This window comes from Citrus sinensis, chromosome 3 (genome assembly GCF_022201045.2).
Source record: "Citrus sinensis cultivar Valencia sweet orange chromosome 3, DVS_A1.0, whole genome shotgun sequence".
NCBI classification, from domain to species: Eukaryota; Viridiplantae; Streptophyta; class Magnoliopsida; order Sapindales; family Rutaceae; genus Citrus; species Citrus sinensis.
This window is the reverse complement of record NC_068558.1, coordinates 35,410,634-35,521,392: the sequence shown is the minus strand read 5'-3', so window position 1 is coordinate 35,521,392 and position 110,759 is coordinate 35,410,634. Positions and strand designations below refer to the sequence as shown.

Here is a 110,759-nt window from a genome sequence, read left to right as displayed (position 1 = left end):
TGAGAATTTTTATCAATCGGTGATTTTTCCAGTTCACTATGAGCGCCTTTTATTTTTTACTTTAAAAAAAAAATTGACACAACCAGAAATTCCTTTCCTCTGACTAGAGCCATGCATCCAGTCCATATAAAACATTCCAATCAAATTACAACCAATCTGTTACCATTCAAACAGTTGGATAAACTGTTGAAAAAAAAAAAAAAAACTTGATGAGCCGAGATGAAATAGTGCACTGAAACACCATCTAACGATATCGCAAGAATTAAAAAACATATATTTGGGTTAGTCCCTGTTTCGTATTGTGAGCAGGCAATTATAACTTAAAATTAATCAACTGTACATAGTGTTTAGAAAATACTTTATGATGTAGTTTAAAAATTAAATTGATTTTATTTTATATTTATACGATAAAAAAATGATAATATTTTTATTATTTTTTCAAAATTAATATAACAATTACATTTACCAAAAACTACCAATTTTTATTTCACAATTACAATAATTTATTCACATGAATTATGTCTTAAAAGGTACATTACCTTAATACCAAATATGACCTTGATATCAAGCACCTACTCAATTGTCAACCTTTTAGCGTGCATTAGTTGTACAAGTTATTGACTTAGTAAATTGTCCTTTCCAATTTTCTCTAGTACCATATAATATACCTGATGAATCAAAAGCTAGCTTTAATTTTGATAGCTTTCTTGTCTTTGTCGTCTGATTAATGATTAATTAACTTTAGTACGTAGTTCCTGCCATGAAGCATATTCTCTAACAGATGTTGACAAAGGGGAAGTGCGAAGAAAGTACATTTTTGTTTTTCCCAGAAAAGTAGTTGTTAAAAAAACAAAAAAGTTTTCCTTCAAACTTCAAAGCAAGAGCCATTTCGCTTTTGATAGTGACTCCTTTTCTATTTTCAAACCAGTCCAAAAGATGCTGCATTTTCATTCGCAAGAATAGACTGCAGGTGCAGGGCCACCCAATCATCTTAAAGAACATTGAGGCAAATAACAACTGAGGTTTAATCAAACATGAACAGAGAAATGAGGAACAACTTATTGAAAACTGAGCTGGAGCCCGGCACAATAATCAACTAATAACAGTTTTTCGAAAGTGTAACGGGAAAATGCATCAACGAAAATTTCTTTTATTTCTGGCTTGGCCGCCGTACAAAGTCCTATATAACAGCCGCAAGATAACGTCAAGTGTCTGATCGCGAGTTCTCAAACCGAACAACGACACAAGTAATGTTGTCAGAGCTCCCGCGTGCATAAGCGTCTGTGATGAGCTTCCTTGATGCTGCTTCTGCATCGGTTATGTGTTCCACCATTGCAACAGCTTCCTCATTGGATATGACATTCCAAAGTCCATCACTAGCAACGATTATAAAGTCGATACCATCAATTTCTTCTTCCTGAATTTCTGGCTCGGCAACGACGTATTGCTTAAGTAATTTGTCCCCAAATGCACGAGAAACAGGAAGAACACCCCCAACCCGCCATGTTCCTGCCCAAATAACAAAACCTCCAGCGTCTTCAATCCTTTGTCGTTCATCAGATCGATCAGGTTTATGATCAACAGACAGTGGAATAGCTGAGCCAGCTCTGGAGGCCACCACTCTGGAATCACCAACATTTGCAACAACCAGCCGATCCCCTAACAGCACAGCAGTCGAAGCAGTTGACCCAGCATCTCCTTGCTGGCCTTTCTCTTCACTAAGGTAATTCTCATCAGTTTTTCTAAAAACTTCAACAATAGCTGTCTTTGTGTCTTCTATAAAATCTGGATGGCTGCTTAAATTTTTAAAGAGATGGTTTCTTAGATACTCTGAAGTTCTGGAGCCTCCATGACCATCATAAACACCGAAAAAAGCAACCTTCTGACGATCAACCACAGATAAGCTTGCCTCACAAAATTCTTCCATTGAAGAGTTTTTACCATTAAAGGAGGAATATCCATAGCTAAACTTTGCTGTTCGGCTTCCAGTCAGAAAGCTCTTGCCGCCGCCGCTGAAGAGGATATCCGGATCCTGAGCCGCTATCGTAACAGCTAAAGGGTTGGCATCAGGTCTTGCCGCTCTTCGTCTAACTGCTGTTTTTGTAACTTTTGAGTCATTTGCTGCCGACAAGGTTGCAGCGCCTGGATCTCTAACTCCTCTTCCAAGTCTCACTGCCGACAAGATTACTCTGAGGGCATCGACAGACATTCCACCTGATCTTTTTCTCAAATCTAGTGGGTCTATCTGAGATGCAATATCTTGCAAACTAGCATTGACCTCCTTTACTTTAGATGCCACATCATCATCATCTTGCAGCAACATCCTCTGGAAAGCTTCCGTTTGAAACTCATCCAACAGGTAATCAACATCGCAAGCCAAGTTGCGAAGTTTGCCTAGCCACTTCTTCACTAACTCGTCCTTCGTTTGTTTCTTCACCGCATCATCTAGCACCTCATTAATCTTCACCAACGTCTTCTTCCACCCAATCAGCTCGGCCTGGATTTTCTCTTGGCTTGCAAACTGCCCAAGCCAATCTTGATTCAACTTTTTGAGTATCTTCTCAATAGATTCAGAGTGAAAGTTAGTGATAGTTTCTCTTCGGCTGCCGAAACGAAAGGAATTATCGAGAGTGAACTTGGGCATCTTTTTTCTATGTCGATCGGTCCCGGTGGCCTCTTCCTTCTGATTCAAATGGAAAATGAAGGGCATCAACAAGTAACTGTGTAAAGTAAGCAAGGGTATTAAGGGGAAAAAAAAAGATTGATCGATCTAGGTGAGGTTGTTTGACGCAACTGTGGGCTCATCATGTGCGACCAACGCGGTTTCAATCATTTATTTATTTATTAATAAATCATTTGGAGGGACTCTAATTTGAGTTGACTTGCTTTAAGCAATTTCTGCCAAGCTGCGGTACTCAAGTTTCGGTTGTAGGCGAACTTCAGCGGTAAGAGGGAAATTTATTAACTAAATTAAATTATGTCATGATTAGCCATATTCCTCGTGAAATGTATGGCTCTACAAAAACGCAAATCTTGAGCTAGAAAATTGAAAAAAAAAATATATTATTGCAATAATGTAGAAAAAATTAAAAACTAGCAGAAATGGTACATTTATGATGTATGTGATCCTGATAATAAAATCATATAATTTTCTAGAGTTTTATGGTTCATTGTATGGGTTTCTCAGAGTCAAACATCCTACGGCATTTTCATGCCATCAAGGAGGGGGAACCTGAGGTGGGTTCAACTCCCTATTACGGACGTCACTAATAACTAATTAAACTGCCCTTTCATTCTCTTCTAAAGATAAAAGTTGCCAAATTCATTTTGCACTTCACGGATGACATTTTAGATTTCACGACAACCGTTGGATTTTCACCAGTTGTATCTAATGGCTTGGATTAAAAGTAAGGATAATAGTAAATTAGTTGGTAACGGGGACCATGGGCGCCTTACCGCAGTCCACAATGGAAAGCTCAAAGCAGAAAGGCTAATTTAGCTGTATTGTTGGTGGACCCACATGTGCTAGGCTTTTTTTTCTACTGGTTCAATATTTTTTTTTTTAAAGGTAAATTTCAATTTACCGCACGTAAAATGACAATCTTCTATTCATAAAATTATTAAAACATCAATTAAACTCCACTTATTATTAAGAAGACACTAAAACTTTCATTAATGTGTCCCCCATTTACCCTTATTTTTTAAACGATAAATCGGAGTTAATTGATAATCTCCGAATCTTAAAGAATAAATAGTAAAGATTATAATTCTAGGTGGGAAATAAATTGAAATTTATCATTTTTCTTGAAAAAATAATTAGCGGTATTTATTAGCTAATAAGATAACTACTTTGATTTTGGTTGAAATCCAAGGATCATTCTAGTGTAAATTAGAAATTGTGAGTCATCTAACAATTCAATTCAAGCTCATGTGTTTTCTCATAAACATTCTTTGAGTCTATGTTTTACAATCGGAAAATGATCGTGTATCTTGCTGTATCAAACAACAGCGTAGAGGAATGAGATTGCCTCTTAACCTTTGCTTTATAAAGATGATCTCAAGTTCATATTTTAGTTTTCCATATTATATTATATTTTAGTATTAGTTTAATTGCTATTTATTCACGTACTTCAATTTACCACATAAATTATTGAAAACATCAGCCCACCCCCAATTATCATTTAGTAGTGAAAAGTTTGATGAAGAATTTTATCAATTGATTCCAAGTCATTTTCCTAATTTTTTGAACGGTAAATGAGAACATGTTGACGTTTTTAATAAATTGAGAGATAAATTAAAGTATGTCCACCTATGAGTGGTAAACTGAAACGTACTATTTTAATTAATCTAAACGAAATTGAATTTGAAGCAGTTTCGATGGATCTGCAAGCTAGACAGCGTACTTGTTTTTCTTTAGGCACTTCCATATTTTCAAATTAAAAAAAATTGAAAATGGTGCTGTGGATGATCTTTTGTTTATTAATATTTAACCGTCAACGGCATTTTGAATGTCATGAGAATATAGAATAATTCTGATTTTAAGGTTCTGTTTTCTTGAATTGTTGTCTGAAAATTCAACTCCAGCGTCTATGAGGATTTTCACCAACCGTTGATTTTTCCAGTTCATAAGAGCGCCTTCCCCACCCCCCACCCCCCCGGCGGCCGCGCGACACAACCACTCCAACCAGAAACATGCATTAAGTCCGTATCGGACACCATCCAAACAGTTGGATAAACTATTAAAAACACCTGATGAGCAAAGATGAAATAATGGCCGAAATACCATTAAGAATTAAAAAAAAACATATATTCAGTTTAGGTCCTGATTTGTATTGTTGTTAAACAATTACAGTTTAAAAGATTGCACAAAGTGTTTAAAAACACTTAATATTGCGATTTAAAAATTAAATTGATTTTATTCTACATTTAATGGTGAAAAATTATAATATTTTTACTATTTTTGTCAAAATTAATATCAAAGTTACATCTACAGACAATATTAATTTTATTTTTAAGTTATAATCAGCTATCCATATCAATTATACCTTAAAATTTACCATATGCTGCTAATTTTATTTTAATTTACAATCATTTACCCACGCTAGTTTTAACTTAAAAATCACATCACCTTAATCTTTAGTCCTTACCTCATTAGTCAACCTCTTAGCATGCGTTATTTTAATTTACAATCATTTACCCACGCTAGTTTTAACTTAAAAATCACATCACCTTAATCTTTAGTCCTTACCTCATTAGTCAACCTCTTAGCATGCGTTAGTGTATGAATTACAGACATAGTAAATTATCCTTTCCGATTTTCTCTAGTACCATATTCCACAATATACCTGATGAACCAAATGTTAACTTGTATTATGATAACTTTCTTGCCGTTCTCGTCTGATTAATGATTAATTAATTTGAATACATAGTTCCTGACTTCCTTCCATGAAGCATATCCTTAACAGATATTGAGAAAGGGAAAGTTCGAGGAAAGTGCATTTTGTCATTCCAAGAAAAGTAGTTGATATAATTAAAAAGAAAAAGAAAAAAAATGAGAAACGTTTCTCCGAGCTTCAAAGCAAGTGGGATTTCGATTTTGATAGTGACTCCTTTTTATTTTCAAACCAGTCCAAAAAATGCTTCATTTTAAAAGTAGTGTGTAGTCTGTACAGTGTGGAAAACTCAATATAGATTAAGGTACAAACTCAAAAGGGATCATAATTATTATGCAACTAATTAATTAGAGAGCATCCATTGTTCATAGCAAATAACGTTGTAATTCTTAACACATTAAAAAACATCCACATATAAGGTGACTAGTGCTTGATCTGAGACAACATGCACCTAACGTCCTTGCTACTAGGTCTCTCCTTTGGATCATCCAAAGTGCAAAAATAAGCAATCTTCAAAACAAGAAGCATTTGCTCCTCATACCCATTGCCGAATAGCTTTGAATCGATAGCCCTGTGAGGATTCTCAGAAGTCATGACATTTCTCATCCATCTAACCATATTCATCTCCTCTGTATATTGGAAGAAGTCATCGAATGGAAATTTTCCCATCACTAAAACAGCCAGCAACACCCCAAAGCTGTATATATCACACTTTTCAGAAATTGTTAGAGTCTCCTGATACTCGGGCGCTATGTATCCCACCGTTCCTGCCACATTCGTAATTCTGATTCGTGTATGCCCATCAGGCATTAGCTTTGCAAGACCAAAATCAGAAATCCTGGCTTCCATACCATCGTCTATGAGCACGTTCGCTGGCTTGATATCTCTATGGATTATACAAGGCCTATGGTACATATGCAGATACTCAAGCCCAGAAGCTATTCCTCGCGCAATCCTGTATCTAGCTAGCCAATCTAATTCTTTTCTTCCTTGTGAGACATCATATAGAATGCCGTGTAAACTTCCATTCTTCATGAATTCGTAGACAAGTAAATGACAGTCAGGCCTTGTGACATGAGCCTGCAAAGGTAGAAGATTCCTGTGCCAAATTCGACCCGCAGTTATAATCTCAGTTTTAATTTGCCTCATTTTCCTGTTGATCAGCACTCTCCGTACATTAAGCAACTCTGTGGCAGCCATTGGCGGCTGATCAATCTTCTTAATAGCAATCATCTTTCCGTAGCTTCCTGGTACCTCAGCTTTGTAAACTACACCACATGCACCTACTCCTATTATCTCCAAAGAAGCAAGACTATCTTCTTTCGTCAAGAAAGCTATGTCACCTTTCTTAATGTTTGGACGAGTACAGATTGCAGGGCCACGATATCTACCTCCACCTCTACCCCTTAATGCCGACTTTTTAGCTTTTACCCTACCATAAACTTTGGCCTCACTCACCAAAGAGATCGTGGACAATCTTTTCCTGACATTCCTAGACTTCCCACCTGAAATTCCTTTCAATTCTAGTGAGTCTATCTGCGAGGCAATGCCTTGCAATCTAGTATGGATCTCCATTACTTTAGTCTTTGCCAAGGAATCGAACTCATCATCGGTACTATAATCATAATCTAGCGGCAGCAACTTGCTCCGGAAAGCCTCGGTTTGAAACTCATCAAACAAGTATTCAACATCACAAGCCAAGTTCTGAAGCTCGCCAAGCCACAGCTTCACATGCTGATTCGTCATCTGCTTCTCCACCGCATCATCTACCACCTCACTAATCTTCACCAGCATCTTTATCCACCCCATCAGGTCGGCCTGGATATGCGCTTCACCTGCAAACTTTTGAAGCCAATCTGATTCCAAATTTTGTATAATCGTCTCAATAGATTCAGAGTGAAAGTAGCAAGACGTAGTTTCCTCTTGACTCAAGAAACGAAAGGAATTATCGAGAGTTAACTTCGGCATCTTTTTCTCTGCCGGCTCAAATGGAAAATGGAGGCATTAATAAGCTCAATTACTTACTAAAATAGAGTGCATTCACAAGTAATTAAGCTGCCAGTTCATCTTAAATTCCAGGAGCTTTCCGGACACTAGGCTGCACAGCAACCATTAGATTTTATTGAAATATATATCTATATGTTGACAAATAATGAAACCGTGTGGGTCCCACAAAACACACACGCACACATATTTACGCTTTCGTTGCAATACCGTGAGGTTATGTTTGGTTTGAAGAAAAATGAGGAGAGGAAAAGAGTGGAATGAAGAGGAAGGGAAAAAAAAAGAATTGAGAAGAATAGTAAAATTAAATTTTATTGTTTGGTTTGATATAAAATTTGATAAGGAAATGAATTATAATTTTTTTCTTTAGATAAATTTATCATTTACCTTAAATATTAAACTATTTAAATTAGTAATTAATATATATATAATAATAATAATAATAATAATAATAATAATAATAATAAAATGGCGGTCCGGCGGCCGGCGGTAGAAGTCCGGTGATTTTCCGGCGACGTCCGAAGGTGGCCTGGCCAAGTTCCCGCGATGGTCCATTTATAATATTAAATCAATAAAATAAAATTATAAATAATAATTATTAATGGCATTAAATAAGTTAAAAAAATGAAGGGTAATTTTGGAAACTTTAATTTTTAATATAAGAGAAATTTAAATTCTTCACTACTTAGTGTGAAATTCAAATTTTATATTATGATGAAAATTAAATTTTAATAAAAATTAAATTTTTATACATTTTGTCAAACCAAATAAAAAAAAAATTTAAATTACTTTTCTTTTTTACATTCTCTCCTTCCAACCGAACACCCTCTGAGAACTTTACCCATTAATTTACTCTTATCCTAACTTTTAACGCCGACTCGATAAGAAACTTTCTTTAAGTTATAAAATATTATTTAAATCCCATTGGATAAAAAATAATCTGCAATTAAATCATTGATTTCGTATTATTATCTTCTGTTACATTTCAACCTTCCTATTTTTTCATTTATTTGTTTCAAATATAAATGAAAAATATTATCTATTAAACACCATCTCTTGTTCGTTATAATTAATTAATTGTTTGAATTCATAGAGATAGAGACCATTAGAGTAAAGACTATTCGCAACTAGCAGATTAGAATGACTATAAACTAATCCAGTGAACTAATAATTACAATATTAATTACTTGATCCAATCATTATGGGGGACGAGATTAAAAACTAGTTAAAAAAGTTTCTACTAGAACCATGATTTGGTTTGTGCATGTTAAGTAGATATATTCTCTAATTATCCATCACAGTAGATATTCTCCTTACATAATAAACTTTTCATTGTTTAACTAACTGCAAACTATTATAATAAATCTTGCAAATTAATCTAACTCTCGTATCGATGTGTTGTTATTTCTGAAGGTACACTATTAAATTTTTGTTTAATTATTATTATTATGAAAGAAAAGTGAAAAATTCCATTTATTATAGAGTAAATTTTGAATTATTCTTGTGAAATAATAATTTTTAAAATATTCACTCAATTATTGTATACTTTTAACTTACCATTATTTTTGCTCAAAACATAAGAGGAAAGTGAGAGTGGACTGATAAAAGTGCTTGTATCTTCTTTATAAAAATGGAAGTTAAATAGAGATTTAAAATAATTTAGAGAGTATTTTAAAAATTTCCATTTCGTGAGGGGATAACTGAAATTTACCCCTTATTGTATTTATTAACTTATAATGCGGGTTCGCCGCCGGCATCTTTTAACATATCATTATTGATTGACTGAGATGGTTTTTTTTTTGAAGACTTGGTGTTAGCTGCTTCGGAGGAAATTGCATAACCGAATGAGTTCGATTATGTCAAAATAAATTTCTCTCTGTCTTTCTTCTATCTTATTGGGTCTGTTACGACGTATGCACAGTACAGACAGGCTATAGACTGAGCAAAGTAAGTTTTTTTTTTTCTTTAATTCTCTGACAATTCAGAATCTATCTATACAGTATGCATATGGATTATTGTTCTGTTGTTGAGATCTTCAGATTTCAGTATTTTTGCTTATTGTCTGAGTCTACTGCAGCAAGCGGGACAGAAGATGGAGAACGGCGAGCACCATCAATCCGTTAATATCGACCGATTAGCAGATACCTTGAGAGGCAAGTTCAGGAGTTTGCATCGGTTACCCCAGAAGTGTTGCATCTACAGGGTTCCTCAGCAAATCCGGGGTTTAAATCCGAAAGCTCACACTCCGCAATTAGTCTCTATTGGTCCCTTTCATCACGGTGACAGCGAGGAGCTAAGAGCCACGGAAGAGATTAAAATCAGATACCTTGAATATTTTCTTCAACGAACCGAGGTAAGCATCGAGACATTTCTTGCAGATGTAAAGAACAAGGAAGAGCAATTGCGTGATTGTTATGCAGAAACCATTAGACTTGAAAATGAAGATTTTATAACAATGGTTTTAGAGGATGCTGTGTTTCTCATTGAGTTCCTACTCAGATATAGCTTCCCCAACTTGGTTTCCACTGGTGACCCCATATTCACCAAATCAAGGCTGATCTCTAACATGTGGCTTGACATTTGGCTCTTAGAGAATCAGCTTCCGTTGTTCATTCTTGATGACTTGTTTAATCTTGCCAAGACAGCAGTGAATCATGATTCCTACAATGGAGTTTCATTGCTCTCTCTTACCCGTCGCTTCTACAAAGATAATTATGAGTTTCCCTTGATGGAGGCGAATTTGTTCGAGACCCACTTTAAGCAAGCTCAACATTTCCTTGATTTGTTAAGACTCTGTTTTCAGCCACCCCAGCCACGGTCCTGCCGGGCACAAAATAAACTCAGAACTGAAACTCAGAATATACCTACAGCAATGCAGCTTCACCAAGCTGGAGTCAAGTTTCAGTTGGGTTCAAGCGCAAATCTCTTTGACATAACATTCAATGTCGAGGGCATTCTGGAAATTCCACTATTGAGAATTAGTGAGTCCACAGAGATTTTATTCAGAAACCTTCAAGCCTTTGAGAGATTGCATTGTGGTACCAGGTATATAAACGACTATGTTATCATCATGAATTATCTGGTCAACACAGCACACGATGTTGACTTACTTGTTCAAAACCGGGTTATCGAAAACTGGCTATGGAACAGTGAAGCTGTGTCGAATCTTTTTCACAACCTTGTCCAGGAAACTTCGTTGTCTGCCAAAAATTTCCAGTATACTGATCTTGTTGAAGATCTGAGGGCCTATTGCAGATACCGTTGGCATAGGTGGAAGGCAATGTTGAGACAAGATTACTTCAATAGTCCATGGGCATCCATCTCTGTTATTGCAGCCGTTATTCTCCTTTTACTCACCTTAATACAGGCAATTTGTTCCATCATCGCATTGTAGGCTCCCTGATTTTAATTTGTAAGTTGTCAGACTTTATGTTGCGTGTTCGTGTGTAGCCAAATATGAAAAGTCACAAAAATCTTGTACCACATGCATTATTATTCAATAATAATCAATCAAAACTTCATAAGAAGATGAACACAAAGCTTATATTATATGATCTCGTATTCTTGTCCACCAAGCATATCTACAAAGTTCTCAAAACTTGTCACTAAAGTCAGATAATATCAGAGTAGCAGAGTTCATCTTGAAGCAAATAGATTCTCCAGAAGATGTCCACAAACACTTTAAATGTGTGCCAGATAGTAATTCATTACACTTGGATTTGTTACTCAAACTAAGAACAAAAAGGTAATGAGTTATGCCTGATTTCATAGCATAGTTGTTGCACATAATTCAGTTTTCCTATAAAACAAGCCAGTTATAAATCACTCTAAATCTTTGCTGAAGTAGGCTTAACCTTCTCTTCGAGAAACTGCAGCATATGTCCCCGTTTCCAATTGTCAATGCTGCAAAGGAGTCATAACAAATAAATCATATTTTCTTTTAGGACTTCATTACTCTATCTGTCTACCGGAAAGGAAATGAGCAATTAAAAGTACATAAGGTACGCATATGCAAGCTATCAAGTGGTCAGGAAAACCTAATCACGAACCACAAATTCAATTGACAGCAGAAAAGAGGGCTTATCAAATTTACAATGCCACCGTTGAGTTATAAGACCCTCAGGCCACAACCTCGTGTTACAAGGTCTATGAAATTCAGGTATCTCTGTGGAATCAATGTGAGATCTAAAGCACGTAGCAGGGGGACATCATACTCATTTAATGCTGCTTGGGCTAGGTGAAATTTCTTTACAGTACCTCAGAGGGAAAATATAGTCTTTTAAATGCTTCTGCACTGAGGAAAATGTAATAGAGGTGAAATATGGAGGTACAAGGCAGCAACCAATGATAACATGTAAGCCTAAAAATTTCAGCAGTCTCACTTAATTATCATGAGTGACATCTAGCATAACTCTAGGCTCAGTTTCCTAATTATCCACCTGGAAATTTGTTAAAGGTGTGTAATATCAGTAGTTAATATTAACAAAAGCAGCTCACCTTATGGTTTCCTTGTGTTGCCCCTCCTGAGCAAGCATGACCAACTGAGGCGGAGAATTGAAAAATATTGAACTCTTAACTGTAGGAAACTTATCCTTCTCTTCTTCAATGAAACCAACAATTTCATGATAGAAAACCAATTTCCTCATGCACGCCTCCAGTATTGCACCTGAATAAGTAATCACCTAATTGGCAATTTCACCATATTATTATACATCATTCTATTTTCTCAGAAGAAACATAAACTTGACACTGAGACCAAACAGAGAAAGACAAAATCTTGAAATGAATATTCTTTTTTTAATCATGAGATACATGACAAGTTGTTTGACTTTCCAAGACCACTAGTTACTTTACCCAAGAAAGAAAAAGAGACACACACACACACACACAAACAGCCAAAAAAAGATTTATGACCACACAAAGATGACAGGTGGACCACATGAGAACTGGTGCAATAGGAGGAATCAAGGATCCTCTCCACAAAACATTTAGAAGAGGAGCTTGAAGGCCAAGGCTACCTAGACAATCTAGTAAAAGACCAAATTCTCATATACTTTCAATCATAAAAACAAGAATCCGAATTGTATCATGGTGAATTCTCAAGACTTTTTATTTCACATATTATAGATAATGGACAATTATTCTTGTTAAATATTTAACAAACATGTAAAAGATCTCCTGTCGCATACATATTTCCCATGGTGACAAATATAAAAAGTTGTAGATAGAGGCGGCGAACACGTGCCTTCATATCAAGAAGTCAGCAAGGAGAAGGTCTAACAAGCAGAGTTTATCATATGAGGTAATTGATGTACAAAAATGTCATTGTCAAAGGAAGTTAACCATTTCTTCGCATTTAGAAACCTATATATTTACTTCCAGCAGTCAGAGCTATAAAGTTCGATGCCTGTCCTCATCAAAGAAATACTTTGTCTGTTTATTAAAGATAAAGGAGAGCAGAGAAGCAAACAAGAGGGATGTCTACAGAATTCCCCTTTAGCAAATACAGAAATCTCTATTTGAATTTACCTTGCATCTATCTTAAAGGGTAATTTTCAAGAAAATGGAAGGATCACTGAAACACCAGAAAGAAATAAAAGACCTAAAAACAAGTCAACAACAGAGTTATAAAGATTTCAATGAATTTCTGATAAGAAAATATGCTTATCATCGCTTCTGAATGATGTGCACCTTGCCCATGGAATCATCAGAATCCTCTGTGCAACATTTCAAGCAGTCAGATACCAATTCTGCCACCAAAAGTTGGACTTTAGCATATTTGTAACAATATGAACGAACCATTCTTATAAATAATATTCTTAGTGGGAACAGTTAAGGGAGTGGGACAACTAGCCCTAAGAAATAGTTTCTAGTTTGTGAAATTACAACACTGTTAACCACATTATAGATTATTCGAAGAAAAAACACAGAAGGATCATTGTTATACAACTTAATTTGCAAGCATACATTGTTCATGATAGTTAGTGGTGTTATTCTTGTACATTTAAAACTACCCACATAAGGTCATCAGTGCTGGATCTGCGACAACATGCGCCTAACATCCTTGCTGTTAGGTCTTTCATTTGGATCTTCCAAAGTGCAAAAGCAAGCAATCTTTAAAACAAGAAGCATTTGCTCCTCACAGCCATTGCCCACGAGCTTTGAATCGATAGCCCGCTTAGGATTCTCAGAGGCCATGACATTTCTCATCCATTTAACAAAACTCATCTCGTTTGTATGTTGGAAGAATTTATCGGACGGAAGTTTTCCCATCACCAGACCAGCTAGCAACGCCCCAAAGTATATATCACACTTTTCAGTAAGTGTTAGCATCTGCAAATACTCTGGGGCTATGTATTCCACCGTTCCCACCACATTCGAAGTTGTGATATGTGTATGAGCATCAGGAATTGCTCTTGCAAAACCAAAACCAGAAATCCTGGCTTCGATATCATCATCTAGAAGCACGTTCACTGGGTTTAGATCTCTATGGATTATACGAGGGCAATGGTGCATATGCAGATACTCAAGCCCACAAGCCAGTCCAAGTGCAATTCTGTGTCTAGCTAGCCAATCTAATTCTCGTCTCCCTTGTGAGACATTGTTGAGAATGTCTTGTAAACTTCAATTCTTCATGAATTCGTACACAAAGTAAATGGCAGTCGGGCCTGGTCACATGAGCCAGCAAAGGATGAAGATTTCTGTGCCTAATTTGACCCACAGTATTAATCTCAGACTGAATTTGCCTCATTTTCTTGTTCAACAGCATCTCAGACTGAATTTGCCTCATTTTCTTGTTCAACAGCATACTATCTTCTTCAATCAATGCTGCAGCATCCATTGGAGGCCCCACAATTTTCTTAATAGAAATCATCCTTCCATTTTGTCCTGGTAGTTCAGCTTTGTAAACTTCTCCACACCCACCAGATCCTATTTTCTCCAAAGAAGCAAGACCACCTTTTTTTTCCAAGAAAGCCAAATCCTTGGCTTTCTTAATTAATGGACTAAAGATTGCAGGGCCAGGATCTCTGCCCACACGTCTTACCGCTGCCAAGAATAGCTTTGGATAAAAAAAAAGAAAGAAAGAACAAACACACATGGAAATATGGAATTAGCATTAGCAATTAGTCAGAGCACTGACAGAGTGATGACATAAACAGTGAAATAAACTGATCCCGGTTTACCTTATTTTTCAATTAAGGGAAAAAACCGACACCAGTTTACCACTCTTTCTGTCAGCTCAATCACAGGCTTCCATTTGAATATCATTGCTGATACATTGGCTCCACTCACCAAAGGGACTGCGGGTAATCTTAGCCGGACATTTCTGAACTTGCCATCTGAGCTTTCTTTCAAACCTAGTGGGTCTATCTGCGATGCAATATCTTGCAATCTAGCATTGACCTCCTTTATTTTGGACATTGCTATGGAATCAGACTCATCCACAGCATCATCATCTAGCATCAACTTCCTCTGGAAACTTTCCATCTGAAACTCATCCAACAAATATTCAACACCACAAGCCAAGTTCTGAAGTTTGCATAGCCACATCTTAACCGACTGATTCGTTGTCTGCTTCTCCACTGCATGACCTAGAACCTCATTACTCTTCACCAACATCTTCTTCCATCCAATCAGATCGGCCTGGATATGCTCTTCGCGTGCAAACTGCCGAAACCAATCTGAAGTAAACTTTTGTAGTAGCGTCTCAATAGATTTAGAGTGAAAGTAAGATATGGTCTCTTCCTGGCTGCAAAAACGGTAGGAATTATCGAGAGTCAACTTTGGCATCTTTTTTTCTGTCAATCGGTCGTTTTCTTCCCTGATTAGTTAGGCGCCCACACAGACGATCAAATCCTACCTATTTGATCAAAGTAGATTCAGAATCATGCTTATCTAGCACATTGCAGCCACAATTGGTTCCCACAAGCAATCAGACCAATCACGAATACTACAACATGCATAAAAAATAATAACACATGTTTATAAGCTTATTTAAAAGTGAAAAACCACACCAAAATACATCAAATATAATACTTCACAAAACAGTTAACAGAAATTATGAAAGCTTAATGTATAATAAAAAAAAAAAACCATTTTCAATTTCCATGCCTAATTGCTGTATTTATCAAAACAATAGTGATATCAGTAATAATAAGTGCAACGAGAAATTATCGAGTCTTACTACCAATAGAATCTTCTCCAAGGCGAAATGAGTGTCTCTTTTCCGCCGACAGAGTTCGTAGGAGCGGTGTGGTTAGGCAGACCGGCGTCGGAGTGGCCGTGTTCCCCGGTGTATGAAATGAGCGATGGGAATAGCTCCCGATTTGATCTAATTTCGAGTAAGGTGAACCGAAGGCCAGAGGGAATACAAATAATTTGAAACTACGCCATTTTTTTATTATAATTTCACGTGCTTCCTTCTGTGCTTGGCATGCGCATTATGTCATTTACTGTAATTTTAAAGTGACTTGCTTGCTTATGTAGGTCTCTCAATATAATGTATACGTGGGTTTGTTTGGGTTCGGTTACGTTGAAATTGTTATACGGCGTATTATTTTTTTTGTAATTATACGATTAAAATTATAATATATTTTTTATTATTTATTATTTTATATATGTAATTACAATTTATTTTTTTACGTTAGAGTAATTATAAGGTAGCGATGACTTATATATCTTGTTTATTAGCCGTGTATGCACATGACAAAGGGCAAAGTCAGTTTCTATTTTTATATCTTTAATCATTTTGGAAACATTATTATTTTTATTATGTTGTGTTAGCTAGAGATAGTTTAAGCGTCTTGTTTATTGTCTGAACCAACCGCAGCAAGTGGGACAGAAGATGGACAATGCCGAGCATCATCAATCTGTTGACATCGAGAGATTAGCAGATTCTTTGAGAGGCAAGTTCAGGAGTTTGCATCGGTTGCCCGAGAAGTTGTGGTACCTGGTATATAAACGACTGCGTTATCATCACGAATTACCTCGTCAACACAGCACGTGATGTTGACTTAGTCAAAACCAGGTTATCGAAAACTGGCGATGGAACAGTGAAGCTGTGTCGACTCTTTTTCACAACCTTGTCCAGGAAGCTTCATTGTCGGCTAAAAGTTTCCAGTATACTGGTCTTGTTGAAGATCTGAAGGCCTATTGCAGATACCATTGGCATAGGTGGAAGGCAATGTTGAGACAAGATTTACTTCAATATTCGTGGGCATCTATCTCAGTTATTGCAGCCGTTATTCTCCTTCTACTCACTTTGATCCAAACAGTTTGTTCTATCATCGGAATGTAGATTGCACGATTTTAATCTGTATATTGTCAGATTTTATATCGAGTGTCTGAGTGTAGCTCAATCTGAAAAGTGTCAAAGATCTTGTACCCTGTGTGAACTATTATTCAATAATTATCAATCAAAACTTGATAACAAGATGAACAAAATGCTTAGATGATATAATCTTGTATTCTTTTCCACCATGCATATCCAAAAAATTATGAAAACTTGTCATTGAAGTAAAATAGTATCAGAGTAGCAGAATTTATCTCGAAGCAAACAACTTCTCCAGAATATGTCCAAGATACACTTCAAATGTGCACTGGATAGTAAGTAATTCATCACATTTGGATTTAATATTCAATCTAAGATTAAAAAAGAAGGGTAATAATTTATGCCCACTCTCATAGTATACTACATTGCATGTAAATTCAATTTTCCAATAAAAAGTTATACATCACTCTAAATCTTTGCTGAAGCTGAAGTAGGCTTAACCTTCTCTTGTAAGAACTGCAGCATATGTTCCCGTTTCCAATTGTCAATTCTGCAAAGGAATCATAGAAAATAAATCATAATTTATTATAGGACTTCATTACTCTATGGGAAAGGGAATGAGAAAAAGAAAATAAATACGGTATGCATATGCGAGCTATTAAGTGCTCAGGAAAACCTAATCTCGAAGCATTAATTCAATTGACAACAGAAAAGAGGGCCTACGAATTTTACAGTGCCACCATTGAGTTATTAGATCCTCAGGTCACAACCTCACATATTACAAGGTTTATGAAATTCAGGCATCCATGTGGGATCAATGTGAGATCTAAAGCACATAACAGGAGGACATCATACTCATTTAGTGCTGTTTGGTCTAGGCGAAATTTATTTACAGAACCTCGGAAGAAAAATATAGTCTTTTAAATGCTTCTGCACCAAGGAAAAGGTAATAGTGGGGAAATATGAGGTAAAAGGCAGCAACCACAAATAAAACGGAAGCCTAAAATTTCCAGCAGTCTCCATTAATTATCATGAGTGACATCTAGCATAACTCTAGGCTCAATTTCCTAATTATCCTGCTGGCAATTTTTTAAAAAAAGAGTAATATCAGTAGTTAATATTAAAAAAAGCAGCTCACCTTATGGTTTCCTTGTGTTGCCCCTCCTCATCCAGCATTATCAACTTAGGCGGAGAATTGAAAACATATTGAACTCTAACTGTAGGAAACTTATCCTTCTCTTCTTCAATGAAACCAACAATTTCAGGATAGAAAACTAATTTCCTCATGCACGCCTCCAGTATTGCACCTGAATATGTAATCTGCAATTTCATCAGATCATTATACGTCATTCTATTGTCGCTGAAGAGACAAAACGGTACACCAGAAACAAACAAAGAACGCAATGCTTGAAGTAAATATTTAAAAAATAGACTTCCTTTTGTGCAAATCAGCAGATACAGGACAAGTTGTTTGACTTTCCAAGACGACGATTTATTCCCGAAGAAAGAAAAACAGACACGTGCGCACACACACAAGACTAAAAATGATTTATAACCATGCAAAGAGGAGAGGTGCACCTCATGAGAACTGGTGTGGTTGGGGAGTCAAGGATCTTATCCTCAAAACATTTAGAAGAGGGATTGAAGGCCATGGCTACCTCAGGCGATCTAGTAAAAGACCAAAATCCTCATTTGAATACTTTCTATCATAAAAGCATGAAGCCACATTGTACCATGGGAATTCTCAGACTTTTTCCCCCCCACGTATTATAGATATAGATTACTGTTCTTGTTAAATATTTAACAAACATGCAAAAAAGATCTCCTTTCTCATACATATTTCTCATGGTGGCAAAGATAAAAACTTTTAGATAGAAGCAATGAATATGTGCCTTCTTATCAGCAAGTCAGCAAGGAAAAGGTATAAGCAGCACAAAATTTCTCAAATAAGGAAATTGATGTACAAAAATGTCATTATCAAAGGAAGTTAACCATTTCTTCTTCCTTAGAAACCTACATATTTGCTTCCGGCATTCAGAGCTGCAGAGTTCCATGCCTGTACTCATCAAAAGAAATACAAGTAGAAAACTAAAGACTTATTTACTAAAGATAAAGGAGAGCAAACAAGCAAACAAGCAAACAAGGAGGATGTCTAGAGAATTCCCCTTTGTCAAATGCAGAAATCTGTTTGAATTTACCATATGTCTATCTTAAAAGGGTGCTTTCAAGAAAATGGAAGGATCATTGAAATAACAGAAAGAAATTAAAAGACCTAAAACATGTCAACAGCAGATTCATAAATATTTCATCGAATTTCTAATCAGGAAATCATGCTTATCATTCCTTCCGAAAGATCTGTACCTTGCTCATGGAATCATCAGAATCCTCTGTGCAACATTTCAAGCAGTCAGCTACCAACTCTGCAACCAAACGTTGAACTTTAGCGTATTTAGAACAATGTGAACGAGCCAGTCTCATAAATTTTGGGCAGAAATTGAGTTCAATAAATATATCAAACACACAGGAAGACAAACTGTGCTCCAAATTCCAATTATTTGACCAAACTCAAATTACAGTCACTGCATTTTTACCATAGGGTTGCCAATGCTATCCTCCGCAATTGTACATTTTCACTGCAATTTTACCATAGGTTTGCCAAGGCTGCCCTCTGCGATTCTACATTTTTACCTACTGTGGCCAATTTTTTTTATAATTAAAACAACATTATTACTGCATTCAGCCTTCAATCACTTTAATAATAAGAAAAAAAAAAAACTTTTAGAGAGGAAAAGAAAAAAATAAAGAGCACAAAGCAAACAACAATATAAACAACTCCACTCAGTAAATTTTAGGGAAGGCAAAATTTTTAAGCCTAATGTTTATCTAGCTTCCAGCTGGATAATATCATAAGGTCAGCAACTAAAGATTCAGTGTTTACAGACTAGCAAAGATATCAACAATCAAGCAACGGAAACTGAAGGAAAAGCCAAGCGCTAAAATTATATCCAGTAGAACACACTATCATCCACATGGAACGGAAAGGTGAAAAAATATCTTTACATCCTTTTACTTAATTGTCATTTCAGATGATTAAACCGTACAATGGTGATTTTTATGAACCAGGTTATCATACTCAAGTTCAGTATATATCAGAAAACTCTCTTTGTTTAATTATGCCCTGCACTTTCAAACTCAGAAAACAAAAATTCTTGGACCTGCAACTTTAGTCTCTTGCAGAGAAAAAATTGCCAAATAAAGTTTCTATCTCATCAAGCATGTACAGCTTGAAGAACTTTGTATAATTATTTACAGTTAATTGATGACATTGGCAACTCCAATTTCGCGCTTCTTCCACATTTTCAGCCTAAACCCAAGATAACCAACTTGTGAGTCCAGCATTAGAACCCAATTATGTAAGAATAACACAGAAAAAATTACAAAAAAAAAAATCGGTTACTTTGCCCAGAAACACATAATCCTCCAATCCACTTTGAAAACCCCACCTGGGTTCTACCACTAAACCAATAACAAAAACCCTAAACTCAAATTCCAAACCAAATACATCACAACAATCCAAATAACTGAAACCCCAGAAAATTACTAGAAACCAGCAAAAAAAAAATGTAAAATTTACAGTAAAAGCAATTACAAAAGAAAAAATAAAATAAAATAACAAAGGGAAAAAATGGAAATTTGAGAAGAGAAATGGAAAAGGGTGACCTTGGTCTTTGACATACTCAGCGAAAGTGTTGCAATCAGAGCAAAGAGCAAGCCCTGTGAATCCCAGATCCTCACATTCTCTTGTGCTCAGTTGCTCTTTTGATGTCACTGCAACTGCTGATATTATCACTATAAACAACACCGCTTCATAAATATTCGACAAACCCATCTCTCTTTTTCTCTTTCTCCAAACTCTAAAATCGAATTTCTCTCGTTCTTGCTGTGTCGGTTAAGATCAGAGCAGACATGGAGTCAAGTTCTTAAATCAAGGATACGACATCGTTTATCGCTGGTAATAAACGATGTCGTATTAGTTTATGTACATTAAAAACTGGAAATCTGAAAATCTGATTACAGTTTATTAATCCTAATATTTGTTCCATTTAAAAAAAAAATGGTTTTAAAATATTTCTAAAGGGTGAAAGCTTGATTAGTCTATATATTTTAAGGTTATGGTCTATTTAATTCTTATATTTTTAAAAATACTTCAAAGCATTCATGCAGTTAAACTATTGACACTTCTGCCAGTACTTTTTGTTATTTTTTGCTTGCTTTTGTAATATTACTATCTTACAATAATATTCCTTACACATTAATAAAAATAAACAATTAAATTATCAATTTACCACAAAAAGAATAATTTTTGTCGAGGCTCATGTACGTACAAAAAAATTAATATTGTAAAAAAAATTAAATTACCAATTTTTTAGACATTAATAAAAAAACTGATATATTAAACTTCTCAACATAGTGTTCCACAAAAATTAATATATATTCTTTTTATTTTTATTTTATTTTTTGGGATTAAATTAGTAATTTATTTTTTTCTCTTTATTAATGTCCCAAAAAGAAGAAAACAGAAACAATGTAAGAGGATAATATTGTAAAATAAAAAAGAATAAAAAGTAACTCCACATATATCAATAATTTAACAGTAAAGATGTTTTGAGTATTTTAAAAAATACATTGATTATATAGACATTAATCTCAAAATATAGGGATTAAATGAGTTTTATTCATTTTTTAAAAAGTCTAAAATAAAACAGTTACTTTTGTATGATCCTCTAAATTAAAAAGCTTCAATGTAAAAAGTTGAAAAGAAACTAAACAATAAATGTGAATCAGTTCGGTGATTAAAGGGAAATCTAAAGCTTAATTGGTCGTTAAATTTCATAGAAATTAAGAAAGTTGATTTTATAATAAGGGAAGAGTTAAAAGATAAAAAATAAAAACACTCTAAATTTAATATATTTTAGCTTATAATATATTAAAATCTGTATTTTTAATGTTTTAAATTTTCTTTACTTTAAGATGGTAAGAAATTCCTTTTATCATACACACATAGATATACAGATTGAGTGATTTTTAAGTGAGAGTTCCCAAAAGCTGGACTATGTAACAGGTTTCTCGCATTTTATTAAAGTGCCCGACCCTCGTTGGATAATTTGTACATACGGAGGCAAGCTTGCCAAAGAAATTAACATAATAAAGCAAACAATCCTTTGCCTTTAACGTTCAATAAGCTTTCCTTGTATAGGTAAATCGAAGCAGTCGTTATATCATCATCAAGTTGAAGGTCCTTGAATTTTGGTTCCGCAGTAGGATCATACAAAAATATGCGTCCCTCGTCAGTTATTGCAAATAGGAAGGCACCGTTCTTCCAAAATCCAAGAACTTTATACACTTCAAATTCTTCGTCGTTTGCAATAAAAGGCGCAGTAACGATGAATTGTCTGGTCCAATTATAATTGTGACTCTCCTTATTCATTATCCAGATGTCAAAACAGTTCCTTCTCTTCATCAAATAGCAAATATGAAAGAGAATCATTATGTACCCCCCAAAGCTTTATACGGCCAGTGAATTGGGCTTTCATGACGGCAATCAGGCGGCTGTATCTCTTGGAAAACTTCATTACTCAGGTCAAATGAGAGGATCACCTTATAGTCGGGATGTTTAATTTCAAATCGAGGCTTTACCGGCCAGTAACAATCTCCATTTTGGTATCTGCCTTTTGACGTGTCACCAACTTCGAATTTATACTTGCTCAATTCCAAGCTTTGAAAATTTCTCCAGGAATTAGTATCAATGCTGTAAATTGCAACTTGATTTGAATCTGACGACTTTAGGACGTCATTATGATCGTATTGGGCAATAGCCATCGCGCATACTAACTTGCTGCAGTTACTTTTCTGATCCATTCCCAGTCCAACACCATAAATTGTCCAGAATGAGTCTGGTTTGATCTTCGGGAGAATTTTGTAATCCCTGGTGGCAAACTTCCATAAACCTATTTCTTGCTTAATGTCTGAAATGCAACAAAACAAACCCCATTCGAAAGGGCCCATTGGACATGCTTCTCGGGGCATTACTGGAAGAATATCTTCTCGCAAAGATACATCTGCCAATGTTTCATCGTGGAATAAACAAATACAAAGACGCTCCTCATGTGGATCATCCTCGTCATCAGCCAAATAGCGTACGACGAGACGGGTACTGTGTTCATTTTCTTGGTGTTTGGAAATGAAACCAGGGCTTCCGAATAATTCATGCCAAAATTTACAAACGCACTTGAACCGTAGTAATGATTTCACGGGCAATTTTGATAGAATTTCTATAACAGTGTCTTCAGACATAGATCCTTCGCTTTTCGCCATCGTCTCATCTGCCTTCAAAAGTTTTGGACTTTTCATTTTCTTTTTTATTTTTCTTTTTCTTCGTTTGGTCAATCTACCACTATATTTTTCTGTCAAAATAATATCTACTCAACTCATGTCCCAGGCTGAATAAAGAAAATTTCTCAATAATGATATATGATGATTGGATAAAACTCAGCTCAATCATGATAGATGCAATCTACCACATCATCAAGCTCGTCATACGCACTTTGAAAATATCTCTAGGAATTACTACTAAAGCTCAAAATAGAAACTTGTTTTGAATCATAAAAAGTTTCTGGAGTTTTACCATCAGAGGAAGTTGCAGTTTGTAAACCAACTTCTTGTAATTACTTTTCGATCGGATTCAATCACAATCCAACGTTAATTCTAGAGCATTAACAATTTTTTGAAGAGTGCAATAGTAAATTGAAACAGACGAGAAAATCACCTCAACAACCAATTAACAGTATATCATAAGCTTGTTTAGTCTTTATATTTTAAGCGTTTATTGAATTCCCATATTTTTTAAAAAAAAATATACTTCAAGGCACCTCTATTGTTAAATACATTACATCTTACCCCTTACTTTTTTTTTTTTTTTACAATAACATCTTTGTAACAATATTCCTGGGAATGTTATTGAAAAGAAAAAAAGTTGATAATTTATCAAATTATCCTTATAAATAACATAAAAATTTACTGAAATTATTATATAATTATTTTATTTTTAATCTCAATTTGTTAAATTAATTTTTTATAGAATAACTATTAGTAAAATTGTTGCAAGATATCAAACATTACTTTAAGATGGCTGACATTAGTTATTAGCATGGTTGTTGCACGGGTAAAAAGGAAAAAGGACACCTAACATCCCCCAAGTTTTGGAAATGATCAAAAAGACCTTCAAGTTTTCAATAAGAGACATAAGATCTCTTTTTACTTATAATACCCTTTAACTTTATAAATAAAAAAAGACCCTAAAATTTTATAATAAATCGAAATATAACATTAAAATAAATGTAATAATATATGCATTTCAAAATATTTTTACACTTTTCACTCTATCAAAAATATTTTATTATATTAAAGTAATTTTTATAATAAATAGATATAAAATATTAAAATAAATAAATTAAAATTAAGTTATTTTGAATATTATGTGAGAAATAATCTAGTATTATTAATAGAGAGATATTTTGTTAATTGTAAAATTTATTTAGTCCCAAGTTTATATTTTTTTTTATAATAAATACAAAAATATTATTAAAATAAATATGTTAATTTATAATTTTAATATTATTTTAATTGTTCATATTATTAGTTTACTAGATAGATTATATTATTTATATTATATCTGTATTAATTAAAAAAATTTAAAGTGAACTTTATGATTACTATATTCAAAAGTTATTATTTTCAAAAAGAGGTCTTGATGTCTCTTTTTAAAAACTTAGGGTCTTTGTGATTATTTTTCAAACTTTAGGGCTGTAAGTGTCCTTTTTCCTAAGTACAAAAGATATTAGTTATTTCATACCACTATTTGTTAGTAAGTCTGCTAATAAATAATTATTGATTAATTTATTAAAATTAACTTTTTAAAAGATAAATTAATTAATGTCAAGAATATTTTTGTAAGAATATTATTATAAAAGCTAAGAAAAACCAAGAGTAAGAATGTCACATAATTAACAATGAAGATTTTTAAAGTATTTTTTAAAATATAGGAACTAAATGAATAATAAATCAAAATACAAAAACTGGACAAGCATTTACCCAATCATATGAGTCGTTTCAACTTATTGCCATCAAGGCTCAAGCTCACTTCTAAAGCTTTGAGTATATAAATTCAAGGACTAAGGCACAGCTTCAAAACGATAGAGATGACCGAAGATCTAACATCATACCTGCAGGTAAAACCAAAAAGTAAAGTTGGGTCTGCTTAATACTTTGATCCAACATCTTTCTAGCCAAAGTGTATTTACTATAATAACAAAGTGTTAACAGTTCAATTATGTTAGAATAATGAATTAGATGTTTGATAAAATGCCTCATTAAGCACCCTCAGCTTGGTCTTTGAACATCAGTATCAGCCCTCCCTCTACAGCAAGCATTGCATGGCTACTGACTCAGCAGACTCTGATGGGTGATGACTCAAAAGGATTGCACAAAAAAAATGTTTATTGTGCTTTGTGAAGGACAATGAATCATGTTCATTAGATTGATATGCGCAGCCATTAGATTTGTATTACAGCTGTAAATCATACACTGAGCATTTCTTGGAAAAGAAGAACGTATATTGTGTATATATTTGGACGATAAATACAATACAAAAAATTGTTCTGGAAAAATTGATCCTTAAACTTTGCTGCTTCGTGTTTTACATATTTAGTTCTTCATTTTTTCAACTTGGTGTCGGAGCAAGCTTGGAGATTTTCAATCAATGGAACCTGCCGAAACAATACCAAGGAATCAAAAGAATGACACTCAAACTGCAGATACATCATCACTCACACAAAAATCAAATAGAAATCACACAAAGTAATTAACACTTCAATGACATATTTTAATAAAGTAAATAAAGAGAAAGAGAACAAAAGAAGATCTCCTGGGAAAACAAAGAAGTTTATTTGTATTTCGTTAATTATCAAACTTGTTACCAGCTAATCCAATCATGATTGGTATAGATGTGGAGTTAAAAGAATAATCTAGAAATATGGGAGAGAGCATGTAGCCGATAACAGAAGATAAAAAGGAAAATGAAGTTCCGGCTATGATTGCCATTACAATGAAGAAGAAATTAATCAACTAACTTACAATGAAGAAAAATAGAAAATTTTGTGAGTTTTGAGGTTACAGAGTTCAGTCCTCTGTTTAGCAATCAAAACCCATTTACCATTTATGCGGACATAACGTATATGGGTTATCAAATGCCAATATTGGCCTACATCCTTCCTGCACCTTTCTTCTATCAATGTACATTTCGAGATATACAGCTGCAAAAGTGAGGTGGGCAGGCCATTCTCTGGAAAGTATTTGAGCTTGCGGCAATCTTGGAGATCAAGGCGTTTCAAAGAAGTGAGGTTTTCAACAACTGAAGACAGGCGTTCCAGCTTTGTGAAATTGGCAATACGCAAATGACTTAGAGACAGGAAGTGTCATTCCTATCTCCTCTTGCGGAAACGACACCACATCTGGACATCCTCTAGAGATGTTGAGCCGTTTGAGAGAGGTGAATCTGTGCAATCCCCACTCGAAATGTGCCCTACAAATCTTCATATCACGAATCACAAGTGAATCAATGTTGGCGGGAAAGCCATCCCCGGGGAAAGATACCACACTTGGAAGATATCCTAAATTTAAACGTTGAAGAGAGGTTAGATTGTACATGCCGTTGGGTAAGGCCTCTAGTTTCTGACTACCATTTATGTCAACCTTATTCAGTTTCGTAGAAGGCAATCCTCCTCTGGGAAAGGAAATCAGATTATTGCAAAATCCTAAACCGAACCTTGGAAGATTCTGGAGCTTATGCAAATCATCAGGTATCATTTTAAGATTTTCACAACTCCAAATCGAAATTTCTTCAAGAGATGTGTTCTCCAGTCTTTCTGCTATTGACTCTAGCTTTGAAAATCCATGAAGAGAAAGATATTTGAGAGCTTTAGGTAGATTGTCACTCAATGACAAAAAAAGCAAGGTTCGGGCAACGTTTAACTGCAAGGCGCTCAAGCGTGGCTGAGAACTTGTTTTTCCACAATAAAGATGCCAGAGATGCACAATCTTCAATTTCTAAGGACTCAAGGTGAGAGGTGTGCCTGTTGCATCCACTGTTGATGTCCTCTTCCTCAGTCAAAATCCTTAAATTATTGCAATTACTGACCTTCAGCCGCTTAAGGCTGGTAGGCAGCTCAATTCTAGCAATATATGTCAAAGAATTACATTGGAAAATTTGCAGACTCCCAAGAGATGGCTTAGTGTCCCGCATCCATGCTTCAGGTAAGGATTCCAGCGCATTGCAAAACATGATTGTAACTGTTTTCGACTGGGAAGGCAGAGTAGCCTATGGGAAGGAAACAAGTGAATTTCACTTTGAGATCTGTATCTCTCTGAGGGAACCGATGTTGAGCAATGCTTGTGGTAGCTTCACTATGCCTTGTACTCGACCAAAAAAAAAATACCGAAGTCTGCACGTCAATCCTTGTTGTTGTGTACGGTCATGTTCTTCCTCAGCAACCCAGGAAAAAAGTGGAGGACAGCTCTTAATACGAAACCGATTAAGGGAGCAAAGGTTTTGCAGTAATCTAATTCCAGTCTGCCACAAATATCTTAGCTCTTGAGCATTATCAATTTCCAATTTCTCCAATTTGAGCAGCTCTTGCTTGAATAGCCCTTCTATTACTTGATTTGATTAATCCCAAAGAACCACTGAACTGGATGAGCTGAGGTTGATTGCCCTTCCCCACCACCTCTTTACATCCATTTACTTTTAATTTGCGTAGAGTTGGAAGACTCAGAATTGATACCAGCAGTTGTTTACATTTTCGAATGACAAGGGTCTCCAATGAAGGGAGATATTCTGACAATGTTCTTTGAAGCTTAGAACAACTTACAAGAGAAAGCTCTCGCAGATCAGCCAAACCTTCATTACTTTTACCAGATCCACGAGGAATCCACTCTTCCCATTCTTGCATATCTTGAAAACAGAGAGTCTCCAGTGATGGAAAGGGTACTGAACAACCATTTCCATAAATTTCCGAACCCACACTCTTCACTCTGGCAATTCTTCTAATGAAAAGATATTTTAGAAAGGGTAATTGCCCGATTGATGGCAAAGAAGCACACATGCTACAATCTTTAATTCTTAGGTTCACTAAATTTGACATTGAGGAATTTCCCAACCAAATTGGAAATTTTGTGCCACCATAGCCATTGATTTTGAGCTTTTTCAGACTTTGATGAGGTTTTAGCAGGTCCAGCACACGTGTTTCAGTTTCTGGCTCCCTTATATTGCTAGTACTGTTATTCCATTCAAGCAATAAATCTTTAAGATTCCCCTTGCCGTTTAGTTGAGCTTCCTTGGCATCACTAACCTCTTTTACGTTCTCCAGCCTTGAATTACAAAGTGTCCCTTGAAGATGTATCAAGGACTTCAACTGTCGTAACCCAGAGCCAATTTCATTGCCTACAACAAATTTACACATTGTTCGAAGAGAAGTCAATTTTCCGATCCCCAGAGGCATTTCCTCCAATGAATCGGTTGAAGGATTGTTGAGATAGTGCAGTTTAATCAGGTTTCCCATATCTGTACACAACTTCTTGAGTTGACGGCAATTTTGCAGCAAAAGTGCATGCTAAAGTGTGTTGACAGATTCTGGCAAGCTTCTAATTTTAGTTTCGGATAGGTCAAGGTATCGTAAATGCATCAAATTGCCAATTGAATTTGACAGTTCAATGATGCTATATACCCACGCAAAGACAGAACCCTTGGACGATGCAGCTCTAACAACTTATGAAGAAAGCCATAAGCAAAGTAATTGCCCCAGGTACCCGGTAGTGATACTGGTAAAAATGTTCACAAATTTTCTAGATCATGAAAGGCCTCAAACCTTTTATTACCATCATATCATCCACGAATGTACGATAAATGGCTAAGATTCTTGGAATTATTCTGTTACATGTTACCATCCGGGGTATCCTTCATTCTGAAGTAAATCTCCCCTGCAGCCCGTTGAGCAAGTCATTGTTGAGATCGTGCATGTTAGAGAAGCTCACTGTGCAGAAAAGAGGAAGCTGCACAAGCTAAGGAAAACCAGCAAGCTGGTGACGTCAGATGAATGTAAGCAGAATGACAGCTCAGCTGCCACCTCAGCTTAAGTAGTTAATAGTCTGGTGTGATTACTCTGTATATCGAGCTGTGGTTATGCATGTGTTGATGCTACTGAATTAGTTAGTTATTAGCTTTAGTAATCCTTGAGCTTTGAGTATAAATAAGTTGTAATCATAACATTTCTTATTAAGAAAAATAAATACAAGAAATCTGAAAGTTCTCTGGATATTTTCTGAGATATTTTCTCAGCAACCAAACAATATTTTCTCTCAATTTCTTTCATGGTATCAGAGCCAATATGGCTAGTTCCAGCAACACAACAACACTTTCAAATTCAACAAATGCAAATCAACCTTCACAGATCTCATTCTCATTTAGTAATCCAATAAAGCTAGATCGATCTAATTTTCTAATCTGGAGAAAACAAGTTCTTACATCAATCAGAGGAAATCGGCTTGAAGATTTCATATCTGAAAATCAGATCATACCAGAGCAACATATCATTCAAACAACAGCTGATGGATCAGTGCAGAAAGTAGATAATCCAGCATACACAAATTGGAGAGCTCAGGATCAAATACTACTTGGCTGGCTGTTATCATCAGTTAATGAAGGTATTCTCAGTTCTATTCTTAATTGTGACAATTCACGAGATGCTTGGAGATCCATTGAGAAACAATTTGGAGCTCAGTCTGAAGCTAAAATAATGCAACTTCGTTATGAATTGAATGTACTTAGAAAGGAATCCATGTCTGTTGAAGAATATTGCTTAAAAGTCAAAATATTAGCTGATAAACTTGCCTGTGCTGGTAGTCCTATGTCAGAAAGGGATCTGTTAATGCAAGTTCTAAATGGATTAGGGACTGGTTATCTAGATCTTGCATCTATTATCACAGCTAATAAGATGTCTTATGATGATGCTTATGCCTTACTGTTAACACATGAGGCACGATTAGAACAAAGTCAGACCAATCAGAATACTAAAGTCATATTCAATGCTAACTATGAAATGATGAATTCCAATTATTCTCAAGTCAGAGGGAATAATAGAAGAGGAGGTTTTGGTTATGGAGGATATCGTGGACAAATTTATAATGGAAACAGAAATGCTGGAAGAGGAATGATGTTTAATACATATCCTAGAGGTTTTAATAACAGTGGTCATAATTTTGGAAGAGGCAACTCTATGCCAATGCAGTTTCACAAAGTCTTATCACATCCTAAGCCTCATGGTCAAGGTTTTGTGTCAGCTGGAACTGAATCAGATGATAACATTCCTGTTTGTCAGATATGTCATAAGTCAGGGCACACAGCTGATGCTTGTTGGCACAGATATATTGAGAATTATGTGCCACAGTCAAGGCATTTTGGCAGAGGAAGAGGACCTAAGTCAGCTTATATGACTACATTTGACTCACATGCTGAGTTTGCACCATATTTTGATGATTCTTATGCTATGAACTGCTCAAATTATCAGTCTTACAATCTGGATCCAGTGACATATTCTTCTATGCCTCATTGTTCATCTGAAATGTCTTCTGCACCTGGAGCTACTGGAGCTGCCTATCTTGCAAATTTTGAAGGGCCTGCTGATGAAGGGTGGTATCTTGATAGTGGAGCAACTCATCACTTAACCAACAACATGGCTAATATGCAGGTCAGAGAGGAATTCAATGGTTCTGATCAGCTTATCATTGGAAATGGACAAGGTTTGCCCATAACTCATGTTGGTGATGCTAAATTTGTTTTTAAACCTTCATTTACTCAACACAAACACCCACACATAGTACTGAAAGATATTCTTCTTGTCCCTTCAATTACCAAAAATTTATTGAGTATTTCTAAACTCACATCTGATAACCATTTGTCTGTTGAATTTCTTGGAAATATTTGTTATGTGAAGGATGCTCTGAAGGGGGAAGTTCTGCTGCAGGGTATTGCTGAAAGAGGATTATATAGGCTGTTATTCAAACCATACTCATTTTCTAAATCATCTTTTCTATCTCAGATCAGTTTAAATAAGCCAATGTCAATGCTGTCATGTTTTCATTTTAATTCTGCAACTGATGTTAATAATGCAGATTGTAGCCATTCAAAATCTTGTTATTCATCTACTGCATTATCTTGTACAACATCAGTGAATAAGATTGCTTTGTTTCATAATAGATTTGGTCATCCCAATCAATATATCTTAAAGCATGTTCTCAAAAACATCAAGTCTGCAAATTTTTCTGATAATCAAATAACACAAGCACTGCAATACATCTGTGAAGCTTGTCAAATGGGCAAAGGTCATAAGCTTCATTTCCCTTCATCCACAACCAAAACAACTAAGTTTTTAGAACTGATACATACAGATCTCTGGGGTCCTTCACCTGTTTACACTAGAGATGGATATCACTATTATATCAGTTTTGTGGATGATTTTAGCAGGTTTACCTGGATCTACCCTCTAAAGTTTAAGTCTGAAGCTCTAAGTGTCTTTAAGCTTTTCAAAACACAGGTTGAAAATCAGTTTCAAACCACCATTAAGCAGTTACAATCTGATTGGGGGGGTGAGTACAGACCTTTCACTGAGTTCTTAAATCAGTGTGGTATCATTTTTAGACACTCCTGCCCATACACTCATCATCAAAATGGATTGGTTGAAAGAAAGCATAGGCATATTGTTGAAATGGGACTTACACTGCTAGCTCAATCTAAATTACCCTTCAAATTCTGGTGGGAAGCATTTCATACAGCTGTGTACATCATAAATATGTTGCCTTCTGTTGTTCTCAAACTTTTGTCTCCCTATGAGAAACTTTTTAAACACCAACCCAACTATGATATGCTTAAGTGTTTTGGTTGTGCATGCTATCCTTACTTGAGGGATTATAACCAACACAAATTTGACTATCATTCCAGCAAATGTATCTTTCTAGGATATAGTTCATCACACAAAGGTTACAAGTGCTTACATCCTTCAGGTCATCTTTACATAGCAAGACATGTCATATTTGATGAACTCACTTTTCCTTACTCTACTGATTCTAGCTTTCATTGTTTCACTGAGTCATCATCATCACCTCTTTCTTCTACTTCCTTTTCTCCTCAGCAAATATATCATCTTTCCACTTTGCCTGTTGTTCAATCATTTACTGAAAATAGCACTGGTTATTCCTTGTCTGCAAACCCTGACAGCAGCAACTCAACTCACTCAGAAAATCCTGCACAAACAACAAATGATCAAAATTCACAGCAAGTAAGTTCTCAAACTCATCTACCTGTTAATACACAACATTTCTTATCTGCCTCTGCTTCTGATAATACAACATCATTAACTCCTACTGTTGACTTACCTCAAATACAATCCAACATTCATCCTATGACCACCAGAAGTAAATCTGGCATTTTTAAACCAAAAGTGTATGCAGCCATTCTCACTCACAAAGAACCAGATTCAGTGCAAGAAGCTTTGAGTGATTCCAGATGGGTGAAGGCTATGCAAGATGAGTATAATGCCTTAGTTCACAATAATACTTGGTCCCTGGTTCCTAAAGAGACTGATCAACAGATTGTGGATAATAAGTGGGTGTATAGGATTAAATACAACACTGATGGGAGTGTAGCCAAATACAAAGTTAGGCTTGTTGCCAAAGGTTTTCAACAAATTGCAGGGGTAAACTACTTTGAAACTTTTAGTCCAGTTATTAAACCAGCAACTGTCAGAGTGGTATTAAGCTTAGCAGTGATGAACAAATGGAAAATTAGACAAGTTGATGTCAATAATGCATTTCTCAATGGGGATTTGACAGAAGAAGTTTATATGTCTCAGCCAATAGGTTTTATTGACAACACAAAGCCTGATTATGTGTGTAAATTGCACAAGTCTCTTTATGGACTTAAACAAGCTCCTCGAGCTTGGTATGATAAACTTAAGAGCTGCTTGCTGCAGTGGGGATTCACTGATACTACTTCTGATACATCTCTGTTTTTGAAAAGGAGTCATACTTCCATGATTCTTGTGTTGATATATGTGGATGATATCTTGGTTACAGGTCCTAGCAGTGCTGAATTAGAACATTTTATTGCAACACTAAGCTCAACTTTTGCCTTAAAAGATCTTGGCATTTTATCTTATTTTCTTGGGGTAGAAGTCTTATATGATGAAGATTGCATATTTCTGTCTCAGAGGAAATACATCAGAGATTTGTTAGCTAAGGTTGACATGATTAATTGCAAGGGCATTGATACTCCTTTAAGTACTGGTCTGAAGTTACAGAAGTCTGTTCAAGGACAGCTTGGTCATTATCTTGAAGATCCTACATATTATAGAAGCATTGTTGGAAGCATGCAGTATCTAGTTTTGACAAGACCTGAGATTGCTTTTGCAGTTAACAAACTCAGTCAGTATGTATCTGCTCCTACACTACAGCATCTCATGGCATGTAAAAGGGTTTTAAGATATCTAAAGGCCACTCAGGACTATGGTTTAAAGTTCATCAAAGAAGGCAATATGGAGCTTACTGGATTTACAGATGCTGATTGGGCATGTGATTTAGATGACAGGAAATCAGTGAGTGCATATTGTATCTACCTAGGTAATAATCTTATCTCATGGTCTTCTAAAAAGCAAGGAGTAATAGCTAGGTCAAGTGCCGAGAGTGAGTACAGGGCATTGGCATCAGCTAGTGCAGAATTAACTTGGTTGCAGTCCTTGTTTGCTGAAGTTGGAGTATGCTGCACAGCTAAACCTATTATTTGGTGTGATAACATTAGTGCAGCTGAATTGGCCAAGAACCCAGTTTACCATTCCAGAACAAAACACATTGAGATTGACATACACTTTATTCGCAACAAGGTTCTTAATAAGGAGCTCAGCATTCAATATATAGCAAGTGCAGATCAAGTTGCAGACATAATGACTAAACCTCTTTCCTTCGTACAGTTTAATTACTTGAGGGCCAAACTCAATGTTCACTCTTGTCCTTTGAGTTTGAGGGGGGCTGTTAGAGAAGCTCACTGTGCAGAAAAGAGGAAGCTGCACAAGCTAAGGAAAACCAGCAAGCTGGTGACGTCAGATGAATGTAAGCAGAATGACAGCTCAGCTGCCACCTCAGCTTAAGTAGTTAATAGTCTGGTGTGATTACTCTGTATATCGAGCTGTGGTTATGCATGTGTTGATGCTACTGAATTAGTTAGTTATTAGCTTTAGTAATCCTTGAGCTTTGAGTATAAATAAGTTGTAATCATAACATTTCTTATTAAGAAAAATAAATACAAGAAATCTGAAAGTTCTCTGGATATTTTCTAAGATATTTTCTCAGCAACCAAACAATATTTTCTCTCAATTTCTTTCAGTGCATCACAAACAGCAACTTATTGCTACTTGATAGTTGAAAGAATGACCTTGAATATAACTCCTGGAAATACTTGCGGCATAGATTTTCCATTTGCTTCTTGTCGCTTTCATGATTTAAGAAACCTTCAACCATCCACAACAAGATGATCTCCTCTTGTTGAAATTCATAATCTTTTGGAAGCAATGAGCAGTACGCAATGCATTGTTTTAGTAAACTTTTAGCTGTGGAGAAAGGTAATGGTGACTCACTCTAAGTGCGGTTATAATATCGCACTCCTCCTCTGATAGCTTCCATATCTTGCAGTTGTGGACATCTTCCCAGTCATTTGGGTCATATTTAACTCGTAAGAGTCCACCAAGAGATTTTGCAACCAAAGGCAAGCCGTTGCATTTCTTTACTATTTTCTCACCGATTTCCTTTAAGGATGGATGCGTGCTAAAATCTTTTTCCCCCAAGGAGTGTTGGGTGAAAACAGACAAGCAGTCGTTGTTTGACAACTCTTTCAATGGATAAGCTGGAAGAGTCCCTGTCTTTTCTACAACGCACAGATTACGAGTAGTGATAACAATCTTACTTCCCGGTGCACCAGCTTAAAAGGACGGCTCAGGTTGGTCCAATCATTAGATTTCTCATTCCAGACATCATCTAAAATAAGAAAAAAAATTATTTCCAGAAAATTGTTTTTTCGGTTTTACTTGGAGCAAATTCAAGTCACGATCATCGACAAGCTGGTCAGAAGCAATGGACTTTAGGATTGATTTTGTCACCCAGATGATGTCAAAATCTTCAGAGACACAAGTCCAAGATTTGAGATCAAAATGATTATGCACTCGAACATCGTTATAGACAAGCTGAGCAAGAGTTGTCTTGCCTATTCCGCCCATTCCTATGATAGGAATGACAGAGAGTCCATCATCAGTTCTTAAATCATCACTCAACAACAATTCAACAGTCTCCTCTTTTTCTTTATCTCTGCCATACACTTTGGCTTCATTTACCAAAGAGGTTGTGGGAAGTCTTTGTCTGACTTTTCTAGACTTCCCCGCTGAATTTTCTTTCAAATCAAGCAGGTCTTTCTGCTTTTCAATTTCTTGCAGCCTGATAGTCACATCTTCAATTTTAGCCGCCATCATGTGATCGAACTTCATAGTTCGTGGACTAAAATTGGTGCAGCAACTAGGAATGAGCTTCCGAAACTTTGTTGTAGTTGTTTGAGCTGCTGCTGGTCCTTGAAACATCAAATTCCTCTAGAAAGCTTCAGTTTCAAGCTCATCCAACAAATCATCAACATCATAAGCCAAGTTCTGAAGATCGCCAAGCCACATCTTCACTGATTGGTCCGTGTTCTGCTTCTCATCCGCGTCGTCAAGCACCTCGTTAATCTTCACCAATGTCTTTTTCCACTTCATCAGATCGGCCTGGCTCTGCTTTTGGCGTGCAAACAACAGAATCGCCTTCGAAGCCAACTTCTTGAGAAGCAACTCGCTGGACACAAATAGAATTGCCTCTCTTATATTAGATATTTTATTTATTCTTAAGAATCCTAAGGAATTTTGAGAAATGGTGTAGAGAAAATCTGCAGAAAAATTTAATTGAACTGATGTAAGTTACAAGTTTGATTCATGGAGGCATAATCAATTTCGCATAGTTTTTTATTTCTTTTTTTTTTTTGGTGTATTAAACCATCTGTTATCCAAATACCACATTGGGCCCTGACTAATTCAGATTCGAGCCAGGTTGGACCACTAGGGCGGCAAAGCTCTCCCAACAAGTATTTAACGCAGCTGCATTCCCAAAACCGAGAACCGAGAACCTTGGTTAAGTTAAAACAACCCCATACTAGTTGATCTATGCGCTTGTTGGTGTAGTTTTTTATTTCTAATTCAAATGGAACTTGTCATGACTCATGTTTTTATTTTTTATTACCTTTTTTTAATTTCCCGCTATGATATTTTTTTTTCCCGGATTATAGCGGGAAGTGCAAATTGAGTTAAAAGATTTAAGAAAAAGTAAACAACAAACAATGACACTTTGGAGTTAAGTAAAAGAATACTACTTCGGTGTTAAGTAAAAGAGTTCGACTATTGGACCCCTCTAATCTTCTCACGTAACCTCTTTTTCAGTTATATTTATTTTATTTCTAAAAATATAAATTTTTTAATACATTGTGAATTTTTCATTTAGTTTTTTTTTTTAATTTTTAAAACTCAAAGTACTATTGAGCTATTTTTTTATTTCTTTTATAATCTTATTATTATCCTACACATAAATTAAAAAATTTTATAGGTGATGAATTTTTAAATGTTAATCATTGACTTAAATTACATATATTTTAAATTATAATTTGAAAGCAATTTTAGGTACAAAAATATATGATCAATAAGAAATAGGAAAAGAATAATAGATTATTCTAAATTTGTACAATTTATTTTAGTTGAATAGGAAATAATAGGTAGAAAAAAAAAAAAGATCAATTATGAATAGAAGTAATTTGTTGAAAAAAAAATTCGAGTGTGTTCAATTTTTATTTGTTCTTACCTTAATTTTATTTAAAGTAGGGTTTTATAAGGATAATAAAAGGATGCTAATAGTTTCACTCTAAATGAAGCTGTTATGTAGTTGGCAACTAATTAATGCTGAATGAGAATAAATTAAATTGGATTTCTAGGTTAAATGTATGAATAGTCCGGAAAACGAGAGCATGCATGCTTCACACACCTTATTACCGTCCCCGACAACACAACTAAAATAATTTCCTCCTTCAAAACTGGTGACTTAAGAACAATAATTTTACTTGTTTTTTAAGCTTTAGGGCAAAGATAAATAGATGATTAAAGGTTCGTTTGAAATTAAAGTTAGACAACTGTATCTTAAAAACTACAACAATAAAGTGTTTGGTAAACACTAACTACTATAGTTTGAAAAATATGTTGATATGATTTTTTACTTATATGATAAAAAATATATTATATCTTTAATAATTTTGTCAAAATTATTATTTACAAATTATATTTACTACATACTATTAACTTTTGTTTCATAATTATAATTTTTTTTTCCATAACGTCTATAGTTTAAAACCTACAGCCGCTATAGTTTACATTTTAAAAATTATAACACCTCAATTCCAAATAAAAATTAAAATTAGGTGAATTGAATGACTAGCCTATTCTTGGACCAACAACATAGCCTTTCCTGGCCAGGCCACCAACACGGTCTGCGAACAAGGGATTTGAGAGTTTAAGCTGAAGATGTTGTTCCTGCACTAGTAGTCAATATTCATTGGGAAGCAACAACTTCTGCTTCTGATGATGAAAGTGAAAATGTCTCAATATTATCTTTTGTAAAGCAATCATAGGGAAGACAATGAGCTAAAAAGAAAGAAGAAAATCAAAAGCGCTTAACCCGAGGGTTATTGTCACTTAACTTTAGTAAGAACAATACAGTTTTAACACATTAATGGTGCGTTTACTAAACAGCAATCGGAATGAGATAGAATCGGAATAGACTGAAATGAGAATTAAAAATAGGAATCAGAATAAGTTGTTTACTTAAACTGTTGGAATCGGAATTAGAGTGAATCAATCTCCACCGCTTTTTACTATTTCTTTCTCGTCCCTTCACTTATTTCCTCTCTTTCTCTTATAAGAAAATCCTACTTCCTGATCAAGTTGATTTGAAAAATTTTGGAGCCAAAAATAATAATGTATGAAAATATTAGTAAATTTCATTCATGCCAAAAACAAGCAAGCTTCACCCCACTTTGATTATTCATAAAAAAATATAATCCAAAAAGCATCTACTGAAATTCAACGAAAGAAAAATGAAAATTTATTCTAAGGTGCAAAGAACTTACAAATTATTTAACTTTTCAAACTGATGCTTCTGATTTTAAAATATATATAAAATAAAATTGGTGATGCTATTAACTGTTAGCCTGTTATATGATTTTAGATTGTAATATTCTTCTTACAGTATTTATCCATCTTTCAACCCATCCGAAGTTCTATTTGCAATAGAATAAGAAAAAAGAGATGGACAAAATAAAAAGAATAATGTCGTTGAAAATTGAAACCATCCATATCTATTTTTTTGCATCATTACTTGTTAAGTTTTGTTGAAGTTCATTACACCAAATTCCAAATCTATTCTTCACTATCTCATTTATAAATATATAAATACACACACACATTCTCCCAAATAAGTTGAAGAGACAAAAATACCCTCACCAAACATTTTATTCCTATCCTGCCCAAAGGAAACACTATAAACGGCATTTCATTTCATCTATTTCTCTAAACGTTGTTTTTCTTTTGAAAAAAGAAAAAAAAACATAGTACATTGTGCTAAATTTTAAGCCATTTAATACAAGACAGGACAATTCAATACAATGCCTTCTATTTATATAATGCATCATTATTTAATGAATCTTAGATGGTGTATTGAACTTATCATGATCGATTAAAAGGTACATACAACAAGTCTAGTGAAATAATCTACATACAGTGCAATGCCCTAACGAATTCAAATCCTCTAATGAAAACGAAACTGAAGAGAAAATCTACGGAAATTGAACAAGTCTTGTTTCTGATTGTGATTTGTGAAAAAGATCCTAGATATGGAACTCTAGTGTGTGATTGTTAACTATGAAAGAGAGAGTTTCAAAAACAGTACAGTAAACTAATACCGCAAAATTAAAAGGAAGAAAAGCCCTACACATACATTATACATAAACAAGGCAATAGTAGTTACAAAACATTATCGGTGTCAAGAGTCGAAAGCTTGCCTTTTATTGCAAATTAGCAATCTACTATTGTAATATCAAGTGCATCAAATTCGTGATAGAACACCTAGTATTAAAAACTTATCTTATGTTTACATCTGAATCAAAAACAGCCTTAATTTTCTCAGTTAAATTACGCTGGGGGGGGGGGGGGGGGTTGAAAATCGCCATTACACAGCGAAGAACTACAGCAGCGCACAAGGTAAGATGATCACAATATCATCCCATCACAAGGGAATATATCTTATATATAAATATGCATATAATACATACAAAAATGGGGAATGTAGATGGAGAGCGTGATTGGTTGTTAGTCTCACCACAGGAAGTATGAGTCTTGATATACGAACGTGCTACAACAACATCAATTACCGGATCCGATACGGATGCAATAGCTAATTTAAAATCTGGGGTTATAGATAGAGAGCGTGATTGGTTGTTAGTCTCACCACAGGAAGTTTGAGTCTTGATATATGAACGTGCTATTTCTAACATCACCTCAACTTCTTTCTGGTACTGGCATAGAACAATAGAATAGTTAGATGCACTTTGATCATTATACCATTTATTGTTTATTCAATATCATTTATATTTTTAGAGGAATATAGCTCAATTTTATTATAACAAAACAGAGGTTAACAAAAAAATTGTTCAGCCAGAGAACCAACCACGTTAACAGCACCTGTCTTGATTTTGGATTGCATGACACACCATTTCTTAAAATGTGCACCTGCAGATATTGCACAAACAGTAAATTCCAAGCACTTGAATTAAAAAAGAAAAGCACAGTTGGAATTGCTCAATATTTTGACCCAAATGTTGAATGCAATGCAACAGTAAGATTCTAACATCTTCGGAATTAATATACATATGTTGAATGCAATGCAACAGTAAGATTCTAACATCTTCGGCATTAATATACATGCTTCTGTGTGCTCACAGGACTCCATGACAATTCTTGATGCAAGCTTGCTTCAACCATTATAAGGGCATGAAAAATCATCTCACCAATTGGAAAAGATAGTCATAGAGATGAACATCAAACCAAAACTTACCCACTTTAAAATCAATAGCAGAGGAATTTTCAGCAATGGTCTCCAAATGCCATCGACAATGAATCTGATACAGCAGAACAATTACATTGCATGAACAAAGTGGAATATTTCTCTTATAGGTTACAACCCTCTATGCAAGGAAATACAACCAGAAAAAACGTTACTCTAAAATATTTTGGAAAATGCTGGTTCACCTATCTTAGCGCAGAAACAAAGTAATGATGACCATACAAATTTTATAGATATCAGATGTTCTACTTATTTATTTTTTTAACATAATAAAATAAAACGAAATAACTTGTCTTGTTTAATTCAATTAACATTGACATCTAATAAGAAATGTGAACCGAAAGTATGATGTCCAAATAGAAACATATTTCATACCTCAAAGATAGACCCGAATGGAACGTCATGTGCCTCTTGGACTGTCTCAAAAACCTAAAAGAAAAGACACATGTTTAATCGAAAATTTACAAGAAAAAATCATTGACGTCGGTTTTTTTTTTTTTTTTTTTTTTGGTGTAAGCCATTCGGTATCCGGCGACTGCATTGGGTCCCGACTAATCCGAATTCGGGGTGTAGTCACAGTTAAGGCTCTTTACCCCTCCCAAATGGCGTGTTTAGTGGGGATCGAACCCGAGATCTCTTCCCACAAACTCAGCCTGCGCTGCCAACTGAGCCACAACCATTTGGTATTGACGTCAGATTTTAACAAGCGAGGTACCATTTGAAGATTATAAGACAGAAATAATAACAAAGAGATTTTTTTAAAACTATTAGATAATAAAGAGGAAAAAACAATAGCAAGCACATTATCAATGCTGCCAAAAATTTAAGGCAATGAGACAGATAGCCTTACAAATATTTTCTTATCTGGTGATAAAACTGCATGCTGATACTCCGTCATGGCTGTGTCAGGTGGACACATGGGACTGTTGCAGAGAGATCTAAATGTGATCTCTCTTACTTGACCATCATATTCATCTGCAGCATGCCACTGTCCCATCTGGATAGAGCATGAGATAGTAAGCAAATGTTTCAATATCAACCAACTAACATTTGGAATCCAGAAATAAAATCTTCTTCTTAGATAGAAAAGCACACGGAACTGGAAAGATAAGTGATCCATATGGATAATCATCAGAAACAAAACTGCTTGCCAGGATCCTATCAACCCCCAACCCCAAACAGAAGTGCTATTCGGATGGACAAAAGCAGGCCTTTTGAGGCAATATCGCCCATTCAAGTAGAAATTGAGCTAGTATAATTGTCTCGACTTCACAAGTAGTGCATACAGCGTCACAGGATAATTAGGAACAAACAGAAGCAATACTCGGTGCTAACCAAACAGGGTTCCAAGTGCTATGTCAGAAAATACATAACGTCGTTTCCTCCATATGTTGGTTTTTGAGGAACCCTTTGTCCTGTACGTCATGGAGAGCACTACCAGCTCAGCATTGGTAATAATACCTCTTATAAGCCTTAACTCTAGAGTGTGTAAATCCTAACTGCAAACAATATAAAAGAAAAAAGGGAATTATCCTTTCCAAACAATCAGAAACCAGAATTTAATAAATCCTCTTTTCTCTAATTTAATGTATGTTTTAATTTTCCTTGTCATTCCACTGGCTGGAACGCCCAAATCAACTGGACAACATACAAATTTCAATCTCTAATTCAGGTACTTATAAGTATCTAGAACAGACGAGCCAGCACCATGTTTAGGCAGGATTAAAGACAGGATATGTTTAACGAACTTTTTCATCCTTTAAAGATTTAGCTCGTAATCATTTTTAACATATCAACATGAATATTCCTTAAATTATATATAAATGCATTACCATGAGAAGCTCTTTTGTTCTTTTTCTTTCCGGTAAAGAAAACTACATTGGTCAAATTTAGAGGATACAAAAGGAATAAACAATTTTCTACGGTTTATGATTTCTAAAAATGAACTTGGACTTACAACAAGATTATTATCCTTTCTAGCTGCACGATACTCATTTGTGAAATTTGAATCATCACTAAATAATAAAGTAAAGAACTGTTCCGCTGTGCATGGGAAAACATCCTGCAAAATACATTAATGTGTTATATAATGGTAATAACATAACCATAAAATTCATCGACCATAAAAGTAGGGAAAAAAAAAAAAAAAGATGATGCGCACATTGCATATACCAACAAGAACCTCTTCTTTGATATATGGTTGAAGCTTTTTGGGTTCGCGCACTGTTTCTTCCGGAATCTTAGCCTGCCTCGTACTACCTCTGACAGAGCTACTATATGCACGCAACACTGATTCTGCCTTCTCCTGTACAGCAGCAAGCAGATCGAATTAACTTTTTTCTTCATTCAATCATACAATTCAGAGAAAGAGTTCAGCAAAATACATATCCAAGATCTAATCCTAATCCCATTTCAAACGGATTAGATGTATCTTTTCAAGACGTTTGCCCAAATTGGGTAATTAGAAGTTAAGTGTAGCAGCTCGGATATCCAAAGTTTCAGCAAAACTGAAAAAACTATCAATTCCAACAAGGAAGACAACCATCAATGCCTGACACAACAGGATAGAAAATTCCTTCACTTTAGTAATAGCACTAAAATAGACTGACTTAACTGTTTTGTTACTCAATAATTTGATCCTCTTTTGATTGTTTTAATTTAATTTTTCGTATGAGGTAAATATTTATGTTGGTTTTGGTGATGAAAGTGTAATTTTGTTATTTTTTTTTTACTTTATTCAAAACCAATGGTGAAAAGCATAAATTTTATTAATTAAAGACAAATACAAAATTTTGGTGAAATTAAAGTTTAAATTTTTTGAAAACGTAGTGTGACTTTGCCACTGACTAGCAGAAACAGTGGCCAATTAACCCCAAATTACTGTTTTTATCAGCATTATGTCAAAGTTTTTTGTTTGAATATCAATACTAACACATGGGATTCACTCACCGAAGGGGTCGTGGGTACTCTTTGCCTGACATTTCTTGAGCTCACAACTGACCCAGCTGAGCATTCTTTCGATCCTCGGAGGTCTATCGCCGATTCGATATCTTGAAATTTAGCATTGACATCCTTTACTTTAGACACCGCCGTTGAATCAAACTTATCGATAGCATCATCGTCTGGCGGCAACTTCCTGATTTTTGCTCTGCGGACATTTCTAGACTTTCCGCCTGATTTTTTCCCCAAACCTAGTAGTTCTATCTGCGATGCAATACCTTGCAATCTAGCGTTGACCTCCTTTACTTTAGACATGGCCATAGAATCATCGGACTTATCCACGGCATCATCAACATCTTCTTGCGGTAACGTCCTCTGGAAAGCTTCCGTTTGAAACTCATCCAACAAGTAATCAACGTCGCAAGCCAAGTCGCGAAGTTTGCCGAGCCACTTCTTCACTGACTCCTCCTTCATCTGTTTCTCCACCGCATCACCTAGGACCTCATTTATCTTCACCAACATCTTCTTCCACCCAATCAGATCGGCCTGGACCTGTTCTCCACGTGCAAACTGCCCCAGCCAATCTTTAGTCAACTTTTTTAGTATCGTGTCGATAGATTCAGAGTGGAAGATAGTGACAGTCTCTCTTCGGCTGCCGAAACGAAATGAATTATCGAGAGTGAACTTTGGCATTGTTTTTCTATGTTGATCGGTCCCGGTGGCTTCTTCCTCCTGATTCAAGTGGAAAATATGGAGGGCATCGTACAAATTAAGCAAGGGTCGTAAAGTGACAAAGAGAAGAAGATTGACTGACTTAGATTGGGTGTCGGTATGTGACGCAGCCGTGCATTGTGGGACCAACACGGTTTTGTTCTTTTGTCTTTTTTTTTTTTAATAAAAGAAAACAAATAATTAGTTAGCCCAGCCAATAATTGGTGGGACGCTGACTTCAGTTGACTTGCTTTAAGTATTTTCTGCCAAGCTGGAATACTCAAGTTTCGGTTTGGTTGAAGCATAAACCTTTTGGGAAATTTACAAAAATAGCCAAATAAATTAAGCGTTTTTCAACTTTAATCCCTCTAATTTTTTTTATCAACATTAGCCAAATCACCAAATTGTGGACGAAATTGCCCTCTTCATTCTCACGTTTCCCTCAAGCAAATTCCTCCCCCTCTCACCCAAAATTTCATCATCGGAATCCCGTATACATCGTCGGCGGCGTAGATCGGCAGTAGAGGAAGTTGTCGGCGGCTGAAACAAGCTAAATCACGTTGAAAATCTTGGGAGATCTCCAAAATCAAAGATAAAAATTGGAAACTCTAGGTGAGTTGTTTTTGCCGTTGTTGTTGTTGTTGTTGTTGTTGTTGTTGTTGTTGTTGTTGTTTGGGTTGTTGTTGTTGTTTGGGCTGTTGTTGTTGTTGTTGTTGTTGGTGGTGGTGTTTAATGGCGGTGGTGGGTGAGATGCATGTGGGAAAGGGAAGGGAAGAGAAAGGGAAGCGAAAGGGAAGTGAAGGGGAGCATCCCGCGTGCAAGGTCGCGGCTGTCGCACGCGAGATGCCCGCGGCATGGGCATCTCACGCGCGCGAGGCTGCGCTTGTCGCATGCGCATCTCGCACGCGCATCTCGCGAGCGCTAGGCCGTGCCTGTCGCACGCGAGATGCGCGAGGCATGCGCATCTCGCGCGCGCGAGGCCGCGGCTGACGCAAGCGAGATACGCGCGGCATGCACATCTCGCGTACGTGAGGCCGCGGTTGATGCAAGCGAGATGTACACGGCATGCGCATCTCGCGTGCGAGGCCGCGCCTATCGCACGCGAGATGCGCGCGGCATACCCATCCTCGCGCGCGGGATGAGCGTGTCACGTGCATCTCGTGTGTGACAGGTGCGGCCTCGCATGCGAGATGCGCATGCCGCGCGCATCTTGCATGCCACAGGCGCGGCCTAGAGCGCGAGATGCGCATGCCGCGCGCATCTCGCGTGCGTCGGCCGCGGCCTCGCATGCGCGAGATGCGTGTTAGCCTAAAGGGCTATACATAATGTAATTTTGATGATAACAAACATATGTATTGAGTGATTTAATAAATATTGTATTTCACATTTTCACTAGTTTTTGAAGGATAATATTTATACAAGTGAATCAAGTGAAATCAAGATTGAAGACACTCAACGGACAACGGCGACATTAAGAATATTGTTTAAAGCTCAACGAACAAATTAGTGAGATAAATTCTTGTAAAGCCGGTATGATTTAATTGATGTTTGTTTTAGCATTTGAGAAGCTCAAGAAATTAATTTAATTAAATACTTTTCATAAACTAAAAGTTTTTGTTTTTATAAAGAAAAGTATTTTGTGAATTTAAGTAATTTGGATTTAAATGCTAAGATTTGAAATATTTGATTTTAATAAGTATTAAATTTCGGAGTTGGACGTATTTATAAATATTTTAAATGTTTTTGGGCTATCCTATAATTTTACAAAGTTTGGGCAAAGTCATAGTTTCAGAAAGTTGTGGGATTGACAAAGCATTATTCTAAAGTTTTGAAATTGGACCTATTTGTAAAGTTTCATAACGTTTTGGGCCGTAGTATAGTTTTATAAAGTTTTGGGGTCAAAATATATTTTTGGAAAATAGTTCACTGTAGCAGTTACTGTAGCAAGCGGAAATCCGGATTCTGACAAACGGAAGTCCGAATTCTAGGCAGAATCTATCCGAATTAAAAGCGGAATTCCGGATCCTGACAAACGAAAATCCGGTTGTTGGGCAGTAAGCTACTGAGCGTAAGCGGAAATCCGGATGTGACAAAGCGGAAATCCGGATGTTCAGAAATTCAAAATTGTGGTTGTAACGGTAACATTAAGCGGAATTCCGGATGTCCATAACCGGTAATCCGGTTACGACCAAAATGTGCATAACGGCTAGTTTTTGAGCTCAAACTATATAAACTCAAAACCAATTCATTTTTGGTAATCCAAGCAAGCAAGAACAAGTGCACACAACATATATTGAGCTTCAACTTCGTGAATCATCATTCATTAAATCATCTTTGTTCTTCAATTTGTATATCCACTCTTAAAGAGAGATTGATTGTTGTATTTTTCATTTCACATCAAATTGTGAGAGTACAAGTGTGAGAAACACTTGGGGTGAAGAGATTGGAGATATAATCTCTTGTTGTAAAGGTTCATTGACACCTTGAAGTCAATTGTAATCGTTTGAAGCCTTGGAAAGGCTTGGATAGTGAAATCCTCAAGTCCGGTGTGCTTGGAGGCGTGGACGTAGGTGGGGATTGCCGAACCACGTAAAAATCCTTGAGTTTGCTTTCTCTTCCCTTGCTCTTTAATTATTGTACTTTGATTGAACTTATTGCTTTCAATTTTTATTAAGACATTAGATTGCTTGTTGTGTGGATTTGCTAGGATAATTTTTTAAATTCCAATTCACCCCCCTCTTGGGTTGCACACTTATATTTCAATGCGTGCCAGCCTGCGCGTGCTTGGCGCAGCCTCTTGGTGCCTGTCGCACTAAGAGACAGCGCGATGTTTGGTGCTGCCTTTTGTTTTGTGCTTTTGTTCATAATTTATTAACATATAATACTTTTAACTTGTACCAGATAAATGGGAAATAAAAAATAGCATTGCATAACCCACCCGGACCGACGAAAGAACCGGGAATGATGAAGATTCCTTATGCTGATCACTTTTCCGGGCGTATCACAAGTATGTACAAATTAGATGTCGTTGTTAATGCCATCCGAGAAAAACTAACAACGCAACAGTTACAACTGTTCAAAGACAATATATTTGGGCATTTCCTACAGTGCCGAAGCTATCCATTCAGTGGTGTAATTGTACACAATATATTACTTCGGCAAGTGTCCCATGGCGCTGGAAATGAAAAGAATGAGTTATGGTTTCAAGTTGGCGACCATTTGATACGGCTATCGATTGGAGAGTGGTGCCTAGTAACGGGACTTTGCTATGGCAAAAATGTCTTCCTGACGAAGCATAAAACAAGTCATCGGTTACTTAAAAAGTACTTTAGTGGCAGGAATCGTGATATAAATTTTGGCCAGTTCGAGGAAATATTTATGAACTTAAACTTCAAGACTATGGATGACACTGATGCGCTAAAAATCGCCATGTTTTACTTTGCTGATAGAGTGCTAAATGGAAGAAAAGATCATTGTCAAATCAATTTCAAGTTGCTTAATGCAAGTGGGACAGGTGCATGTCTCACTAAATTTCATATATGTTTCGAAAGCCATAACTTGAGCTACATGTGTCCGTTTTAGGCGTAGAATATACCGTTTCGAAGCTTACAACGAGACAAATCAAATCCAAAATCATGTACTCCATCGTGGGTTTATGTGCGACAGGCAGTGGGACAGGTGCCTGTCACACATAAATGCAGTGCGTTTATGTGAGACATGCACATGTCCCACTTGTCTGTCTCACTTGTTCTGAACTTCATTTTTTGCCCGATTTTTCTGTGTTTTCAATGATTTTTCTTCATTTCTCAACTCAAACTAAGTACTTTAACAAATCACATTGTTTTATAAATGAAAAATAACAACATTTGCAACAAAACCCACTTTAATTTCGAACTTAGTTGATAAAATTAATAGATTAAAGGTTTACATTGTGTAAGAGCATAAACTAATTTTACGAAGCTCTCCCATTGGTGATTATATATTCAATTATGCCATTGATTTATCAACAGTGATGAAGTTTGTTGAGAGTGATGAAGGTTTGTTAAGTTGTTGAGGAAGATCTGTATTTAGTTGTGTTGGAATTGAAAAAGTGGCATGCCTTTGTAAATTTGATGAAAGTGATGAGGGTAATCTAGTCCAAAAATAGGGTGTTTAGCTAGTTATGATAGAAAAAACTTTGGGGAGTTAAAGTTGAAAAACGCAAAAATTTTATGGCCATTTTTGTAAATTTCCCATAATTCAGCTATACTATTCATCTTGCCAATAGTCTTCGATAACATTTTCATTCTTAATATATATTAGAAGAAAACTTCATCACGAAAGGTTGGAAAGTTACAATAATGAATTTTTTTTCTCAAGAGTTGGTAATGGCATTAATTTTTAATGTGATGATTTCAATTATAGTATTTTCAATTTATTTACCAATAATTTCATTTTTGGATCATGAGATCCGCTACACTTACACATAAACTTCCACAATACTTGAAAGTAGTGATGATAAAAGAAATAGACACTGAATTTTCTTCTATTCTTTATGTTAACTTTGCTAGTGCTTAATACCAACTATTATTTAATACAGAAACCAAACAACTTTTATAAATGGGTTAATTGTGCTGGGGTGACTAATTAATATTGTACGGCACGTTACTTAGGCTCCCTTAGTGTGTGTACATTAGTTTGTTTGGTGCTGTGGCTTCCATGAATAAGGAGCTTTGATTATGAAATAAACATCGACTATACTTATGCGATGTAAATTTTGATAAAATAATAAAAGTACTACAAGTTTTTCATCGAACAATGATAGCATATATAATATCACCTTAATTTATTGTCAACAATTACAAGTAGTTTAGTAAATACTTAACAAATGATACAACTATAGCTACTAGAAAAAACACCAAATGTACGTAAGATCTAATATTCTTCTTCACTCAACTCATTTCATAGAACACATCTCTAGATGTTTAAATCCCTCTAATTGCCGCTCAGAATAAAGAAAATCTTACCCCAAGTACCTTTGGTCATCAGCCTCTAAATCCCCTGTTTCCTGTTTGTTGCTCAGCAATATTCCCTTCAATGGATAATTGATTATAAGTGATCAAAAACTCATTTACCATTTATGGCGATGTCAAGTGCCAAATTGTCCGTCTTCTTATCCTTTTTGCACCTTTCTGCCCTTCTTTGCAAATCGTATTATAATCTATGTCTGCACTAACTGAGGTAAATTGCACTACAGTTGAGTCGAATCAAATTATCTAAAATTCAAGACCATCAGTTTCCTTTTTAATCAGAAAAGATAACGACTTTCATTTTATCTATTCTTGGCATAGCACAATTTACAACTATTTTTATCTTAAAATTTATAATAAAAAATTTAAAAAAAAAATTGAGGAAAGGAAACAAGTGAACTACATGTATGTAGGAACCCTAACTCTACAGTGCTTGTTAAACAATTACAATTATACCTTGAAAGTTAAGGTTATTTTATAGTTGTTTGATGAGAAATTATGTTAGCTTTCCAATTTCATCCCCTACATAAGTTTTACTTCTCAGTACCAGCTTGGCTAAGAAGGAGTTTTTTTTATTTGAATATGCCCCATTTGCCCTTAAATACCAAAATTTTACCCAATTGCATACATATTCCTCGAAGAAAGAGGTAAAAGTCAAAAATACCCTTAAAAATGCCATCTATCTACATTTCCTCGCCTCACCATTTCAAACACTTTCTCACACCTCACAATTCTTCCTCTCTCACGCCTTTCTCCCCTCTCACCATTTCATCTCTTACCTCCAATACAAAGGTTTTTGATAAATATATATAAACACTTCAAAAATTTTAAAAGAAAGTGCATTATCAAGTGGTGGATAAGGTATGTTTAAATCCAATATAAAGGTTTTTGATAAATATTTATAAACACTTTAAAAAACTTAAAAGTAGTTGCATTATTAAGTGGTGGATAAGGTATATTTGAAACTTAAACATTTTATGTACTTAGGATTTGATTTGATTTCATTACAAGTATGTTTGGTAATAATTTATGAGTTTGTAATAGTAGATTATTCATTTTAGTGCTTGCACAAACAAGCACACACAATTGCATAAAATATAGGGATTTAAGACCAAAATATTCAACTTAAGTTTTGGATGATTGAAAAATGATTTTGGGAAAAAGTCGAGTACAAAGTTGGGTAGATCGATTATTTAGTTGAGTAAGAAGTGAAGAAAAAGAGTTGATTAAGTTGACTACATAGTCGAGCAAGAAGTCATATAGGTTGAGTATCTAGTCTAGCAAAAACTGAAATTATTTGAGTAAGTTATGATGTAAGTCAGTTAGGAAGTCGAGAAATATGTCCAGTAATAGGAAGCCTAGTAGTAAAGTATAAGTAAGGTAATTAGTTGAGCAGTACAGAATAATTCGGTAATTAATGGAACAAGTCTCTGAACAAGTTGAGTAGAAGTCAAGTAAATTTATGAGTAAGTTAAGTATGAGTCGAGTAAGCCTATTTAATAGGTCAAATATTAATTTATGCTTATTTATATGTAAGTGTCTCATTTCTCTGTATTCATTTCTTTATTGCCATTAATTTATGCTTATTTATTTTCTTAATGTTGTTTAAACATGTACTAAATTCAAAATTGTTTGTCTATCTAGGGTTTGATAGAGAATTGTGGATGGCATATAGTCTTTAAGATGTCTTAGAGTTTTTGGAACATTGCTGCAGTGCTTGGAGCAAGTGAAAAACTATCCTGAGTTATTTCATAAGGATTTTCCCTGCCAAAATAGTATAATGATGACTTTGATAATTGTTATGAGATGACATTGTATTTGACGTTTGTTGGATAATTTATAGTTGCTGCAAATGCTACTATTTTTTTTTAATAATTATTGCATATCTTGGAAGATGATTACTTATTGATACAAACGAAGGCTAGGATTATCGGACTTCCATGAAAATGTCTCAAATTTTTTAGAGGACTTAATTGGTTGTGATTAAATTGAAATCAAATATACTCAACCCATTACCCAACTTCCATGAAAGAAGTCAAGAATTTTTTAGGGGACTTAATTGGTCATGATTCAATTGAGGTCGAGTATACCCAACTCATCACTAGACTTCCATGAAAGAAATCGAGAATTTTTTAGGAGACTTAATTGATCATGGTTCAATTGAGGTCGAATATGTTCAACTCGTTATCTGACGTGATTAAAGAAGTCAAGAATTTTTTTTCCAAGGATTTAGTCATCATGGTTCAATTAAGGTCGAGTATCCTTGAGTCGTTACCCAACTTACATGAAAGAAGTCCAAAATTATTTAGGGGACTTAATTGGTTGTGGTTCAATTGAAGTTAAAGTATACTCGATTCGTTGCCTGAGAATACTTAATTGAGAATATTTTCTTACTTTTTCTGATTTTTTTTAAGTATGCATGTATAAAATTAAAGAGGAATAATGGCATATTTTGGGTATTTTGGGGGCAATGGGCACGCAATTTTCCCGCTGTGAAGTGCCAACATTGTTCTTCATCCTCTTTTCCCAATAAGTATTTGCAAAAGTGGGGGTGGCTCTTGTTTTTTTTTTTGGGGGGGGGTGTGTGGGAAGGCCCTCCTCAAATATACTTAAGCTTCGGACAATCAGGCGTTTCTGATTTGAAAGTTGGAAATCACCAGTTCAGCTAGAGAGGAAGGAATCCTCATTCCTTTCTCCTCTACTGGATATGAACACCACATCTTCACATACTCTGCGGATTTAAAGTCGTCTGAGATAGCCGAATCTGTGCAGTCCCCACTCGAACAGTGCTTTGCGAATCTCCAGAACCTGAAGCTCGAGTGAATCAAAGTTGCCGGAGAAAGCCATCCTCTGGGGAAGCATGCCAATATCAGATTTTCCAGTACTAAAAATGTTGAAGAGAAGTCAGGCTTGTACAAGCCGTTGGGCAGAGCCTCTAGTTTCTCACAACTTATGACGAGATTTCCAGTTTCATAGACGGCATTCCTCCACTGGGGAAGACAAAAAGATGATCACACTGCCAAATTGTTTTAACTCTTGAAGATGGTGGAGCTTATGCACTCACCAGGCAAACTTCTACTATTTTCACAGCTCCAAAATATAATTTTTTCAAGAGATACGTTAACCGCAAGGTACTGAAGGGTGGCAGGCAACTCTGTTTCTAAAAATAAGGATGTGATAGATGGACAATATACATACATACAATGTAGTTACAAACTATTAGTAATCCACTTTTGTAATATCATCTGTCTCAAATTTGTGATAGAACACCTAGTACTTGAAAACTTACCTTTTATTTACATCGGATCAAAACAAACTTCATCTTCTCATCTGGGATTGCCGCTACACTAGAGGAGAAATCCAGTTACATAATGAGGGGGAAAAAATGAAAATCGCCATTACACAGCGAATAACTACATCAGCGCACAAGGTAAGATGACGACACTATCACCATCACGAGGGACCTTGGGCTGTGTGTATATATATGTGTGTGTGCGTGTGTATTATACATTCAAAAATGGGGACTGCTACAACAACATAAATTACTGGATCTGATACGGTTGCACTACTAGTTACAATCTGGAGTTACAGATGGAGTGGACGACTGGTTGTTAGTCTCGCCACCGGAACTACGTGTCTTGATATATGAACGTGCCGTTTCTAACATCAGTTCAACTTCTTTCTTGTACTGGCATAGAACAAAAGAATTCATTGCTTACTAAATTCATTCATATTTCAAAAATTATGGAGTTCATTTTTCATTGTAATAAAGAAAAGATTAATAAGGAAAATTGTACAATTAGAGTACCAACCTCGTTAACAGCACCTGTCTTGATTTTGGATTGCATGACACACCATTTCTTAAAATGTGCACCTGCAGATATTGCACAAACAGTAAAGTCCAAGCACTAGAATTAAAAAAGAAAAGCAAGGTTGGAGTTGCTCAATATTTTGACCCACAGGTTCAATGCAATGCAACAGTAAGATTCTAACACCTTCAGCATTAATATACATGCTTCTGTGTCCTCACAGGATGCCACGACAATTCTTGATGCAAGCTTGTTTCAACCATTATTAGGGCATGAAAAATCATCACAGCAATAGGAAAAGATAGTCAAAGAGATGAACATCAAACCAAAACTTACCCACTTTAATATCAATAGTAGAGGAATTTTCAGAAATGGTCTCCAAATGCCATCGACAATGAATCTGATACAGCAGAACAGTTACATTGCATTAACAAAGTGGAATATTTCTCTTATAGGTTACAACCCTCTAAGCAAGGAAATACAACCAGAAAACACATTACGCTAAAATATTTTGGAAAATGCTGGTTCACCTATCTTAGCACAGAAAAAAAGTAATGATGACCATACAAATTTTAAATATATCAGATGTTCTACTTATTTATTTTTTTAACATAATAAAATAAAACAAAATAACTTGTCTTGTTTAATTCAATTAACATTGACATCTAATAAGAAATGTGAACCAAAAGTATGATGTCCAAATAGAAACATATTTCATACCTCAAAGTAAGACCCGAATGGAACGTCATGTGCCTGTTGGACTGTCTCAAAAACCTAAAAGAAAAGACACATGTTTAATCCAAAATTTACAAGAAAAAATCATTGATGTCAGATTTTAACAAGCAAGGTACCATTTGAAGATAATAAGACAGAAATAATAACAATGCGAATTTTTTAAAACTATTAGATAATAAATAAGAAAAAACAATAGCAAGCACATTATCAATGTTGCCAAAAATTTAAGGCAATGAGACAGATAGCCTTACAAATATTTTCTTATCTGGTGATAAAACTGCATGCTGATACTCCGTCATGGCTGTGTCAGGTGGACACATGGGACTGTTACAGAGAGATCTAAATGTGATCTCTCTTACTTGACCATCATATTCATCTGCAGCATGCCACTGTCCCATCTGGATAAAGCATGAGATAGTAAGCAAATATTTCAATATCAACCAACCGATATTCAGAATCCAGAAATAAAATCTTCTTCTTAGATGGAAAAGCACATGGAACTGGAAGGATAAGTGATCCATATGGATAATCATCAGAAACAAAACTGCTTACCCGGACCCTTATCAACCCCCAACCCCCAACCCCAAACAGAAGCTCTATTTGGATGGACAAGAGCAGGCCTTTGAGGCAACATTTGCCCATTGAACTAGCAATTGGGCTAATATAATCATCTGAACTTCACAAGTAGTCCATGCAGTGTACACAGGATAATTAGAACAAACAGAAGCAATACTCAGTGCTAACCAAACAAGGTTCCAAGTCCTACATCAGAATACATAACGTTGTTTCCTCCATAATTTGGTTTTTAAGGAACCGTTGTCCTAGACATCATGGAGAGCACTACCAGCTCAGCATTAGTCCTAATGCCTCTAATAAGCTTAACTCTAGAATGTGCAAATCCTAACTGCCAATGATACAAAAGAAAAATGGGAAATATCCTTTCCAAACAATCTTCTTTTCTATAATTTAACATATGTTTTAATTATCCTTGACATTCCACTGGCTGGAATGCCTAAACCAGGTATGCAACATATAAACTTCCACATCCAATTTAGGTACTTATATAATCAGCACCATGTTTAAGGTACTTTTGCATCCTTTAAAGATTTAGCTCATAATCCTTTTTAACATATCAACATGGATATTCCTTAAATCATAAATGCATTACCATGAGAAGCTCTTTTGTTCTTTTTCTTCATGGTAAAGAAAAATACATTGATCAAATATAGAGAATACAAAAGGAAGAAACAATTTTCTAGGGTCTATGATTTCAAAAAATGGACTTGGACTTACAACAAGATTAGTATCCTTTCTAGCTGCACGATACTCATTTGTGAACGTAGAATCATCACTAAACAATAAAGTAAAGAACTGTTCCGCTGTGCATGGGAAAACATCCTGCAAAATACATTAATGCATTCTATAATGGTAATAACACAACTTAAAAATTCATAGACCATGAAAGAAGGAAAAAGATGATGCGTACATTGTATATACCAACAAGAACCTCTTCTTTGATAAACGGCTGAAGCTTTTCAGGTTTGGTGACTGTTTCTTCCGCAATCTTAGCCTGCCTTCTACTACCTCTAATGGAGCTACTATGTGCACGCAACGCCGATTCTGCCTTCTCCTATACAGCAGCAAGCAGATTGAATTAACTTTTTTCTTCATTAAATCATACTAGTCAGAGAAAAAGTTCAGCAAAATACATATCCAAGATCTGATCCTAATCCCATTTCAAACGGGTTAGATGTATCTTGTCAGGACATATGCCCAAAATAAGTGTAGCAGCTCGGATACCAAAAGTTTCAGCAAAACTGAAAAAACTATCAATTCCAACAAGGAAGACAACCATCAATGCCTGACACAACATGATAGAAAACTCCTTCACTGTTAGTAACATAAAAGAGACTGACTTTAACTTCTAAAATAGAACACAATAGTTGAACTTTGGCCTTTCTATGGTGGTAATTAAATGTGGGCGTCTTAAAAATGTGTTGACAAAGCCATGACTACTTAGCAGTTTAGATTAATTAATAGATGTCCTCATAATATGTACATATTTTTTTTTAATATGTATGTTTTATTCTCAACATTAGTGAATGAACTCCAGTCAAGGGGTACATCCTGCCACATGAGAAGTGTGTGAGATGTTTTAGTAGCAGCAATAGAGAAAAAGAGCTATATAGACAACAGAGAGGAAATATAATATCTACATTGTTTCTGTATTATATTACTAATAAACCAGAAGTATTGTATTACTAAAAACCCAGTATAAGAGTTCTATTTCGCTAAATCAAGAACTCGGAAAGACAGCTCATTGATGATACGACTCTTAGTAATTACCAGACAATGAAACCCCATGCATTCATATTTTAACTTCAACAAGTTGGAAAGAACTACGTGAATCTACTTATTTCCATAGTCATTATGGGGTTAGGAACCACTTGGCGATTTGTGTCAGACCTCTTCACAATTTTAAACGATGACCATTTTATCCATACGGTTGATAACCAAGATTAGAGTTGTAAAGGTAAATAATGATAAAAGTTACAGACACAATGATTCATGAAGCAATACGAACAAACCTTCTTCTCAGCCTCTAACATTTTATGATAGTTCTTTGCAATACGTTGCAATTGTCTCAAGGCATGATTCCTGTTCCAAAATGATGCAAATTTATATCTGACCCTACCTGAAAATGAAAGAGAAAATAAAGGCCAAAAAGAAACCTCAACAACTCAGATCAAACTGAAAATGCATCCAAATCACACATGATGTTCCACTATTCTGAAAAAACACATTCAATAACCTAACCAGAACACAAAAGTAATAATAAAACCCATCAAGGAAAGCCAATACACTGGATATTAGTTCGTACGATAATTAGATGTTTTAAATGGAAGTCCATATTCAAATATATTACAATACACTCCAGTCATCATAGAAGTGCATGATTTTCAACAAACAAGAAATTGACCTAGTGTTTTACTCCGACATGACATTTGAAACACAAGCATAACAGTAACCTTAAAAAGGGCATATTTCAGAGAATACTCTATAAATTTCTAAGGTGAGAGCTGGTGTATTTAAATGTAACTTTTCATTTAAATCGAAATATCAATCTGCACATCAGACTCAGAATTTTTTTTACACAGCAACCACTGAAGCCCTAAGGGAAAGCAATGAAAAATAATTATTCAGAGGCAGTATTATGTAATGCTAGCATATCAAGAAAGGATAGTTCGAACTTAAGAAGAGTGAAACAGTTTACAAACTTGCATCAGGACACACAAATACCACACCACAATTATTGAAATCAAACACATTCTTATACAAACAAAACTAATTAAAAAAGGAAGTAACAGGAAAGTTAGCTAAATTCATAATTAGGGTGAACCTTACATGCAATCAAGATTCTAACTGAGTGGGGCACTTTTTCAGAATCTTCATGCACTCAAGTCTACTAAGTGAATCCTATGATATGATTCATTACTATTTGCAAGCTGAAATAAAACATGTTAAAAATCAGGGCAAAGTTTGCAATTGAAATTAGTGCCACAAAAGTAAAGCTTTGCCAACACATCTGATGAAGCATCTATAATCCACTCCAGTTTGAACAAGCACTTCAAAGTCAAAAGAGAAAAAACCATTAAAATGGAGAAGTTTCAATAAATATAAATCCAGATATAGCATAAGACACTTTAAATTGACGAAGAACAAGCTAAATATCGACATGTCATAAAAACAAGATTTAACCATGAATCTGAAATAACAAATACCCTTACTCTGCTATGTAACACTATATTTTACCAACAATCAACAGTTTTTCTAACAAAATATCTCTCTCCCTTGCAAAATACAAAACCTGAATATATCATTTCAAACTTGAGACCAACCTGTCCAGTGGATCAAAATCAACAGTATATCCTTTATATACTTTGAAAATGAACTCAGTAAACCTCTAACCTGCCTGTATGGTAGGTAACACACTACAAGAATCATACAATTCTTCGAATAATTTCATTATAAGAATTTAATGAAGAAAAAAACTCTTTACTTTTAAGCTAAATCCTTTGAATCCTCCCACACTCTGCTCTTCCATTCCTATTCCTCTATCAAACATAAAGTAGATAATTGAGTATACACTCACGAAACTTCCAAAGAGAACAGCTATGGACCAGCTGAAAAATGTTTTAAAAAGAAAAAAGAAACAAAGAAATGAATAGATAAAATGAAGATTATCTACCCATCATTTAAATTAATCCTTGAATTTGACAAAGTTGAAAAGTGTCTAATTTATCCTCTATGTCTAATTTTCTCCTCTATCTTTAATATTCAGTAAACATTCTTACTGAAGCTAGCATCTCCAAACTCTCTTTCTTTTTTTTTCTTTTTTTGAATAAGAAACTGTATGTTATATTAATGATGAAGAATCATTACAAGGAGTGGACCAGCTGTCCACTGAGAAAGCAGAAAAGTGAAAAGAATTTCTGTGCTATACAAAATATGTCAAACATAGATGCGACACTAGCATCTCCAAACTCCTCACAGAAAGGAACTATAATCTCCCCAAACTTTTAACTGCAATGGTGTTATTCCATCTTTTAGCGAAAACTACCAAACAGAAATTTGTCAAACATAGTGCTGATACACATCAATCACAGAATGAAGATGCTTATTTGCTATGACTAACTAACCAAACTAAGGCATCATCCACCCCCCCCCCCCCCAACCAAAAAAGGTGATTCCAGTACACAGAAGTGACATCATAAAAGTAGATCTATATTTCAGATTATAACACACAAATACATCAACCAAATCAGCACTCAAAAGCTTGCAAATATTTTACCACTAGCATGCTGACTCAATTGAAAAAATGCTGAGAATCAAAAGTGCAAGCCCAAAGCATGATTCTCTTCCAGATATGGAAAAAATTTGAAGGAAAACAAATTAAAAAAAAAAATGTATAGACAAACCTTTTAAGCATTGTCAAAAAAAGAAATTGCCACTCACCATCTGGACTTCCCAAAGGAGGTACGCCATGCCCACCAGCACCCATCCGGAGAATAATTGTTATAGCAGGATTAATGAATGCATGCTGGCTCCTCCGTATCTACATAAAGAAACTTTTTATATAAGCACTTCATATCATTTATCACACCGTAGGCAGTAGGCACTGGATAAAAAAATATTTTCTGACAGATATCTTCAAAAGAAAAAGATTGAAAGAAATGACCTCATCAATATCTCCAAGTGGTATAATCACCTGCCAAAAGAAAACAAAACGCCATTAAAACATGCAACTACCAATCATGTCCAATCAATTAGTAAGATTCTTCATGGGTATGCCGTAAATACTATCAGAATATTCTTAAGAGAAAAAAAAAAACAGTTAAAAATAACATAGCAAATGGCATAAAAGAAATACCAACTAACCTTCATCTGCTTTGAAAAGACGTTAGAATGGAAGCATATGTGCCATGCAGAGACATACATACGGCCGTGATACAAGAATGACCTCTCAAGTGCACAAGAGTAACTATGTTCCACAAGCTGTAAGCAGAATCACTAAATTAAGGATTCATTCATATCCATAATCCAAAGGTTTCAAATGCTATAAGCTGAGGAGGTAAATAATTCTACCAAGTCATGACTGCTGTGCAACTGACCTCGTCTGGAAGGAGATTAAATATTGTTTGCAGAGGCCCTGGTTTTTGATGAACCACTGTTGGCCCTTGTTTATCCAAGGAAGCCCTTCTTCGAGCATTGGCTCCTGCATATCCATTCATTACCCTGCCAGTGAAAAATACTCTGTCATACTTTTGAGAGCAATTACAATGGTAACAACAGAAGTCCACCAAATTTTGCAGTGAATGGGCAATCAGATAATTCTGTATCATACAGATTTAAAAGGGAAAACAATCTGACATAATCTTATTTATCGTGCACAAGAAGTTGATAAATAAATAATTAAATTTTAAGATAGGTCAATTAAAAGTTTGCTATCGGTGCAGAATAATATTGAACAAAGTACAAACAAACCACATTTTCAACTATAAATACAGAAATATCTCTCCCTCTCCCGAAAAACTCCAGATTGCCCCTTGTAGATGGGGTCCAAGATATAACAGAAATGTCCTTAACTTGAAACCAAGTCCAGACACAATATCTGAAATAGAACATTGTCACTGCCCTGCTAAGACACTTTTAGGGAAAAAAAAAGCATAAATACAGAGGATCCAAGAAAAAATAATATTGACAAAAAAACCACATTTCTAACTATAAATGCAGAAATCTCGCTCCATCTCCCAAAAACTCCAGATTCCCCCTTGTAGATAGGATGCAAGAGAAAACAAAAATGTCCAGAACTTGACCCCAAGGTCAGACACAATATCAGAAATATATCAATGCTATTGCCTGCTCAGATAATTATAGGAAAAGACACAGATGCACAGGATCTAAGACATAGGAAAAGTTCAAGAAACCATACAAAGAACCCTCTTTATCATTTTTCAACCCTCCTTCGCTCTTTATCCTTTTTAAACATTCCTTTATACACTTTCTAATTCTAACTAATCATCCCAGACACTCCTTTACTCTTTCCAACGCTAAACCACCAAAATAGCAACCATCAAGAAATATTCAAAACACTGTTTACCGTACAGGGCGAAGCAAGAGATCACCCATGAAAACATTCTTGAAAAGATTTCTTAAAATGAGTTATAACATTATTGACCAACCCCAACATGTAAAAGATTAAAGAACATTATAATTCCAGAATTCCTCATGGTAGAAGTTCTAGCAGAGATTAATTAAAGAAGAAAAAACTGTCTACACAATGACAGGCCAATGTTTTAGTGTAGGGGTCTAAATATTGTATACAAATGAAAAACAGTACAAACAAAAGCAAAAAGGACAAAAAAATGAATCAAAAGATACCTGGAAGAATTTACAGGCAGTTTAATTGTTTTAATATGTAGACACACCTGATAAAATGGTATTTTGGTTGGTTATTACATAAAATGAGGAAAACTGAAAAGGACAACAAATAATGAAAATACTAAAATAACATTACACAATTTACAAAAGAGGACTACCTGCCCAGACGGGCTATCTAAAGTATACCACACTGCACCAGTTTGGCCTTCACTTTCAACTGTCACAGTCACTGAACCAAGAACAGTACTTTTCCAAATTATATCCCAGTCATAAATTGTAACAATAATCTGTCAGGGCAGTAGATAAAGCTATTAGTATATTGAATGAAACAACCAAAAAAAATATTCACAGGATCTCTCGCTACACATCAGATTTTCTATTTTAGGAAAAAATTGAGAATTATACATTGATTGAAGAAAGTAACCAAATACAAAAGTGAACCTGTTGTCCACAAAGAAAATCAAAAGGACAAAAATATAAGGGCAGGGAAATAATCCATACAAAACCTATCCAACCACCCCTACAACATCACACCATATCAGTATGTCATTCATAACTACAATAGTCGGCGCCAAATCAATTTGAAAAAGTTGATTTAATCACAAATCAACTGCACAAAAGGAGACACGCTGATATAGACAATTATGGACCATCAAGGAAATATAAATATTATAAAAAGAAGAGATTACTTTCACCAGTAACTTTAAATATCGTTTAAACAAAATGGGTTAGGTCCAAGGATCTGACCAATGCATCAGGTAACAGAACAACCTCATTTTGGGCACTAAATGACAATAAACAAAACAATTAAAATATTTTGTAAGTGTCTTAAAAGAAACAAGGAACTCCCAATAATATTTATGAGATTAGACCACAAGTGCATGCATAAATTCTCAAAGAACAAAACTTTTACTTATTGGCCAAGCTTTTACATGCAAGGCATAAACCGAGGGCTATGCAGTCAGCTCAGAATCACACTGTCTCTTAGTGGCATTTGATAAATTGTACTATTATACATTAAACGTCTTTACCAGAACTAGACTCACAACATTGATCTCCACCATTCAGCAACTGAAACCACTAAGTCAATCAATAATTAACCCAAACAAGAAACAGTAGTAAAAATGGTGAATCATAACAGGAACCTGAACAGGAAGCTCATCAACAGAAAAATTAAACTCCTCTCCCCACATTGGATTTCTGGAACCAGGGACCATTGAACTGCACCAACAACACAAGAAGAAATTTTATAACTGCAGGCACAATAAAGTTAGAACTACACAGTATAAAACCAACAAAACATTTATCACAAGAAAATAAGAGGACATTTACTAAAGCATGAAAGTATTTTACCATTTAAAACGTAAATAAATTAGTTGCAATTCCTGATTTTGATCAACTAACAAATTCTTTTTAATATTCAACTGTCCCATCTCTTATTTAAAAATCACATACTAGCACACAATTCATATTCATGCACTCCATTAATAAATGAAACTTTTGCCCACATTCATTTCTAAAGATGCAAACAGATCAAGTATGAAATCAAGCAGGAACATTCCCAAGTAACTTGAGGAGCTTATATTAAACATGCATAATAAAATAAAACACAAAAGCCTAGCCATATACCTTCATTAAATCTTCAGGATCAAGTTACCCAACTTTCAGTCTAAATGGTACCACAATTTCTTAAAACCCTCATTGTACAGTTATACTCTCTCATGTTCCCAAATAACAATTAAATATAAATGCAAATTGGTGATAGCACCGAAATCTAACAATAATAACCTGAGGAACTGAAAGATCTAATCATGAGAGAAATTCAACGAATCAGTTGGAAATAATCACCTATTAAGAAAAATGTGAACAAGCAGAAGATAGATCAAATAACCTGAATCGTTTTTCTGAACCACAAGTAATGATGGCATATGGATCTGATGTGCCATTTAAGTTTGCACCAATGAGATTCTTAGCTGCCAACAATTCCAACTGAAAAACAGGGCAAACATAATCTTGTTGTCAAGCCAAAGGAGATTCCATAACATTGGTCAAGACATAATATTTAATCCTATGAAAACTTGCAGATGATTGAATTCATTTACAGCTTAACATATACCAGATTAAAGCATATACAAGATCAAAAAGAAAAGATACCTTAATTAAATATGCAGAATTGGTCTGAGGGTCTCCTTTAAACTGGACCATCTACAAAATAAGTGAAGAACTGCATGTCAAAGAAGTGGAAAATTACTGGATGAAACAAGTGCCACACAGAGTAGCCTATTACAGCAAACTAGAATTCCAATCTTGAAGTTAAAGGACAATGTAAAACTCAACAGCTTCAGCAATGTGGTCTTGACTTGCAAAACCAAGAAAAAATAACAAGCTGCATTGAAGATGATTGTAAAGCCTCAAACTTAAAATTTTTCACGTGCAAGAAAGAACAAAAATTCTGTTATCTGCTTGCTAACCAATATCTTGAGATTTGTCCTTCATTCTCTTTCTATAAAAAGTGAAGCACACTATTTCATAGAGTCTTGTAATAACTATGGTCTAAACTAAGAGAAACAAATATACTTGGACAATTTAGTTACGATTTTGGCCCCAAATTACAAAATTGGTAATACACAGAAATCAATAACTTTCCCTTTCCTGTGTTTTTTGGCAACCAAAAACCAAAATATATTATTAAACATGAAAGACAACTGTCACTTTTCATGCATCAATCACATTACACAGCATGGTAATTATAAAGATAGGAATCAAACAAATAATGAATAACCAAAGCTCAAAGAGAAAAAGATTCCCTAATTGTAGTGAATTAGACACCAAGCTGCACAATCACATACAAGATCACACAGGTATTACATAAAATTAAAAATACAATTCATATTTGGGTAAATATCACCGACCACCTATACATTACAACTTTATAAAACTCAACCCTGATGTTTTAAAATTCATTAGATATATCCCTTGAAAGAAAGGAAATTTATCACGAGCCTCCCTCCAATTTCTAAACTGAAACAAGCCTTAGTGTATGTTTGCAGCTGTTATGTTTATGCTTAACTTTGAAAGCACAATGGCATATGAGTTTGGTAATATCCAGATTTACTTGAGAGATAATATTTATCAACCACTAACCTATCAAAGCCCTAGACGGTGTATTCTTTTTTCGTAAACCTTTTTTGAATTTCATAAACCTAAATTAAACCAAACTAAATGATAACAGAAGCAAAATCCACTAAAGAATTTTCCACAAAGAATAATGAGATGATTTGTATCAATCTCCGGACCATTGTAATGTATATGCACATATAAAAATAAATCCAATAATGTTCCCTTTCTTGATTTATTCTGCAAAGATCAAACTTCCCCCAACTTTCATTCTTAGTTGGGAGCTATAATAACATACTAGATCAGTGACCCTAAAAAAAAAATAAAGAGGAAGAAACTTTCTCAATTTATTTTCCTTCAAAAAAGCACTATCAATCGTATAAAATATGAAACAAACAGAGGACAGCCGCTATCCAAAATGAATTGATAACCATCACGTTACTGATACAAAGATCTAAGCTCTATGAAAATTTAACACTTTGGCATCGAAGATGTCAAGAAAATATCGGGTATTCTAGAAAAGAAATAGAATAGCATTTCATAATTAACTTACATATAAGAAAAAATAAATAATTTTTAAATAAACTGAATTTATTACAATTTTCCTATTCTATAAAATAAAGTAGAAAAAATGAAATGTCTTTGCACCTTGAGTCCAAAAAATATATCCAAACCAAAATTAAATTGCACTTGACAGTTGCTGATTCCAACCAACAGCAACTTTCGGATAAAAAGCCACAGTACCTCAAACCCCAAACATGCTCCTAGAATTGTCAAGAATCTTCCTTGCAGAGGAGGTTATTAATTAATGGAACATTCATAATTCTCTATTAACAAATAATCAAAGACTCCTTTTCATTATTCTACCCAATTGCCTAATCATATACAAGTATCAAATTCACCTCAATTTTTTTTGGCCCATTTTCATCAATCTTTCAACACTCAGACAAAGCTAATCCCTCGAAAAAAGTTAACACTTCAAATATTCTCATCATTTATATCAAAACTCAGCAGCGTCAAAAAGATTAAAAGTAAACAGAAAAAAAAGGTGAAAAAATAAAATTTCTTTGACCTTGTCTTTATCATCAATAGCACTAATTGAAGAATTCTCAACAAGCTGCGATCGGTCAACGCCGAAATCTCCGGTTTTAGAAAAGAAAAACCAATAGGAGGCGATCACGCACAGCGACGCAGCCACCGTCACTTGAATCTCCCACCACGATGGTACCAGAATCTCCATTGCCGTTTCAATCATCATGTCTGTCGTTTTGGACCTTCTCTTTCTCTTTCTCTTTCTCTTCGTCTACCTCTAACTCCAACTCGACCTCCTCTCTTACTTTTAATTTAAAATTTTCGAATAAATTAATTCAAATGGGGGTTTTAAGGGTTTTGTTTGTTCGGAGAGAAATTAATTGAAAAAAAAAGAAACAGAATAAGAAAATAAATAAATAAAAAAGAAAGTCAGAGAGAAAATTGGACCGTTGTACTTTGAAGGGCGACATTTAACACATGAAAATGGAGAAAGAGCCAGAGATGGAAACCGGTGAGGTTTTTTTGTGGCGAAAATATCCTCATCTTCGTTCGCCTAATTTACGGTTGTACCAATATATGTTAGCTGTAGTTTTGTACAATGTTGGGGGTATATTTGAACCTGGACATTAGAAACTTCAACTGACTTTGAATTTTATGCATGGAAGGAGACGGCGTGTAGACTGAGTTTCCAAGCACGATTCAATAATATTTAAATATTTTAATTTCTGGTTTTTTAATAAATTCCACGTGGGATATTTCCTGATTTTGTTCAATGATTTATAATTATGACCTCATTAATAATTATAGAGAAAATAAATTGTTTATGATGACCTTGTAGATAATTGATATTATGTCTTAAAATACGTTTGGTGATGTATAACAAAAAATAATCGATAAAACTTATTAATAACAATATTAATAATTTTCTCTTTTTAAATTGTTTTCTAAATATAAACCCAAAAAGTTATTTACTATCTAAAAAATTAATATAGTATTTGTACAGGTTTTTGATTCGATAAACGGAAAATCTATTTTAAATGATGGTACTAAAATTTCTAATTTTTTGTGCAATTATTGGATTGTTATTAAGCAATAATTTAGCTTCATGGTCCAAATTTGACCATCAATATTTAATTTCAATTTTTTCTTTCTTTTTAAGTATTCTCTAAGCAAACGTGCAAATTTTAATATTGAGGATGCGCTTGTTGATTAGAGGGTGAAATTCGCGGGATAACATTGTTAATTTCTTATTATCTACATTCAAGATTGTTTGTCTATTAAAATAATCCAGAGTTTTTTTCTCTCTTTTTTTATATATAGTAAAATAAACAAGAGCTGGAATCAAGATAAAAATATGATTTGGGAAACATAGTGGATATAAGACAATATCAAAGTTGGTGGAAAAATTTCTCATCAGATTTTTTGTCGATGGGAAAATAGAAAGACGTGACATGTTCCTAAATGTATTTACTTATTTTTATTTGAGGTAACAACTTTTGACATGATGGACGAATTTGATAGGAACTTGACACGAAATAATAAATTTATAATAATTAAAAATCGACCTAATTATTAAATAAGTTAGCTTTTAGATTGACAATTATCAAGTTTGAATTTAGAGTTTTCAATACGATTAACAATTCACTTATTCTTGTTATACTCATTTACGTTTCATTTCAATAAAATTTTGTTATATGTTCATCATACTTTAAAAATTAGGGAACGGTCATGTAAACTCCTCAAATTTTCAATAAAAGACACCGATATCTTTTTTAATTATAATATCATTTGGCTCTATTAATTTAAAGAAATTAATTCCAATGTTTTATAATACATGAAAATATAATATTAAAATGAATGACAATATATACCTTTTAAAATAATTTTAATATTTAAAAAATATTTTAATCCTTTACAATCTTATATTATATTAAACTAAGTTTTATAATAAACGAAAACAGAATATAAAATATAAACATATAAAAATTTAAATTCTTTTCAATATAATATAAAATAATCTTCATATTATTAATACATGAAATGTATTTTATTAATTGTAAAATATATTTAACCTAAAGATTTATTTAAATTTTTTATATTAAATACAAATATATTATTAGAATAAATATGATAATTTACATTTTAAAATTTAGTGTATATATTAAAAAATATATTTGTATATTTTCTATTTATTAAAAAATTTTAAAATCAATTTTTTTAGTTACTATTTACAAAGAATATTATAGTTAAAAGAGTGTTTTGTTGTCCCTTATGTAAAACATGGGGATCTATATGACCATTTTCTCTAACTTTGGTTATATAACAATAATTTTCCCTAAAAATTATTGAAATAAATTTAAAAATAAAATTGATTAGAGTTAGGGTATTTAGTACTACAAATATTTGTACATACAATAAATAATTTTAAAATACAGTAAAAACATTTAAAATAAGAGATTTTGGTAATAAATATTAAAATTATATTAAATGGGTGAATCGATCATTTACGAGTATTAGTATTTGAAAAAGTTTTAACACAATTAATAAATGAATTGAGTCTAAAGTGATTCAAATTTGGCATGATACAATTAAGACATGAAAGAAAAAATAGACACGTCAACTAAAAAAATCTTATTGATTGTCATAGTGTAAAAGAAAATAATAATATGTCATCTTACCTTAATTATGACATATTTGAGAGTATTAGAATTTTTAGCAATTTAACATTTTAAATTAGCTAAGTAACAATTTATTAGATAAAATTAGACAAGAATTTCTTGGAACAAACATAATTTCTTTAATTATTGAAAATGTATGCCCACGCAAGCTACAAACCATTAAAGATGTACTTCAAAGAGTTTTCATATTAGAAGAAACTCTATTCAACATTTGAAAAGTCATAGAAAACGAGCAGTAAAAATGTATAAACAAGAGTAGGGGTCTGGTTATATTATGGCCAATAGAAATTTTCTAATTTAAAATTTTAAAGTGTTGAAAATTTTAAAAAAATTAAAATTTTATAATATTATTAAATCCTATTATTTTAAAACTCCTCCGGATTTTTTTAGATTTTAAATTGTACACCAAAAAGCTACTAATTGCGGATAACCGCGAGTAATCAAAATTGATTGGACAAGAAACGTATTCTAAAGTCGCCAAGTGTAGCAGGAACAATTGGATAAAAACCAGCCCATTTGTTAAGATTTGTTTAGTGAACATGTGATGTTAAACTTAAACATTTATTAAAGATAGGTTACTTAACCCCAATCGTAAAATCCCAAATATTTTTGTAATCCACTGCAACCAAATTTCAAATTCTAGTGATGGACTAGGACTGCAGCCTTATCCAATAACTGACAACCTCATTGATAATTTTGTTTTATTCCCAGTGCTAAAACAGTGCCTAGAGACATAATATTTACTTCGAAATTTATGGGCAACAAAACATGTATATACAGTTGATTGAAATAAAATTTAAGGAAGATATTATATATTATGAATTTGATTTATTTGATGGAGTTTGAATAACGAAACTGTACAAAGAAAATGATAAAAGAAAAAAAAAATTGGTTACGTGAATGCTGTGCAGGCAACGTATCATTGTCATAGTCCAATCAAGGTACATTTAATTGTTAATAATTAAATACAAATAGATCGATATTTGTCTTTAATGGATGGTTACGACTTAAACATGTGAGTGTTGAAAAAGAAATAAAAAACATGTTTATAGAAGATTTTTTAAATAATACTACTGAAAAATTATAAAATATTTTATAAACTATCTTTTGCAAGGAAGAATCTTATTTTTTATCTAAAAAAAATGTATAAACTTTTTAATTAATTGTACATCTTTTATAAAGGCCTCCTAGACATCATTTGGATTTAATTGTATATTAAAGGTCAGTTTAGTAATATTATAATTTTTAAAATAATTTTATTAGTTATTTTGTATAAATAATCAATTGTGAAGAGAGTCAATTAAATTATTTAGTAATATTTATTTATGAAATACTATGAGTTTTAAAAGTAGTCGTATGTATTTGGTAAATTTTACTGTTAAACTGTTATAAGTATTTAAATGACTGAAATAGACATAATATTGAATAAAATTTATTTATATGTTTATAAACTTGTGTATATACTATTTTTAATTGTGTATATATAACAACTGACAATTAAAATAACAATTTTCAAGATAATTTTGAAAAACCAAAAGAGAATTTTATAAAAATTCACTACACACTAAAATTAATTTTTAATTTTTTAAATCTTAAAATAATTCATTTTTCAAAAATTTTAATTGAAAAAATAATTAAATCTAAAAATATATAAATTAAATAAATATAAAGTGTAAGCATATCACGTGTGGTGTGCGTAAGTTGCAACTCATAACTTAACCTAAAGGAAACCCAAACTATTTCATTTTCACTTGTGAGCAGTAGTCGCAAAACCTAACTTTCCAAACTATTCCCCTTTCACCCGTGAGCAGTAGCCGCACACCCATTCCCCTTTCACCCATGAACCACAGCCACACACTTATGAATTTTTCATAGCATTTGTGTGTGTGTTTTTTTTATATGGATTTATATATTTCATTCTTAAATTTGAGAATTTGTATTGGATTAATGTTGAAATTTTAATTTTCTATTTATGTTGATTAAATTTAGAATTAAGTATGTTATGTGGAATTTTAGGTTATCAATATAAATTTACATATTAAACATTTGTGATTTTAAATGTAAGAACCCACAAAAAATCCGTTGGGTACCATTACAGATTTGGTAATTGTAAAAACCCACAGCAAGTGCGAGTGCGGGTTTGGTAATTTAAATTTTGTGTAAGTACGAGTTTGACAATAGCAAACCGATGCGGGCGATGCCCATTTCCATCCCTAGGCAAGATGACTGGTGGAGAAGCTATTGGTATTTGATCATGTTGCGGGTAGCAAATGGTTTTATATGGGAAAAACATATGAGGGACTTAAAGATGTCACAACGGGTGCATAGTGAACCTAATGTTGGCATGCTGGCATATGCTAAGGAAAAAGAAGCACATGCTTTATTATGGCTATGTAAGGGGGAGGTTATGACAGACTTAGTTACTCAGTCGACAAGACGTTAGACTTTTCTAGTTAGGGAGTTTTATCACCGCTGTAAGTAATAAGAGCCAATGCGAAGGCTTAGCTTGAGGCCTTGTGTCAAGCCATGGCAGCAACATAGGTGTAGGGTCCATCTCACTTCGGTGGACCAAAATGCCTAAAGTCTAAAATAATTTGCTTGATGTGTAATTATTGCAAACTTTTGGAGTTGGATGAAATTAATCAGAAAATATATAAAGGAAATAAGTGAAGAATCGCGAGAACTATAGCCCTTTCGCGAAGAAAAAAGACGCTGTGAGACAGAAAGTTTCCTTTGGGGATTTCAATATTTAATTTAACGATTGAAAAGTGATTTTAGCTCCAATTTATCCCAAATTTGGAGGGTAAGTTCTTGACATCACTCTTTACATTTCTACTAGTGTTGATCTGTATTTTATTCTCGTTATAACTATTATTTGATATATTTACTTATTGGAGAAATAGATTTCAGATCTATTATTGTAAGTCAAGATTGTTGAGAATCTTGATATTGTTAACCTCTAGTGTTATCTGGAGAAGAATTTGTGTTGTAATCTCATTGATATAATGGAAGTTTATATCGGACTACGGTCCCACGATTTTTCCCACTTTAGGTTTTCCACGTACAAATCGGTGTCTCTTGTGGTTGGTTTTTACTTTGGATTTATTGATTTACTTTTCTACATATTTATTTGTGGTACACATCCTATTTTAATCACACAAAAAGAGAAAGAGTTTTGTTCCGCTTAATTTTAGCTGCTTGTGGTAGTCCATTTCCCAATAGAGTGGTATCAGAGTCAGGTTGTGTGTTTTTATTACTTGTGTGGTTGAGATGGAGGAGTTTTCGACCTTAATGATTAAATTGAAGTTGTGGAATTATGGTATTTGGAAGTCTAGAATGGAAGATTTGCTCTACATGAAAAACTTACATGAACCTATTAAAGGTGATGAAGCTAAACCTGCTGATATAGATGATAAGAAATGGGTTCAATTGAACCAGAAGGTCGTGGGTACTATTAGGTCATGGATTGATAAGAGTGTGTACCATCATGTCTCAAAAGAATCTGAGGCTGATGTTCTTTGGAGAAAATTAGAAACAATTTATGAGCAGCCAACAGCACAAAATAAAGCCAATCTGATGAAAAGGCTTGTCAACTTGAAATATAAGGAGGGTCGTAGTATAACTGAACACATTAGTGAGTTTCAGGGCTTGGTTGATAAGTTGACTACTATGAAGATCATTCTAGATGATGAGTTACAAGCACTGTTATTGCTTAGTTCTTTGCCTGACAAATGGGAGATATTAGTGGTGTCAGTGAATAATTCAGCGCCGAATGATAAATTAACCTTGGATATGGTTACAGATAGACTGCGAAATAAAGAATCTCGAAGAAATATTGTTGAAGTAATTCCCTTTAAGTCAGCTGCACTTGTTTCATAACCAAGAAAGATGGGGGAGAAGTCAAAGTAGAAATTTCCGTCAGCAGAATAATGATAATCCTAGAGGAAGATCTAAGTCCTAGAGGAGAAACATGAAGTGCTTTCACTGTCAGAAAATGGGTCATGTTAAAAGAGAGTGTAGATTATGGAAAAGAGAACAAGCAAAAGAAAAAGGCGATGGTCAGAAAAATGACAAGGAGAATACTGCAATTGTAATTGATGGTGATATGGGTATTGTTTTTTATGATAACTCTATAAATCTCACTTGCCATAACAGTGATTGTTTCGGATGCTTCGTTTCATGTTACTGCACATCGTGATTACTTCACATTCTATGTTAATGGTGATTATGGCCATGTTCGGATGTGAAATGACGGGGCATCTAAGATTTTGGGCATGGGAGATATTTGCTTGGAAACTAGTGTTGGTTGTAAGTTACTCCTTAAAGATGTTTGACATGTACCATATATTCGTCTTAATTTGATCTCCACGGAAAACTTGATGATGATGGTTATACTAATCAATTTGGTGAAGGAAAATAAAAGCTCACCAAAGGTTCTCTAGTGCTAGCTAAAGGAAATAAAATGAACATTCTCTACGTAATAGAAGCCAAAATCAAGAAAGAAAATGTGAATGTGGCTGTAAAAGATTCTGACATTGAGACATGGCATAAAAGGCTTGGTCACATCAGTGAGAAATGGTTAAAAACTCTTGCTAGAAAAAGATTTCTACCAAGTTTTACAGGTACGTCCCTCAAGACTTGTGTTCATTATTTAGCTGGGAAGACACACAGAGTAGCTTTTGAAAGCTTTTCTCCATCTAAAAAGTCGTAAATCATTGATTTGATTTATACTGATGTTTGTATAATACAAAGTAGATCAATAGGAGGTGCACTTTACTTTGTAACTTTTATTGATGACTATTCAAGGAAAGTGTAGGCTTTTGCTTTGAAATCTAAAGATCAGGTGCTTGATATGTTTAAGTTCTTCCATACTTATGTTGAGAGAGGGACATGAAGAAAATTAAAATGTGTTAGGGCAAATAATGGTGGTGAGTACAGAGGACCATTTGAGCAATATTACAGATCCCATGGAATCAGACTTAAGAAGACTGTACCAAAAATCCCTCAGCAGAATAGTGCTGTAGAAAGGATGAATAAAACAATTGAAGAAATTATCAGATGTATGCTTTCTAATGCCAAGTTTCCTAAATCATTCTAGGCAGAGGCTATGCGTACTGCAGTTGATTTGATTAACCATTCTCCTTCAGTTCTATTAGAAGGAGATGTACTTGAGAGAGTTTGGACTGGGAAAGATGTTTCTTATAAACACTTGAGAGTGTTCGGGTACAAAGCATATGTTCACATCCCTAAAGATGAGAGATCGAAGCTTGATGATAAAGCTAAGGAATGTATTTTCTTAGGCTATGGACATGAAGAATTTGGGTACAGATTATGGGATCCAGTGGCAAGAAAACTAATAAGAAGTAGAGATGTTGTATTTCTTGAAGATCAGATAGTTAGTGATGAAGAGAAAAACGATGAGTCTCAGTCATCTCCAAAGATTCATATTATTCCAACTTCAATTTCTACACTTGTTGTTCATGATGATCATGGGGGAACTGGAGAGGATAATGATGATGGTCCAGCAGAACCAGTTGACCAAGCACCTCCAGAATCACTAGCACCACCAGTTGAGTCAGAATTGAGAAGGTTCACTAGAGAATGACGACTTTCCACCAGAGAATGACGACTTTCCACCAGATATCCTCCACATGAGTATGTGATGCTTATAGACAGAGGAGAGCCAGAATGTTTTGAAGAAGCTATATCTCATCAGCACAAAAGTGAGTGAGTTAAAGTCATGCAAGAAGAGATGGGATCCTTGAATGAAAATCACACTTATGATTTAGTGAAGCTGCCTAAGGGAAAGATGGCACTGAGTTTATAGGTTGAGACTGAAAATAACTCACAACAGCGGTACAAGGCTAGATTGGTGTTAAAGGGTTTCGGTCAAAAGAAAGATGTTGATTTTGAGGAAATATTTCTCCTATGGTGAAGATGTCTTCTATCCGAGTAGTTCTGGGATTAGCAACCAGCTTGGATTTGGAAATTGAACAACTCGACTTAAAGACAACTTTCTTACACGGTGACTTAGAGGAAGAAATATATATAGAGCAACCTGAAGGGTTCAGTGTCAAAGGTAAAGAAGAACTTGTGTGCAAATTGAAGAAAAGTTTGTATAGGCTGAAACAGGCACCAAGATAGTGGTATAAAAAGTTTGATTCTTTTATAGAGAATCATGGTTTCAGCAAGACTATGTCTGACCATTGTGTTTTTGTGAAGAAGTTTGGTAATAATGATTTTATTATTCTTTTGCTTTATGTGGATGACATGTTGATTATTGGCAAGGATGCTAGTAAGATTAACAATCTCAAGAGAGAGTTTAGTAAGTCTTTTGTAATGAACGACTTGGGATCGGGAAAACAGATTCTTGGCATGAAAATTTCCCGTGATAGAAAGACTGGGAAATTATGGTTATCTCAGGAAGCATATGTTGAAAAGGTTCTTGAAAGATTTAACATGAATAAGGGAAAATCTATTTGTTCTCCACTTGTAGGCCATTTCAATCTTAGTTCCGAGCATTGTCCTATAAGTGAGAAAGAGAAGCAAGAGATGAGAAGAGTTCCTTATGCTTCAGCAGTTGGTAGTTTGATGTGCGTCATGGTTTGTACAAGACCAGATATTGCACGTGCAGTTAGTGTAGTCAGCCGATTTCTCTTTAATCCGAGCAAAGAATACTGGACAGTAGTAAAGTAGATTCTCAGATATCTCAGAGGCACTTCCAAGGCATGTTTATGTTTTGGTGGTAACAAACCTGTGTTAGAAGTGTACACTGATGCAAATATGACAGGAGATGTTGATTCCAGAAAGTCCCTATTGGGATATTTGCTCACATTTGCATGGGGAGCAGTTTCATGGCAGTCCAGACTTCAACTGTGTTGCTTTGTTTACCACAGAAGCAGAGTATATTGCAATCACCGAAAGTTGCAAAGAAACTTTGTGGATGAAGAATTTTCTACAAGACACTACAAGAAAATACACTATTGGCTAGAAATTCTATTGTAACAAAACTTACTTTATTGCTAAAATTTATGTCTTGCAATAAAAATTAGTCTTTATCGCTATAGTTAAACATATTTTGTTCTTCTTAATGATGTGGAATAGGTGAGAAAATTAGATTATATGGCAGCAAAATATTTTGTTGCCATACGTTATTTTTGGCGACAAAAGTGTTCTTGTTGCCTAACAAGCTTAATGAAAGCAAAATTTGTTTCGTTGCTAAAATTTTTCCACAACAAACACTTGAATCAGTTGCAACAAATAAAATATTGTAAAAAGTTGTGATTAACGAGAAAATTTGTTTTGTGCTCCTTTAGAATTTTTTGCAACGAGATTAATTTTGTTCCGCAAAGGTTAACAAAAATATTAAATTTTTCAATATTGACAATAGCAAACTATTGCACTAAGTTCTATATGATGTTTAATAACTATTATGTGGCACCATTATATCCTCATGTTTCACTATAATTAGTATAGTATTTCTTGTCAGCAACCATATTCCTCTTTTGACACATCTTGATATATTGTGAAATTGTTTTAATTATGATTCCAAATTTTTACTTTTTAGGTAATAAGGTTTATAATAATATTTTATACAAAATTTAAAATGATGACATTAAATGTAAGAAAAACATTGATTTACTTATTTAAAAAAGAAATCAATGATAATAGCGTATAAAAATTACGATTAGTAATAATATTGATCATAATAATGAATTGAAGTATGAATAATGGTCATAGTAGTGTTGATGATAATAATTCCAATATAGACATATATATAAATTAGATAATACTAGAGATCTCAATATTAATTTGGATCCCAATTGTAACTTGACTATATGTACTATTCATTTATTAGATTATAAATTTAATTGCTAGTAAAATTGTTATTATACTGTTCAATAAATGAATACGACATTAATAGAGATACAAATTGAGATTTAAAATATTGAGATCCCTAACATTATTCAAAATTTCCCTCTTAAGATAAATAATTATTATAATCTCTATTGGATTCAATAGGCATAAAGTTGAAGGAATATGACAATTAGCCCCTTAGATACATTGTAACAACACATTCTTTTCAATGTAATATCATTCAGTACAAGCAAGAGGAAATTAAATGGATGAAGAATCATTACTAAGTACATCAATTTTATTAGACTACTAAATAAATTACTTAGTGGGGTGTGTGTGTATTAGCAAGTTAGTAAATTGGATTAATTCAATTTTACTAGTAAGTATAATTTATTAGTGGATAAAAAAGATCTTCAATAAATTATTATTGGAAAGTACTAAAACTAATATTAAGAAAAAAAATCAATTAACAAGTTGAAAGTGTATTATTGAATATTCATTGAACACAACACCTAACCAGCTATATATAAAGATTGGGGAGATTTCTATAAATTAAAAAATTACTAAAATAACACGTAGGCTAAAATTAATAAATAAAAATATAAAGATAATATAAAAGCCAACATGACTTTGTGGGAGGCTTTTTATTTCCACGTGCTTTATTTAATGAACCGCGCGCCAACGGAAGTAAAGTTTCCATCTCCAATTTTTCTTAATTAAAAATATTGCTTCTAGAATATTTCCACTTTACACTCGCTTCTTTCTTTTGCCCAGCCATGGAGTTCTTCTCTCTGCCCAAGCTTTAAACTACTAAAGAGTTGTACTTGGAAGGCACCGCTCAAGAAAAGTTCTATTTCGAGGTATTTGTAAATAATTGTTTCTTCCCCACTTGATTTCTTCAAGTAAATTTAGTATTATTTTATATATTGGCCTGCTGAGTTTGACTTTGTTTAGTGGGTTTTGCTTTAATTATTTATTAAGTGGGTCTTTGTTTCAATTTTTAATTTGTTAAATTAAATATAATGGATATTTTGATCTCTATTTGCTGTTAATTCATCTAAAGAATTATTATATACTGCAATAATAAAATAAAACTTGCGGGTTATATTCTTTCTCAATCTTCTCTCAATATTTTTTTGAATTTTTAACTCTATTTCATAGGCGACTTAATTGTTTGGGAGTTCCGTCTTTGCTGAGAACAAAAACTTGAAGAATCAATTGAATTCTATTTATTACCTTCAGCTTTCAGGAACAATTCATTTTTTTAAAAGATTTGTCCACATTATTATGTAAAATTCTTTTGTTTTTGTCTTGCTTTTGTTCCCTACATATATTAATTTATAGTACCTAGCAGTGAACAATGGATAGGAGTTGGATGCGTTTGCGAAATAAATTATGTAAAGAATACTTAGATGGTATCAAGTCTTTTATGAAGGTTGCTGAGCAATGTGTAAATGAGAATAATCTTGTTTGTTGTCCATGTAAAAAATGTCAAAATGCATTCTTGAAGTCATTGCATATTGTCAAAGCCCACTTAAAAAGATATGGCATTGCAGAAAGCTATACAAAATGGGTTTTTCATGGTGAAGAACCTGAGTTTGTGGACAATAATCAAATGAATGCAGGATCTATGCCCAGTAGCAGGAGTGACTTTACATTTGACAATGAAGAGGATGATGATGAAATGTATAATTTAATTCATGATATGTGTGAGCCAACGTTAATGGATGCATTCACTTCGGAGACAAATATTGAAGAGAATATTGACCTAACACATGATGATAATAGAGAATTTAGAATGTGTGCAGGATTGTTAGAAAAGGCTGGGAAAAGTTTGTTTCCTAGTTCCAAGATATCTACTTTGAGTTTTATTGTCAAGTTAATGCATATAAAAGTTCTTAGTAGATTGAGCAACAAAGCAATAGATATGATTCTCCAATTGTTGAAAGAGGCATTCCCAGAAGGCACAATACTACCAAGTACTACTTATGATGCAAAAAAAAAATGCTAAAGGACTTAGGCTTAGGGTATGAAGTCGTACATGCATGTAAGTATGATTGTGCTTATTTTGGAAAGAATATGAGGCATTAGAAAAGTGTCTACATTGTGGGGAACCGAGGTATAAGTTTGAAGGCAGTAAAAAGAAAGTACCGCAAAAAGTGTTACGTTATTTCCCTTTAAAACCAAGGTTACAAAGATTATTTATATCTCGGCATACAGCAAGAGATATGAGGTGGCACCACGAGAAGAGAGTTGTTGTGGAAGGTATTTTAAGAAATCCTGCTGATGGGGAAGCATGGAAAGAATTTAATAGGTTATATCCTTGGTTCGCACAAGAGCCTCGTAATGTCAGGATGGATCTTGCAACAAATGGCTTCAATCCTTTTAGTGACATGCATAATTCTTATAGTATGTGGCCAGTCGTACTTGTGCCATATAATTTACCACCATGGAAATGCATGAAAGATCCATTCATGATGATGTCGCTACTCATCCCAGGACCAAAAACACCAGGTAAGGATATTGATGTTTACATAAGGCCATTAACAGATGAATTAAAAGAGTTGTGGAATCATAGTGTTGAAACCTTTGATGTGCCCACTGGACAAACATTTCGTATGCATGCTACAGTAATGTGGACTATTAATGATTTTCCTGCACATGGAAATTTATCTGGATGGAGCACTAAAGGTTATAAGGCTTGCCTGGTTTGTAATATAGAAACATCTTTGCGAAAGTTGAATAGTAAGATATGTTACATGGGTCATCGTCGATATTTGTCGTATGGTCATTCATGGAGAGCTAATAGAGAACATGATGGTGATTTTGAATTTGATCCAGCACCTACGGAGTATTCAGGAGATGACATTCTAAGGCAATTAGAGAAGATAAATGAAGCTAGGCCTGAAAAAAATGAAAATATCAAAGATAGAAAGCGGAAACGTAGTACAAATGATTTAAATTGGACAAAGAAGAGCATATTTTATGAGTTGGAGTATTGGTCCAAGTTGAAAATAAGACATTTTTGGATGTTATGCATATTGAGAAAAATAAATGTGATATTTTAGTTGGAACCTTATTGAATATTGAGGGGAAAACTAAAGATATTGTTAAAGCAAGGCTTGACTTAGAGGATTTGAACATAAGGAAAGAGTTGCATCTAAAACTAGAAGGAAACAAACTTTTAAAACCTCATGCTTCATACACACTGACTTTAAATGAAAGAAGAGAATTTTGTCAATTTTGGAAGTTAGTGAAGTTTCCGGATGGTTATGCTGCAAATATATCCAATTGTGTCAACATCAAGGATGCAAAAGTATTAGGTTTAAAAAGCCATGATTGTCATGTTTTGTTACAATAAATCCTTCCAATTGGAATACGTTTATATTTACATAAAGATATTTGCTCAGTCATTATTGAACTTTGTAACTTTTTTAGACAACTGTATTAAAAAACATTATATAAGAGTGAGTTAGATAAATTAGAGGGGATTGTATTGATACTTTGCAAGCTTAAGCAAATTTTCTCACCTGCATTCTTTGACATAATGATGCATTTGGCTGTGCACTTACCACGTGAAGCAAAATATGTCGGTCCTGTTGCATTAAGATAGATGTACCCAATTGAAAGGTAATCACATTATTTGATTATAATATTTTTATTATATTTACATTACATTCACAAGTCACTTTTTTAAATTTAATCATTTGTTGTTGAACAGGGCGCTTTAGGCCGATATCAGAGCTATGTAAAGAATAAAGCTCGACCTGAAGGATCGATTGCCGAGGCCTATATCATAAATGAATCGTTGTCTTTTTTTTCATTATATTTAGATTCTATTGAAACCAAATTTAATCGTGTTGAGCAGAATGATGATGGTGGACAAAGAGTAGAGGACTTTCAGTCTTCTCTCAGAATGTTCGACCTTTTGGTAAAGCTCAAATTGAGTTATCACAACGAGAGATCAACATTGCACATTGGTATGTTTTGAACAACTATGATGAAGTCCAAGAATACCTAGAGTAAGCATAAAATATATTAGTCATTTTATTTAATTTATATAAATATATTTATATATAACATATCATAATATATTTGTTCAAATTATAGTGAGCACAAACGGCTATTACAAAGAGAAAGTGGTGCTAATTTAAATAAAAGACAACAATTACTTTTTCCTAAGTGGCTTGCAGCACATGTAAGTAATTATAGTTGTCAAATTAATTAGTTTTTTTTAACTCCATTATAACAAGCTTGTAATAAATTAATTTATGCTTTATAGATGAGACAATTACGAGATGAGGGATCTTTAACAATAAATGATGAACTATATGCTTTAACTTGTGGACCAGATGTTATAGTTTTTAGCTATTCTGGTTGTATTGTAAATAGAGTGCGATTTCTTGTCACAAGTCGAGATGAGCATCGTACTACTCAAAATAGTGGAGTAATGGTGCCAAGGGAGCATGATAATGAAGAAATTGACTTTTATGGTGTACTCAGTAATGTTATAGAATTAATATATCTTCTTGGATATCGAGTAATTCTATTTAAGTGTGATTGGTTTGACACTAATCTTAGGAAAAAAAAGAATTAATCGTGATTACCACCTTACTTCTATCAATCAAAGTTAGGAGTAGGCTGGAAGGTTGTAGAAAAGGTGCAGCATAGGGGTTTGTGGGATGTTCAAGAGAAAGAAAGCTTAAATGAAAATGAAAATGGAAGTTGGAGTGCAAATAAACAAGTGTATCAGCAAAATGAGTCATCTGACTTTGTTCTCTCGGTACAACTTGAACACACTAATGCACAATTGTATAATATAAATAATGTTGATCCACAAGTAATTTCATCACATGTGTATGTTGAAAGGGCAAGAGATAATGATGCAGATAATTTCAAACTTGTTGAAGAAGAAGATGAAGATGAAACAATGGAGGAATATTTCTCCAGCAGTGAAGAAGAGTTAAATAAGGATTATGATGATAGCGATATTGACATGTAATCACATGTGTAATGCTTTATTACAAGCTTCAAATGTAAGCATTCATGTTTTTTTTGTTGTATTATATATATATATATATAAGTTTTCTTGTATTATTATTTTATATGAAATTAATTTATTGGTTTACTAACTTTTATATTCTAACTCTGATATCTTTCTTTCATGCAGCTAAGTATTCTTAAGGAATTCTTGAGCAATCAAATTGACTTGTCGCCTTTCACTCCTTCATGCATGGTTGTCTTTTAACTTATTTTTATCTTTTTTGTTTTGTTCGTGTTATACTCTCTTGTTTAGTTTTAGTTAGTTCTTGTTTAAAAATGTGAATTAATGGTTAAAATTTTTATAAGTGCCTGTGAGATATTCTGAAGAATACAAGTAAAGTGGTTATTATTGATTGAATATGAAAATTTTATTAAAAAATCTTTCATGTTATAATTTTTTTGACAAAATTATAGTTATCTTGATTCATTTTTATATTGGCTATTAATAAACTCTAATGTATATTTTTAATAATAACTAGATGGGTCCTGGACATAGAGTTACCAAACGTGTAAGGGCAGAAACTGTTGTCACATCTACGATTCCCCCATCTCAGCTTGTTATACCTAGCCAAGAGTTTGTGCAAGGTGGTGTTACAACTCTAGAATCTGGTATTTAAAGAGTTTAATTGGTAGGATTTTTTTAATAGAATATACAATATTTTGTTTCTTATACTAATACATGCTTTACACACACACACACACACACATGTATATAAAATAGATATTCAGCCAATAAAGAAAAGAACGCGTGGCCCCTCATATGGGAAAAAAATGGATGACATTGTGCAATTATCTGGAAAAATAAAGCTATATATCTCTCCCGAGACTAATAGGCCAGTAGGTCATAAGTACTCTTCCATGTTGTCAAGTGAGTGTGGCTATTTGGTTAGAAGGTTTGCACATCTTCAGCACGAGTAATGGAGCAAGATTCCAGAATCAGAGAGGCAAGTTTTGTTTGATTGACTATTAGTAAGTACTTATGGTTCTTAATATTCTTCATGTACTATTTTTTTAAATTATAAACTAAGATTTTTTTTTTCTAAATTCAGTCAAAGTTTAAGATTGATTTGAACTTGCCACATGTTCGTTGATGTGTGAATAACATTATGGGTGGGAGATATCGTGATATGAGACATTGGATGTATGATCATTACTTGGATTATCCATCCTTTGAAGAGGCACTTAAGCATCCATATCCAGGCATATGTCTAAATGATTGGGATTGGCTTTGTCATAACATTTACAATTCCACAAGTTTACAGATCCAATGATATTTATATTATAAACTTTAGATGTCCAACTAGTTGTCAATATACTTGTATATGTATCTTATTTTCTACTGTTTTTTTTTTAATGTAGACTCAATCTACCAAAAATAAAGCTAATCGTGCTAAGCTCCCATAAGTCCATTGTGGGGGATCAAGACCTTTTGTTAATTATCTTGAGGATGACATGGTTGATGGAGAAATAGAATTATTCTGTGTCACTCATTTCAATAAGACAAAAGGTTGGGTGAATGAGGTGACCCACTCAAAGCATGTAAGATGCTTTATTGGAAATAAAATCTTTAATTTTATTATTTCTTATCACTTACATAATATTGATGAAAATTTACTCATTGAGTTTTTTTCTTAATTTTTCTTTCATGCTTCAATTAACATTATTATTTGAAATATCAAATGATAAGATTTATAAGTATAACAACAAGTTTTTTTTTTAAATTTATGCCTTAATACAATTTAATTCCATGACCAGTGGATTAAATTTCAATTGTTTAATTAATAAAATTCTTTTTTTTCTTCCTTCCTTTACTAGCGAAGCTTTATGTATAAGGTCAAATGGTAGAGCTACAACAACAACAACAAACTAATCCTGAAGAAGCAGAACCACTAACTCAAAGGGAAATATGTAGTGAAGTACTTGGAAAGAAATCAGGCTATTTTCGAGGACTTGGCAACAGACCACACCCAACTCCAACCCGTGGTATTGATACTTCTGAGGCTGACAGATTGTATGGTATTATATCTTCACAAAAAAGTAGATTGGATTCACAAGATGTTGAGCTTAAAGAGCAAAAGAATACTATTGATCAATTGGAGTCCAAATTGTCCCAATTTTAGAGTATGATGCAGCAATTTTTTTCTTCTCAAGGAACATCTTTTCGCTTTACAAATTCAGCTACTCAATGATTACTCATTTCAATGATGTCCTTAGAGTATCTTGAACTTGTTAGTTTTTTGAATTAGTCATCAGTTGATCTTTTCGGTTATTGCTGGTGCATGTCATATCTTTAAGTATTTGGAGTTTGGAGTAGTTATTATTAGAGATCGTTCAAATATTTTGCTCATTAGATTTTTGGGACAGATGACAATTCACTTTTGTATTTGAAGATCATATGTGATTCTTAAAGTCAGCTATATATATATATATAGCTTGGATATTGAATGGGCCTTTAACTTTTAAATTAATTCAATGGCATTAATGATTTTTTTTGTTAGATTTCTCAACATATATTTCTAGTTTATTATTGTCACGCTAGGGAAAAAAATTGGTATTTTCCCACCAAACTTGGTTTGTTTCCTTTTATACCATGATATTATTAAACAAAAAATTGTAGTATTTTTTAATGAAAAAATTGATTTGTTTATAAAAATATTTAAATATTTATTGTAAATTTGTAAAATGCTCAACATAAAGAAACAAAGCAGTTTTGTTGCCTAAAATGATCTTAGCAAACAAACACCTTTGTTGGTATGTACTTTTATGAAGTGTACTTTATTTCTTAGCAGCAAAATAGTTTTGTAGTAAATAACTCTTTAGAAACAAAATAATTTTGTTGCGTAAAACAGTTTAGCGTAAATTTTTAAACAAGTTGGAGACTCCTTTACAACAAATCTATTTTGTTACGAAAGGAAGTCTGGGGCGAGAAATGTTCTGATATGTTGTCAAACATAGAGGGCGACAATGCTAGGCCGATGACTTGGCTGACAAGCTTGTTTTTGTAGCAATAGCCTATGGCAACAAAATTGGCACTTTAGGCAACAAAATCTTTTTGTTGCAGAAAGCCATTTTTGTTGTGGTGAGAGCTAGGTGTTAAATAAGACATCTACATTGTGTATTGTGATAGTCAAAGTGCTATCCAGTTCGCGAAGAATTCAATATATCATTCGAAGTCGAAGCATATTGATGTGAGGTATCATTGGATACGAGATGTGCTTGAGTAGAAGCAGTTGTAGTTTGAGAAAACTCACACAACGAAGAATGCATCAGATATGATGACAAAGTCATTGCCCAAGGAGAAGTTGAAAAGTTGTAAGCAGAGAGCGGGCTTGGTGGTACCCCTCAGATGAGATGGAGGGGGAGATTTGTAAGGTCCATCTCACTTCGGTGGACCAAAATTCCTAAAATCCAAAATAATTTACTTGATGTGTAATTATTATAAACTTTTGGACTTTGATGAAATTAACAAGGAAATAAGTGAAGAATCGTGAGAGATGTAGCCATTTCACGAAGAGAAAAGACATTGCGAGAGAGAAAGTTTCCTTTGAGGGTTTTAATATTTGATTCATCGATCGGAAAGTGATTTTAGCTCCGATTTATCCCAAATTTGGAGGGTAAGTTCTTGACATCACCCTCTACATTTCTACTGGTGTTGATCTGTATTTTATTCTCTCTATAGTTGTTATTTGATATACCCACTTATTGGAGAAAATAGATTTTAGATCTATTATTGTAAGCCAAGATTGTTGAGAATTTTAATATTGTTAGCCTCTAGTGTTATATGGAGAAGAATTTGTGTTGTAATTCCATTGATATAGTGAAAGTTTATATCGGACTACGATCCCATAGTTTTTCCCAATTTGGTTTTTCACGTAAAAATCGGTGTCTCTTGTGGTTGGTTTTGCTTTGGATTTATTGATTTATTTTTCTACATATTTATTTGTAGCACACATCCTATTTTAATCACACAAAGAGGGAAAGAGTTTGTTCCACTTAATTTCAACTGCTTGTGGTAATCTATTTCCCAACAATAGGCATGCTTGTGGGCAAGCACAAAAGTAAGGCAAGAGTGGCGCGCGGGCTAGGAGCAAGCGTACGTTGTGGAACAAGGGCAAAGAGCGCGAGACAGCATGCGTAAGGGCGTGAGCGAACAATGCACCTAACATGTCGCAAGTGTGCAGGGTGTATAGGGCACACAGGCTAAGTGGGTAGAATGCAGGATGGCACAAGGCAGTAGCACAAATGTGTACAGGGGCGCGCGCAACCATGCAACAAATGGGGGCGTGCACAAGGGCCAAACTATGCGAATGTACGACGCATTTGTATTACGTACGCGGCCTGTGTTCGAGCATTGGCAGTCAAATGGGGAGCATGTTGGTTGGTAATTCACTAGAAGTGGGTCCTAAAAACTAGCATGAATGGGTAGTTGTTGGTGCAACTAGTGGGAGAACATGGCCTTAGAGTACAAAAAGTGGAGACAAGCTAAGTGGGCAGTTAAGGTTCTCATCAAGGGAAGTGAGTAGTGGCGGTTACTCTTCACTTCATTGCTTCTAGGCTAGTGGGGTAGTGGTTGCCTTATCCTTGGGGAAGCGGAGATGTGCTTGCATGCAACATGCTTAGTAGGGCCCAGTTTTAGGGAAAATGGGGGAGAGCAGCGCTCACCTCACCTTAGAAATATGGGGTGTCATTTGCAACTTGTATACATGGTGAGGTGAGTGTATGTTTTTGGGATCCGTATTTTGGAGAATGACTTATTTAAAAAGTTTCATAGTATTTTGCATCATATCATAATTTCATAAAGTTTTGGGAACAACGAGCATTATTTAGAGATTCTGAAATTGGACCTATTTGCAAAATTTATAACGTTTTGGGCCATAGTACAGTTATGAAATATTTTGGGATAAAACTATAATTTTAGAAAATAGTTCACTGTAGCAGTTACTGTAGTAAGCGGCTAACTGGATTTTACAAGCGGAAGACCGAATTTTGGGCAGTAAGCTTCTGGAACATAAATGGCTATCCGGATTTTGAAAGCGGCTATCCGAATTTTGAAAGCAGCTATCCAGATATGAAAAGCGGCATGCCGGATGCTCTGAAATTCAAATTTTTGTTGTAGCGGTAACATAAAAGCAGCTAACCAGATTCCATAAACGGTAAGCCGGTTACCACCAAAATGTGCATAACGGCTAGTTTTTGAGCTCAAACTATATAAACTCAAATCCAATTCAATTTTGGTAATCTAAGGAAGCAAAAACAAAAAGCACACAACATATATTGAGCTCTCATTTTCGCAAATCATAAAACATTGAATCATCTTTGTTCTTCAATTTGTATATCTACTCTTAAAGAGAGTTTTTGTTGTAATGTTCATTTCCTCATCTTAATTATGAGTGTTTAAGTGTGTGAGACACTTGAGTGAAGAGATTGTGAGATAATCTCTTTGTTGTAAAGGTTCATTGACACCTTGGAAGTCAATTGTAAGCTTTTGAAGTCTTAGAAGGTTTGGATAGTGAAATCCTCAAGCTTGAGTTGCTTGGAGGCGTGGACGTAAGCAAGGATTGCCGAACCACGTAAAAATCATTGTGTTTGTTTTCTCTTTCCTTACTCATTTATTATTGTGTTTTATTGAACTTATTATTTTCGAATTTATTAAGACATTAGATTGAATTGTTGTGTGGTTTGCTTAGCTTAAGTTTTAAAAACTTAATTCACCCCCCTCTTGGGTTGCATAACTTGTATTTCAATGTATAATCACTCTTAGGTGTGGGTAATGCAGGCATGCTTTTAAACTGTACGGTTTAAGAGAGTTAGTTTTTTAATGAACTATAAAGTTATGTGACTTAAGAGAATATAAAATTAACTCTCTTAAACTGCGGGGTTTAAAAGCTTGTTCACATAAAAAAAAATGAGGACATTCGCACTATATATATATAATGCATATTTATCATCTAATGGGATTTTTTTCATCTTGACAAATTATAAACACACACCGACACACTTAAAAATGAGATAAATGATATAGCTACAGATATTTTCGTAAGAACAATATAGTACAAACTAATGCAGTATATTATTACTAGTTTAATTAAATATTACAACTTCGAAATAACCGAAAATAACATCACTGAAGAGATTAAATTGATAATGGCCAACAAGTACGAATTCGATTACTATCAAATCCTTCTAAATTAAACAATTTTTTGTTTGGTGGGTACTTTTAACTGAAGATATCTCCGCCTATACATATTTCTTTAATTTAGGAAAACGAAAATGGATTTGATATCAATTGCAATCAAGTCCATTAATCGATTTGATATCTCAATGCCATGACAAGTGCTTCCGGAAAAGAGCACTTTATTCCATCCGAGTATCATGCAAGTTGTGAAAAGTACTTGCTAATCGCAGCAAATTTTTTAATTTGCATAAAGGAAGCATAAAAGATACTACGCAAACTTGAGAAAAAAATTTAGCTGATCAATCATTAATAACTGGTACTGTTAATGGATTATGTAATGACTAACAGTCTCTTTGCTCTCACATCACCACAAATGATTTGAATCACCTGACTTGATTTTACTTGGGATTGTACGGTCCGGATATCATGATACTTGGCCAACAATGTCCATCATAATTTTTAGGCCTATCTGATTAGCACATAAGATCCAGCAAAAGCACATTAATTATAATGACCGTTTCGTTGTCATGACTGCAATTTTTTTTACTATAAACAAGTCGGTGAACTTGAAGTTTCATTTCATTTGCTGCCTGTATCAATCTTTGTTGCCAAGTCAGTGGTTTATTGATTAAGATTATAGAGCAACCTCATAATTAATGCACGAATTACTGCGGTTAATACAAAACAGAGTAGAAGACTAAGAGGTTCAAAATTATGGAAACAAAGAGTGTATTTATAAGGCTGGTGACTATTGTCCATTCTACATATGATTTTCTTTTGATAGAGTAAGAATTAGAAAGAGTCTTAAGTGGTACATTCTCTTTTGTAGTGAGTTGGGTAAATATTGTGTCATCACCATCGTCAATTAAGCTTTCTAGAGGCTACTTCTCTTCACGGATTTAGGCAAACCTACCGATTCAGGTAATTTTCTGGTATTGATCTTGATCAGCTATTTTCTTAATTTTGCTGATTGATTAATTGCTTTCAACTGATCGTAGATTGTTACTAGATTGCTTCTTTAGTCAGTTGTCTCATTGTATTCGGTTCAACGCTGCACGTACATTCACCTAGAAGGCCAGTGCTACAGCGACAGTAGACCAATTGTTTGACTCAGTCGTTTTCATTTCAAACATCTTTATTTAGCTGATCACTCAGATTTCGATCTCTGAAAATATAGGAGTTAAAAGTCACCAATTTGTGCGAGTAAAATACAAAAGGAGACTGGAGAAAAAAGGAAGCTATGGAAAATTCTAAATCTATAATTTGTACAGGAGCTTCATTACAAGACTGACCGTCCAATTTCTTCTTTCATGTGCCTTGTGATCCTCAATGTTATTATCTTCTCTGATATCTATGTGCTGGGAGCTTCTTTCTGAGACTGGGTTCCGTATCATTGTGCTGTGTCGTAATTGCCCCCAACAGTCCTTTAGCAGCTCAAAGAGCAAGATCGTAGATGAGGCCATGCATCACAAACCGTGATGTATCGTTGCTTCATTGTTGATGAAGCGACCTTGAATGTAGCTCCTTGAAAACCTCACCACCTGAATCTTCCATTTACATATTACTCTCATCATGAGCCAAAAAAACTTCAGCCATCTATCATGAAACAAGCTCCTCTTCATCAAATTCATAATCCATAGGGAGACGTGAGCAAGATACAAAGCATTTCTTCAAACATGGAGTAAGATAATGATAGCATAATCTAAGGGCTGGCAATGGGAAAATGCCATCTCCGTCGTCTGAGTATAAATTCCATATATCGCTATTGAGCACATCTTCCCAGTCACTCAAGTCATATTTGCCACCTAATAGGCCACCAATAGCTTTTGCTGACAAAGGTAAGCCGTAGCATTTAATCACCAGCTTCTTGCCAATTTCCATCAAGGATTGATGATTGCTGAAATCTATTGTTCCTAGGGATTTTTCGGCAAGTATACAGAGATAATCTTCATCTGACAGATATTCCAGTGGATAAATTGAAGTAGTCGCCATCATTGTTGCAACATTCATACTGCGAGTAGTGATAACAACCTTGCTACCCGCCCAGTGCACAAGATTCAAATGGACGGCTGAGGTCCTCCAATGATTATAATTGTCATTCCACGGGTCATCTAAAACGAGCAAAAATTTCTTTCCGGAAAATTGTTTCTTCAATTTCCCTTGGAGCAAATTCAAGTCATTATCATCCACAGGCTGATCAGTAGCAATGGACTCTAGGACTGATTTCATTACCTTTAAGATATCAAAATCTTCAGCGACACAAGGCCACGCTTGCAGATCAAAATGATCTTGCACGTTCGTCGAACGTCGTAATAGACATGCTGAGCAAGAGTTGTCTTGCCCACCCCCGGCATCCCTACAATGGGAACAGCAGAGAATCCATTCTTAGATCTGTTGTGAAATTAACCCTTTAATTACTAGATTAATCACACCCCAAGACCTAACTCAGACTCAAAGACTCAAGAATCAAACTTAAGCTAACCAAGAACTACGATCAGATCAAAGAACACGGCCCAAAGAAACAAGAACACACAAGAACTTAAGTGGTTCAGCACCTTTGAGGGTGCCTACATCCACTGGAGAAAACAACTCAAGGAGCAACTTTATTAAGCTTCAAGGTTACAGAGATGATAATACACAATACGGAGATCACTCACAAAGCTTAACTCTCACTATGGCTGCCTTATCACTCTCACCTTGATCCAACAAGATTACACCAGAACCAGCTTGTATATATATCAGTTGGGCAGGCGTAACAGATCCAGAATTTTCCCTCCAAATCCAACAGCCTTAACCAACCTGTCACGAGCTCCTCACGCACCACTTTAATGCCTTCCTTAAACGACTGCTAGCAATGCCGTTTAAGCTTAAAACAGGCGTGCATTAGTCACGTGAGATTTAATGGTCTTGTACGATATTGTCAAATTGTCAGTTCTGGAATCTCGTTCAACTGAAATGACATGTCACTCATCTTCAAAACTTAAACACTTATGTCATCCCTCAACAACGATTCAACAATATTCTCGTGGTCTGTTCCCCTGCCATACAATTTGGCCTTACTCACCAAATAGGTTCTGGGTAGCCTTTGTCTGACTTTATAAGACTTCCCACCTGAATTTTCATGCAGTCTAGCAGTGGTCTCTGTTATTTCAGACATCATGCAATGCAGTAAAACTTGTGTAGCAACTGGGAATTAGTTTCCCAATTTAGTTGTAATGGCTGCCTAGCTGGTTCTTCAAGCCACAACTTTCAGTTTTTCAATGCGAATTCCTCGGAAGCCAACTTTTTGAACTGTTTCTCAACGGACGCCTTTAGCATCGCCTCTCCAATGACATGTCGACATTTCTTTGTAATGGAAAATGAGAAAATAAACAATGGGGCACTTGAATGATCAAGTCTAGTTTGTGATATTCAAGCAAGCAAGACAGGAATATTTTCAATGTCGGTCTCTATCACAGAGCCTCTCTTACTCACCCCTGCCAATAAACCCCATCTATCTCAACCTACGGTCATGTAAATCTTAATGTAGTCGAGGTGAGTTCACTAGTAGACTGCATATCATTTTTCTTTATTTTTTTTATTCCTGTCATAACCGTTTTTTTTTTTTTTAAGGTTCCAACTAATTGTTAGTCACATCCGGAGGGAAATGATACAAGATGGAGATGTTTTAAATAATAATAACATACAGTGATAGATGCTTAGGTTATATGAGTCCATTTTTAATAAGGAATTCTTTACTTTAACATGATAAGAATCAAGTTAAAAGATAAAAAAATATAAATTTTTTAATATACTATAAAATCAAAATGAAACACTACAATGGAGCATTGGAGTGTATGTTTTTCATGTTTTTTTTTTTAATTTATCTCCTATTAGAAAATTACTATACATATATAAAGGGGTGAAACTTAGGAGAAATCGAGGTGGGTTGTGTCCCGGTAAAAAATTGAGGAAAAAAATTAATAGGTAAATATTTTACTAAATTACAATAGAAATTAAAAAATATTCCTAAACTAATTAGCATTTACCAAATTATCATGATATAACTACTTTTAGTTCTTTATATCCTAACTCCGATGATAAATAGTCCAATCACACACAATATTGAACCTCTAAGTTCCTACACATTTATTATAATTCTGTTACAAATTATCTTTATTTAGGTTCGAGTTTAAGTTTAGTTTAATTGGTTACTTTTATTGAAGATGAATAAACTTATTGAAAGATGAACATATTTATAGATATATATCTTTGAATTATTTTGTCTTTCATGATGTTAATACATTGCCATTTATAGTAAAGTTTATCTTAATCTTTTACTATATACACGCGGGCACAAGGCCCCCCTAACCACAGTTTTCAACTTCCACCCTATATATATATATATATATATAAGAAACTTCATCTAATTTTGTCACCAATAGTCTTCAACGATATTTCTATGCTTAATATAATATAATACATACATACATATATATATATATATATTAGAAGAACTTCATCACAAAAAGTTGGAAAGGGACAATAATTATTTTTTTACAAGAGTTAGTAAACCTATTCATTTTTTTTTTTTGTGTGTGTGATGATTTCAATAAAAGTATTTTTAAATTATTCATTCAAGTTATTACCAATAATTTTTTAGTTAGTTTATGAATTACGTTGTAATTATCCATGAACTTCAACAAAACTTGAAAGTAATGATAAAAGACATCGATGCTGAATTTTCTTATACTCGTTTTTGAGTGTGTTTTCAAATTTCAACAATCCTATGTTCTTTTTGTGCACAGGTGCTCAGGCGCATAGAATTTTGTTCGAACATCCGCGGCTATTCTTAACTCCATAAAGAAAGAAAATGATGTTACCATTTGAATAATTCAGCTATACTATTCACCTTGCTAATAGTCTTCGATAATATTTTCATTCTTAACATATTAGAAGAAAATTTCATCACGAAAGGTTGGAAAGTTAAAATAATGAATTTTTTTCTCAAGAGTTGGTAATACCATTAATTTTTTAATGTGATGATTTCAGTTATAGTATTTTCAATTTATTTACCAATAATTTCATTTTTGGATTATGAGATCCGCTGCACTTACCATTTGAATAATTCGGCTATACTTTTTTGTTAATACCAACTATTATATAATACAGAAACCAAACAACTTTAGACTTGGAATTTATAAATGGGTTAATTGTGTTTGGGGTGACTAATTAATATTTTAGGGCACGTTACTTAGGCTCCCTTAGAGTGTGTATATTAGTTTGTTTGGTGCTGTGGCTTCCATGAATAAGGAGCTTTAATTATGACATAAACATCGACTATATTTATGCGATATAAATTTTGATAAAACAAAAAAAGTAATATAAGTTTTTCATCGAACAATGATAGCATATATAATATCACCTTAATTTCTCGTCAACAATTACCAGTAGTTTACTAAATACTTACACAAACGATACAGCTAGAGCTACTAGACAAAATACCAAATGTACGTAAGATCTAATGTTCTCCTTCACTCAGCTCACTTCATAGAACAAATCTCTAGATGTTTAAATCCCTCTAATTGCTGCTAGGATTAAAGAAAATCTTCACCTCAAGTACATTTGGTCACCAGCCTCTAAATCCCTTGTTTCCTGTTTGTTGCTCAGCAATATTCCCTTCAATGGATAATTGATTATGAGTGATCAAAAACTCATTTACCATTTATGGTGATGTCAACTGCCCAATTGTCCGTCCTCTTATCCTTTTTGCACCTTTCTGCCCTTCTTTGCAAATCGTATTATAATCTCTGTCTACACTAACTGAGGTAAATTACACTACAGTTGAGTAGAACTAAATTATCCAAAATTCAAGACCATCAGTTTCCTTTTTAATCAAAAAAGATAATGACTTTCATTTTATCTGCTCTTGACATCGCACAATTTACAACTATTTTTATCTTAAAATTTATATAAAAAATTTAACAAAACAAAAAATAATTGAGGAAAGGAAACAAGTGAACCACATCTATGTAGGAGTTCTAGCTCTACAGTATTTGTTAAACACTTACAATTATAACTTGAAAGTTAAGGTTATTTTATCGTATAATTGTTTGATGAGAAATTATGTTAGCTTTCCAATTCCATCCCCTATATAAGTTTGACTTCTCCATACCACCTTGGCTATGAAGGGGTTTTTAATTTGAACAAGCCCCATTTGCCCCTAAGTACCAAATTTCTACCCCATTGCATACATATGCCCCGAAGAAAGAGGAAAAAGTACAAAATACTATCTATCTACATTTCCTCACCTCACCATTTCAAACACTTTCTCACACCTCACAATTCTTCCTCTCTCACAGTTTTCTCTCCTCTCATCATTTCATCTCTTACCTCCAACACATTATCAAGTGGATTATCAAGTGGTGGATAAGGTACGTTTGAATTTTAAACATTTTATGTACTTAGAATTTTATTTGATTTCATTACAAGTATATTTGCTTAAAATTTATGAGTTTGTAATAGTAGATTATTCATTTTAGTGCTTGCACAAACAAGCACACACACTTGCATAAAATATAAGGATTTAAGACCAAAATATTCAACTTAAGTTTTGGATGATTGAAAAATGATTTCGGGAAGAAGTCGAGTACGAAGTTGGGTAGATCGAGTATTTAGTTGAGCAAGTAGTGAAGGAAAAGAGTTGATTAAGTCGACTATATAGTTGAGTAGGAAGATGATTACTTATTGATACAAATGAAGTCTAGGATTACCGGACTTCCATGAAAACGTTCGAATTTTTTAGAGGACTTAATTGGTCATCGTACAATTGAAGTCAAATATACTCAACTCATTACCCAACTTCTATGAAAGAAGTCAAAAAAAATTTAGGGGACTTAATTGGTTATGATTCAGTTGAGGTCGAGTATACCCAACTCATCACTAGACTTCCATGAAAGAAATCGAGAATTTTTCAGGGACTTAATTGGTCGTGGTTCAACTGAAGTTGAGTATACTCAACTCTGACCTCATTAAAGAAGTTGAGAATTTTTCAGGAGACTTAATTGATCATGGTTCAATTAAGATCGAATTTACTCCACTCGTTATCCGACTTTATTAAAGAAGTAAAAAAAAAAATCTAGGGATTTAGTCATCGTGGTTCAATTGAGGTTGAGTATCCTCAAGTCGTTACCCAACTTACATGAAAGAAGTCAAGAATTATTTAGAAAACTTAATTGGTTGTGGTTCAATTACTCGATTTGTTACATGACTTAATTGAGGATATTTTCGTACTCTTTTCCTGATTTTTTTAATTGTATATGTGTAAAATTTAAGAGTAATAATTTAAGGGGTGAGACTATTTGAACCTACTAAACTACTCACTAAAGCCATTTACTAAATAAACCCACATTTAAATTTTAAAATTTTAAATTTTACTCAATGAACTTACTTAAATACCCAATATACCCTCATTAAACCCATTTTATTTTATAATAATACCGTTTTTACTTATTAAACCCATTAAATTGATTTATAAACCCTTAACAAATGTTTATTTATTTTTTTCCATTATACTGAAGATTTTCTTTATGAATATGATTCTAAAAAAATAGTTACAGCACATATTCATCTTTCTTCTTTTTTTTTTTCAAAAAGAAATTTATTATAGCACAATTAGTAACTACTAAACCTTTTTTATCATATTTTACACCATTCAACAATGTCTGACCCTTCTATTATAAAAAAAAAAAAAAAACAATGTCTCAACCTTTGATTCATGATGTAAATTATACAAATTCTTCATGGAGGCAACAAACAAAGAATATCTATCATTGCTTCTGCAGTAATCACCAACATAAAAAAGAATTGCTTTATGGCAAAAATAAGAATCGCTTTATCGCCGTCTACAACACTATTTATCTTCTTTTTTTTTAATTACTCCTGTTGTCATACTCTAGTTTTTAGAAAATTCGAAAAAGATCAATGTTGCTGATTATTGCTTAAAATGTGTAAAGACAATCTCTTCAACGGAATGTCACATACTTTAAATTTCCATTCATTCAAGATCCCTTAGGCTCTGAAAAAGGGATGTCAAAGGCAAAGATATTGGCTTCTTCAGAGTCATGTAGGCTTTCTTGTAATTTGGCCAAGCAACCAAGAGGCCCTCTCTTTTTTCCTTCTTCCCCTGCATATTCAGTGTCCTTACCTTCTCAATTTCGAGACCATACAATGACTTTAGAACTTGCTTGATCTAAATCTTTGAAGCAGGGGGCATGGTTTTGAAAGCAATTTCTTTGGTATTTTCAAATGAAGACGGGATGAGAAGCTTCAAAGGGAAATCGATAAGGATGTTTTCATGGTTCTTCATCGATCAAATACCTCGTTTGGTTGTCAAGAAATTATATGAGTGGCAATTTCTTTGGTATTTTCAAATAAATATTTCGCTGCAACTTTTGATGGCGACAGGAGATGAAGTGCATAGAAGTTGTTTAGAGAAGTTTTTCAACAACACTACTTGTCATTGATTGTTGGCCACTGTTAAGCGCAAACAAAGATGTAACCACCAATTTTATTATCCTAAATCTAATCACATGAGCCTAATTAACAAAAATATGTGGTTTCCAAGAAAAATTACACCTCTAGTTTATTAGGATTTGAGGAAAATATAATTAGAGTTTAACAAAATTATGGTGAATGTAAAGGCGAGTTTAAAAAGTAAAAATTCTGTTTTTTCTTTTTCCTTTTTATTATATTTTAATGTCCATAATTGTAATTTAATTTAAGGTATTTTAATAAAAAAATTATTTTTAAAAGTAAATTTAATGAGTAGTTTGGTGGGTTCAAATAGCCCCACCCTAATTTAATGAATATTTTGGATATTTTAAGGGGAATAGGTATATCCCACACAATTTCCCCGCCATGAAGTGCCAATATTGTTCTCCATCCTTTCTACATATATATCTTTTCCAGATAAATATTTGCAGAAGTGAGGTGGGGAGGCCCTCCTAAAATATACTTAAGCTTCGAACAATCAGGCGTTTCAGATTTGAAAGTTGGAAATCACCAGTTCAGCCAGAGAGGAAGGAATCCTCGTTCCTTTCTCCTCTACTGGATATGAACCCCACATCCTCACATACTCTGCGGATTACAAGTCGTCTGAGATAGCCGAATCTGTGCAATCCCACTCGAACAGTGCTTTGCGAATCTCCAGATCCTGAAGCTCGAGTGAATCAAAGTTGGCAGAGAAAGCCATCCTCCGGGGAAACATGCCAATATTAGATTTTCCAGTGCTAAATGTTCAAGAGAGGTCAGATTGTGCAAGCCGTTGGGCAAAGCCTCTAGTTTCTCACAACTTATACGCCGTTCCTCCTTTGGGGAAAGACAAAAAGATGATCACACTACCAAATTGTTTACTCTTGAAGATGGTGGAGCTTATGCACTCACCAGGTAAACCTTTATGATTTTCACAGCTCCAAAATATAATTCTTTCAAGAGATATGTTAACCACAAGGTGCCGAAGTGTGGCAGGCAACTCGGTTTCTGAAAAATGAGGATGTGATAGATGGACAATATACATACATACAAGGCAATAGTAGTTACAAAATATTAGTAATCCACTTTTGTAATAGCATGTCTCAAATTTGTGATAGAACACCTAGTATTTGAAAACTTACCTTCTATTTACATCGGATCAAAACAAACTTAATCTTCTCAGCTGGGATTGCCGCTACGATAGAGGAGAAATCTAGTTAAATTATGAGGGGGAAAAAAATGAAAATCCCCATTACACAGTGAATAACTCCATCAGCGCACAAGGTAAGATGACGACACTATCACCATCACGAGGGACCTCGGGCTGTGTATATATATATATATATATGGGTGTGTGTGTGTGTGTGCATGTATTATACATTCAAAAATGGGGACTGCTACAACATTAATTACCGGATCTCATACAGTTGCACTACTAGTTACAATCTGGAGTTACAGATGGAGTGGACGATTGGTTGTTAGTCTCGCCACCGGAAGTACATATCTTGATATATGAACGTGCCGTTTCTAACATCAGCTCAACTTCTTTCTTGTACTGGCATAGAACAAAAGAATTCATTGCTTACTAAATTCATTCATATTTCAAAAATTATGGAGTTCATTTTTCATTGTAATAAAACAAAGATTAAAAGGAAAATTGTACAATCAGAGTACCAACCTTGTTAACAGCACCTGTCTTGATTTTGAATTGTATGACACACCATTTCTTAAAATGGGCACCTGCAGATACTGCAGAAACAGTAAATTCCAAGCACTAGAATTAAAAAAGAAAAGCAAGGTTGGAGTTGCTCAATATTTTGACCCACAGGTTCAATGCAATGCAACAGTAAGATTTAACACCTTCGGCATTAATATACATGCTTCTGTATCCTCACAGGATGCCATGACAATTCTTGATGCAAGCTTGTTTCAACCATTATTAGGGCATGAAAAATCATCTCAGCAATGGGAAAAGATGGTCAAAGAGATGAACATCAAACCAAAACTTACCCACTTTAATATCAATAGTAGAGGAATTTTCAGCAATGGTCTCCAAATGCCATCGACCATGAATCTGATACAGCAGAACAATTACATTGCATTAACAAAGTGGAATATTTCTCTTACAGGTTACAACCCTCTAAGCAAGGAAATAAAACCAGAAAGTACGTTATTCTAAAATATTTTGGAAAATGCTGGTTCACCTATCTTAGCACAGAAACAAAGTAATGATGACCATACAAATTTTAAATATATCAGACGTTCTACTTATTTATTTTTTGAACATAATAAAATAAAACGAAATAACTTGTCTTGTTTAATTGAATTAACATTGACACCTAATAAGAAATGTGAACCAAAAGTATGATGTCCAAATAGAAACATATTTCATACCTCAAAGTAAGACCCGAATGGAACGTCATGTGCCTGTTGGACTGTCTCAAAAACCTAAAAGAAAAAACATGTTTAATCGAAAATTTACAAGAAAAAATCATTGAAGTCAGTTTTTAACAAGCAAGGTACCATTTGAAGATAATAAGACAGAAATAATAACAGAGAATTTTTTTAAACTATTAGATAATAAATAAGAAAAAAAATTGCAAGCACATTATCAATGTTGCCAAATTTAAGGCAATGAGAGAGATAGCCTTACAAATATTTTCTTATCTGGTGATAAAACTGCATGCTGAGACTCCGTCATGGCTGTGTCACGCGGATAGATGGGACTCTTACAGAGAGATCTAAATGCGACCTCTCTTACTTGACCATCGTATTCATCTGCAGCATGCCACTGTCCCATCTGGATAGAGCAAGAGATAGTAAGCAAATATTTCTATATCAACCAACCAACATTCAGACTACAGAAATAAAATCTTCTTCTAAGATGGAAAAGCACATGGAAATGGAAGGATAAGTGAACCATATGGATAATCATCAGAAACAAAACTGCTTAGCAGGACCCTTATCAACCCCCAAACCCAAACAGAAGCTCTATTTGGATGGACAAGAGCAGTCCTTTTGAGGCAATATTTGCCCATTCAACAAGAAATTGGGCCAATATAATCGTCTCAACTTCACAAGTAATGCATACAGTGTACACAGGATAATTAGAGACAACAGAAGCAATACTCAGTGCTAACCAAACAAATTTCCAAGTGCTACATCAGAAAATACATAATGTTGTTTCCTCCATAATTTGGTTTTCGAGGAACCATTGTCCTGGACATCATGGAGAGCACTGCCAGCTCAGCATTAGTCCTAATGCCTCTTATAAGCCTTAACTCTAGAATGTGCAAATCCTAACTGCAAACGATATACAAGAAAAATGGGAAATATCCTTTCCAAACAATCAAAAACCAGAATTTAATAATCTTCTTTTCTATAATTTAACGTATGTTTTAATTATCCTTCTCATTCCAATGGCTGCAACGCCTAAACCAGGTATGCAACATATAAACTTCCATGTCCAATTTAGGTACTTATAATCAGCACCATGTTTAAGGTACTTTTTCATCCTTCAAAGATTTAGCTCATAATCCTTTTTAACATATCAACATGGATATTCCTTAAATCATAAATGCATTACCATGAGAAGCTCTTTTGTTCTTTTTCTTTATGGCAAAGAAAACTACATTGATAAAATATAGAGAATACAAAAGGAAGAAATAATTTTCTAGGGTCTATGATTTCAAAAAATGGACTTGGACTTACAACAAGATTAGAATCCTTTCTAGCTGCGCGATACTCATTTGTGAACTTAGAATCATCACTAAACAATAAAGTAAAGAACTGTTCCGCTGTGCACGGGAAAACATCCTGCAAAATACATTAATGCATTCTATAATGGTAATAACACAACTATAAAATTCATAGACCATGAAAGAACAAAAAAGATGATGCATACATTGTATATACCAACAAGAACCTCTTCTTTGATAAATGGTTGAAGCTTTTCAGGTTTGGTGACTGTTTCTTCCACAATCTTAGCCTGCCTTCTACTACCTCCAATGGAGCTACTATGTGCACGCAACGCTGATTCTGCCTTCTCCTATACAGCAGCAAGCAGATCGAATTAACTTTTTTCTTCAATAAATCATACAATTCAGAGAAAAAGTTCAGCAAAATACATATCCAAGATCTGATCCAAATCCCGTTTCAAACGGATTAGATGTATCTTGTCAGGACATATGCCCAAAGTAAGTGTAGCAGCTCGGATATCAAAAGTTTCAGCAAAACTGAAAAAACTATCAACTCCAACAAGAAAGACAACCATCAATGCCTGACACAACAGGATAGAAAATTCCTTCAATGTTAGTAACAGCACTTAAAGAGACTGGCTTTAACTTCTAAAATAGAACACAATGGTTGAACTTTGGCCTTTCTATTAGGGTGTTCACGGATTGGATTTTGTGGATTGGACATCAATCCATATCTGATCCACAATTTTGCAGATTATAAATTTTTAATCCAATCTAATCCACAGATTGGTGAAATTCAATCAAAATCCAATCCAAACGTTTGCGGATCAGATGTGGAATTGGCCCAATCCATATCCAATCTACAATTTTGTGGATTGGTTTGTGGGCTAAAAATTTTTAATCATGTCCTATCCACAAACTAATTAAATAAAAAATTAATACAAAAATGATTTTACTACCAATCAAAATTCAAAATTAAATAAGATTTAAATTAATTAATTGTTTAAATAAAGTTAGAAAATACATTTAGAGTTTCAAAATATAACACACCAAAAAGAAAAAAATCTCATTTGTTTAAATCAGTACATGAAAATTAACTACTTAGGAAGCTATTTTTATTTATTTAATTATTTTTATTTTATTTTATTATCAGATAAGACATAATATGGTGTTAATGTAACTAAATTTTGATTTATGTATTTATTAGTAAGTATAATGTCATATTTATAAGTTTAATTTTTTATTAAATAAATATTTTTTATTTTTCGCGGATTCGCGGATTTTTACAGATTCACAAAAATAAATCCATATTCAATCCACCGATTGCGGGTTTTCAAATTTTCAATCCAATCCAATCCACGAATTGGACTTTTACGGATCGGATTTCTGTGGATCAGACGGATTGAGCAGATTGGATTGGATTCTGAACACCTCTACTTTCTATGGCGATAATTAAATGTGGGCATCTTAAAAATGTGTGGACAAAGCCATGACTACTTAGCAGTTTAGATTAATTAATAGTTGTGCTCATACTATGTACGTTTTTTTTTTTTAATATGTATGTTTTATTCTCAACAAAAGATTTGTTAGTGAATGAACTCCAGTAAAGGAGTACATCCTGCCACATGAGAAGTGTGTGAGATGTTTTAGTAGCAGCAATAGAGAAAAAGAGACATATAGACAACAGAGAGGAAATATAATATCTACATTGTTTCTGTATTATATCACTAATAAACCGGAAGTATTGTATTACTAATAAACCAGTATAAGAGTCCTATTTTGCTAAATCAAGAACTCAGAAAGACAGCTCATTGATGATAAGACTCTTAGTAAATACCAGACAATAAAACCCCATGCATTCATATTTTAACTTCAACAAGTTGGAAAGAACTATGTGAATCTACTTATTTCCATAGTCATTATGGAGTTCAGTACCACTTGGAGATTTGTGTCAGAACTCTTTACAATTTTAAACAATGACCATTTTATCCATACGGTTGATAACCAAGATTAGAGTTGTAAAGGTAAATAATGATAAAAGTTACAGACACAATGATTCATGAAGCAATAGGAACGAACCTTCTTCTCAGCCTCTAACATTGTATGATAGTTCTTTGCAGTACGTTGCAATTGTCTCAAGGCATGATTCCTGTTCCAAAATGATGCAAATTTATATCTGACCCTACCTGAAAATGAAAGATAAAGGCCAAAAAGAAACCTCAACAACTCAGATCAAACTGAAAATGCATCCAAATCACACTTGATGTTCCACTATTCTAAAAAAACACATTCAATAACCTAAACAGAACACAAAAGTAATAATAAAACCCATCAAGGAAAGCCAATACACTGGATATTAGTTCGTACAATAATTAGATGTTTTAAATGGAAGTCCATATTCAAATATATTACAATGCACTCCAGTCATCATAGAAGTGCATGATTTTCAACAAACAAGAAATTGACCTAGTGTTTTACTCCGACATGACATTTGAAACACAACCATAACAGTAACCTTAAAAAGGGCATTTTTCAGAGAATACTCCATAAATTTCTAAAGTGAGAGCTGGTGTATTTAAATGTAACTTTTCATTTAAATCGAAATATCAATCTGCACATCAGACTCAGAATTTTTTTTACAGAGCAACCACTGAAGCCCTAAGGGAAAGCAATGAAAAATAATTATTCAGAGGCAGCATTATGTAATGCTAGCATATCAAGCAAGGATAGTTCGAACTTAAGAAGAGTGAAACAGTTTACAAACTTGCATCAGGACACACAAATACCACACCACAATTATTGAAATCAAACACATTCTTATACAAACAAAACTAATTAAAAAAGGAAGTAACAGGAAAGTTAGCTAAATTCATAATTAGGGTGAACCTTACATGCAATCAAGATTCTAACTGAGTGGGGCACTTTTTCAGAATCTTCATGCACTCAAGTCTACTAAGTGAATCCTATGACATGATTCATTACTATTTGCAAGCTGAAATAAAACATGTTAAAAATCAGGGCAAAGTTTGCAATTGAAATTACTCCCACAAAAGTAAAGCTTCGTCAACACATCTGATAAAGCACCTATAATCCACTCCAGTTTGAACAAGCACTTCAAAGTCAAAAGGGAAAGAACCATTAAAATGGAGAAGTTTCAATAAATATAACTCCAGATGTAGCATAAGACACTTTGAATTGACGATAAACAAGCTAAATATCTACATGTCATAAAAACAATATTTAACCATGAATCTGCAATAACAAATACCCTTACTCTGCTATGTAACAATATATTTTACCAACAATCAACAGTTTTTCTAACAAAATATCTTTCTCCCTTGCAAAATACAAAACCTGAATATATCAATTTCAAACTTGAGACCAACCGGTCCAGTGGATCAAAATTGACAGTATATCCTTTATATACTTTGAAAATGAACTCTGTAAACCTCTAATGTGCCTGTATGGTAGGTAACACACTACAAGAATCATACAATTCTTAGAATAATTTCATTATAAGAATTGAATGAAAGAAATAAAGAAATGAATAGATAAAATGAAGATTATCTATCCATCGTTTAAATCACTCCTCGAATTTGACAAAGTTGAAAAGTGTCTAATTTATCCTCTATGTCTAATTTTCTCCTCTATCTTTGATATTCGGTAAACATTCTTACTGACGCTAGCATTTCCAAACTCTTTTTTTTTTATAAGAAACTGTATGTTATATTAATGATGAAGAATCATTACAAGGAGTGGACCAGCTGTCCGCTGAGGAAGCAGAAAAATGAAAAACAATTCTGTGCTATGCAAAATATGTCAAACATAGATGCTACACTAGCATCTCCAAACTCCTCACAGAAAGGAACTATAATCTCCCCACACTTGTGACTGCAATGGTGTTATTCCATCTTTTAGCGAAAACTACCAAACAGAAATTTGTCAAACATAGAGTTGATACACATCAATCACAGGATGAAGATGCTTATTTGCTATGAATAACCAACCAAATTAAGGCATCATCCACCCAAAAAAAAAAAAAAAAAGCAATTCCAATACACAGAAGTGACATCATAAAAGTAGATCTATATTTCAGATTATAACACACATATACATCAACCAAATCAGCACTCAAAAGCTTGCAAATATTTTATCACTAGCATGCTGACTCAATTGAAAAAATGCTGAGAATCAAAAGTGCAAGCCCAAAGCATGATTCTCTGCCAGATACGGAAAATTTTGAAGGAAAACAAAGAAAGAAAAAATGTATATACAAACCTTTTAAGCATTGTCAAAAAAAGAAATTGCTACTCACCATCTGGACTTCCCAAAGGAGGTACACCATGCCCACCAGCACCCATCCGGAGAATAATTGTTATAGCAGGATTAATGAATGCATGCTGGCTCCTCTGTATCTACATAAAGAAACTTTGTATATAAGCACTTCATATCATTTATCACACCGTAGGCAGTAGGCACTGGATAAAAAATATTTTCTATTAGATATCTTCAAAAGAAAAAGTATTGAAAGAAATTACCTCATCAATATCTCCAATTGGTATAATCACCTGCCAAAAGCAAACAAAACGCCATTAAAACATGCAACTACCAATCAATTAGTAAGATTCTTCATGGGCATGCCGTAAATACTATCAGAATATTCTTAAGAGAAAAAAACAGTTAAAAATAACTTAGCAAATGGTTAAAGAAATACCAACTAACCTTCATCTGCCTTGAAAAGGCATTAGAATGGAAGCATATGTGCCATGCAGAGACATACATACGGCCGTGATACAAGAATGACCTCTCAATTACACAAGAGTAACTTAATTCCACAAACTGTAAGCAGAATAACTAAATTAAGGATTCATTCATATCCATAATCCAAGGGTTTTAAATGCTAAAGCTGAGTAGGTAAATAATTCTACCAAGTCATGACTGCTGTGCAACTGACCTCATCTGGAAGGAGATTAAATATTGTTTGCAGAGGCCCTGGTTTTTGATGCACCACCGTTGGCCCTTGTTTATCCAAAGAAGCCCTTCTTCGAGCATTGGCTCCTGCATATCCATTCATTACCCTGCCAGTGGATAATACTCTGTCATACTTTTGAGAGCAATTACAATGATAACAACAGAAGTTCACCAAATTTTGCAGTGAATAGGTAATCAAGTCATTCTGTATCATACAGATTTAAAAGGGAAAACAATGTAACATAATCTTATTTATCGTGTATAAGAAGTTGATAAATAAATAAACAAATTTTAAGATAGGTCAATTAAAAGTTTGCTATCAGTACAGAATAATATTGAACAAAGTACAAACAAACCACATTTTCAACTATAAATACAGAAATATCTCTCCCTCTCCTGAAAAACTCCAGATTGCCCCTTGTAGATAGGGTCCAAGATACAACAGAAATGTCCAGAACTTGAAACCAAGTCCAGACACAATATCTGAAATTGAACATTGTCACTGCCTGCCCAGATACTTTTAGGGAAAAAAAAAACATAAATACAGAAGATTAAGAAAAAAAAAAGTTGACAAAAAACCACATTCTCAACTACAAATGCAGAAATCTCTCTCCCTCTCCCAAAAACTCAAGATGACCTTGTAGATAGGATGCAAGAGATAACAGAAATGTCCACAACTTGACCCCAAGGTCAGACACAATATCAGAAATAGAACAATGCTATTGCCTGCTCAGATAATTATAGGAAAAGACACAGATACACAGGATCTAAGACATAGGAAAAGTTCGAGAAACCATACAAAGAACCATCTTTATCCTTTTTCAACACTCCTTTACTCTTTATCCTTTTTAAAAACCCCTTTATACACTTTCTAATTCTAACCAATCATCCCAGACACTCCTTTACTCTTTCCAATGCTAAAACACCAAAATAGCAACCATCAAGAAAATATTCAAAACACTGTTTTCTGTACAGGGTGAAGCAAGAGATCACCCAATGAAAATATTCTTGAAAACATTTCTTAAAACGAGTTATAAAATTATTGACCAACCCTAACATTGAAAAGATTAAAGAAAATTATAATTCCAGAATTCCTCATGGTAGAAGTTCTAGCAGAGATTAATTAAAGAAGAAAAAAAAACTGTCTACACGGTGACAGGGCAATGTTTTAGTGTAGGGGTCTAAATATTGTATACAGATGAAAACAGTACAAACAAAAGCAAAAAAGGACCAAAAAAAATGAACCAAAAGATACCTGGAAGCATTTACAGGCAGTTTAATTGTTTTAATATGTAGACACACCTGATAAAATGGTATTTTCGTTGGTTATTACATAAAATGAGGAAAACTGAAAACGACAACAAAGTAATGAAAATAGTAAAATAACATTACACAATTTACAAAAGAGGACTACCTGCCCAGACGGGCTATCTAAAGTATACCACACTGCACCAGTTTGGCCTTCACTTTCAACTGTTACAATCACTGAACCAAGAACAGTACTTTTCCAAATTATATCCCAATCATAAATTGTAACAATAATCTGTCAGGGCAGTAGAGAAAGCTATTAGTATATAGAATGAAACAACCAAAAATTAAAAAAAAAAATCCATAAAACATCTCATTGGCTCACTACGTAAGAGTATAAATTCACAGGATCTCTCGCTACACATCAGATTTTCTATTTTAGGAAAAAATTGAGAATTATACATTGATTGAAGAAAGAAACCAAATACAAAAGTGAACCTGTTGTCCACAAAGAAAATCAAAAGGAAAAAATAAAAGGGCAGCGAAATAATCCATACAAAACCTATCCAACCACCCCTACAACATCACACCATATCAGTATATCATTCATAACTACAATAGTCAGCGCCAAGTCACTATGAAAAAGTTGATTTTAATCACAAATCAACTGCACAAAAAGAGACACGCTGATATAACAATTATGGACCATCAAGGAAATATAAATATTATAAAAGGAAGAGATTTCTTTCACCAGTTACTTCAAATACCGTTTAAACAAAATGGGTTAGGTCCAAGGATTTGATCAATGCATCAGGTAACGGAACAAACTCATTTTGGGCACTAAATGACAATAAACAAAACAATTTAAATATTTTGTACGTGTCTTAAGAGAAACAAAGAACTGCCAATAGTATTTATGAGATTAGACCACAAGTGCATGCATAAATTCTCAAAGAACAAAACTTTTACTTATTGGCCAAGCTTTTACATGCGAGGCATAAACCGAGGGCTATGCAGTCAGCTCAGAATCATGCTGTCTCTTAGTGGCATTTGATAAATTGTACTATTATACATTAAACATCTTTACCAGAACTAGACTCACGACATTGATCTCCATCATTCAGCAACTGAAAACACCAAGTCAATCAATAATTAACCTAAACAAGAAACAGTAACAAAAATGGCGAATCATAACAGGAACCTGAACAGGAAGCTCATCAACAGAAAAATTAAACTCCTCTCCCCACATTGGATATCTGGAACCAGGGACCATTGAACTGCACCAACAACACAAGCAGAAATTTTATAACTGCAGGCACAATAAAGTTAGAACTATACAGTACAAAACTAACCAAACATTTACCACAAGAAAATAAAAGGACATTTACTAAAGTGTGAAAGTATTTTACCATTTAAAACTTAAATAAATTAGTTGCAATTCCCGATTTTGATCAACTAACAAATTCTTTTTAATATTCAACTGTCCCATCCCTTTTTTAAAATCACATAATAGCACACAATTCATATTCATGCACTCCACTAATAAATGAACCTTTTGCCCACATTCATTTCTAAAGATGCAAACAGATCAAGTATAACATCAAGCAGGAAGTTTCATTCTCAAGTAACTTGAGGAGCTTATATTAAGCATGCATAATAAAATAAAACACAGAAGCCTAGCCATATACCTTCATTAAATCTTCAGGATCAAGCTACCCAACTTTCAGTCTAAATGGTACCACAATTTCTCAAAACCCTCAGTGTACAGTTATACTCCCTCATGTTCTAAAATAATAATTAAATATAAATGCAAATTGGTGATAGCACCGTAATCTAACAATAATAACCTGAGGAACTGAAAGATCCAATCGTGAGAGCAATTCAATGAATCAGTGGGAAATAATCACATATTAAGAAAAATGTGAACAAGCAGATGATAGATCAAATAACCTGAATCGTTTTTCTGAACCACATGTAATGATGGCATATGGATCTGATGTGCCATTTAAGTTTGCCCCAATAAGATTCTTAGCTGCCAACAATTCCAACTGAAAAACAGGGCAAACATAATCTTGCTGTCAAACCAAAGGAGATTCCATAACATTGGTCAAGACATAACATTTAATCCTATGAAAACTTGCAGATGATTGAATTCGTTTACAGCTCAACAGATACCAGATTAAAGCATAAACAAGATCAAAAAGAAAAGATACCTTAATTAAATATGCAGAATTGGTTTGAGGGTCTCCTTTAAACTGGACCATCTACAAAATAAGTAAAGAACTGCATGTCAAAGATGTGGAAAATTACTGCATGAAACAAGTGCCACGCAGAATAGCCTATTACAGCAAACTAGAATTCCAATCTTCATGTTAAAGGACAATGTAAAACTCAACAGCTTCAGCAATGTGGTCTTGACTTACAAAACCAAGAAAAATAACACACTGCATTGAAGAAGATGATTGTAAAGCCTCAAACTTAAAATTCTTCGCGTGCAAGAAGAACAGAAATACTGTTATCTGCTTGCTAACGAATATCTTGAGAATTGTCCTTCATTCTCTTTCTATAAAACGTGAAGCACAGTATTTCATAGTCTTGTAATAAGTATGGTCTAAACTAAGACAAACAAATATACTTGACCAATTTAGTTATGATTTTGGTCCCAAATTACAAAATTCGTAATACACAGAAATCAATAACTTTCCCTTCCCTGTGTTTTTTGGCAACCAAAAACCAAAATATATTATTAAACATGAAAGAAAATTGTAACTTTTCATGCATCAATCACATTACACAGCATGGAAATTATAAAGATAGGAATCAAACAAATAATGAATAATCAAAGCTCAAACAGAAAAAAATTCCCTAATTGTAGTGAATTAGACACCAATCACATACAAGATCACACAGGTATTACATAAAATTAAAAATACAATTCGTATTTGGGTAAATATCACCGACTACCTATACATTACAACTTTATAAAATTCAACCCTGATGTTTTAAAATTCATTAGATATATCCCTTGAAAGAAAGGAAATTTATCACAAGCCTCCCTCCAATTTCTAAAGTGAAACAAGCCTTAGTGTATGTTTGCAGCTGTTATGTTTATGCTTAACTTTGAAAGCACAGTGGCATATGAGTTTGGTAATATCCAGATTTACTTGACAGATAATATTTATCAACCACTAACCTATCAAAGCCCTAGACGGTGTATTCTTTTTTCGTAAACCTTTTTTGAATTTCATAAACCTAAATTAAACCAAAACTAAATGATAACAGAAGCAAAATCCACTAAAGAATTTTTCACAAAGAATAATGAGATGATTTGTATCAATCTCCGGACCATTGTAATGTATATGCACATATAAAAATAAATCAAATAATGTTCCCTTTCTTGATTTATTCTGCAAAGATCAAACTTCCCCCAACTTTCATTCATAGTTGGGAGCTATAATAACATACTAGATCAGTGACCCTCAAAAAAAAATAAAGAGGAAGAAACTTTCTCAATTTATTTTCCTTCAAAAAAGCACTATCAATCGTATAAAATATCAAACAAACAGAGGACAGCCGCTATCCAAAACGAATTGATAACCACCACGTTACTGATACAAAGATCTAAGCTCTATGAAAATTTAACACTTTGGCATCGAAGATGTCAAGAAAATATCGGGTATTCTAGAAAAGAAATAGAATAGCATTTCATAATTAACTTACATATAAGAAAAAATAAATAATTTTTAAATAAACTGAATTTATTACAATTTTCCTATTCCATAAAATAAAGTAGAAAAAATGAAATGTCTTTGCACCTTGAGTCCAAAAAATATATCCAAACCAAAATTAAATTGTACTTGACAATTACTGATTCCAACCAACAGCAACTTTCGGATAAAAAGCCAGTACCTCAAACCCCAAACATGCTCCTAGAATTGTCAAGAATCTTCCTTGCAGAGGAGGTTATTAATTAATGGAACATTCATAAGTCTCTATTAACAAATAATCAAAGACTCCTTTTCATTATTCTACCCAATTGCCTAATCATATACAAGCATCAAATTCACCTCAATTTTTTTTGGCCCATTTTCATCAATCTTTCAACACTCAGACAAAGCTAATCACTCGAAAAAAGTTAAAACTTCAAATATTCTCATCATTTATATCAAAACTCAGCAGCGTCAAAACGATTAAAAGTAAACAGAAAAAAAAGGTGAAAAAATAAAATTTCTTTGACCTTGTCTTTATCATCAATAGCACTAATTGAAGAACTCTCAACAAGCTGCGATCGGTCAACGCCGAAATCTCCGGTTTTAGAAAAGAAAAACCAATAGGAGGCGATCACGCACAGCGACGCAGCCACCGTCACTTGAATCTCCCACCACGATGGTACCAGAATCTCCATTGCCGTTTCAATCATCATGTCTGTCGTTTTGGATCTTCTCTTTCTCTTTCTCTTCGTCTACCTCTAACTCCAACTCGACCTGCTCTCTTATTTGGACCTTCTCTTTCTCTTTCTCTTCGTCTACCTCTTAACTCCAACTCGACCTCCTCTCTTCCTTTTAAATTTAGTATGATACAACGAAGACGTGAAAGGAAAAATAGACAAGTCAATTAAAAAAATCATTATTGATTGTCATACGTCAAAAAAAAAATGATAATATGTTGTCTTACCTTGATTATGACATATTTGAGAGTACTAGGATTTTCAGCGGAGCAGGCTAAGTTACAGATTCTGTAATGCTTAACCAGCTACCAGACAAAAGCATTTGCTCCCTTTTTTTTCCATAAGCAGGACACCTGTGGTGCATGTATTGATTCTGTAATATATGTTACAGAATCTGTAACCTCCATTTTCAGCAATTTAACATTTTAAATTAGCTAAGTAACACTTTATTAAATAAAAATAGACAATAATTTCTTCAGACAAACATAATTTCTTTAATTATTGAAAATGTATGCCCACACAATCTACAAAACCATTAAAGATAAACTTCAAAGAGTTTTCGTATTAGAAGAAGTTTTGTTCATCATTTGAAAAGTCATACAAAATAGGTAGTAAAAACATATAAATAAGAAAATAAAAAAAAAACATATAAATAAGAGCAGGTGTCTTGCTATATTACGGAAATAAAAAATTTTTAATTTAGAATTTTAAAGTACAGAAAAATCTAAAAAAAATTAAAACTATACATTTTTAGAATTTAATTTTATAATTCTATTAAATCCTAAAATTTTAAAATTTTGGCACAATTTTCCAAATTTTAAATTCAATACCAAAAATCTACTAATTAAATCTACTAATTGCGGATAACCGCAAAGTAATCAAATTTTTTTTTTTTTGAACTGATTAAGCATCAGGTTACTGTATTACACAGAGATATATATAACTGCTATGACAGCAGGTCATTACACTGATATTTACAATCAGATATATATACATGGGACTTACATTATTACATTTTTAGTCTATAAAGCACATGTCCAGCCAAATATCCCTCACGGAGGAGGGATGTCTCTACTCCACTCGCATTTCGCAAGGGAGAAAGACGTTATAAGTAGTCTCCACACAATTATATTTAATTGAAGGAGGTTGAGTCCGTGGGGACTCGAACCATTGCCCTCATAGTCATATTTAACTTTGAGGGTAATGGTTCGCCACTGGGCTACAAGCCCAAGTGGCACAAAGTAATCAAAATTGATTGGACAAGAAACGTATTCTAAAATCGCCAAGTGTAGCAGGAACAATTGGATAGAAACCAGCCCATTTGTTAAGATTTGTTTGGTGAACGTGTAATGTCAAACATTTATTAAAGATAGGTTATATATATACACAGTTGATACAAATAAAATTTAAGGAAGATATTACACACTATGAATTTGATTTATTTGATGAGTTTGAATAACGAAAATGTACAAAGAAAATGATTTAAAAAAAATTGGTGACGTAAATGCTATGCAGGCACCATATCATGCTCATAGTCCAATTAAGGTACATTTGATTGTTAATAATTAAGTAAATACAAATAGATCTATGTATGTATTTAATAGATGGTTACGACTTAAACTTGTGAGTGTTGAAAAAGAAAAAAAGTATGTTTATACAAGATTTTTTAGATAATACTACTAAAAATTTATAGAATATTTTATAAACCATCTTTCGCAAAGAAGAATCTTATTTTTTATTTAAAAAAAATTATGAGTTTTTAAATTAATTGTAC

At 34.0% G+C, this 110,759-nt stretch overlaps 8 protein-coding genes, 1 long non-coding RNA gene and 1 pseudogene across 41 annotated transcripts; 2 read left to right on the top strand and 8 right to left on the bottom strand.

Annotated features, from left to right (window-relative positions):
* Nucleotides 1-887: 887 nt before the first annotated feature.
* On the bottom strand, nt 888-3,084 carry LOC102607450 (probable protein phosphatase 2C 11). Its single transcript, XM_052437233.1, has one exon. It carries the CDS (start codon nt 2,708-2,710, stop codon nt 1,205-1,207), a length of 1,506 nt encoding a protein of 501 aa, XP_052293193.1. The 5' UTR covers nt 2,711-3,084; the 3' UTR covers nt 888-1,204.
* Nucleotides 3,085-5,736: 2,652 nt separating this feature from the next.
* LOC102621491 (leucine-rich repeat receptor-like serine/threonine/tyrosine-protein kinase SOBIR1) lies at nt 5,737-7,479 on the bottom strand. Its single transcript, XM_006478580.4, has one exon. It carries the CDS (start codon nt 7,359-7,361, stop codon nt 5,817-5,819), a length of 1,545 nt encoding a protein of 514 aa, XP_006478643.2. The 5' UTR covers nt 7,362-7,479; the 3' UTR covers nt 5,737-5,816.
* A 1,682-nt stretch (nt 7,480-9,161) lies between these two features.
* On the top strand, nt 9,162-10,924 carry LOC102621783 (UPF0481 protein At3g47200-like). 2 transcript variants are annotated; one of them, XM_006478581.4, is made up of 2 exons: nt 9,162-9,344; nt 9,475-10,924. In XM_006478581.4, the coding sequence occupies exon 2, from the start codon at nt 9,490-9,492 to the stop codon at nt 10,789-10,791; it is 1,302 nt and encodes a 433-aa protein (XP_006478644.2). In that variant the 5' UTR covers nt 9,162-9,344; nt 9,475-9,489; the 3' UTR covers nt 10,792-10,924. The 2 variants fall into 2 exon arrangements, with proteins under 2 accessions (XP_006478644.2, XP_052293195.1); XM_052437235.1 differs by having other exon boundaries at nt 9,437-10,924.
* A 300-nt stretch (nt 10,925-11,224) lies between these two features.
* Nucleotides 11,225-13,199, bottom strand: LOC127900792 (uncharacterized). Its single transcript, XM_052436026.1, has 3 exons — nt 13,089-13,199; nt 11,895-12,079; nt 11,225-11,300 (listed from the first exon to the last, which is right to left on the bottom strand). The coding sequence occupies exons 1-3, from the start codon at nt 13,197-13,199 to the stop codon at nt 11,225-11,227; spliced, it is 372 nt and encodes a 123-aa protein (XP_052291986.1).
* LOC102622064 (leucine-rich repeat receptor-like serine/threonine/tyrosine-protein kinase SOBIR1) lies at nt 11,936-15,919 on the bottom strand. The gene is given in 5 exon segments (XM_052437232.1): nt 11,936-13,147; nt 13,365-14,045; nt 14,047-14,457; nt 14,691-15,258; nt 15,586-15,919. Coding segments are annotated over 3 exon segments (1,530 nt in total). The 5' UTR covers nt 15,189-15,258; nt 15,586-15,919; the 3' UTR covers nt 11,936-13,147; nt 13,365-13,424.
* A 964-nt stretch (nt 15,920-16,883) lies between these two features.
* On the bottom strand, nt 16,884-20,654 carry LOC102622669 (uncharacterized). Its single transcript, XM_006478582.4, has 4 exons — nt 20,389-20,654; nt 19,030-19,088; nt 17,807-17,988; nt 16,884-17,218 (listed from the first exon to the last, which is right to left on the bottom strand). Exons 1-4 carry the CDS (start codon nt 20,555-20,557, stop codon nt 17,137-17,139), a joined length of 492 nt encoding a protein of 163 aa, XP_006478645.1. The 5' UTR covers nt 20,558-20,654; the 3' UTR covers nt 16,884-17,136.
* Nucleotides 20,655-22,215: 1,561 nt separating this feature from the next.
* Nucleotides 22,216-23,043, bottom strand: LOC127900791 (F-box protein At5g49610-like). Its single transcript, XM_052436025.1, has one exon. The coding sequence runs from the start codon at nt 23,041-23,043 to the stop codon at nt 22,216-22,218; it is 828 nt and encodes a 275-aa protein (XP_052291985.1).
* Nucleotides 23,044-34,299: 11,256 nt separating this feature from the next.
* LOC112498161 (putative disease resistance protein RGA3) lies at nt 34,300-36,151 on the bottom strand (annotated as a pseudogene).
* Nucleotides 36,152-39,206: 3,055 nt separating this feature from the next.
* Nucleotides 39,207-109,377, bottom strand: LOC102622835 (BAG-associated GRAM protein 1). Of its 19 annotated transcripts, none has more exons than XM_052437217.1 (19): nt 109,213-109,377; nt 108,776-109,097; nt 106,752-106,802; nt 106,489-106,586; nt 105,740-105,815; nt 104,705-104,833; nt 104,546-104,592; nt 103,274-103,397; nt 103,042-103,158; nt 102,858-102,887; nt 102,635-102,734; nt 100,399-100,505; nt 98,526-98,669; nt 98,333-98,437; nt 97,275-97,421; nt 97,016-97,069; nt 96,632-96,695; nt 39,667-39,728; nt 39,207-39,508 (listed from the first exon to the last, which is right to left on the bottom strand). In XM_052437217.1, exons 2-19 carry the CDS (start codon nt 108,959-108,961, stop codon nt 39,218-39,220), a joined length of 1,932 nt encoding a protein of 643 aa, XP_052293177.1. In that variant the 5' UTR covers nt 108,962-109,097; nt 109,213-109,377; the 3' UTR covers nt 39,207-39,217. The 19 variants fall into 19 exon arrangements, with proteins under 19 accessions (XP_052293177.1, XP_052293170.1, XP_052293175.1 ...); XM_052437210.1 differs by having other exon boundaries at nt 39,207-39,514; nt 109,213-109,376; XM_052437222.1 differs by having other exon boundaries at nt 39,365-39,514; nt 39,681-39,728; nt 109,213-109,376.
* LOC102624777 (uncharacterized) lies at nt 75,574-82,427 on the top strand. Of its 14 annotated transcripts, none has more exons than XR_008053176.1 (9): nt 75,575-75,752; nt 76,054-78,522; nt 78,614-78,914; nt 79,003-79,090; nt 79,782-79,928; nt 80,063-80,128; nt 80,415-80,520; nt 80,657-81,474; nt 81,751-82,427. It is a non-coding gene; the product is annotated as an uncharacterized LOC102624777 (long non-coding RNA). The 14 variants fall into 14 exon arrangements; XR_008053177.1 differs by having other exon boundaries at nt 79,762-79,928; XR_008053173.1 differs by having other exon boundaries at nt 75,574-75,752; nt 78,614-79,675; nt 79,762-79,928.
* Nucleotides 109,378-110,759: the final 1,382 nt, after the last annotated feature.

Excerpts from the sequence above, each read along its gene's own strand:
- LOC102607450 (XM_052437233.1), bottom strand. The coding sequence starts at position 2,710 with ATGCCCTTCATTTTCCATTTGAATCAGAAGGAAGAGGCCACCGGGACC.
- LOC102621491 (XM_006478580.4), bottom strand. The coding sequence starts at position 7,361 with ATGCCGAAGTTAACTCTCGATAATTCCTTTCGTTTCTTGAGTCAAGAG.
- LOC102621783 (XM_006478581.4), top strand. The coding sequence starts at position 9,490 with ATGGAGAACGGCGAGCACCATCAATCCGTTAATATCGACCGATTAGCA.
- LOC127900792 (XM_052436026.1), bottom strand. The coding sequence starts at position 13,199 with ATGGTTCGTTCATATTGTTACAAATATGCTAAAGTCCAACTTTTGGTG. Across the intron at positions 12,080-13,088 it reads CTGATGATTCCATGGGCAAG|GTGATTACTTATTCAGGTGC; the intron begins GTGCACATCATT and ends ATTGCCAATTAG. Across the intron at positions 11,301-11,894 it reads CAACACAAGGAAACCATAAG|CATTGACAATTGGAAACGGG; the intron begins GTGAGCTGCTTT and ends ACTCCTTTGCAG.
- LOC102622669 (XM_006478582.4), bottom strand. The coding sequence starts at position 20,557 with ATGGGTTTGTCGAATATTTATGAAGCGGTGTTGTTTATAGTGATAATA. Across the intron at positions 19,089-20,388 it reads TGAGTATGTCAAAGACCAAG|AGTTGGTAGCTGACTGCTTG; the intron begins GTCACCCTTTTC and ends GTTTGGTTGCAG. Across the intron at positions 17,989-19,029 it reads CTGATGATTCCATGAGCAAG|ATTACATATTCAGGTGCAAT; the intron begins GTACAGATCTTT and ends ATGAAATTGCAG.
- LOC127900791 (XM_052436025.1), bottom strand. The coding sequence starts at position 23,043 with ATGGCGAAAAGCGAAGGATCTATGTCTGAAGACACTGTTATAGAAATT.
- LOC102622835 (XM_052437210.1), bottom strand. The coding sequence starts at position 108,961 with ATGATGATTGAAACGGCAATGGAGATTCTGGTACCATCGTGGTGGGAG. Across the intron at positions 98,438-98,525 it reads TTCTTGTTGGTATATACAAT|GATGTTTTCCCGTGCACAGC; the intron begins GTATGCATCATC and ends TGTATTTTGCAG. Across the intron at positions 97,422-98,332 it reads GAAAGGATTCTAATCTTGTT|ATGGGACAGTGGCATGCTGC; the intron begins GTAAGTCCAAGT and ends TGCTCTATCCAG.